This window comes from Eumetopias jubatus, unplaced genomic scaffold (assembly GCF_037043125.1).
Source record: "Eumetopias jubatus isolate StellerSeaLion01/CBP00866 unplaced genomic scaffold, mEumJub1_p1.0 scaffold_4, whole genome shotgun sequence".
Taxonomy (NCBI): domain Eukaryota; kingdom Metazoa; phylum Chordata; class Mammalia; order Carnivora; family Otariidae; genus Eumetopias; species Eumetopias jubatus.
In genome coordinates this window covers 103,726,042-103,870,220 of record NW_028274810.1, presented here as the reverse complement: position 1 = coordinate 103,870,220, position 144,179 = coordinate 103,726,042, and positions in this window count along the sequence as shown.

The following is a 144,179-nucleotide window of genomic DNA, read 5'->3' as shown; positions in this document are numbered from 1 at the left end:
ATGATGCCTACCTCCTCCTTCTTTGTCTGAATTTTGTCAATAGAGGGCCGTATTAATCATGTTTTTACTTTCTGTATCTTATGATGCTTTGACATCTTAAAAATCTTGCTGGCTGGGGAGCAACTTCCCCTTTCACAGCCAGCCAGTTCAGAGAGCTAGTGAGCACTTTGAAGGGGGCATGCTTTTCATATCCAAACCAACCCAGGGCTGGTTGGGTCTATACCCCCAGCCACCCCCTTCACCTGCCTTTCATGCAACAAACCAATACTTCCCCCACCCTAAATCATCCCAGGTTCAGGCACCAGGCAACTAGCAACGCATCTCCCCTTAGGAAATGTAAGCAGTAAATCCTTCAAGGGCACTAGCCTTTCCATGGGGTCACTAGGTCACCTTCATGAATTAAAATCCTGAAGGTACGAACTGAACAAGGGTCAGTTAATGCTTTCTGCAGTTCTGGTTCCATGTGATGCTGTGAACACTAACTCTGCCCACCTTCCAGAGCTTAACTCAGTGCCACGTCACACCTGGGAGGCCATCACACACATTCTGCTTACTGTCACCCGAAGTCCAGTTGTACGGTGCTGTCTGCTACCAACCCATGCTGATGCACGGTGCTGGGGCTGTGGACACAGCCATCTTCTGTGGGTTTAGCATCCATGAGCCATGAACAAGAGCAGTGTTTTTATTATTAATGAATATGCTGATTCCACCTCACATCTGCGGAGCTCTGGGTACTTTTCAGAGCAATTTCGCAGCCTCTCATGTGGTCCTAAGAACCCCTGTGGGTAGGCAGAACAGCCACTGCTATTTCCATCTGACTTACGAGGAAATAGGGACCAGAGGGTGAGCTGGCTTGCCCAAGAACACACAGCTGGTCACCAATCATGCCAGGAGCCGTATCTGCATCTCCCTCTGCGGCAAGATGCCACTTCCCTTTATCCTGAACTTCCTGTTTGTTTTATCCATATTTAAATACACACATCCATGAAGGAAGGGTGATAAGGGACAGTTGAAAACCACACGCAGTCACCGTGTGTCTTGCTGGGAGAAGCCACAGCTTTGTCTCCACCGGGGTTCTAACATAGGAAATGTCCCCACTTGCCCAGAGCCAGGCAGGGAATGGCATCAGGGTTGGAAATGCACAGAGAAGAGACAGTGACCAGGACTCACAGACCTCATGGTTTCATGGGGAAGATGAGCCACAAGCACAGAGTGACCAACATACACACTCAGAACCGGGACGGGCGCATGGACAGAGGCCAGAGGATGGGGAGTGAGTAGCTGGAAGGATGGCGAGAAAGAAGGGAGCAGTGGAGGAGCATGGGGCTAGGGGGGCAGGCACGACCATCAAGCCAGGCTTCGGAGGCCATGTCCAGGAATTTGATCTTTGTTCTAAGCGTCCTGAACTGTCTGGGAAGATGTCAAGCAAATGGGATGATCTGATCACACGCTTTGTGCGCTCTGGGGATGGGTGAAGAAGGTGAGCATGAAAACAGATGCTAGAGAGAAGGCTGAGGCTAGCGTCCAAGACAGAGATGATTCTAGACAATCCAGAAACCTTGAGAAGACTGCCTGGGGCCCTGACGTTGAGGTCATGTCTTCCAGGAGCCCCAGGAGCCCCCTTCAATCACACAGCACCCACACAATTTACATTCAGCGGCTCCATCTCTCCAGCTGCTCTGGCACATCTTGCGGGGACCTCCAACGGCTCAGCCACTCGGCGGGTGACAGATAGCTCTGGAAGGAAACCGATGTTCCAGATGGGGATGGCCAGTTTAATTTGCAGCTTCTAAATCTGTACAGATACAGTGTTCTGTCGTTAAAAATTCATTTAGAATTATCTTAATAGGAAACAATATAACTCAACCAGACCCATAAATGACAAATTGCCCTCCCTCAAGAGAAATCTTAAGGCAAAAGATGTGACTTTCCATCATTTGATCCGGTAGTTAATTTCCACGTAGCCGACAGCCCTTCGCTGTGTTCAGAATGATGACTGTTCTCGTGCTGTCCTGTCCAATACACTACAACCAACAGTGTGGAGTTTCAGCTTCTCAAAGAGGTGGACTGTTGGCACCAACTGCAAAGAACTGGTCATAGTTGATGAGGGAGCAGAAGGCAAGCTGAGGGCAAAGCATTAGCTGACACCCCGCCACTCACCCTCATCCCCATTCCCAGGTGGGAAAAGTGTGACATTCCTCAGGCACTCCTGGCTGCCCTAAAGCTAAGGGAAGGAAAAACATGATTTACTTAGAGAGATTACCGTCTTGCAGGACAGGAGCTTCCCTCAGTTTACAGTGATTTACAAGAAAAAAGCATTATTATCAATAACCTAACTTCCAGAAGGAAACTCCCAACTGCATTAATGTTAATGCCTTGCTAGAGGGAAAAACAACCTTAACCTGACAATGGCAAAGCCTCCAGTATCCTGTGAGTCTTCTTTAACATATGCTAGGCTGAGAACATCTCCAACAAGCACATCAAAGAACAATACATACAGCATGATTCTAGTTAGTAAAAAAAAACAAAAACAAAAACAAAAAAACACAAATCTGGGAAGAATAAAACAAGATGAAATCAGAGAGGGAGACAAACCATAAGAGACTCTTAAGCCTAGGAAAGAAACTGAGGTTTGCTGGAGGGGAGGTGGGTGGAGGGAATGGGGTAACTGGGAGATGGCCATGAAGGAGGGCACGTGATGGAATGAGCACTGGGTGTTCCATGCAACTGATGAATCACTGAACTCTACCTCTGAAGCTAATGATACATTATATGTTAATTAATTGAATTTAAATTAAAAAAGGAACCCCCCCAAAATATGAAAATACTTGTGAAACCTCCCTTTTCCTTACCTCCCCCAATTCCCAAGTGTATCATCAGCCACCCCTCACAACCCTGGTGCAGCAGCTTTCTGCCCACAGGTCCTGTCCCCATGCTTAATAAAATCACCTTTTTGCACCAAAGATATCTCAAGAGATCTTTCTTGGTGGTCAGCTCCGGACCTCACCTACATTCAAAAACTACATCAATTGAACCAGGGGAGTGGATGGCTTACATATTAGTGATTCTATGCCACCCCTTGGTTTTAGGAATAGAGAAAACAAAAAAGTGGGGGAGAAAATGAGCTCCCTAAATTGCATAGCTACAAATATGGCCAAGAGGGAGTTCTGGCTGGCTGTAGGGGAGTAACGGCTTCAAGATCCTTGGGCAACAGGGTCACTGCTTTCTTTGTAGCTCTTGCGAGGGAGGGCAGCATGATGTCGGGCAACACGAATGGAATGAGGAGTCTCAGACCTTCCCAGAGAGTTAATACAAGGAGATGGTCAAGGAATGCCTCCCTGGAGGCCAGCCTGTGTTTGAGTGCCAACTCCAATGCCCTCAGGCAAAGAGCTGAACTTTGAAGCCCATTTCAATGTCTATCAAAAAGGAAAGGGAGGAAGTCATTGATCCCATTTCAAATGCTTCTTGTTAATGTTTAAATGAAATAATGCAAGTAAAACATCCCTTACAGTGACCAGAATCTAAAACTAATAGCAGCACCTATGAGCACTTACTGTTCCTAGCTGTGTGAAGGCATATAAATGCCCACAGAATGTTCCTTAGTCTATCTCAGGTTAAATTAAATGAAAATGTGCACAAAACACCTAGTTCAGCACCTGGCACGCTGTAGTTCTGCAACATTTCATTCCTCACTCTGTATTTCAAAACTGCATATCTGCCTAGTCCTATGATCACATAACCCTTGAGTGAGACAGTTTTTCAACTATGTATCAAAAGAATATGCTTCATGCATCAGCTAAATATGTTCCAAGATTCTGGCACTCAAATTCTGGAGTATCATGAATGCTTCACCTGTGATGACAGCATGGGGTTCAGGATTTGTCAGCTAGAGCCCCCCAGCAGGTAAAAGGAAGTTAGGTGCCATGTTTTTAGACTTCTCTGGTTGCCAAACAAGAGCCCCCCCCCCCCCACCGCCCCGGTCAGCATCGGAAATCTGTCACATCCACCTGAACAGAGAACTTAACCGAAAAACCCACCTTGAGCTCAAACTGTCTCAGGCCCCAAGCGTGTGTGTGGAAGGTGGTGGAGGCATCCCCTCGAACCATTCTGGAATGCCAGGGTCAAAGAACTATGAGGTCAATGGGCATAGAAGTGGCTGGCAAGTGTCAACGGAAGCATGTAAGTGAAAGCACTTGGCAGCGGAGACATGTGGCGGGGGCAGGGGGGAGACTGATCCATTATCTATTTCTGCATGACAATATTGCCGCAAACTCAGTACTCAGACAACACACATTTGTCATCTTGCAGTTTTTGTGGGTCAGGGATCCCAGCACAGCATAGCCAGTTTCCATGTGAGGCTGCAATCAAGCTGTCTGTGGGGCCTGAGTTCTCATCAGCAGCCCAACTGGGGAAGGAAGGGTCTGCCTCCAACGACTTGTGGTTGTTGGCAGAATTCTGTTCATGGCAGGCTGCCTGGCTGAGGACCTTGGTTTCTTGCTGATTGGAGGCTGGGGGCTGGTGCAAGTCACCTGGCAAGACAGACCTTACAATTGTGCAAGTCATTTTGTACATCCTGCTGCAATTGCTGCATCCTACTGCTTAGGAGCACGTCTCAGATTCCACTCACACTCAGAAGAGAGTGAAAGGGTGTGAACCATGTGGGGAGGTGGGGCTGTGGGGGCCACATTCAATCCTGTCCAACACAGTTGGTATTGCTTGAATGAAATATCGTTTTACCTGCAAGCAATTATCTTGCCTGGGCTGGGAGCATATGGGAGGATCCTGAATGTCTCCATTCCATCTGGGAGGAGAGACTGAGGATTAAAATGAGGGTACAGGTGAAGGATAAACCAGGGTTTCTGAAAAAAGAGATAACATTTTGTGTTTTAAAGAGGTGTATATCTCTTCTGAAAATAGATTGTCCAACCCCCTGCCATGAAAAATGCTTCTGAGGCTTATCTTATGGGGAGGGCCAGCGGGGTCTATCTCTACCCCATTAGGATGCCTTGGTCTCAATCCTAACCATTAATTGCAGGACCCTCAGCTAATCTGTTTTTCTCAGAGTTGACCCTTTCTGGAATGCTGTGACCCTCTGGCACAGAGAGAGGGACTCCTGTACATCTGCCTTCCACCTAGGTCATGGTGACCTCATGCAGAAAGGACCAGAAGCCTGGGGGGAATTACCAGGGAGCATCTCACACAAAACTCAGATAAAGGTAAGATAGCAATTACCAAACTCTAGGCATTGAAAATCTTTTTTAAAGGAGAGATTGGCACAGATCTCAGCAGGAGGTCCAGGGTCTGCCCGTAAAGAGGAGATCTGGAGAAGCTACACCTGGTTTGACCTTCACCTGTCTTGACCTTCACCTTGCATGAACATGTGAGGCCTCACCGAGCATCATCAGCCTTTTCCCCTGGAGTTCCAGTACCGCTGTAGGTTTCGAGATCTCCACTGGAGTCTGATGTGCATCCCCGTAAAGAACACATCCTCCATCAGGCCAAGTCCAAGAACACTTAGGAAGATGCCCCTGGGGCTCTAAGATGTGGCTGGAACAGCAGCCCCAATCTCCACAGAGGTATTTATCCTTCTCCATAGGGAGAGATTGCCAGGAAAGACTCCAGAGTCAACTCAAGTGCCCCAAAGTGTGTGCCTTAGAGCATTAGTCCCACAAGAGGCTTGTATGCTGGTGCATTTGGGAGCACTGTATGCAGAGACTTCTGGATGGCACCCAGAGAAGGCTCAGAGGAATCCTGAGAGGACAGAATGTTGCTCCACTCAGAATTTCTCCAACATACTTGTACCTGGGGCTTTCGTTGCTGATTAGTGACAACCTTTAATATTTCACAGAGTTGGTGTGATACAGAACACGTGGGAAACGTGGATGCACCCACAGACCCAATTTGTTCATAGATATTTACTGTGTCTCAGCTCTGTGCCAGGCACAGGTGTGAGGGTATGGTCATAAAAAGAACAGGCGACCATCCCTGCCCTCCTGACCTTCTATTCTAGACCAAGGAACAATGACAAGACAATCAGCAGCCCGACTGGGGAAGGAAGGGTGCCAGAGGTAAGTCCTAAGGAAGACAAATAAAGCAAAGGAGAAGACAGGCGGACGGGAACTGTTTAATGAAGTAACTGGGAGAATCTCACAAATAAGGATATATCCGTCAATACTTGAAGGAAGTGAGCAGATGGACATCTTAAGAAAAAGCATTATAGGCAGAAAGAACACGAGTGCAAAGATCCTGAAGTGCAAGCAGGCTGAGGCCAGTATAGTTGAGCAGAGGACATGAGATGTGAAGAGGAATAGATGAAGTCAGAGAGGTGATGGGAACAAAATCCTATGGGGTCTGATAGGTAATGGAGTTTTGTAGGTATGAGAGATCGAGTCTAGAAGGATTTGATAATTAAGGGGTTACAATCCTCTACGATCTGAAAGATAGAGAGGACCAGATCTTTTAGGACCTGAGAACTAAGAAAGGAGGCAATCCTATAGTGCCTGAAAGTTGGTGGAGTGGACCAAATCCTCTAGGGCTGGGTAGGTAAAGGGGGTATATTGTGAGGGGTCTAATGGCTGATGTTAAGGCCTTTGGCTCTGACTCGAATATAGAGCCCTACTGGTGGATTCTGAGCAGAGAAGCCATCTGGCCATGATGGCACGGAGGGTCCCTCTGGATACAGGACTGAGAGCCGGACTGGGGGAGTGGTCAGGGTGGAAGCCAGCAAACCAGTTTCACAGGCCACTGCTATAATCCGGGAGAGCAGATGGGGACTAGGCTGGGAGATAAGAATGCCATCCCTGCTGCTCTTTACCAGAAAGAATCATTCCCTATTTCTCCTTCAAGCTCTCTCCCAGCCTTCTCCTCTCCATAAACCACAGTCTTTAAATGTAATGCTCTGCAAGAATCCTGGGCAATCCACTATTAGACATTGTTATGTTTTTTTCCACCTAATTGAGTGAGTGGTTAAGAATTTAAGACATTTTACAGCACTTATTAATCTATTGTCAGTGTTTAATTTTATAGACAGGAACCAGTTAAAAGCCAAGCTGTAAAATTTCACTATGGCTCCCTGGCCCTTCACATAGATCACAAGATTCACAGTGGGGGAGGAGGTGGGGGTAAGGAAGGTAAATTCGGCTCCCAGATGGTGGGAGCTGGGAGGCTGTACAAGGGCTTGGACACTCCTACCAAGAGCTCCTTGCACAACTGAACCCATTGTGTTGCTTGCAGATGCATTTGCAAAACTTTTATGATGGTGTCAGACCTAACATGCCATGAATATTGCATAATGCCCTAGAGTCCTATAGAAAATCTTTCACGATGGAGGCAGATTCCAAGATGTCTCATCCAATTGATCCAAAGTTGCCCCTTGGGGAAGGTCTTGAACATCCCACACTCATGCCAGAGGTGAGCTAGCCATTTATCACAAAAAATACCAGGTTAGGCTCTAATCCCAAATACAAACTCTGTTTCCTTCATGTCCCCTAACATGGTAAGCAGGCTCTTCTATCCCACAGATGCTTACTCATTATTTAACTGGTATCGGGAGTTCAGAGATGAGCTCTCAACTCTCAAGGAGACAATGGATTCGTGAAAAACTTAAGCCCATGATAAGGGTGGTACTAGTAAGTTCCGGGAACATGTGACATGGGACACAGGCACACAATGGGTTCTACTTGGCAAGGGTAGAGCAGACCTGGGACCAGGTAAGATTCCCCTAAAGGAAGGGACCTTGTGGGTAGATTTGTAAGATGGAACAACAGGCCCAGGGCAAGACAAGTAACCACACGTCACTTCGGGGACTCAGTAGAGGCTTCATTCTGAAGATGCATCCTGCCCACTCTGATCCAAGCCCCCAGCAGGCATAATTGAGAACCAATGGGTCATTCGGGCTGCTAATTTAGAGCTTCCCTTCCCTATGATCACAGCCTCATGGGAAGCTACTTACTTCTGCCTTAGCCCCTGATTATCTGAAATAAATGACAAGTTATAGTTTCCCCATGACACGACTTCAGGTTGGTATAAGAAACAATCATACTTGGGGCTCCTGGGTGGCTCAGTCATTAAGCATCTGCCTTTGGCTCAGGTCATGGTCCCAGGGTCCTGGGATCGAGCCCTGAGTTGGACTCCCTGCTCAGTGGGAAACCTGCTTCTCCCTCTCCCACTCCCCCTGCTTGTGTTCCCTCTCTGGCTGTGTCTCTCTCTGTCAAATAAATAAATAAAATCTTTTTAAAAAATTAAAAAAAGAAAAGAAATAATCATATGTAGGGAATGGGAGATGTGGGTCACTGTGGTGTCATCTATGATGACCCACATGACAAATCCCTCTTAGGAGCTGCGCTGAGTTTTGCCTGAACTGCTAAAGCTGCCTGCCTCTTGGTGCACCTGTTTTTCTTGTCTGCCAGGAAATTCGGAGCAAAGCTTAATGGTCCCCTGTCAAAGCTCATTCTCTTTTAAGAACTTTTTCAGATACAATTAACTTTCTTCCTTCTTTTCCCCTTCCCCCAATCATTCACAAAGATTTCATCACTTAGCTACTGTCCTTTTGGTCTTAATTCACCTCTAATCTTTGCTAGAAGCAAGTGGGGATTTAGGGAATTAATTCAACTGTTCCTTATCTATGAACTCATGGTGACCACTGCCCCATGGTGGAAAATCACTCTCAGTGCAGACACAGTTCAATTGAGACATGAAGACTTGTGAGAGAGGAGTCTATCAAGCAGCCCTGCGAAAGCTGGCCTTTGCAGAATATTAACAGTGTGGGGAAAAGCATGTGACATGAATTCACTTCTGAAGAAAAGATGTAAATCTACATACAATGCAATGAGAACCTCATTTTGTAGGAATAAACATGAAGCATGGTTATACATACAAACACATGAAGACCGTGCACTCCCAGGTTAATGCAATTATGTCTGGGGTATGGGATCAGGAGTGATTTCAATTCTCCTTTTACACCTTTCAGTTTGCTCCTTATTTTTCTTCCCCATGAGCATAGTCTCTTGCTCCTTCACTGAATGTTGCTTCCAGGTTTACCCATATCTTGACCATTCCTATAAACCACTGTGTAGCATTTCTCTATGTGAGCACATCATGATTATTTATCCATTTCCATAGTGGTGGACATTTATATAGTTTGCTATCACCTAGTTACAACAATTCTGTCATAACTTTGCAGCCAACAGGTCTAAGTGTTTCCTTAGAGTAGATCCTGAGAAGTGGGATCACCGTGCCTCATGGGATCCACATCTTACAGAGTGATTAGCAATCACATCTCCAAAATGTATGATTCCTTATCAGCACTTGGTATAACAAAATTGCTTTTTGTTTTGTTTTGTTTTGTTTTGTTTGGGGCTGATATGATCAGTGTAGAATGGTATCTCAGTACTGCTTGAATACATAGTTCCCAGATTACAACTCAGGTTAAGTGTCTTTTCACGTGTTTTGGCTGTGGAGGTTTGCTCTGATGAATTATCTGCTACTTTCTTTGCCTATTTATCTGTTGGTTGATTTGCATTGTTCATACTGATTTCTAGGAATTGTTTGTTAAAAATGATTCATTTACAGGATATTAATCCAGCCTCTCTAATCACATTTTGATTTGTTATAGTTTCCTGACACTAAGTTGTACCATGAGGCCTTAAGCATGCCACATGAGGTCACAACCAGACCCTGTCCATACCAACCTGAATTGGGCTAATGTGAAGTTGAGCTGGATTCTGACCCCAGCACCTAACAGAGAGACAGACAAACAGACACACACACACACACACGCACACATGCACACACGCACACGGGGCATCAGGGAAAAAGGAGTTTTGGAGCCTCCCATTTGGTACCCAAGTCACAAAGATGTAAATTCCATGGAGGAAGAAAGGACCAAGAACTTGAGTGTGGCCCGGGCATCAGACAGATGTTCATCACAAGGCATTGCATTTCCTGTCTCTCTTAGGAAACTCTGATTTGAATCAAATGACTGCAACCCTTTATATTGTTCCAATGGAGGAAAACATATTCCTTGCATAAAGAGCTTTGTCTCTTGACTGTTTCAAGACAACAACTGCCAAGCTCCTCCTTCACTGAGGTCTTTGGGCAGCGCATTCATGGAAGGCCAGACCCACTTATGAATATTTCATCATCTAGCTTATCATCTAGCCAGTGAAAGGGCTGGCCTCTGGGACAACTCTAAAAGACCAGTGTCTCAACACAACTCACAAGTCTGTAATATCTTCTACCGGAAGCAGTTTTGCCATATCTGGAGACAGGATCCCAGTCGGAACTTGGGCTTTATTTACTCTCCTCCTCACTCTTACCACCTGGTAAGCTATGAATGACAGGGGGTGGTGGAGCTGAAATGGCCCATCTTGGGGTGTGTTGGTGAATCTGTAGCATGCCTCCACCCTGGGGAACTTCATGCACCAACAGGCTTTCAGTATTGTGCACCTGTCTAATTTAGTCAACATTATTAACTGAGGGCATTTTCTGTACAGGACACCATGTGAGGCATTGGGAACTGAGCTATCTTTGTGAAGACAGGCAGTACTGGACATATCTGAATCTTGAGATAGGACAGCAAGGATGCAAAGGGCGTCCTGAATGCCCACAAGGATCCAGTCATGAAAGGACCAGGAGGCAGGGCTTGCCAGGGAAAGGACATGGAGTGCCTGCTGAGCTTTAGGATAAGCAAGAAGGCTAGTGTCATGGAGACCAGGAAGGATGGGGAAGACAGTGGTTGAAGACCCACAGGGAAGAGCCCTTGGCCATGGAAAGGCATTTGGGTTTAATTCAAAGTGCAGTGAGAACAGCACAAAATAGTAATGCCACCACACATCTGTGTGAAGAATGTATGGGTGGGATGGGGTGGGCAAAGAGCCAGGAGGCTGACACACTCGTGCATAGTGGAGATGCAGGTGGGTATGGGCCACATCTTGAACCCAAGAGGGTGTCTCTGACCAGCAGGTATAACTGGGGGTGGGGAGCCCCATGAGGGGAGCAGGAGAGATCCAGACACTGCACCAGCTGCAGGCGCTCCTCTCATTTGGAAGATAAGTAAGAAATTATAAAGACCATTTTCCCAAAGAATCAGTAGCTTCCGTTTTAATGAAGGCTGAAGTCTGAATGATGTTATTCTAGCTGGGGACTTTGTTTCTGTCGGTGGTTTTTAACTAATTACCATAAGTACTGTCCATTTAGAATTTCACGGTAATTCCAATGCCTATTAGTGTGTAAGCAATGCCTTATCTTTGCCGCAAGCTACTGTTTATTCATAGAATGAAACAGTACATCACAGACATTGTCATATCAAATAGATGTTTTTTGTATTACATTGTGTGCAGTATGAATGAGCCAGAAGTGATTTGCTAAATAGGAAGTGCCTTTAGAAAGAATTTTGAATTTTAAAAGAAATCCACTTGCTGTTTGCTTGGGTGGGGAGTGCCTTGCTTTCCAACTTCCCTTTTATCTTTGGGTTTTTGCCTTGAGGAAGGATGAGCTGGCTGGTGGGCGGAACCTTTGCAGAGGGGAATATTTACAGTGTCCCCAGGCCACCAGAGGGTGATGCTGTCCACTGTCTTTATGCTGGAGGGTGGGTGTCTTGCCATCTGCAAGAACTACACTACCTCCATTTCTCCACTGTTCATCAACAAAGATATCTGGCATGTCAATTTGGAGCCATAAGGAAATCAAGCTGGCACATTTTGCAAAGCTTAAATGCTTGTTGGCCATTAGGATTCGGAACAGTACTTTCAGGAGCCACCAAATGGAACTGCACATCTGCAGGGACCCAGGGAAAGATCACCTCTCTCCATCTATGAGAGACACATATGGAAGCAGACAGATGTTTCTGATGGAGATGGCCAGCCTAATTTGCAGTTTCTAAATCTGCAGAGACACCATGTTCCATCATTAAACATTCATTTAGGACCATTTTAATCGGAGACAATATAACAGAGCAATGTACCTGGGTGACAAATGGTGCTTTCTGTCCATGAAATACTAAAGTGATGACCACTAACTTCTCTCCATCTGACCCTTCTAGTAAGCACTTGTTTGAGTAAAAATAAAGTTCTGTTTCCTCAAAGCTCACTGAGGCACACGTTTTCCAGGTGCTCACTGGAGTTGAACACGGTGCTAGAGGCAAAAGGGAACAGACAATGGGAGATGCAGTGTGACCACTCATGAAGCTCCCTGGAAGATATTTTGGGCATTTAAGAATAAATGGAATAAAGTCAGGGTAAGTCTCAGTAAATTACCACGCTTCTGCATTGGATTCACTTTAAAATGAGTTACATTTTTAAACTTCTCAAGTATATTTGACATTTCTCTGGATGTTATCAGTGCCATTTTGAAAGCTTTCTATGTGCACTACACTTCATAAAGCTTCTTTCTTATTCAAAGACATATTTAATTAAAACCCAGTTTTATGGTGCATGCACTAATTATTACTCTTGGCTTGAAGGCTTCAACTGAACCTACTTTTAATTCTGAAACTCAAATCCTTTGCAATTATTTTGGAAGCCTGGATATTTTCACACTAATTCGATAGTTTGTATATAAGTGGCTCGATTTTTTTTAGGTAAAAATAAAAATAAATAGAATATCCAGGAACTGGTTATAATACAGCCACACCAAGAGACTCAGCTTGCTTAAAATGCCATATACTATGAGAGGGCATGGAATTTCAACAACAGGAACTTCATTTCTTATCTGGCCAAATCTTATCCCTTTCATCATCTGGAATGCCCGTTTCCCCATCTGCCTTGGGGTGTGCACAAGTCTTCATGCACTTGAATGAGGTTGATTTTTTGACAAAGAACTTATTTGGCTCATTGTTGTATAAAAAGATGTCGATATAATATAGATGTAGCCACAGAAAGAGAAGCAGAAACTCCCGGGAAGTTGATAAAGTCTTGACGTTGGGGTCAAAGCAAGAATCAACAAGCTCAAACACCCCACTGGTCTCACTGCCCAGCTCAGTCTGCAGCCGGAGGGGAGATGGCCTGGCCTAATGTTGTGTGTCACGGTTCTGGCTTCATGAGAATCTCCTGGGGAGACTTATAAAAACACTCCTACCATGAATCCCCTGAAGGGTCTGCTCCAGCTGCTGGCCCAGAATACCACCCAGCGGGGGGCTCAAACAACAGAAATCTATTCTCGCACAGTTCCAGAGGCTGGGAGTCAAAGATCAGCAGGGTTGGATTCTGCTGAGACCTCTCTCCTCGGCTACAGATGGCCGCCTCCCCGCTGTGTCCTCCCGCCGCCTTTTCTGTGCGCGCCAGTCTCTGTTGCCCCTTCCTCCTCTTGGAAAGGCACCAATCAGATTGAATCAGGAACCCACCCTAATGGCTTCATTTAACCTAATTACCTCATTAGAGGTCCCATCTCCAGATACAATCACCCTGGGGGTTAAAGCTTCAACATACAAATTTGGGAGGAGCACAAGTCAGTCCATAACACCCCTCACCCCCGCCTTGGACAAATTAAATCAGAGGTCTGCACAAGTGGGGAATCATTAATGGTTTAATGACTTTCATTTTTTAATTAAGGTACAGTTGACATACAATAAACTTCACATATTTAAAGCATAAAATCTGATATGCTTTGACATACATACTTGCCCGTGAAACTATTATCCCCATCAAGAGAGTGAGCACATCCATCACCTCCGAAAGTTTCATCATGCCCCCCAATCCCTCCCTCCTGCATGCCCCACCCCCAGGCAACCATAGATCTGTGGTCTGTTTCTCTGTTGTGTTTTATAGAGTTTTATATAATTGGCATGTTACAGCATGCATTTTTCTGGTCTGGCTTCTCTCACTCAGCATTACTATTTTGAGCTCTGCCCATGGATTATGTATCCTCAATTCATTCTTCTTTACCTCTGAGCAGAACTGCATTGCGGAGAAGCTACTCCAGTTTCTTTTGGGTAGTGTTAGTATGGTGTATCTATTTCTTTCCTTCCACTTCTAACCTCTGTATCTTTCCTCTTTATCTCGTTATCGCTGGTTTTGAACAATGTGTTTGTGATAAGCCTCAATTTAATTTCTTTAGTTAACATGTTTCTTGTATTTCACAGTTTCTTTGAATTTTGGGGCTTTTGGATTCATGGGCTTAGAATTTTCATCAAATTTGGACAATTGTGGCCATTGTTTTCCTCAAAAAAAATTTTTTTTTTCTGGCTTTCCCTCTCTCTCCTCTTCCTCGGGGACCTTAGATACACATATATCTGGGCCAGTTAAAGTTGCCTGACAACTCCCTGATGCTCTTTCCTTAATTATTTTTTCTCTGCGTGTGTTTCATTTTAGATAGTTTCTATTACTGTCTTCACATTCACTAATTTTTTTCTTTTGCAATATCTAGTTGGCGATTTATCCCATCCAACGAATTTTTCATCTCAGACATTGTCCTTTTATTCTCTAGAAATTTGATTTGAGTCCTTTTTTATATGCTCTACATCTTTACTTAGCTTTGGGGGCAATGAATGGAGTTCTAATCATTGTTTTAATTTTCTTGTCTGCTAAGTCCGTAATCTGTATCAGTTCTGGGCCAATTTCAATTGTTGTGGTTTTTTTTTTTCTTACTCATGTGTCATATTTTTCTGCTTTTTTTCCTGGTTGGTAATTTATCATTGGATTTTAGGCATTGTAAATTTTACCCTTTTGGGTGATGGATATTTACAGAGAAACAGTTCAATCCGTTATAGTTTTGCTTGTAAGATTTGTTACATTAAATCAGAACAGCATTTAGTCTAGGGCTAATTATCTACCACGACTGCAGAAAGGCTCTTCGGAGTGGTTTACCCATTGCCTTTTGAATAATGAGGTTTTCCAGTCTTGCTGGTGGCAGGAGGCACTATTCCTGGCCCAGTGTGAGTGCTGGGTACTCTTTCTTTCTTTAAAACTTCCCAAAGTGTTTCTCAAGGACAGCCAGAGTGGACTGATAGTAAATGAAATTTTCAATCGGGTGTTCACTTCTAATGTGCAGGGAGGTTGCCTTTCCTGAGGGTTCTCAGCCTCTACACCATGAGCTACAACCTCTTATACCTTGACTGGACTCTGTTAGGTCTTGTTTTAATTGGAGCAACCATTTGAGTCAAATGAAAGCAAAGAGGTAGACCGTCTATTGTGTGAAATGAGTGTTTTTCCACTTGTCCCAATTACATGATACAGAAAACAAGCTATCTGAATAAAATGGGCATTCTTAGGGAACGGAATGCTTATGTTATCCACCCTGGAGAAAACCAGGACTTCTCTGTGTCCCTATAGGGCAGCAGCTTGAGAGTTCCATAGACAAATCAGTCCCCAGTATGCAAAACAGAGTTGATACCTGACTTAAAGGGGCATGAAACATAATAGCGAATTACATGGCATCTGAGCAATGCCTCAGGACACCTGATACATCCCCCTGCCCCAGACCCTTTATGGAGTCAGAAGCACCTTTATATTAGAATAACCTTTAACTACATACTGTCCTGTTCTCTCAAGATTCTTGAGATAATTTCATTTGGTTAATGGAAATATAGAGGACCTTGTCACTTTAGTGACAGAACATTTACTTCTTGGAGTCTTATTGGAGGGAGTTTGCTGGTCACCTTCCTAGAGGATATATTCATTGCTTTCCTTATTCAACAAAAATTTATCAAGAACCCTTAGTGTTGTAGATAATTTTCTGCCAGGGTTAAAATAAAAATATAGTATCTGCTTTCCAAATAATCCCTTCTTTCTTCAAGGGACATCCTTATATTAGGAAGGACTTAAGGAAAACCTTGAATGCAGGCTGAAGGGATATGTAGTGTCATTTACTAATTCCACAAATACCTACTGAACATGTGTTTCATGGCAAGTGCTGGTATCTATCCATGTAGATGGCTTCCAGTCATCCCTCGACCTTCATTCTCATGATTCTGGTGAATTCTGTTCCTCTCAAAAGTAGGAGATCCCTTTTAGTTCTTGGGTTTGCGATCCTCACAATGAGCCTGAAGGAGCTAATATGACAAGGATGTCTTACTGAGATGGGTGCACAGTCACAACACTGACAGCTAGCACCAAATGAAGATAGTGGCCACAAAACGAAAATGGCAGAACTGAGTCCTATTCAGTTTTGTGTGAAACATTCCCCCACTTACAGTCTCTCACAAAAGAGGCTGGACCAGAATATTAAATGCCTATCGACATTGGAATGGTTGCTCCTAATCAAGTAAGGTAATGAATGAAGAGAATTGAAAATATTAGAATAGTTGGCTGTTTGTCACAAACAGTGAATTACCAAGCAAGAATGGCTTGGTAACCATTGCACTAACCACTGATTGTGAATGTGGCCTGATTTTTCTTACTTTAGGACATGGTGATGGCTAATTCGACAGATGGATTTTTACTGACTTGATGGACCTCAGGGTTCTCTCTGCCTAATTTTTAACAATGAATCAATTGCTTACTACATTCACAGGGAAGTAGGAGTAATAACATGCATTTAGCCTATAAGCTTACAACCAAGTGAGAAGAGTTAACAAACTAAAACCACACTACACAATTATTCATTCACTCATAAAATATTTGTTAAATATTTTAAGCATTCTTCAAAGTGCTATGGGAATTCTGAAGAGTCTGTCCAAGCAAAGTGCCTGCCATGTGAAAGGTGCACAATAAATATTTGCTATATGAATGAATGGGTGAAAACATCTGGGATCAGAAGAGACTGTCATTTAGAGAAGGCATTTGCTATGAGAGGAGGTGTTTTTGAGAGGAAAAGCATGGAGTTGGAATAGCAAAGCCTGGATTTGAGGAAAAGGAAGATGTGCAGTTTACTTGGAGCCTGGGTATGTGTAGGAAGAGGTGGAAAGAAGTCCAAATTAAAAGGCAGGGACATCTCACAGTAGTCCATGGTCTCCTTAAGCAAAGAAAAATCATCCCAACTTGATGAATGTGACCCAGCCAAGGTGACTCACCCATGAGTGTTTGCTCTTCCTGAACATGATTGTTGAGACCAGAGCAATTAGTCCGTGTATTATTCAGGGTTCCCCAGAGAAACAGAGCCAATAGGATATATCTCTAGGAGGAGATTTATTATAAGGAATTGGCTCATGCAATTGTGCAGGCTGTGAAGTCCCAGGATCTGCCATCTGCAAGTTGGAGACTCAGGAATGCTTGGTGGTGTGTTTCCAGCCCAAATCAAAAGGGTTGAGAACCACAAGTATCAAGGGCAGGAGAAGATTGATGTCCCAGCTCAAGCAATCAGGCAGGAAAAGACAAATTCTTTTTTCCTCTGCCTTTTTGTTCTATTCCTGCCCTCAACAGGTTTGATAACAGCCACCTGCACCGGGGAGGGCAAACTGCTCTACTGAGTCCATTGATTCAAATGCTAATTTTGTCTGGAAACAGCCTCACAGACACAACCAGAAATAATGTTTAGCCACATATCTAGACACCCTGTGATCCAGTCAAGTTGGCACATAAAATTATCCATCACAGTCCACTTAGAGAAATCAACTAATTTTACAAAGCAGATTTTCTCTCTGGAATTAAAGGTTAAGAACAGAATTTGATGTTCCAACAAATGGAGCCAACACAACACAACCATGATCTCACCTAATGCTTGCTAGGTGGAAACCACTATTTATTATATCTGACTTTATGGGAATTTGGCTTAAATAGCTATGAAATCCTATAGTAGAAGACCTGTCCCTAACAAATCTACTTTCTCTTTAATTCAGAAAGAAACTGTTGGCACTTATTCAGCCAAAATCCAATTTTGTAAATAGTACATTACTCTCTGACTACACAGTGTGGCCACAGTGCCAACTGCCCACCACTGACAAGGAAAAACACTTCAACCAAAATAACCTGGTCTAGACCATTCTGATATGGGATGAAGATAAACAGCCAACACATTAACTTGGCAAAGAAATGGCCAGCAACACATGCAGGATTCTAGATAGTTATGAGAGCATTTATGGTACCTCCTGTTCCCATGGTGATGTCAATTTTATCTTTCTCCAGCGACTTTTACCATTCTCTCTCCTGTTGCCTATTGCCTCCATAGATCATGTTTTTACTATTATAGATTGATCTTTACAAGGCTACTCCAGTGTGACTAAGGATACCATATTTTCTGGAATTTTCTGCTCTCTAAGGCATCAATACCCTCCAGAGAAAATGTTGGAAGAGGAGAGAACCATTCGCCATTTACTAATCATGTGGAGGTAAGATCATACTCAGGCAGCTGGTACAACCTGCAATAGCAGTCAAGACAATTTGAGATTTTAACTCCTGTGCTGGTTAAATAACACTGGACGGAGACCACAGGAGTTGGCCAAGAGAGAGAAAGCATCTCAGGTGCTGTTGATTACCCAGGTATTGGGAGGAACTGTATAATATTGGAGCCTGTAGAGTCGTCCAACTGGAAAACTGTGACAGTTGTGATGAAGGTCAACAATAGAAGTGTCTATGTCTCTGAGGTCCCCAGTCAATGGAAATGCAGAGGAGGGGCTTAGAAGCAGCTATTTCCTTAGAGGTATGATGAGATTGAAGACTTATCCTGAAGCTGCATTTGCATGGCAAACACACTCTTTTTACTGAGCGTATGTTTATTTGGGGTGTCCTTGAGGTGCTGATGAAGATTGCAGAGAGGCTGCCCAAACTCTCATGCCATCAAGGTCATTCTCCAACCTAGATCTCTGACCCTTGTTCAAGGCTTTCCACTAAAATAGTCCTTTAGTCCTGAGAGGTCACCACGGAATTAGTTCCCTCTCTCTCAGTCTATTCCAGCTAGGATTCCATGGTCCATCATTATAAGCACTCCCTGGCAAATAACTTCAACTTCTTTTGACTTCCTTCCTTGATACTCAAAACAAAATCCTACTCTGCATGATTAATTCAACCATCAATCTTCTTATTGACTGTGTCCAAGAGGCAGAAATTTGCTTGGGGGTAAAAAGTAAATAAAAGACTGGCTGACTGGCTCACTTTAAACTCATGTTAGGAAACCTCAGCTGGCGTCTTGTGTTGGTTCTCGGATGAGTTCCCTTGCTCTCCTAGCCTCTGACACAACCATTTCTTCTCCTCACTTCTGTTTTTCAACTAGACTTTTGCTGCTCTGATGTCCCAGTCTCCCAGAAGACTCCAGACAGGCACTCTTGCATCTGTCTAGGAAGAATTTAGATTCCCCAAGTCCCCGTCCCTCTTCTTACAAAGTGAAACGTGTTCCTCCACCTTTTAAGGAGTTTACTGTCTTGGCATGTCACACTCAAGGTTGAGATCCTGAACCCCGGTAATCCTTTCACCTGTTCCACGCACACCCCATCTTCCCCATTTAGTAAGTAATATAATTATATGCCAAATTCTGGGGCTAGAAACCCAGAGTCATCCTCGTCCTTCTGGTGCACCCCCAACTCAACCCTCCAGCAAGCCTCAGTTTTACCTCCCCAGGATATTCTTCCCTATGACCATCACCTTAGTCCAAACCACCTCTATGACTCACCAGACTCCTGCAAAAGCTTTTCAAGGTCCTCTGCCTCCAAATTTGCCATCCCAACTTATGTTTTGACTAAAATCCCAAGTGAACATTTTAACACAAAAAATAATCTTTATTCCTCTGCTTAAATACTGTAGCAACACTCATTACATTTCAAACAAAATCCAAACTTCTCCCCATGACCTACAAGGTCATCGTTGGCTTATGTCCCCTGTCCAGCTCCACCTTGGGCCACAGTTCCTCATGCTCACTATGATTCTATGCCACCAGACTCATGAACTTCATAAATGTCACCTCACTCTCACCTCCTGGGAACCCCTCTGCCTGGGGTCCTCTCTCCTACACTCAGCAGATGGCTGGCTTCTTGCACTGCTTCTCTGCTTAGCCCTTCTCAGTAACCTTCTCAGGGCTCCTGACTAAGGGTTCCCTCTTCTGGTATGTTTTGAATCACTTCACCTTGTTTTCATATTCCTTCAGAGTCATACACAAAACGTTGTTGTACTTCAATTATGTGCTATTGTTTATTTTCTGACTCTCCAACTCAACAGTAAGCATCATAAGAGAAGAGACCAGGTTTGCTTATTGGCCTTTGCTTCTGCAGCCCTCAGCTCAGGGCCAGCACCAAGGGGGTGGTCCAAGAATGTTGGGTGAATGAGTCAACTTCCTCTTTCTTTCACCCAACCAGGCTATGCTCTCATCTAACTGTCTCTATGCTTCATTTGGTGATTACCTGACTCCATGGCTTGGATCCCACCACCCCCTCCAACTGGAATGTCCTTCCTGAACTCCCCCAGATGTCCAAAGGACACCTATTTAAAACTCAGTCAAAAGGCCATCTCCTCCAAGAGGTGTTCTTAGATTCCCAGAGCCACATTGCCCAGCTCCTCTGTGCTCTCCTAACTAAACTCTCTAATTGGACTTCCCTTGTGCTGGGTCACCTACAGCTCATTGTGAGCCAAGACAAGTGGGCGGCCACCTCCTCTGAGGGATGAAGGCTCCTGCAGGCAGGGACCAGGTCATGTATTCTTCTGCACTCCAGAGTTCCTTGGCTCTATTAATTACTCAAAGGTCTGTTGAGAGAAATTCCTATTCCTGTCTCTCTTTCTTTTCAGTAGAACATGACAGAACAGAAAATATTTCAAATAAGATAACCTCTATGGTCTCCCAGATAAATAGTCCCTCTTATCTACTTCAACTTAAATTAATATTGGGTTTTGGTGGGTCAGAAACCTGGTCTGTATTTTATCTTGCATTGCTCATGTTTTTCAACATTTACAAAGGTCCCAACGGCAAACAAAATGGGCATGAGAGTTGCAACCTCAGAAGTCACTTATTGAGTGTTACACTAGATAGACCCTTCCCTTGGTTTGTTTATCCTGTCAATAAGCCAGGCACTGAGCTAGACAAAGATGTGCATGATACAACCCCTAACCCTGAAGGACTTAATCTGGCAAAGCAGTAAAGTAAGAATCCAGAGCTTACAGGCAGGTACTCTCCCATTTGGCGAAGACCCATCTATGCTCAGGTGCATCAGTGCCTGTACCCCCAGAGATGCTGTGGGCAGATGGAGTAACAGCAGTACCAGCGATATTTCACTTTCTGTTCTCTAATAGCTGTGTTAGATTAAATGGTAGGAATGTGTATTTTTTTAACCAACTAATTAAGCAATTCCTGTTCAAAGGGCAACCTCTAGAGAATGGTGTGGCCATGGCGACTGAATTAAAAACTAGCCACTCAGGTACGCTGGGTCTTAATCTCATCACAGTGTAGTCTTGTGGGAATCATTTTCTCCCTATGGTGACCGAGTTTTGACACTCCCAGAGTAAAATAAGGACACAGTGTCTTATCAGGACAGGTCAAGGTGAGAGGAGTTCAGCCTTCAAATCACCAGAATGATTAGAAATTTCCACTTGGATTTATTCAAATAGTGGTGTTGGCCCATTTCCTGTTCTTTCAGCGCTCTGCAAAGCCATAGTCCTGCTTAGAAAAAAAAAAGTAAGATTAAATCTACTCTGTAAAATAATATGTATGGATGTATGGATGTATATATATAAGTATCTATGTCCTTTATCTTGGAATATATCCCCAGACACTTACAAATACTTATTTTCAACATAAGTGAAATCCAAAACTGCAGAAACCCATTAATCCCTTTTTATTGTTCATAGGATCCACGTCTGTGACTGCCCTGCCAGTCCACAGCTCGCTGTCACTCAGTGTCAATACACACGATGGACGATGTTGTGCATTGTTAACTTGACCTTGAATGCAAGCCTGCCAGGGACAGAGAACTGGCTTCGGTCATTTGTGGCTGGTGCATTCACGTTGCCATAGTGTCAGTGAGCACATCTGTTTCCAGCTGAGCTGCTTTTGTTTAAGCTTCAAGCCCTTCCTTTCTCCTGTTTGAAAACAGTTACCAGGAGGCAAAATGATTCAAAGTGACATCTGGGTCCCTCTCGCCATGTGCATGGTAATTCCCTTCTTTCTATCCTGTAATTAAGTCAATTAGATCCCTAAGTCTTCTATGAGGGGGTTTCCAGGAATACTTCCTCAGTGACACACACACCATCACCAACTATCTTCAGTCCCCTTAGAGCACCACCTCCTACATGACTGCCTTTCCTCTACTTTTGTCAGTGGAGCAAGACATAAAACCAAACAACAGGAGTTGAAATTCTTTCCAAGTATTGACTAGTTGGGTAAAGCAGAGAGACACAGTGCATGCTCTCAGGTCCCAGCTCTGAGTAGAGGGGGCCCCTGGACAGTCTACCACTGATGCTTCCTCAGGTGTGGTCAATCTAGGAGAGCCACTTCCTAGATGCTATTTATTAGCTGAAATATTGACATATTGAGCATAATACTTCAGATATGAAGCTGAGTTTGGGGCTCTGTATCCCCAAATATCAGGAAATTAGAGGGTTTACTTGATGTACTTTCTTGGTACCTATACACAACTGTGTTAGTCAGTTTGGGCTGCTATAACAAAAATGCCATAAACTAGGTGCTTTAAACAACAAACACTTATCTCTCACAGTCTGGAGGCTGGAAGTCCAAGTCAAGGTACTGACAGATTCCAGGCCCACGTTCTGTTTCACAGACCGTGTCTTCTCACTGTGTCCTCATGTGGAGGAAGGGGTGAGGGAGGTCCAGGGGTCTCTTTGATAAGAGCACTAACTTCATTCATGAGGTCTCCATCTTCACAACCTAATCTCCCTCAAAGTCTCCAAATTGTAAAACTATCACATTGGGGGTTAGAATCTCAACATATTTTGGGGATTTGGAGGGGAAGGGCATAAGCATTCAGCCCCTAACAAACTCTGAAAAGCAAACAGACCAGTAAATAATTTTTTGTTTACATTTTCTTGATGAAAATGGAAATTGCACCTATGTTTCATTTAGAAGGCACAGGCATGTTAGAAAAGCCTCATACCTAGTTTGGGAAGTCTCCAATTACACAGAAAACCTGCTTTAACATCTTAAATTTCATTTCCCCAAACACTCATTTCCTGAAATTCTAAAGAGAGTTCTTCAAGGAAATGATCCATAATTTCTTATTAGTGCACATCTAATTTCCTATTAGTGCACATTCCAATAAAAGAGCCTGTCCTTGCAAATAGCACTACCAAGACCCATCCATCAATTAAGAAATGTACTTATTGAGACAGGGGTCATGTAGAAGGAGTCATCCTCAATGGTATCCTGCCATGGGCTCATTCAGAAATCCAAACCTCTAAATCAAGAGAACTTTGGACACACACAGACACTGTGCATACACGCTTGTTGCTGTTTAAATAATCGAATTCAGATTGATTTATCTACCAACATAATCGATTCCAAATCCCTGTTGTTCTTGGGTCATCAAGACAATTAAAATCAAGCATGGTGATACCATTCAAAATCAGCATACTAAAAATCTTTATTTTTAAGAGTCAAACTTCGTGTTTCTGGCAGTGTCAAACCCAGATGGGGGACAAAAAGTAGAAGTACAAGGAAAAACCTTGTACTTTTTGTACAATGAAAAGGATTCATTTCCTTCTCCTCTCATCAGGTAACGTCAGCTGAAGGTTCTGATTAGTGCGAGTCCTGAGCAGATTTAGGAATCCCATTGGCTTGTTGGCTTGTAGGATTGAAAATCCAGTTGGTAATGACATTTGCTGAAGTCACAAACACGAGTAATTCCAAACCTAATTAAGTCCCTTCAGACCAGGTTTCTCCCAAGGTCTGTGTTAGCTACACGGGCTAAACAACCCAGACCAGAAAAATGCTGCATGCTTAGTAGGGATTCCATAGATGTCTAGTTAACTGAATGAACTATTTCAACAGATATTTAGGAGGCCTGCTTTTTACAAATTATTATAACAGGCATCAAATTCATTCATCTATGCATCATTTAAAAACAAAAAATAAGTAGAGTACCTACTATGTCCCAGGTACTTTCTCAGACCTTGGGATGAATCTGTCTATAGGGCTGTGTGTAAGGGAATAAAGGGGCCCAACAAATGAACCCTTTGTCCTCTAACCAAGTTTGGAGCTACAAAGATATAGAAACAGGATTAGGCAGATGAAGATCAAAATGTCAGCATCGTGGCTGATTGAGGCTGGTTTAGAGGAGTGCTTCTATAATGAACTTTACAATACTGAATCCAGAATGGGGCAGAATCAAGCATCCAATTTCAGGTATGGATGAAATGCAAGACCCCGGCCCCCTGCAGGGCAGAGACCTTGCAGTTGAGCTTATACAGGCAGGCAGACCCCAAAGGAGGAGATGTGCAAGACCAGTTCCTGCCCTAAACTCACTAACTAGAGAAGTCACCCACCAAGTAAGTGAGGGGAAGATGCCAGGATGCCATCCTATTGCATTTCCCTTCACATTGAAATATAAAGATAGAGAAAGGAGATTTCCTCACCCTCTGTCTATATACAGTGAACAAAACAACCCAAGGGGCATTGATAGTGTGCAGGGAATTCTAATGGCCAACGGGTGCAATCAACAAGCAAACAAATAAATGAACTTGGATATTTCAAAAAGGATGATTCCAATAAGAAGATTGAACAGGGCAATGTGATATACTGCAGGAGAAGGGTGGGCATGGGGAAAGAGTATTAGTGTGGACAAAGTAGCTATGGGCCTGCCCACTGAGCCTCCATTCCAATAGGGCAGACAGACACTAGGTAAATGATTATACAGCTCATTGTCTCATTATAACTAAGATAAGTGGTATAATGTAAAAATGCATGGTGCTAACCAAGACTCTAATAGGATGAGGGATAGCAGAGTGAAGTCAGAGGCAGTGCCCAGGACTGGGGAGCTCCCCAGGACCCCTCTCTTCTAGACCTAGGACTTGATCATTTTCTTCAAATACACAGTTCAACAAAAATGGAACCACCATTTTAAAAGATGCTTTTTGAAGAGGTAATTCTATAAGCAACAGGAGAAAGACGTTAACACCTTTTTGATTTTCAAAATCAATCCACATGAAGCTGAACACAGAGCTTTTTCTGCTGCCCCCATGTGGCCCCCACCCCATCCACACACCCTACAATTTTTATTTTATTTTATTTTATTTTATTTTATTTTATTTTATTTTATTTTATTTTATTATGTTATATTAATCACCATACATCACATCACTAGTTTTTGATGTAGTGTTCCATGATTTATTGTGTATAACACCCAGTGCTCCATTCAATACGTGCCCTCTTTAATACCCATCACCAGGCTAACCCATCCCCTACCCCTTTCCCCTCTAGAACCCTCAGTTTGTTTCTCAGAGTCCATAGTCTCTCATGGTTCATCTCCCCCTCTGATCCCCCTGCTTCATTTTTCCCTTCCTATTATATTCTTTTTTTTTTAACATATAATGTATTATTTGTTTCAGAGGTACAGGTTTGTGATTCATCAGTCTTACACAATTCACTACAATTTACAGCAAACCATTAATCCCACTCTTCTTCCCACAGCGCCTGGAAAATGGGATGGGAAGGAGAGCGAAGCTGAGCATAACTGTGGCTCAGGGAACTTGCACACCACAGAGCTCCCAATGAGACACCTCCTCCAACTGCAGGGGACTTTCCTCCCCAAAAGAGGTTCATAGAGAGGCACAAATCACTGCCAATGGAACAGGAACAGTGTGTGATGAATTTTCCAGCTGATATAAGAGCTATTTCCTCAACAATTCCTCTCTAAACATGGTTGTTTTCTCCAGATACCTTAAGCCCCTAAGCATGAGTTGTTTTTCAATCATGGGCCTGCAAGTGGCTTCTTGCCTCCAAACACTTCTGTTTTCGGCTGCTGTTAGGGCGGTTTGGAAAGATCTTTCTCTTTTACTGTTTAAACTCCAAGGCCACGTAGGCCAAAAGAAGGGTACTTTTCAGATTATTTTCTCACACCAGCAGAAGCAGCTGGAAGCCGCTCGCTGGCTATACAGAAGGGTCACCTCTTCGTTCTCCCTAGACCGTGCTGTTCTCAGCCACGGCGTGCTTGCAAATGTGTGGAAAACACTCTCTTCCTTTTTGTTCAACCCACAAATATTTGCTGGGTATATTGGTTTCCAGTGGTTGCTGTAACAAATTACCACAGACTTGGTGGCCTAAAACAACACACATTTATTCTCTCACAGTCTTGGAGGCCAGGAGTCCACAATAAGACTTATGGGGCTACAATCAGAGTCTTTCTGGAGGCTCTAGGGGAGAACCCTTTTCCTGGCTGTTTCTCACTTCTGGAGGTCACCTGCATTCCTTGGCTCATGGCCCCATCCTCCTAACTTTCCCACCTCTTTGTTTTTCACATCTCCCTCTGCCCCCTTCTTAGAAGGGTCCTTGAGATTACATGAGGACCCACCCACCTAAGCCAGGGTAATCTTCCCATCTCAATTTTTTTTATTGAAGTATAATTAATATACAGTGTTATATTAGTTTCAGGAGTACAAGTCTACACATGACTTTGTCCTTATCACAGTAAGTCCCCATCTCAATTTAATACCATCTGCAAAGTTTCTTTGCCATGTCTGATAACATATTCACAGGCTCCAGGGATTAGGACCTAATAGCTTTGGGGGCCATTTCTTAGCCAATCACCCTAAGCAGGTAGACATTGCGTAATTTTCAATCACATAGCATCTGAACCTTCTCACTAGGCTTGTGGAAACACTTACCTGGAGACACAGAGCTAGGCTTCCACCCTAGAGAAAAAATTAGGAGGGCACAATCCTTGCTTCCCTGTCCTCTGGTTCTAGGACTTTAGCACAGGACTCAGGCTTCAGCAGCCAGATGCACGCTCAGGTTTTGGTTTGACAGCTGATAATACAAAGAAGCAGAGGTGTGGGGGAATTGATTCTAGCACAAGGGGGTTGGGCAGCAGCTACATTGCATTTTAAGTGACCTTGGTGGCAGGGGTTCTAACAGCACAGCCATGGAGCAGGACTGATGTGTCAGTGGCATAGGACCAGTTATGGGGTGTGATTTCACTGTGTAGCTAACAAACTGGTTCTCTGGCTGTTCCAGAGGCCTTTGGGGTAGACAATGTCTTTGGATAAACTCATTTTCTACTAAATTGGCCAAAGGCTTTTTTCTGTTGCTTACGATTGAGAAACATGGCTGGTACATGCCAACTGGGACGGCTCCTGTTTTCCCAGAATTGCTGCTAAGCCCTCAAAGCTAAATAAAGGACACTGTAACACACCTGAAAAGAGCCAGGAGGCCATAAAGAAGCGTCACCTGAGCTTACTCAGGCATAAGCAGCAGAGCTTCTGGGATCAGCTGCTACACCAACCCCTCCTCCTGAGCCTATATAGAAACTAGGGGGAAAAAAAACAAAAACAAGGAAAGAAAGAGAGAGAACATTACCAAGATTATCAGGTAGGGGTCATGGAGTGGGAATGTGGGGCTAAGATTAGAGGTCATTTCCTCCCCTTCCAATGGGGGATGGGAGCTTTACACTTCTTTCCCTAAAACCACATGGGTGGGGGAGCTTTAGAAAAATCACTTACAGACAATAGAAAGGCAATGTGCCTTGGTTTGCTTGGGGCAGATCTACTTGCTGCCCCAAGGTCACCGCTAGCAGCATACCTCTGAATCTCATAAGTGTGCATGTTTGCACAATTGATTATTATGGTCACTTATTTACCAAACACTTGCTTATTCCCTGGTTGGGTCTTGTTGAACTGCAAGACCTGCAGTATCACTATGGTACTAGAGGACATCATCATAAGAGGGTCCTTGTGGGAACATAGCAGAAATCCCTTGAGTTTTGAAGGGGAAGAATGTGTGGACATAGATCCATGCCTATATTTTACTTGAAGGTGGAAAGCTTGGTTAAAAAAAAAAAAAAAACAACCCAGCTCCAGCCAGACAAGATGGAAGTAGTGTGCAATTGGTCTGTGAAGGTAGCAGGAGCAACTCCCACCTTATCCTGATCTCCCACAGCCCTCAGAATGCACAGAAAAAAACTTCTGGGCTTCTTGTGCTTTTATGTGAAGGATTATGGAGGTTCAAGGAGGATGCAGGAGTTGTGGAGATGCTGCAGGTGCATAAGGGAGGGAGGGGCATAGAAACTGGACCCCCTCTTTTGGGTCATCTTCAGTAATGGACGTTTTTGCAGTAAGAGTGAACACTACACTCCTGGAAAACCATAATCAGCCTCTACACAGAGACCATCTGTGGTCTCTGTGTACCTCCCACTGGCAAACACCAACAGAAGCATTTCAGGACAAGGGACAGCTCACCCCCCCCCCCCCCCCCCCGCACCAGTGGCTCTTTTCATTAGGTGGTCACTGTTTTCCTGTCCGTTTTCCTTTAGATCCCTGACTCCAGATGTGTCAGAGCCTAGAAAAGTGCAAGAGCTAAGAGCCACCTCCGTACCACCCCCACCTTCACATGCATAGCCATCCTCCAAGTTCCTCAGGTGAGGGTCTGGCCCGCGTGGGGTCAGGGAGAGTTTTGAAACATTTACACAAAAAGAATTTCAAACAGGACTGGATTGATTTTAATAACTGACAGTAACTAGAAAGCAATTAAATCTGCCAAGACATCATTAAGTAACAGGAAAGGAGGGTTCAATATAGCATGGTTAATGAAGGAGATCAGGGGGAAAAAATTTCTTGTGAAGTTGACATAGCTCAATAAACCAAGTTCAGGTTCATGGCAAGTGTCTTTTGTTCTTGCCTGCCTAGCATTCTCTTCCCCCTGGTTTTCCACTGGAGAAATATGCTTCCCCCATCCTTAGTCCATGCGGTGGAGTAGGGGGTGTCCATGGTGCTCCTCCCTCCCACTTCCACATCTCCTAACCTCATTCCAGGAGTAGACATATGACCTAGGCCTCTCAGTTAGAGGGGATATCAAAACTTCTGCTGGAACTGCACTGGAAAAAAAAAACACAACAGTCATCTTTTCATTATGGTGGCTCAGCTGGTAGAACTGTCAGGCTGAAACTGTTGTTCCCCATCTTTCTACCTCAAGTGAAGAGCTTGGATAAGAAAGATGCCAGCATGTGAAAAGAAGAGCCAAGAGATGCAGAGCACCTGGATCCATCTGTGCCTGAATCTAGATACCCTGACTTTTCAGCTTTGTGTGCCAATAAATTCACTCCAATTAAGACATTTCAAAATGGGTATCTGTCACTCTCATGGAAAAATCTTGCCTGATAAGGTGTTCAAGAAGGTGGGAAAGGAGGGTTTATCAGTCAGGTTCTAGCAGGAAATAAAAGGGGACAGATTAAGGTAAAGGAACCAATGAGATCCTGCAAGCTGCTTAAGGACTAGCAAGAGTGTAAGGCTTTACCAACCACAGGCTTGTGTTTACCGGAACCCCATGAAGGGAAAGGGGTCACCTGGTGGAAGTCCCAGCCATTTCCAGAATTACAGTGGTGGTGAAGCAGGAGCTAGAGGTGGAAAATATACCTGATCTCTCACCTTTGTCCTCCTGCAAGTACCTCCCACTGGCCAAACCCAGAGGGAGGGAAACTGGGTCAGTGCACCCTTGTTCGGAAAAATAGCAGGTTTGGGAGTCCTCACTGCATCCCGGGATTTTGAGCCTGGAGTACATACCTCACAAGAATGAAATGGCACTCCCACATCACAGAAGGTAGATCTTGGATCACTTTCCACTGAGTTCAAGGCTGGTTTACTTTATGCCTTTGCACATATTGTCCTTCTCCCACTGAATTCCATCCTTTGTTCAAGATGTGAAGCCCCACCTTGTCCATAAACCTGGTCCAGAACTCCTCAACCTGCAGCACCCACCTTGCCGCAGCTTCACTGCCTCTAACTCAATGCACTTGTCTGAACGATGTGTTTGGAAATCAATCACAGCATCAGTAGCTCATGTCTCAGATTCATTCACTTGACTACTTGTTTCCTGTTTCCTTAGTGAGAGTTTGCCCCATCACCACTGCCCAGAAAGGCTGGGTATCACCTCCTCCTACCTCCAGCACATACACTTGCTGCCTGCTCCCTCATCCCTGTTCATGGGCCATACACTGGAGTGCAAACCCTAGACACCTGATGCATATTTATGGGCTGAAGTGGTTTTTCCACAGGGGGCAAGGGAGAGGGCTGCTAAATAAGTCCAGAGTGCTAGAACCACAATGTCTGTAAGATACCTTTTTGAAGAGTAGCTTTAAACGAGAAAAATGGGTGAACCCACACAAGAAGAACTATTCCAAGTTACACACATGCTCCAAGCCAGTCTAAGGTGTTGAGTTTACGGGGGCACCAGGAGATCTCAGAGCTTCTTAAAACTCACCCACCCAACATCTCATGTCCCTTTAAAATCTTACTGAAGGGTGCTTGGGTGGTTCAGGTGGTTAAGTGACTGCCTTCTGCTCAGGTCATGATCCCGGAGTCCCAGGATCGAGTCCTGCATCGGGCTCCCTGCTCAGCAAGGAGTCTGCTTCTCCCTCTAACCTTACCCCCTTTTGTGCTCTCTCTCTCTCTTTCTAAGTAAAAATTAAAAAAAAATTTTAAATAAAAAAAATCTTACTGAAGTATTTTATCTGCGCTTCTGCCTACACTAACTGTTCAAAGAGCTAGTCAACCTTGCAGCCTTTGGATTGAAAAGTTTCATGGCGTTTCTCACCTGCTGTGAGAAGCTCTGCTTTTTGTGTTACTTGATCTTGGTTCCTATCATCATCTCCAACCCACAGCCCATGGCAGAGCAAAGGAGCCCCTGATGGGCCAGCTGCTGCCTTCTTGATGGGGACAGATTCCACTGTGACCCAACCAGAGCGCACACTCCACCATACAATCCACACTTGAAGTTCAGGGGCCTGGACTTGAGAGAGCAAGGAAGAGCCACATGCTGATGCTGCACCACCTTCATCCACAGAAAGGCACTGACCCCCTTGAGCCCAGGCAGCAGATGTCCTTCATGATCACTCACTCACAGGCTCTGTTCAATTCTCAAAAGAGCTCTCATTTTCTATCCACTGCTTTCAGCATTATTTTCCCCCAGCATTGCAAGTCATGGCTCTCGGAGGCCACTGGCATGTTAATAGGCTGGTTATATGGAAATTGGGTAATACTGCTGTGTTCCTGGCTGCTATGGGCCAGTGCCCATGGGGAACCTTTGGTTGGGAATCAAGCACATCACCTTCAAATGTCATTTACTTACTTAACTCACAACCCAATCTAACACCATTCTCTTGTTTCCAGACATGCCATAAATAACAATTTGATTCTCAAGAAAGAATGCTCTTACCAAGTTCATATTAAATATTTTTAAAATGTAAAGAAAATCAAAGAATTAAGAAAAAATATGCTCACCATTCACATCGATGTGGATGGAACTGGAGGGTATTATGCTGAGTGAAATAAGTCAATCAAAGAAAGACAATTATCATATGGTTTCACTCATATGTGGAATATAAGAATCCGCACAGAGGACCATAGGGGAAGGGAGGGAAAACTGAATGGGAAGTAATCAGAGAGGGAGACAAACCATGAGAGACTCTTAACTATAGGAAAAAAACAGGGTTGCTGGAGGGGAGGTGGGGGGAGGGATAGGGTAATTAGGTGATGGGCATTAAAGAGGACATGGGATGTGATGAGCACTGGGTGTTATAGGCAACACATGAATTATTGAACTCTACATCTGAAACTAATGGTATACTATAGGTTGGCTAATTGAATTTAACTTAAAAAAAGAAAATTAGATAACCTGGAAGAAATGGGTGCATTCTTAGAGATGTATCAACTACCAAAATTGAACTAGGAAGAAATAGAAAACCTGAACAGACCTATAACCACTAAGGAAATTGAAGCAGTCATCAAAAATCTCCCAACAAACCAAAGCCCAGGGCCAGATGGCTTCCCAGGGGAATTCTATCAGACATTTAAAGAACAATTAATACCTATTCTCCTGAAACTGTTCCAAAAAATAGAAATGGAAGGAAAACTTCCAAATTCATTTTATGAGGCCACCATTACCTTGATCCCAAAACCAGACAAAGACCCCATCAAAAAGGAGAACTACAGACCAATATCCTTGATGAACATGGATGCAAAAATTCTCACCAAAATACTAGCCAATAGGATCCAACAGTACATTAAAAGGATTATTCACCACGACCAAGTGGGATTTATCCCTGGGCTGCAAGGCTGGTTCAACATTCACAAATCAATCAAGGTTATACAATACATTAAGAAAAGAAAGAACAAGAATCATATGATCCTCTCAATAGATGCAGAAAAAGCATTTGACAAAGGACAGCATCCTTTCTTGATCAAAACTCTTCCGAGTATAGGGATAGAGGGTACATACCTCAATATCATAAAAGCCATCTACGAAAAACCTACAGTGAATATCATTCTCAATGGGGAAAAGCTGAGAGCTTTTCCCCTAAGGTCAGGAACGCGGCAGGGATGTCCACTCTCACCACTGCTATTCAACATAGTACTAGAAGTCCTAGCCACAGCAATCAGACAACAAAAAGAAATCAAAGGCATCCAAGTCGGCAAAGAGGAAGTCAAACTCTCACTCTTTGCAGATGATATGATACTGTATGTGGAAAACCCAAAAGACTCCACCCCAAAACTGCTAGAACTCATACAGGAATTCAGTCAAGTAGCAGGCTATAAAATCAATGCACAGAAATCAGTGGCATTCCTATACACCAACAACAAGACAGAAGAGAGACAAATCAAGGAATCGATCCCATTTACAATTGCACCCAAAACCATAAGATACCTAGGAATAAATTCAACCAAAGAGGCAAAGGATCTGTACTCAGAAAACTATAAAATACTCAGGAAAGAAATTGAGGAAGACACAAAGAAATGGAAAAACGTTCCATGCTCATGGATTGGAAGAACCAACATTGTGAAGATGTCAATGCTACCTAGAGCAATCTACACATTCAATGTAATCCCCATCAAAATACCATCCACTTTTTTCAAAGAAATGGAACAAATAATCCTAAAATTTGTATGGAACCAGAAGAGACCCCGAATAGCCAGAGGAATATTGAAAAAGAAAAGCAAAGCTGGCGGCATCACAATTCCGGACTTCCAGCTCTATTACAAAGCTGTCATCATCAAGACAGTATGATACTGGCACAAAAACAGACACATAGATCAGTGGAACAGAATCGAGAGCCCAGAAATGGGCCCTCAACTCTATGGTCAACTCATCTTTGACAAAGCAGGAAAGAATGTCCAATGGAAAAAAGACAGTCTCTTCAACAAACGGTGTTGGGAAAATTGGACAGCCACATGCACAAGAATGAAACTGGACCATTTCCTTACACCACACACAAAAATAGACTCCAAATGGTTGAAAGACCTAAACGTGAGACAGGAGTCCATCAAAATCCTAAAGGAGAAGACAGGCAGCAACCTCTTCGACCTCAGCCACAGCAACTTCTTCCTAGAAACATCGCCAAAGGCAAGGGAAGCAAGGGCAAAAGTGAACTATTGGGATTTCATCAAGATAAAAAGCTTTTCCTCAGCAAAAGAAACAGTCCACAAAACCAAAAGACAACCGACAGAATGGGAGAAAATATTTGCAAATGACATATCAGATAAAGGGCTAGTATCCAAAATCTATAAAGAACTTATCAAACTCAACACCCAAAGAACAAATAATCCAATCAAGAAATGGGCAGAAGACATGAGCAGACATTTTTCCAAAGAAGACATCCAAATGGCCAACAGGCACATGAAAAAGTGCTCAACATTGCTTGGCATCAGGGAAATCCAAATCAAAACCTCAATGGGATACCACCTCACACCAGTCAGAATGGCTAAAATTAACAAGTCAGGAAACGACAGATGTTGGCGGGGATGCGGAGAAAGGGCAACCCTCCTACACTGTTGGTGGGAATGCAAGCTGGTGCAGCCACTCTGGAAAACAGTATGGAGGTTCCTCAAACAGTTGAAATTAGAGCTACCATATGATCCAACAATTGCACTACTGGGTATTTACCCCAAAGATACAAATGTAGGGATCCGAAGGGGTATGTGCACCCCAATGTTTATAGCAGCAATGTCCACAATAGCCAAACTGTGGAAAGAGCCAAGATGTCCATCGACAGATGAATGGATAAAGAAGAGGTGGTCTATATACACAATGGAATATTATGCAGCCATCAAAAGGAATGAGATCTTGCCATTTGCAATGACGTGGATGGAACTGGAGGGTGTTATGCTGAGTGAAATAAGTCAATCAGAGAAAGACATGTATCATATGACCTCACTGATATGAGGAATTCTTAATCTCAGGAAACAGAGTGTTGCTGGAGTGGTGGGGTGGGAGGGATGGGGTGGCTGGGTGATAGGCATTGGTGAGGGTATGTGCTACGGTGAGTGCTGTAAATTGTGCAAGACTGTTGAATCACAGATCTGTACCTCTGAAACAAGTAATACATTACATGTTAAAAAAGAAGAAGAAGAAGAATATAGCAGGAGAGGAAGAATGAAGGGGAGTAAATCGGAGGGGGAGACGAACCATGAGAGACGATGGACTCTGAAAAACAAACAGCGTTCTGGAGGGGAAGGGAGTGGGGGGATGGGTTAGCCTGGTGATGGGTATTAAAGAGGGCACATTCTGTGTGGAGCACTGGGTGTTATGCACAAACAATGAATCATGGAACACTACATCAAAAACTAATGATGTAATGTATGGTGATTAACATAACAATAAATATATATATATGAATTTAATTTAAAAAAAGAAAAATGGGTCTAAATAAAAAATAATAAGTGGGGGGAAATTTCTGCATAAAACTGAACACCTTACCTGGGGGAGAAAGTATGCTGATGAGTGGAAGGTGGTCTTCATTAACAAGGATAATGCCAATGCCAGCATGTCACACCAGAAAGGATTTCAACGAGGGAAATTAAATCTGTATATCAAAGGAGATCCAGAGCTCCCCTAGGTACTTACTGACAGAATAGACAGAACCACAGATCACATCCCTGCAAAAACACTGGCCCCACCTATTTAGCTGAGACCAGTTAACCAGACTCATGGAGCTGAAAAACAGAGGAACTGCTACGACAATGAAATGAGTTGATCTGATGAATACCCTTTAAATCTGCTAGTTTGGATCACAGAGAAGAGGTCATGGTTTACAGTGCAAGCAAATATCCACAGAAGGGTGAATTCTCTCTATTTCAAAGTCAGCAAGAGACAGACTTCCCCCGGGTCACATGGCTGTAAGCTCTGCACACACCACTTGGGAAGATGTCACCTCCATGCTGAGTTAATTTCCTGAGCTCCATGGGCACAATTTATCTGGATCCAGCCTCCCTGGCTTGTCTTAATTTTGTTTGTTTCTCCCTCAAAAGAACTTTGCTATTTACTCACTTCCAAATCAGATACTCTCAGTCTTTCAATGGTAAGGTCATTGGGCAACACGTTCTTCCATTACAAGATGTCAAAGCCAAACACATGTGCCCCTGAGTCCACTTCAGATTCCCCCAACTGTGAATGTACAAAACAAGGAGAAAGCATCCAGTATTCCAGAACTTGCCAACTACAAGCATCTCCTTGTTTATGTGCTAATAATCCCGGTAACCCTGAACTACAGTGGCATGAGATGAGATTCCACAATGCTTAGGTCGATGAGAAGCTCACTGCACATGAAAATTCTGTCCTTGCATCCCAGACAGGGAACCACAAATCTAAACACTCATGCTGAGGAGGGCACATCAAAACCCAATTACACGCTGCACTTGAAACTCAGCATAACATGAGCAAAGGGAAAACTTCAAACAATTTAAAAGTTTTATTTAAACCAGCTTTTGCAGTCCACTTCCGTTAATGCAATTCAATCCATGAAGACTGAACACCTACTGTGTGCCAGGATGAATTTGCAGGTTGTCTTTTTTTTTTAATTTTTTATTGTTATGTTAATCACCATATATTATATCATTTGTTTTTGATGTAGTGTTCCATGATTCATTGTTTGTTCATAACACCCAGTGCTCCACGCAGAACGTGCCCTCTTTAATACCCGTCACCAGGCTAACCCATCCCCCCACCCTCCTCCCCTCCAGAACCGTCAGTTTGTTTTTCAGAGTCCATCATCTCTCATGGTTCTTCTCCCCCTCTGACTTATTCCCCTTCATTCTTCCTCTCCTGCTATCTTCTTCTTTTTCTTTTTTCTTAACATATGTTGCGTTACTTGTTTCAGAAGTACAGATCTGTGATTCAACAGTCTTGCACAATTCACAGCCCCCACCGTAGCACATACCCTCCCCAATGCCTATCACCCAGCCACCCCATCCCTCCCACCCCCAACCACTCCAGTAACACTCAGTTTGTTCCTGAGATTAAGAATTCCTCATATCAGTGAGGTCATATGATACATGTCTTTCTCTGATTAACTTATTTCACTAAGCATAACACCCTCCAGTTCCATCCACGTCGTTGCAAATGGCAAGATCTCATTCCTTTGGATGGCTGCATAATATTCCATTGTGTATATATACCACAACTTCTTTAGCCATTCATCTGTCGATGGACATCTTGGCTCTTTCCATAGTTTGGCTATTGTGGACATTGCTGCTATAAACATTGGGGTGCACGTACCCCTTCGGGTCCCTACATTTGTATCTTTGGGGTAAATACCCAGTAGTGCAATTGCTGGATCGAATGGTAGCTCTAATTTCAACTGTTTGAGGAACCTCCATACTGTTTTCCAGAGGGGTTGCACCAGCTTGCATTCCCACCAACAGTGTAGGAGGGTTCCCCTTTCTCCACATCCCCGCCAACATCTGTCCTTCCCTGACTTGTTAATTTTAGCCATTCTGACTGGTGTGAGGTCATATCCCATTGAGGTTTTGATTTGGATTTCCCTGATGCCAAGCGATGTTGAGCACTTTTTCATGTGCCTGTTGGCCATTTGGATGTCTTCTTTGGAAAAATGTCTGTTCATGTCTTCTGCCCATTTCTTGATTGGATTATTTGTTCTTTGGGTGTTGAGTTGGATAAGTTCTTTATAGATTTTGGATACTAGCCCTTTATCTGATATGTCATTTGCAAATATTTTCTCCCATTCTGTCGGTTGTCTTTTGGTTTTGTGGACTGTTTCTTTTGCTGTGCAAAAGCTTTTTATCTTGATGAAATCCCAATAGTTCATTTTTGCCCTGGCTTCCCTTGCCTTTGGCGATGTTTCTAGGAAGAAGTTGCTGTGGCTGAGGTCGAAGAGGTTGCTACCTGTGTTCTCCTTTAGGATTTTGATGGACTCCTTTCTCACGTTTAGGTCTTTCAACCATTTGGAGTCTATTTTTGTGTGTGGTGTAAGGAAATGGTCCAGTTTCATTCTTGTGCATGTGGCTGTCCAATTTTCCCAACACCGTTTGTTGAAGAGACTGTCTTTTTTCCATTGGACATTCTTTCCTGCTTTGTCAAAGATGAGTTGACCATAGAGTTGAGGGTCCATTTCTGGGCTCTCGATTCTGTTCCATTGATCTATGTGTCTGTTTTTGTGCCAGTACCATACTGTCTTGATGATGATAGCTTTGTAATGGAGCTGGAAGTCCGGAATTGTGATGCCACCAGCTTTGCTTTTCTTTTTCAATATTCCTCTGGCTATTCGGGGTCTCTTCTGGTTCCATACAAATTTTAGGATTATTTGTTCCATTTCTTTGAAAAAAGTGGATGGTATTTTGATGGGGATTGCATTGAATGTGTAGATTGCTCTAGGTAGCATTGACATCTTCACAATGTTGGTTCTCCCAATCCATGAGCATGGAACGTTTTTCCATTTCTTTGTGTCTTCCTCAATTTCTTTCCTGAGTATTTTATAGTTTTCTGAGTACAGATCCTTTGCCTCTTTGGTTGAATTTATTCCTAGGTATCTTATGGTTTTGGGTGCACTTGTGAATGGGATCGACTCCTTGATTTGTCTCTCTTCTGTCTTGTTGTTGGTGTATAGGAATGCCACTGATTTCTGTGCATTGATTTTATAGCCTGCTACTTGACTGAATTCCTGTATGAGTTCTAGCAGTTTTGGGGTGGAGTCTTTTGGGTTTTCCACATACAGTATCATATCATCTGCAAAGAGTGAGAGTTTGACTTCCTCTTTGCCGACTTGGATGCCTTTGATTTCTTTTTGTTGTCTGATTGCTGTGGCTAGGACTTCTAATACTATGTTGAATAGCAGTGGTGAGAGTGGACATCCCTGCCGCGTTCCTGACCTTAGGGGAAAAGCTCTCAGCTTTTCCCCATTGAGAATGATATTCACTGTAGGTTTTTCATAGATGGCTTTTATGATATTGAGGTATGTACCCTCTATCCCTATACTCGGAAGAGTTTTGATCAAGAAAGGATGCTGTCCTTTGTCAAATGCTTTTTCTGCATCTATTGAGAGGATCATATGATTCTTGTTCTTTCTTTTCTTAATATATTGTATCACGTTGATTGATTTGCAGATGTTGAACCAGCCTTGCAGCCCAGTGATAAATCCCACTTGGTCGTGGTGAATAATCCTTTTAATGTACTGTAGGATGCTATTGGCTGGTATTTTGGTGAGTATTTTTGCATCCATGTTCATCAAGGATATTGGTCTGTAATTCTCCTTTTAATGGGGTCTTTGTCTGGTTTTGGGATCAAGGTAATGGTGGCCTCATAAAATGAGTTTGGAAGTTTTCCTTCCATTTCTATATTTTGGAACAGTTTCAGGAGAATAGGTATTAATTCTCCTTTAATTGTTTGATAGAATTCCCCTGGGAAGCCATCTGGCCCTGGGCTTTTGTTTCTTGGGAGATTTTTGATGACTGCTTCAATTTCCTTAGTGGGTATAGGTCTGTTCAGGTTTTCTATTTCTTCCTGGTTCAATTTTGGTAGTTGATACATCTCTAGGAATGCACCCATTTCTTCCAGGTTATCTAATTTGCTGGCATAGAGTTGCTCATAATATGTTCTTATAATTGTTTGTATTTCTTTGGTGTTGGTTGTGATCTCTCCTCTTTCATTCATGATTTTGTTGATTTGGGTCATTTCTTTTCTTCTTGATCAGTCTGGCCAGGGGTTTATCAATCTTGTTAATTCTTTCAGGGAACCAGCTCCTAGTTTCATTGATCTTTTCTACTGTTCTTTTGGTTTCTAGTTCATTGATTTCTGCTCTGATCTTTATTATTTCTCTTCTCCTGCTGGGTTTAGGCTTTATTTGCTCTTCTTTCTCCAGCTCCTTTAGGTGTAGGGTTAGGTTGTGTATTTGAGACCTTTCTTGTTTCTTGAGAAAGGCTTGTATTCCTATATACTTTCCTCTCAGGACTGCCTTTGGTGTATCCCAAAGATTTTGGACAGTTGTGTTTTCATTTTCATTGGTTTCCATGAATTTTTTTAATTCTTCTTTAATTTCCTGGTTGACCCATTCATTCTTTAGTAGGATGCTCTTTAGCCTCCATGTATTTGAATTCTTTCCGATTTTCCTCTTGTGATTGAGTTCTAGTTTGAAAGCATTGTGGTCTGAAAATATGCAGGGAATGATCCCAATCTTTTGGTACCAGTTGAGACCTGATTTGTGACCTAGGATGTGATCAATTCTGGAGAATGTTCCATGGGCACTAGAGAAGAATGTGTATTCCGTTGCTTTGGGATGGAATGTTCTGAATATGTCTGTGAAGTCCATTTGGTCCAGTGTGTCATTTAAAGCCTTTATTTCCTTGTTGATCTTTTGCTTAGACGATCTGTCCATTTCAGTCAGGGGGGTGTTAAAGTCCCCCACTATTATTGTATTGTTGTGGATGTGTTTCTTTGCTTTTGTTATTAACTGCCTTATATAATTGACTGCTCCCATGTTAGGGGCATAGATATTTACAATTGTTAGATCTTCTTGTTGGATAGACCCTTTAAGTAGGATATAGTGTCCTTCCTCATCTCTTATTACAGTCTTTGTTTTAAAATCTAGTTTGTCTGATATAAAGATTGCCACCCCAGCTTTCTTTTGGTGTCCATTAGCATGGTAAATGGTTTTCCACCCCCTCGCTTTCAATCTGGGGGTGTCTTTGGGTCTAAAATGAGTCTCTTCCAGACAGCATATTGATGAGTCTTGTTTTTTAATCCAATCTGATAGCCTGTGTCTTTTGATTGGGGCATTTAGCCCATTTACATTCAGGGTAACTATTGAAAGGTATGAATTTAGTGCCATTGTATTGCCTGTAAGGTGACTGTTACTGTATATTGTCTATGTTCCTTTCTGATCTATGCTGCTTTTAGGCCCTCTCTTTGCTTAGAGGACCCCTTTCAATATTTCCTGAAAGGCTGGTTTCGTGTTTGCAAATTCCTTTAGTTTTTGTTTGTTCTGGAAGCTTTTTATCTCTCCTTCTATTTTCAATGACAGCCTAGCTGGATATAGTATTCTTGGCTGCATATTTTTCTCATTTAGTGCTCTGAAGATATCTTGCCAGTCCTTTCTGGCCTGCCAGGTCTCTGTGGGTAGATCTGTTGCCAATCTAATATTTTTACCATTGTAGGTTACATATCTCTTCTCCCGAGCTGCTTTCAGGATTTTCTCTTTGTCTCTGAGACTCGTAAGTTTTACTATTAGATGTCGGGGTGTTGACCTATTTTTATTGATTTTGAGAGGGGTTCTCTGTGCCTCCTGGATTTTGATGCCTGTTTCCTTCCTCACATTAGGGAAGTTCTCTGCTATTATTTTCTCCAGTATACCTTCTGCCCCTCTCTCTCTTTCTTCTTCTTCTGGGATCCCAATTATTCTAATGTTGTTTCATCTTATCGTATCGCTTATCTCTCGAATTCTGCCCTCGTGATCCTGTAGTTGTTTTTCTCTCTTTTTCTCAGCCTCTTTATTTTCCATCATTTGGTATTCTATATCGCTGATTCTCTCTTCTGCCTCATTTATCCTAGCAGTTAGTGCCCCCATTTTTGATTGCACCTCATTAATAGCCTTTTTGATTTTGACTTGGTTAGATTTTAGTTCTTTTATTTCTTCAGAAAGGGTTTCTCTAATAACTTCCACGCTTTTTTCAAGCCCAGCTAGTATCTTTAAAGTCATGATTCTGAACCTCTAGGTCTGACATCGTACTAATGTCCGTATTGAGTAGGTCCCTGGCTGACAGTACTACCTCTTGTTCTTTTTGCTGAGTTGATTTTTTTCGTCTTGTCATTTTGTCCAGAGGAGAATAGATGAATGAGAGAACAAAATGCTAACAGGTTTACAACGTCCCCAGCAAATATACTGTATACAAATCAGAAAAGACCTGAAACCAGGGGAAAAGAAAGGGAAAAAAGAAAAAAGAAAGAGAAAAAAAAAAGAAAAAAAGATAAAAACAAAAACAGAACAATACAAAAAAAGCAGAATATGATCAAATATGATCAGGCTAGTGCATAGATCAGTGCCACACACTAGATTTTGGGCGTATTTTGGTCTGTTAGATAAAAGTGCCTCCTAAAATTTTAAAGGAAGAAAGACATATATGTACAAAAGAAGGGTTGATACAATGAAGGGATAGAAGATGACTGTAAAGATGAAAATTATAAAAGATTTTATAAAAGGACTTGATAAGATAAGAAATTGTTAGAAAAAAGAAAGAAGATTTAAGAGAAAAAAAAGAAAAAAGGGAGAGAATGTGATCAGGCAGGAGACTAGAACAGAGCCATACACTAGTGATTTAGGGTATATTTTTATCTGTTAGAAGAAACTGTATCTCAAAATTTTAAAGAGAGAACAACTTATATATATATGCCAAAAATAAGGGTAACTACTATGAAGGGATAAAATATGACTCTAAAATGAAAAATAAAAAATGGTTTTTTTTTTAAAAGAAGAGATTGATAGGATGTTGGTTGAAAAAGGGAAAAAGAAAAAGAAAAAAAAACAGTTAACAAAAATTAACTTTGATGAACTAATGAATCATGGTAAAAAAAAGCCATGAATTCTATGTGCAGTATTCCCCTAGCGCTGGAGTTCTCCCGTTCTCCTTGATCGATCAACTTGGTCTTGGCTTGCTGGCTATTCCTGCTGATCTTCTGGGGGAGGGGCCTGTTGCTGTGGCTTCCAAATGTCTTTGCTGGAGGCTGAATTGCCCCACCCTTGTCGGTCCGGGCTAAGCAAGCTGCTCGGGTTTGATCTCAGGAGCTTTTGTTCTCTGCAAGCTCTCGGTACAGCCTTGGAGGACAAGGGCAAAAATGGTGGCCTCCCAATCTGCACCCGGAGGAGCTGAGAACTCGGGGCCCCACTCCCCAGTGCGCCCAGAGAAAAGCAGTCAATCACTCCCGTCTCCCCGGTCTCCAGCCGCACTCCGTGCTCACCCGGCCTGTGACAGAGACTTTCTATCTCTGGCACCTGACCCCATGTGGAGTCTCCAAACCCAGCAGATCCCTGCGGTGCACTCCTGTGCCGCTCCTCCCCAGGGAGGAAGGAGAGTCTCCCCGGCTCTGCCGCTTGTTGGGTCCCTGCTGGAGGAGCAGTGGCCCGACTGGGCCGCGGATCACAGTCTATGGCAACCCCGGGCTGAGAACTCGCGCCTCGGCTCCGTCTCTGCAGCCGTCTTCCCCGCTCTGATACCTGGGAGCTCTGCCGCACTCAGGCACCCCCGGTCTTTCTGTGACCCCAAGGGTCCTGAGACCACACTGTCCCGGGAGGATTCCACCCCCTACTTAGCCACTGCAGCGACGTCCCTCAGCAGAGCCGACTTCTAACAGTTCTGATTTTGTGCTCCGCGGCTCTAGCACTTGGCAGAAGCGGCCGGCGGAGGCCCCTCCCCCGCCGTCTATCCTCCCTAATATCGCCTCGGATTCACTTCTCCGCACGTCCTACCTTCCAATAAGTGGTCGCTTCTCTGTTCAGAGAGTTGTTGCTACTCTCCTCTTCGAACTCCTGTTGAGTTCGTAGGTGTTCAGAATGGTTTGATCCCTATTCAGCTGAATTCCTGAGACCAGACGAAATCCAGGTCTCCTACTCCTCTGCCATCTAGCCCCCTCTCTCTGCAGGTTCAGTCTTGAAGGAGCCTGCAACATAAAGGGACAGACCAGTGTATTTGTAACCTGCCATTCTGTTTGCCAATGCAGTCACCAAGATATGCAATGAGTTTGGGGTTTCACTTACTTCCCTCCAACTGCCTTCTCTAAGTTAAGGGAGCTCGGAGACAGAGACATACCTGAAGGTAGGTAACAAGAGGAAAAGAGAGCATATGCGCCTGGATAATCCACACATTACACAACTGACATCACACTCCTTGTAATTTGTCCCTCAACAGAGATTCAAGAGATGATAACCTCAACCCTATTGAGATATGGTAAGTATTCACCTGATAAGGTTTATAAAAGGTCTAGCACACCACCTGTGTTAAGTTTCTACTGCTGTATAACAAGTTACCACCAACATAGGGGCTTAAAACCATGCTCATTTTATTACGTTATGGTTTCTGTAAGCAGCAATTTGACATGGTGTGGCTGGGTTCTCTTCTCAGAGTTTTTTACCAGGCTGAAATCAAGGTGTTGGCAGACTGTGTTCTCATCTGGAGGCTTGACTGAGGAAGGGCCCACTTTCAAGCTCTCTTGGCTGGTTGACAGAATGCATTTCCTGGAGGTTGCAGAACTCATGGTAGCTTGCTTCTTCAAAGCCAACAAGAGAAAGAAAGAGTCTTTGTTTTTTGGAACTTCTGACTTCAAGGAATGCCTAAGCTATATTTTAAAAGGCTCACCCAATGGATCAGGTCCACCCAGAATAATATCCCTTTTATTTAATTCAGAATCAACTGATTAGGACCTTAATTAAATCCTTTCTCCTCTGCCATATAACAACACTTAGAAATGACATCCATCATATTCACAGGTCCAACCCACAGTCCTGGGTAGGGACCATACATGGTGTCATTCCCACAGAGGGCATCTTAAAACAGTGCCTGGCACACACAGAAGCCCTCACACAATGGTCACTATGCTTGTCCACATCTTCCTCAACCCCATTAACTCTGCTATGTATATATTAAGGAACTGAGGCTGGGTGTGTTAAGTAACCTGCTCAAATCTTAACAGCTAACGGGTCGCAAAGCCAGGATTTGAACTTAACCCTTCTCATTCCAAACTGCATGTTTTCTCCCATGCAACAACCCGTTGAAGGGGTCCACTAAAAACCAGGCAGGGTTATTGTCTGTGTGTTAGCCTCATTTTCTGCCCTCCTCAGGGGAAGAGGGAGAGACATAGAGCATTAAACTCTTTCCCCACAGCTATTTTTCACCTAATTTTGCTGAGGTAACTCCAAATTTGTTCAGCTTAGGGCACAGATATTTATGTACTTATGAAAGGTAAGTCCTCTTCCCAGGCCTGAAGATACATTATGCTTGCTCTAAGCCAACCATGGGACTCCAGCTTCTCTTTGCCCACTGGGTCCAGTGACTTAAGGGAAGGTCTATTTGGGGCTATTTGGAAAGGTATCCTTCCTGATAAAGGAGAGTGGAGTAAGAGGGGGAAATTTCCCTTGTTCTTTTTCTCCCTACTCCTTCTCCTTGATGAACATAATTGCATGAGGTTTAATTCTTGTAACTGGGCTGCCATTTTGAAATTATAAGGCAAAGTTCAAAAGTTAACAGAAACCATCAGCCCAGAGCCCTGACCTTGCCAAGCACTGACCTAATCCCGGAATTGACTTCTGCCAGACTTCTTATTAGCTGGGACCAGTGTGCACATGGCCTAAGCCTCTCTCAGTTGACTTGCAGCTGCAGGAATTTTCAAGTGATAGAATATGAGAAGGAAGGGAAGACAGAAAAGAGAGAAAGAGAGAGAGAAAGAGATTGGTGGGGGGAGAGAGAAAGGGAGAGAGAGATAAATAAGAATTCATTGTAAAAATGCTGTAAGAAACCCAAATACTTGCTAGGATATGAGGAAACACATTTTTCCTTCCACCACAAGGACCAATATGTCCACAGCTCAACAGGTGTGGGTTTTGGAGCTGGAGGCAATACGACAGGGCCACCTTAGGTTAGTTCTTGTATTCTGGCAACCTCTCCTACATTTTCACAATGTCTTTAAGGTTTCAAAGAAAGTATTTCTTAATCAGCTGAGCAAAGCCTTCAGGAATCTGGAGAACACTTTTGGGACCTACATGCACTTGCCACTAACTGCCCTGAAATGATCATATTAGAATCAATGGCAAAAAAAACAAAAGAATATGATTTTAGTCAAAGAATTTTCCTATTGTCTGCTGAAACTTTCAGCTAACCAGCTATACCCCAGGAAAACAGTCTCCCTCCTCCCCACTTGCCCCTCCCTGCATTGCCTTTTGCCCTGGTGCCATCAGCTGGGGCCTCCATTATGAGGCATCTGAAAGGCTGATAGACAAGGAAGAGGCAGAGAATCAGCTCTTTACTGCTTGTTGTGCCCTGTGTACGAGTCAAACCCAAACATCTAATGAGAAAAGTACAGAAGGAAACCAGGACCAGCTCAGCTGGTTGGTGGTACCTCCACTGGGGATAGAGTCCAGAATTCGTAAGAGTTCCTCTGTCTCTAACATAAGTCTCAGGAGTAGGGGCAATAAACAAGCCTCCTTTCTTCATCTAAAAGGACAAGTAATTTGGGACTAAACATGAACTAAGCTTAATGAAATTAATGCATTAGCATCCAATTTGACTATTCTGCAAGTATAATCGCCTGTGTCCCAGGCTGAGACAACATTCTCATTAACAAGCATGTGACCATGATCAAATATATATGCAAAATGCTATGCTAGATGAGGTATAAACAATAGGTCATGGGCCCTGCCATCAAGAAGCTTACGTTGTAGTGGGGAGGCAAGATATTTTTGCAAAGAATTATATAATAAGAGAATCAACTGTCAGTTCTAGACAATGAGAGAAGAGATAACCTAAGACAAGACATGATTAATTGCTAAGTGAATTGTTCAGACAGTAAAAACAAAAGGACAGAGTGGAGAATGATTGCTTCAGTCTAGGGTAATCAAGGGAGGTTGTAACATCCTACAGTTAGAAACGTGGGGAAAAAACAGGGATAGCGAGTAGGTAAGTTTAGTATCTGTTCCTTAAGAGGAGATATTGAAAATACGACCGGAAAAGAAAATGGGACCCAAGGTATGATGGACTTCTCAGTCAAAAGGACATTTTGTTCTAAGAAATCCCCCCTCTAAATGGTAGATAATGTTGTGGGGAAAATGGAGAAGGGAAAGTCAGGGAATGGCAGTGATTTCTGGGGCTACAACCCAGGATCCTACACAATGAGTCAACTACATGACAAGTACCTAGTTGGACCAGTCTCAATAGTGGGCCATGAAAAGGAAAAGAGTATGGCCATGCTTGCTTTAAGGATACTCTTCATGAGATAAAGTAGGTCTAAAATTTCTACTTCTGGGACAAAGAAGTAGTCCTAAACTTTCCCTTCTTTAAACATTGATAAACCTTGATAAAATATATAAGGCAAATGTTTCCAGGACTGGAAAATAGTGAAGGAATGAAATCTCTGTGATAGAGAGAGAGAGAAAGAGATTGGTGGGGGGAGAGAGAGATAAATAAGAATTCATTGTAAAAATGCTGTAGGAAATGTGAACCTGACATTCATCCCAGCTCTCTTCCTGGGGACAAGGCAGAGCACAGTGGCCCCACTGAGATGAAGAGGTAGAGTTTAGAGTTTGGTGCCACTGAAGCAGCAGGAATTTGTGAAGGAGAATACAGGAGAAGAAGGAGCTGTAACAGAGGTACAGAAGGGGTTCCCTGTGAGTGGTTGGCCAATGGCTGAGTGTATCCACAAAGGGTGAAACTCCTCAAATCCTACCCTAGAATGGCTTCTACGAGGTTGAGAGAAGAATAGCAATACTAGAAATTTCACATTACATGGAAAAGTCCTCATTAATCACTGTAGTTTCAGTTAAGACACGTGAAAAGGTATACATTAAGAGTCAGAACCATGATCCAGAGTAAGAGCTACCCTCGATATCTTTTCTTCCTCCCGAAAAAACCCTACAACCAAACAGATAGGATTAAGGAGAACAGCCTATAAATCAACCATCAGACTAAACAAGGCTCAGCACTCTTTAAAGGATGACAATGGAATACAGACTCCTTATAATGTATCACACACAGTGTCCAGCATTAAAAACATTACTAGCTATGTGTAAAACCAGGAAAATTTTTTCATGATCCAAAAGAAAATATTCCATAGAAACATCTCCTTGATGACAAGAATGTTGGACTCAGCAGCTAAAGATTGAAAGCAGCTATGATAAATATCAGAGAAAATGTAATAATTAAAAAGAACCAAATGGAAATTCTGGAATTAGAAACTATAGTACCTAGGGGCGCCTGGGTGGCTCAGTCTTTAAGCATCTGCCTTCAGCTCGGGTTGTGATCCCAGGGTCCTGGGATCGAGCCCCAAGTTGGAATCCCTGCTCGGCAGGAAGCCTGCTTCTCCCTCTCCCACTCGTCCTGCTTGTGTTCCCTCTCTTGCTGTGTCTCTCTCTGTCAAATAAATAAATAAAATCTTTTTAAAAAGAAAGAAAGAAACTATAGTACCTAAAATTTTTTTTAAAATACTGAATGAGCTCAACAGAGATTGAAGACAGAAAAGGAAGGGGTCACAGAATTTTAAAAGAAATGGAATTTATCCAAGCTGAGGGCAAGAAGATAAAAATGAGTTTAGAACATTTGAAGTAAGACTCACTGACCTGTGAGATAATTTCAAGTGATCTCACATAGATCCTAAAATTAAAGAAGAAACAGAAAATGGGACAGAAAAAAATATTTTAAAACATAATGATCAGAATGTTTACATATTTGGTAGGGAAAAAAATTAACTAACAAATCCGAGAAGCGCAGCAAACCCTAAGTAGGATAAATACAAAGAAAATCTTGTCTAGATACATCATGATCAAAACGCTGAAAACCAAAGTTAAAGGAAAAAAAATTTAAAAGCAGCATATTACACACAGCATATTAAACAATATGAATGATGGCTTCTTCTCATCAGAAAGAACGGGGACCAGAAAACAATGGCATTGCAATTTCGAAGCTCTAAAGGAAAACAACTGTCAACACAGCATTCTATGTCTAGTGAAAGTATCTTTCAAAAATGAGGGTGAAATTAATCACCATCTGAATTGCACTATAAGAAATAGTAAATATAGTATTTTAAGCTCAAGGAAAATGGTGCCAGATGGAAACACAGAAGATGGTAAATATGTGACCACATAATTAAAACATAGAGCTTCTTTATTCTATTAATTTCCTTAAAAGACAATTTATTGTTTAAAGGGAAAATAGTATTATTATGACAGAGAAGTAAGATTTATTATAACAACAGCACAAAGGGTAAGGTGGGAAAATATATTTTTGTAACGTTCTTATATTTTTGAAGAGTGAAATGATACAGTATCTAAGTAGAAAGTACAGGCACATCTCAGAGATGCTCTGGGTTTGTGTCCAGACCATCACAATAAAGCAAATATCACAATAAAGCACATCAAATGAATCTTTTGTTTCCCAGTGCACATAAAAGTTGTGTGTACATGGTATTGTTATCTACTAATTGTACAATAGCATTATGTCTAAAACAACAATTTACATACCTTAATTTAAAATATTTTATTGCTAAAAATGCTAAGCCTCACCTGAAATTTCACTGATTCATAATAACTGATCACAGATCACCATAATATGAAATAATAATAATGGAAAAGTTTGAAACACTGTGATAATTACCAAAATGTGTCACAGAGACATGAAGTAAGCAAACGCTCACTTTCCAAATGTTGGAAACTGGTGCCAATAGACTTGCTCGAAGCAAGCTTGCCACAACCTTCAATTTGTAAGAAATCAATACAGGCAAAGTGCAATAAAGTAAAGAGAAATAAAAATGAAGTATGTCTATAGCAAGCTAAGGATGCACATTGCAATCCTAGAACAACTTCTACAAATAGTAAAGATGAAACTCCAAAAACGACATGAAATTGAATATAAAAGCCCTAGTACATTGTTATCCTCATATTTTGCTGTTGAGACTGAACTTGTCCCTCAATATCTATTCTCCACCATAATAGATTTTCTACTGGTTAAGTAGCTGCCCAGAGGAAAGACTACTCTTCTCAACCTCCTTTGCAGTTTGATATGACTATCTGACTAAACTGTGGTCAATAGAATATGAACAGAAGTGACAAGTGGGCAACATCTGTGCTTTTTCCTTAAAATATAGGACTACACTGAAGGCAGGGAAGAGTATCAAGATAGAAAAAGCCTGAGCTCCTGGATGGCTTTGCAGAAGACAAGGATCATATCAGCTTGGAAATCTACATGAGAGCAAAATAAACTTTTACTTTTATTTTGTTGAAGTTGTTACTTTGTATCCCTGTTACATGTAGCCCATCTTAAATTCTAATTATGGCAGTTCTTATACATAAACTATAGAATTTGGTTATAAAAGAGGCATAGAGCATTCAAAGCTATACAACAACAACAAACAAACAAACAAACAAAAAGTTATACAACAAACATTAATCACCGAGCATGGGCTAGATATGGTGGTAGGCATGGGTTGTACTGGGGTACACTGGTGAACAAGATAAGAATTCTCCTCACCTACATAGGATACACAGTCTCAAAGTATCACCTGTCTTGTTTAAAACACTCTTACACTTGCACCCTCCACTTCTTCACCGAGCATTTACTCTCTGACTTCCAATAATCAGACTCCCCTCTGTTTTCCCAAACTTGCTATTTTCAAAGTCACTAAAAATAAATCCAGCCATATTCTTCTTCCAGTAATGACAGAACAGCTTCTATCAGAGAGACCCTACCACCAATAACAACCATAGATTTTGGAAGACACGGGAGAGTGGCCACAAACACGCAGAGACTGGAGGCGAGTCAGTACTGGAAAGAAGGGAGTGGTACTGGATAATTTTCCTTTTTCCTGATGTCAGGACCTCATCAGAGATAGCAGGTGGGTAAAACCCAGAAAGGAACCAACACCCAACAGCCTTGAAAAGCCAGAGGAAGAGTTCAAACAATATCATCAATTAGAAAAATGGAGGAGGAGACATCCTAGAATGAAGAAAGCTACAAAAAGAAGCAAAATATTTGGCATATAAATGCTGCCAAAATCTCTGGATGACCCCTGAGCTGTGCGTGTGTGTGAGGCTCCAAGCAACCAGCTAAGTCCAAGGGGAATGAGGAGAGATTTGACCTATGGTCCACCACAAAGAAAGAAATTGAGTGATAATGAAAATATAATGTGACAAAATTTGTGGGATGCTGCTAAAGTAGAAACACAAGGAAATGCGAGCTTTAAATATTTATGCTAGAAAGGAAAAAGTCCAGAATCAATAGTCTAAAATTCAACCTAGGGCGCCTGGGTGGCTCAGTTGGTTAAGCGACTGCCTTCGGCTCAGGTCATGGTCCTGGAGTCCCGGGATCGAGTCCCGCATCAGGCTCCCTGCTCAGCGGGGAGTCTGCTTCTCCCTCTGACCCTCTTCCCTTTCATGCTCTCTGTCTCTCATTCTCTCTCTCTCAAATAAATAAATAAAATCTTGAAAAGAAAAAAGAAAAAAGAAATAAATAAAATTCAACCTAAAAATGCCAGTGAAAGAAGAGGAAAGTATATAAAAAGAAAGAAGATCAGAAATCATTAAAATAGAAGACAATAAAACAGAAAAAATAATGAAGGTTTTGAAAAATCAAGAAAATCTGAAGCTAGCAAATCAAGAAAAAACTGATACAACACAAATTAATATTAGGATCATAAGAGGTAGATTATTACAAACCCTACAGACATTAGAGAAATGGCAAGAGAATACTAAGAACACTTTGGCTGATAAATTTAACAACTAAGGTTAAATGGACACATTTCTTGAAACATACAACTTACCAAAACTAATATAAAATGAAATAGAAAGCCCAATTAGCCCAGTTATCTATTAAATAAGTGGATTTCATTTTCAATAGTCTTCTAACAGGTAGAGCTTCAGACCCAGATGGTGATGTTGGTGAATTGCATCAAGCATTCAAAGTAAAAATCATACCAATCCTCCATAAATCCTTCAAGAACATACAGAAGTAAGGAATTTGTTTTATGAGGACATCATAACTAAGATACTAAGACATGAAAAAACCATTAAAAAAATAAAGAAAAAAAAACTTTTTTAGTAAATGAAAGTCAGCAACATATATAAAAATACATTAGGTTAGAATAAGAATTCAAGGTTGATTTAATTTATGAAAATCAATCAACAGTATTCCATATTAATACAATTAAATCAAATGTCCATTTAAGTAAATTCACAAAAACACATGACAAAATTTAACACCAATTAATGTTAAAACTCACTAAATTAGAATTTGAAAATTTCTCAATCTGAAAAGGTCATATACAAACAAAACAAAATGAAAAAACCTAAAGCCAACTCCATACTCAATGCTTTATTATTCACTGCTTCCCTCCCAAGATGAGAACAGGACAAGTTGTTCACTTTTGTCTTCTCTATTTCATATTAGTAGGATCCAAGACATTGCAATGAGTCAAGAAAAACAAAGGCACAAAAGTTAGGAAGGAAGGAGAACAGCTATCTCTGCTCACGGTTGGCATGACTTTTTAAATAGGAGATACTAAGAAGTCTACAAGCAACTTCCATAATCAGTAAGTAAATATATCAATGTCACTGGAGGAATGCTCCACACACACAAATCAGTTATAGTTTTATAAACTAGAAATGAACAATTGAAAACTTAATTTAAAAATCAATTCAATTTATAATGGCTTCAGAAATTATAAGATAGTTCAGCATAAATTTAATAAAAGATGTGCAGAAGCTCCACACTGAAAACTACAAAACATTACTAAAAGTAATGAAAGAAGATCTAAGTAAATAGAGACGTCCACCAACTGGATGACCTAATATAGTTAAGATATTAATTCTCTCAAAATCGATCTGTAAGATTCAATTTAATCACAATCTAAATCCCAGAGGGCATTTATGTAAGATTTCTTGAACTGAATCTGAAATTTACATGAAAATGCAAAAGACCTAGAATGTTGACAACAACAACAACAAAGTTAGAGGAGTTAGAATACCTGATTCCAAGGTCATGTGATATTGGCATAAGAATAGACATTAGATCAATGAAGCAGGATATAAAGTCTAGACTACACTCATACATGTTTGGTCATGAATCACGAAATTTCATCTACTGATATCCATCCAAGGTGTCAAGGTAATTCAGTGGAGAAACAATACCCTTTTTGACCAATGGCTCTGAAACAACTAGATAGCCACTCTGCAAAATATGAATCTTGATCTCAACCTCATGCCCTACACAAAATTTCATCTGAGTTTCATAACAGACCAAAACATAAAGCTTAAAACTACAAAGTTGCTGGAAAAAAAAGTAATAGGAGATTATTCTGACATTATGAATAAATGATCAAAAACTGGAAATAGCCCCTAGGGTCCATTACCAGGAAAACAGCTAACCAGACTTTCCTATATCCATACAATGGATTACTACTCAAAAGTACAACAGGAGTGGAGTACTGGTACACACTGCAACATGGGTGAATCTCAACAAAAAGTAAGCTAAATAAAAGAAGCCTTACACAAAACAGCAAATACTTTATCATTTCATTCTTTTGTTCTAGGCCAGTCAAAACATAGGAAGTTAAAATCAGCACAATTTTTGAAGAAGAACAAAGTTGAAGGACCGACATGATCCAAAGTCAAGACTTACTGTGAAGCTACAGTGATCAAGACAGTGTGGAATTGGCAAAAGAATAGACAAATAGATCAATGGAACAGAAGAGAGAGCCCAGAAATAGACCCACATAAGTAGTCAACTCATCTTTGACAAACTCATCTGTGACATCTTTGAGCAAGGGCAGCACAATGAAGCAAAGTCTTTAAAACCAATAGTGCTGGAGCAACTGGACATCCTCATACAAAAAAAACAAACCAAACCACCACCAATGACAAAAAACCCTGAATCTAGACACAGGCTATACACCCTTCACAAAAAATTAACTCAAAATGGATCACAGGCCTAAAAATGAAACACAAAATGATAGAACTGGAAGATCACACAGGAGGAAACCAGGATGATCTTGGGTGTGGTGGCACCTTTAAGCTACACACCAAAGTCAGGATCCATGAAAGAAAGAATTGATGAAGTAAATGTCATTAAAGTTAAAAATGTCTGCAAAAGGAAGTCAAGAGAATGAGAAGACAAACCACAGACTGGAAGAAAATACTTGAAAGGACATCTGATAAAAGACTGTTACCCGGATTCGCAAAGAACCCTTAACACTCAACAATAAGAAAACAAACAACTCACTTAAAATGGGCCAAAGACCCACTGACATCTCCCCAAAGAAGATATATATAATGGCAAGTCAGCATGTAAGAGGATACTGCACATCATCTCTCATCGGGGGACTGAAAGTTAAAACAACAGTGAGACCCACTACTCACCTATTAGAACAGCCAAATCCAGAACACCAGCAACCAGCAACACCAAATGCTGGGAGACTGTGGAGCCATTGGGATGCTCACTCATTGCTGGTGGGGATGCAACATGGCGCAGCCATTTGGGAAGACATGTTGATGGTTTCTTACACTGCTAACCATGTACTTACCATATGATCCAGCAATCACATCCCTTGGTATTTACACAGAGGAGTTGAAAACTTGTGTCCACACAAAAACTCACACTTGGATGTTGAAGCAGCTTTATTCATAGTTGCCCAAACTTGGAAGCAACCGAGATGTGCTTCAGTAGGCGAAATGGATAAATAAACTGTAGTCCATCCAGACAATGAAATATGATTCAGTAGTAAAAAGAAATGAGCTCCAAGCCATGAAAAGATATGGAGGGACATTAAATACATATCACTAAGAGAAAGAAGCCAATCTGAAGGTTACCAGCTGCATGATTCTAACTATGTGACATTCTGGAAAAGGCAAAACTATAGAGACAGTAAAAAGATCCGAGGTTGCTGGGGTTTGGGGGGAGGAGGGATGAATAGGAGGGGAGGACAGCGGACTTTGAGGGCAGTGAAACTCTTATGTGTGATTCTACGCTGATAGGTTTGTGTCATTACATGTGTGTCTCGGTCCCTTCCCTGACCCTCATCCCTCACTTACTGCTCCGGGCACACCGGGCTCCTCCCTGTGCCACAAGCACCCCCACTCAGATCCTCTCAGGAGCACCAGCCTTGAAGCTTTCTCTTCTGAGAGCACTCCTGTGGCTCAAATGGCTTACTCCCTACACCCCACCCCTCTCTTTACCTTTTCCCTGCTTTATTCTGCAAAACAACTCATTGATCTGGGTTCTCCCTGAAGCAGACACCAGGAGGGGATTGAGCAAGCAGGGTTTTATTAGGAGAAATGTCTGTGGAAGGAAATGGGGGCAGCCCGAAAAGGCTGGAAGAGAGTGGCAGACCCACATGCAGGTGTGACCAAGTGGAGGGGAGCAGGGCGGAGGTGGGCAAAGTCCTAGCCAGCCTGGAGTTTTCCGGTAGTTTCAGCAGAAATGCTGAAGAGTCTGTGAGCCAAAATGGGCCAAAGAAGGAGTTCCTTTTCTCCCTGCAACAGATAGGGTCTGTGTTAGCACCCCAACACACTCGGTCCTTGGTAGGGAACAGTCCACAGGCAATGTGGCCTGGGAGCAGATGCAGTGATGGATTTCAGGGCGCAGCCGGTGGGCCCTGCTCAGTCATGCTTCCTGTAGCGTAAGGAGCCTGGGGAAGGAGCATTCCAAGCAGCCACTGCACCTGACATTTCAAATCTATTCATACTGTAGTTGCTGGAAGGAAGTCCACACAAGGGAGGTGTCCTGTTTACTCTCTAATCCCAGTACCTAGAATAATGCCAGACATATAGTAGATGCTCAGTTATATTTCTCGAATGAATAAATGAATGAATGAAGGAACACAGGAAGGTTTCCTTTCTCCCTTCTTCTGGGTCCATAGAACTCTTTGTACCCCTTCCCTTATCATACAGAGTGTTTTACCAGGTGTTTCTTCTATTGCCAACTTGCGTGTGGACACGAAGGGCTGCGCCCCAGACTCGTGGACTCAGCTTCATCACGGCACCAGATATCTCTCAGAGTGAGTAAAGTTCGGTTGATAAAGCTGATGGTCCTCGTTTGGTCCTCAGGATACCTATGTGAGCAGGAACAAGACCGGGTCACCCATTTTGCAAGTAAGAAGTGGAGATTGAAGTCATTGATCACTTTCTACATGCTGTAACTTACACAACTTATCCAACATAACCTGTACAGTCTCAAGGTATTAATCTCCCTCTATCCCTTACCCCATTCGACAGATGGATGAGTCAACTGACACTTAGAAAGTGACAGAGCCAGACCCATGAGCCTTTCCAGCCAGGCACAGACCCCCACTGCCCCTTTTTCTGGGGCTCCACCGGGAGGCATCTCCACAGAGCTGAGACTGCAGATCTCACCCCAGTTATAACATTCACCCATGAGCCATCATCCTCCCTTGGCTACTCACGTGCCTTGAACTGCAGAACTGCAAAGCTGTGCAAGTGAACAGGTTAGTATTAAGATGGTCCCTTGGAACTCCACAATGAGAGCCACCCAGAAAGCCAGGCTATGATTGTTCATTAGTATTAATAATAAAGTCAAAAGAAGTGGAGTAGGGACGCCCAGCGCCTTGCAGATTGATGAATCACCGTTTCCCTGTGCTATTTGCTAAGGCCATTACATTTACAGCTTAATTTTCCCATAACCATTTTTCAATAATCAGGGAAGCTAAATTAAGAGAAATGCAGCTCCTCGCTATTAAGCACAGCATCCTGCTAACCCTGGTTTTACCAAAGGGTGTCGACTAAGGGAAGCAGGTTCTTAGATGCCTCTTTGTTGCTTAGGCTGAAGTTCTTTACGGTGCCAGGACATCTGTGTTTCTCTGCCCAGTACACAAATTCTGACCACACTGGAGAAAGCTCATGGATTCTGAAATTGACCCACGGTTGGTCCCCTAAGTACCATGTCTCTTGTTGGCGGGGAGTCCTCACCTTAAGTTCATGCTGACAAAGTCTGAAATAACAAAAACCTCATGAGTGACAACCAACGTTGTATCAAAAATTCAGAATAACAACAAGTTTTTCCAGATGTGAACCCATGCATGCTCCTTTCAAGCGCTCTGTGGTGTAATGTTAAGTTTGTCACAACAAAGTACTGATGCAGCCCCTTGAGCTTTTGTGGAAATGGCCTTACAGGAATAGAAAATTTTAACTAAAGGATAACGCACTTGGGATTTGTTTGGGATTAGCTTACTTCCGTACAATCTTTAGTAGGGAGTAGGAAAGATGGGAAATACCTCACACACATCTGTGGTTGCCATCAGAGATGTTTTAAAGATAGTGCCATGCCATACAAAGAAAGCAGAAATAAATTAAGGAGGCTTATAAGCTATGCATCAGAGACCGTAGCACCATCTGCTTTAAGTAACATTTATTTTCCTGAAAAAAAAAATACATTCTAAAACTGAATAATGTCCATGTAGTCTAAATATTTGCTCTCCACGAGCATCCTGGGAATGATATGCAAAAGTCCTGAGAACTAAAAGACATTACAAAATATCGAAATGGAAAGGAACAAAGTTATTTTACTATGCAGTGTGTTCAATTGCTATGTAAATGTGGGAGCATTATTATTTATTGCTTTTTCAGCTCTGACAGTTGGAAACATTGCAGAATCAAAAGACATCTGTTGAGTGTATAGCATGAGTATCTGCAAAACAGCGATCAGGGATGAATGGTGTTATTTCTGGACTCCTGGGTGCAGGTGTGATGTCCCAGCAAGAAACAAATTGCACTGAGCTCTTTGCAGCCACTTACTTGGTACAAGTTAAACACTCCAAGAAGCTGTTCTGGGATGGGATGCACTACCCTAACTAACGGTGGGGCTCCATTTTCCCTGATCTGATTCGGAAGGTCAGACTCAGCCCATCGACTGAGCCATCCTGTGGACGCCGTCCAGGGTGGTGGTAAACAACCTAGGCTTCGGAGCTGACAGGACTGGGCACAGACCCCAGCTCCGTGACTCTGGTGTGGGACTTTGGAGAAGTTGTATGACCTCACCAGGTCCCAGTTGTCATCTGTATAATGGGAAGAATGACATTCCCCTTGCCTAGTGCTGTTACGAGGGTGGACTTATTTCATATGCACCAAATGCTTCATGTGCTGGTTACCAGGACCCCTCCGACCTCACTCTGCTTCCGAGGCTGAAGTCATATTTCTAATGGGATCCCAGAGGGCTTAAAAAAAATACATCTGAGAATCTTTGCTAGCACACTTCTAAATGTTATTGACACATGGTGCAGGGCATGCAGTGGAGAGATAGGATTCATTAACTTGTGGCTGGGCCTTTTGAATTTTATCCTGCAGTATCTCTGGTCCTATAATCCAATGGCCTTGTTTCATCCTTTGATATTTCAAATCTGCCAGGAGCACTGGCAAAAAGCCCCAAACACCAGATCTTAAATATTCCAAAAAAATGCCTTCCCACCTTTTCAAGCTCACTCAGAACACCTGACAGTGAGCAGACTTTAAAGAGCATCAAAAGAATATCCATACGTACTGCTTGACCACTCAAAACCATTCTTACCATCCCTTTTCCAAGACTGCAAGCAAGCTTTCTGCTTGCCAAGAATTCACTGCAAGATTCTTTTTTAATAAATCACAGATTTTCTCCAACAAATACCTACCATACCTCAACACTTAGAAAATATTTATTTTGGAAATGCTTATTTTAAGAAATGCTTACTGTGTACCCAGCATGGTGTTATTAGTATTTTGATGACTGTTATCATTGTTACAGACTCTTTATTAATGATCCCTAGAAGTAGACCAGGTAGCACACCGGTCACTTAACCCACCAGTGAAGTGCGTGGTGGTTCTTGGGCCCTGGTCTCTAGGGATAGCGTATTTATTCCCATAGTTTCTTGATTGAAAATGAGAAAAGAATCACCTAAGTATGAGATGCTTAATACTATGTTCAAGTTCTTGAGGAAACAGCCGCACACATTAAAAAGCACAATCCTGCCTAAATATGTCTTTTTTTTCCTCTGGATTAAATGGTGCCTGTCAGTTTAAGGGTTCTCAAGGGGGGCATTGGAGCCCAGCACGGACAGGCAACATCCCAGGGTGTCTTGGGAATGCACGTGCGACACTGGCCAGAAAGCAGGACAGGGTATGATATGAACCACATGGAGATGTGTCCCCTCCCTTCACCACCTGGAGGCAGCCACACAGAACCAAAGGCGAGGTCTGCTCCCCGCAGCACAGTTCCCACCCGAGGGGTACAGCAGTGCACAGGGCAGGGGGGTTTCTCTGCAGTAGGGAGGCCAGGGGCAGTGTTCCAAGTGTTTCTGGAGCTCTACAGAAACAACAAGTCTGACAATAGCATCAGGAATATGGAGAAAGGTTTGCTGTGGCAGAAAGACCAGGAGCCAAAGAGAGCCCGAAGGGACATGGGCTCGTGGAGGATGGGGAGGTGGGACAGGCCCGTGACTGCGGCAGGGAAGGTTCCAAGGCACTGTAGCCTGTTTACACAGAGGGAGTGAGCCTCTGTTCCTCCCCACAGGAAGAAAAAGATCCTGTTGGGGGAACATGCAATGTCTCAAGGTGGAAACACGAAGAGGGATAGGCTGGAAACAGACAAAACTAGCAGAGAAGAAGATGTTGGGAGCACACAGGATGCACGGCTCTGGGGGATTCGGATGAGAAAGGAGGACAGGCAGGCTTGTGCAGGGCCAGAGGAGGGGGAGAGACAGGCAAGGTTGTCCGACTGCAAGGGATGGGCAGGAGGGGACAGCACAAAGCCCTGACAAGCCGAGGAGGGGTCCGACAGGGCTCACCCCCAAAAGCAGCCCTCCCCGCCCACAAGAGGCTGGATGAGAAGGAAAGACAAGCAGGGGGGGTGCAAGAAGCAGATGGATGGCAGTGCTCTGAGCGTCCACGCAGCTCATCCGGCGAGGCATGCAGCGCTCCCGTTCTGACGCTTGCAGCCACTCTTTGCGGAGAACTCCATGCGGGAAGACATCCGGCGTGGGCTGGGCCACGCGGTCGCTGGCTCAGGTCACGGTGAACGCCGCCCGTTTCCACAGTGCTGAAGGAGCCTCCTTCCGAGGCTGGAACTGCGGGTGGGGCAGGCTTTGAACACTGCCTTCAGGGCAGTCCCCCCCTCGCCTGTCGAGACAAACAGGCAAACTCTGTTTCCATGCAAGCGGCTGTTAACAGTTCTCACCCTGGCTCCCGATGGTGGGACACCCAGACACATGTGAGCTTGCCTTTCCAAGAAGCTGTTACCACGCTACCTCCACCAATCCCGGGCTTCTCGGAGAAACTGCTGACGGCGCTCGCCGTTCAAGGAAGACACCTCCCCCAAAACAAGAGTCACTGTAAAGACGGAGCATGAACTTCACACTCAAGCCAAAACCTCGACAGCTGCCAAGAGGGAGGTTGATAAGCTCTGTGCTGCAGTGAATGACCGCAAGGCAAAACCTGATGCAGAGGCAGGAGGGAGGCGAGCTGTCGTGGACGCTGCAGGGGTGGGAGGTTGGGGGGCCTGACAAAGCAAAAGACTGGATCCAGGTGTGTCCGCTGCAAAGACTCTCTCACGCAACACCTGGCTAAGGGTCTCTCCAGTTTCCCGCTGAGACATGTGGGACGTCAATGCCAGAGCCCTCCCGTGGACCAGCCTTTGTGTGTGCCTGTCACAGAGCCTCCCATCTGGGCAGCATTTGGTAAACATCAGTGCACGAATTCTACAACAAGATCCTGTCCCAGCTCAGTGACTTAACTTGTCTCTTCCTACAGAGAACTGTCGTGCAGGTTGCTTGAGGATTAAGTGAGATTGAGTTCGTGTCCCACACCAGGTACTATGCCAGTTCATCAACCAATGGTGGATATTTTCTTCTCCGTTCCCCTTCTCGTATTGTTCCATCCAGGGCACTGTTAGTCAGGCTTGTGGAGCCGTCAAACCCTCCTCCTAATTTTAGCAAGGTCCGCTTGGCCAGGATGGAGAGGGCCAGCCAGCAGCCCCTGGGTTCTGTGATGAGGTTCATTCCTGTTTCCAGTTCCGAGTGTAACATCTGTACACTGTTATCATGTATGGACGTCAGGATGGCCCTGTGAATAGGGCCGGCTTCGTGGGCCCTCATGCAGCTGCCCAGGGCCCCATGCTCAAAAGGCCCCAGCACTTGGCCTAATGCTGTGTGTCATTGTCTTGAAATTCCTAGTAAATTTTTAACAAGCATCCCATTTTGCACGGGGCCCCACAAGTTACATGATACCTGTGAGGTATTTTACTTTCCCATTTCCACAGCTGGGGAAAGCAAAGCCAAGTCAGGTAAGGTAGCCCCAGAGCCCAGTGATTAAACCGCATGCCTTGGACTCAGACATGTACAAGTTCCGTGAACTTCTTTTAAATTGTGGTAAAATACACATAACATAAAATTGACCATTTTAACTATCTTGAAGTGAGAAATTCAGTGGTATTTACTAAATCCATTGTATTGTGCGACCATTACCATCTGGTTCCCAAATATTTTCACCACCCCAAAAGGAAATTCTGTGCCGGTTAACTATCACCGCCCCCACCCCGACCTCCCCAGCTGTTAAGTAACCACTAATCTACCTTCTGTCTCTATGGATTTACCAATTTGGGACATTTCCATTAACTAGAATCATACAATATGGGGCCTTCTTTGAACTCTCAGTCCCATATTTAACTCATTTTCTGAAATAGAGATAATAGCATCTAACTCTAACTGTTGATGTGAAGCCGCTTCTTTATTATCTGTTGTTGCTATCACGGCTGTCATGGCGAGGGCGACAATGTCGTGCATGACTGTGCCATGAGCTGTCGGTGATCACACAGCTAGTGAATGCCAGCACTGAGCTCTGGACTCTGATTTACATTCCAGACCGTATGCTCTCCACAATCTCCCTGTCACCTGGGTAGGATTTCCAAAGCAGCAAGGATGGGGAGCAGGTTAAGGCAATGCAGCCAGAGAAAAATGACGAGAAAAGTCTGGAGCAAGAAAGGATGGGGCAGGTAGGGGAGGTAGATGAGCCGGGCTGGTCGGTTGGGGCCACATCCTAGGACGGTCAGTACCTGTCCTTGGGGTCTAGACCACACTGCAATGGCCCCACAGCACCCTGGAGGCCTTGTTCACAGGATCCAGACTCTGGTCTGCAGAAATTTCAGCTGGAAAGAAGGATCGTGCAGGATGAGAGAACGCAAGCTGAGCCGGTACGGAGTCCTGGGGAAGCGCTGGGCCCTGGGCGCATTTTCTTCTCTTAGCACAGACTTATGTGTCTTAAAATAACCACAATGCTGTGCAGGAAACTCACTGTGGAAACCTTCCTACATTTGCAAACAATAGCTCATTATGCTTCACCCTTTGTCTACCTGTCTGTGGGTTAAATGAAACAGGCATGTTTTGATACCTGCAACCCGCCCCCTGGATTTCTTTCTTTCCTCGCGCCCTGTGGCAGGACACAGAGCGTGGCATTGTCTGCGCCCCACAGTGGGCCTGGATCAGCAACCAGCCTCTGAATACATGGGAAAGAGGCCCGGACAATGGGCCTCACCCTGGCTGCACAGCCCCTGTCAAGCAGATGGGTATTTATCACACTTTTTGAGATGACTCTGGGCAGGAGATGCAGACGTCTTTGGAAACAAAGATTCCGCTTTTATGCAACCGCAGTTTCCCATAGGAAAGTCCATTCTGACCAAGTTGGAGCTCTCACTAGTCCGTGAGCTTGAGAACTAGACTTTTCTCTCCAGAATAGCCACATGGCCCTGGTGCAATCTCTAGGACGACCAAGGAGAGGCTCCAATTTCAGAGCAGAGCTGTACAAGGAGGGAGATGCGGACAGAGAGAACATGGAACCGCATCTCTCCCTGGAGCAGGAGTCTGCAGGGCAGAGGATACTTTCGCTCTCTTAGGAACAGGATGACCAGATAGGGAGGAAACACCGCTCTGATGGCATGATTTTATTGCTGGTACTCTGTTTACGGGAGGCTGTCTCTTTGAACCCCAGCCCTTCCGTTCCAGGTCTGCCACATCCTGGCTTCACGATCCTTGGCAAACTGTTTACCTTCTCCGAACCCCCATATTTTCACCTGTGAAATAGCTATGAAGTCATTGAGCCCACGGATTTCTTGTGAATACTTACTGACGATATTGGTGCAAGGCACTCACCAGATGCCAGTGTGCAGTGAGCAGTAGGTGGCTGGCCTCGTCAAGACAAGCGGACAGTCCATGCCTTTCACCTTACTTTTCCGTTCTTGAATCTCTGATAATCGTGTACAACACGGTACTTTATTTTCTGAAATGGCTGTCCATTTGCTCATTTTCCTTTTCTGTAGTTTTAGGTATGTTTCCAGAAATCAACTTTTAAATCAAGCAGATTTCTTGCTTTTGCTCTAAGCCAAACTTTAACTCCTTCACAGTTACTGAAATGACATTTTCCCCCATTTCTAGCTCCCTCTTGGAATCTGCTGTCTCTGGTTCATTTCTTGTATTTCACGTTTTTATTTGAGAGGTTTAGAATAGCTACACTCTATTTCTGGTAAAAGAGTAATTGCTTTTAAACTTTTTGCCAAACATAATTATATATGCTTTTCTTTTTCCTGTAAATTTCCAAAATTAATTCTATAACCTCTTTACCATAAAGACAAGACTTTTAGCACAATTCTTTCTACATGCCCTCTCCTGGTAAATAATTTAAGCTCTGCCAGGTTTTAGCTCCAGATTGTGTCAATGTTTTCCCTATTATGACTCTTTTTAATCCTGTGTTTTACTCAAAATAAAGACAGCAAGCTTTCTGTCTTTGTCACCTTCCACTTTTTCTTATGTTCTGTGCCTCCCTTGTCCTGGGGTCCAACTTTTTCTCTGCTGGTGTGTGTACTAGAGGACCTTCTTTCAGGAACAATTTGCAAGTAATATAATTTTTTAAAAATCTGCATGTTTGCGGGAATTGTTTTGTTCACTTTCTTAACTATTTGGGGCTTAAAACATACTTTAACTTGAAATTCTTTTCCCTTAGAACTTTGGAGATATTGTCCCCATAGTCTTTGCTTTGTTATTATTCCAGTATAGTTAACATACAGTGTTATATTAGTTTCAGGTGTACAATATAGTGATTCGACAATTCTATACATTTCTCACTGCTCATCACGACAAGTGGACTCTTTAATCCCCAACACCTATATCGCCCATCCCCCCAACCACCTCCCTTCTGGTAACCATCAGTTTGTTCTTGTATTTAAGAGTCTGGTTTAAAAAAAGAAAAAAAAGAGTCTGTTTTTTTGTTTGTTCTTCTAAATGACATATCTGATTACGGGGTTAATAACCAAACTAATAAAGAACTTTTACAACTCAACACCAGAAAAAAAAATAAACCCCATTGTCTTTAAGAATTTTACTTTAAAGGGATGCCTGAGTGGCTCCGTTGGTTGCATGTCTGCCTTCGGCTCAGGTCATGATCCCATCGAGTCACCCATGGGGTTACCTGCTCAGCGGGGAGTCTGCTTCTCCCTCTCCCTTGGCCTGCCACTCCCCCATCTTGTGCGCACTCTCTCTCTGACAAATAAATAATAATAATAATAAAAGAATTTTACTCAAAAATGATAAATCGGATGCCAGTCTAATCCTTGCTGTTTTGAAAACAGCCCACCTTTCTTCCATACATTTTTAGGATTGGCTCAGTTTTAACTTTGACTTCAGAGATTTTAGCTGTATTGAGGACTGTGTACATTGTCATTGCTTTTGCTTGTATTCAATTGTTTCTTTAGACTCAAATCTTTCTTAAAATTAAGCTATTTTCTTCTATTGTCTTTTTTTAAAGATTTGTTTATTTTGGAGAGAGAGCATGCAAGTGGGGGAAAGTCAGAGGAGAGAGAGAGAATCTCAAGCAGACATCCCACTGAGCACAGAGCCAGACGAAGGGCTTAATCTCATGACCTTGAGATCATGACCTGAGCTGAAATCAAGAGTCAGGCACTCAACCCACTGAGCCACCCAGGTACCCCTCTTCTATTGTCTTTTAATCATTTTTTTCCCTATTTTTTTCTCCCTCATCAATTTCTGGATTGCACATTATTAGGTAATTATTTTATTTCTTGAATCAATCATCCATGTCTCTTAATTTTTCCCTTACTATTTCTTTTTATTATTTCCTTTCTGTATGATAGCAGACTGCCTCATCCTATCTTCCAAATCAGTGACTCAGCTCTGAGCTACTTTTATTCTGCCCCTGCAGCTGTCTATAAAATATTCCTTTTATAAATCTTGTTTAAAGCTCTTTGCTATTTTCACTCTTACTTCATAATAGCTTCTTGTTTGGGGGTACAATAATATGTCCATGTTTATAGTAGGAAAACCCAATGTCAAAAAGAAATCAATTCTGCCTCAACAGATTTATAGATGCAGTGTATTTTCAATTCAAATTCTAACAGAGAGTCTACAGAACCTGACAAATGGATTCTAAAATGTTTGTGGAAGTGCAAAAGATCAAGAACACCAGCAAGAATAAGGACAAGAACAGAAGACCTACACCACCAGCTATCAGCACTTGCCATAAAGCATCTTGGAGTAAGACAATGTGACATTGCTCAGGCATTTGACAAATTGGCCAGATATAAAGCATAGCAAGCTCAAAATTAGACCCACACATAAAGAGAGAGAGAGACACACACACACAGATGACAGTGTGGAGTAATAGGTAGAAAGGAATTTTTCAATGAATAGTGCTGATGCAATTGGTTATCCATAGTTTAAAAAAGTGAACTAGGCGGTGCACCTGGGTGGCTCCATCAAGGTTAAGTGGCTGACTCTTGATTTCCTCTCAGGTCATGATCTCAGTGTCCTGAGATAGATCGATCGCCACATCTGATTCCACACTCAGTGGGGAGTCTGCTTGAGGATCTTCTCTCTCCCTTTCCCTCTGCCTCTCCCCCCACTCTCTTTCTCTCTCAAAAATAAATAAATCTTTTAAGAAATAAACAATAAATAAAAATAAAAAGTGAACTAGGGTATCCAACTCATTCTATACAAAAAATAATTTCAAATAAATTTAAAATTTAAAAAGCATATCTCCAAAATGTTTAAAAGAAAATATGGAAGAATACCTTTCTGATCTTGAAACAGAAGGATCTCTTAAACAGACTGAAAAACTAAATACTTTTAAAGGATTGATAGTTCTGGCTACATTGCAATTAAAAACATGTTTATCAAAACATACTATAAAAAAATCTAGAAACTGAGAGAAGATATGTTCAACACAGGCAACTGAAAACAGAAAGGTCTTAGTATTTAGAATTGATTAAGTAGTATTTAAATCAATAAGAAAAAAAGAAATGAACCAACAGTAAAATGTGCAATAGACACGAACTGCTGGTTCACAGAAATAGAAACACACACATCCAAAAAACAAGGGAGATAATTGGCCTCATTAGAAACCAGGCAAATGCCAACTATGATAGACCACTTGACCCCATGGGACAGGCAGCAACCAATATGCTCATGAAACAGTGGTGGTATAATTACAGCCACCTTGGAAACAACGTGGCATTACCTTGTAAAGGTAATGTGAGAACCTGGCAATATAGTCCTAAGGACCTTAAATTCTTGCACAGGCACATCAGGGATCAGCACAGTTCAGATTAGGAAAAACAAAGCAAAACTGGAAACAACCCAAAGTTTTGTCAACAGGCCAGTGGATAAAAAAAAATTATAGTATTCTTGAGGTAGAATATTATGCACCATTAAACATGAATGAACCTGAGAGTATCACATTGTGAGATGTACCATTAAGAAGGAATGAACTATGATATACACACAAATGATGAATCTTGGGAACATAATGTTGCATGAAAATACAAGTCCCAGAAGGCCACATACAACAAGTTACCATCTTTATAATAAGCGGAAACATGTAAAACTAAACAGCACGCTGGTTAGGTATGCATATATGGAATGATCTTGCTTTCCTTCCAGCCACAAAAGGAAGTCAGTGAAACCATCAAGCAAAACCTGTTACCAAATAATCTGAGTATTTTTTTGAGCATCTTTTTCCTGAGAGCCACAGTGAATGGATATTTCTATATTATTATGTTATTTGTTAATGATAAATAATTTGGAAAACACAAGAGCTAAATGGAAGAAAGTAAAATTGCCCCAGATCCTACATCTTCAAAAGAAAAAAAAATCCCTGAATAGGGACTTTCTGTTCTGAAGACTGATATCAATCCGATCCCAACAATGTCTGCCAACTATATGGGTGCAGAGATAGAGGATGGATTTCCACTCGGGAATTGCATTGCAGGATGCATTTGTCAGTTTGAGCTGCAGGGCCCCGGGCACCAGGAGCTCTCATCTATTGTGGGATGCAACTAAACTGGTCTTAGAGCCATTCGCTTGTGCCCAGGTGACAGATGCTGCCCAACTGGCATCCATACCAGAACCATCATTGTATGGTTCCATTTGTGTGGAAGTGTGACATTGTCTTAGGTGCAGTCTTCTGGAAACCAAAATTTTTGAGGACAGAATTTCCAGTTAAGATAAAATTTAACAAACTCTCTAGAGAAATTAGCCAAGGTCAGAGATCTAAACTTGCCAAATAAACAAATTGTCAGACACTAAAACGGACAAGTTTTTTCTCCCCCTCCCCATTTGTAAACATTAAGGAGCTGAATAATTCTATTTTTCCTCTAGCTTCAGATAGAGCAAGTGTTCATAAATATTCATTTTTTCCAACTGGAAGCATTAGGCCTTGTTACTTCGAGTGGAACTAACTGAAAATTAATGATGGTTTTCAGAAAAAGCAAGATTATATACACAGAAGCAATTAAACACAAACCTATTAATTATTTAACAACTTGTTAATGAGTAGAATTTCAGCGCTGGGGTTTTAGCTACTCTAGACTGCCCCTGCCAAGTCACTTACATACCATCCTTCCAAAGTTTGGGTTTGAGATGTAAAAGAATTTGGGGGGATTTTTGCACAGATTTGCACCTTGCAAAAAAGAATCTGTGATGCCAATTACAGAGACATGGCAATGAAGTGAGTTGGAAATAGAGCAAAGAAATCATCTCAAGATTTTGATCCAAACCCTGAGATGTGGTAAAGTTTAATTTCAGATTCAGAATATTTGTTGTGACAAAACAATGTCAGCACTATTTCTATTTCCTACATATGTGTACATATATCTTAAGGATTTTAACATGAGGTTGACCCATTTTAAGTGAATTGTGTGTGTGTTATTTTAAGTAAACTAAATATACAAAATCTAAAATTTACAAAATCGCTGAGGCTGAATCCTCACTTGTAGTTCAGGACCCCATGCTTTTAAGTCTAGAATACGTGCCTTTTGAGTATATTGTCTTGCCAAATTGTACCACCTACAGGTGGAGGCATGACACTGCAGCCCAGCCCTATTAGACATTACAAACATGCGCCCAAAAGGCTTAGCTTTCTAGGACATGGAAGGACATGTGTCAAGTTGCCAAAACACATTTATATTTGGCTGATGTTCTTTTCTTCTCCATCTTTTCTTTATTCTCCATATACAGCTAAGTGTTCCAGGAGCTTTCTTGAACTTCTTCTTTTCTCAAGCTACACTATTCCCCAGGCAGCCTCACCCAGTCCTGTAACTTTAATATCATGTCTACACTTTTAACTCCCAATTACAGATCATACCTGGTACGTCTATGCTGAACTCCAGATGTGTAGACCCAACTGCCCTCTCAAGACTCCACACGTATGTCTAACAGATATCCCAATTGCAAGCCCTATTCTGCTATCTTAGTAAATAGAAATGCCTTGGAGTCATCCTTGGAACCTGTCCCCTTTCCTTGCACACCCCACATCCAACCCTTAGGATGTACTGTAGGCCTTTCTCTACAACACAGGTTCCACCCACACCACTATCTTGTACCAGAATTAACATCTTTAACTGATCTGCAGGTTTCCAGTCTCCTTTCCTGCCCCCTCTCCAGACTCTTCACAAAGTAGCCTGGGTGATTGCTTTAAAATATGAGTGATATCATGGGATTGCTCTGCCCAAAGCCACACAATCCTAGCCCATTTCTCAGAGCAAAAGCCAAAGTCCTTGCGTGTCCTCAAGGGCCCACATCATCTCCCTGCACTCTTGCTCTGACCTCTTCTCTTGTTGCTTTCTCCTTCCATCCTTGTGCTTCTGCCATATGGGTCCACTGGTGTGGCCAAAATAGGCTTGAGCCCTGCACCAGGGCCTTGTGCCTGCTCTTCCCTCCACCTGGGTCTCTTTCAACTTAAGCCTGACAAAGACAGCCCTTCCTACTCTCCCCCAGCACGCCCACCTCTCCCTCCTCCTGACATATTTACTCCTCCTTTTTCATCTGCACATTTCCTATGTATTTCCTACGTATTTCACACAGGAGTTTATTCATTCCTACATCTAATCATTCATTTATTGTCTCTTCCTTCCTACAAAAATGGGGCAGGGACTGTGTCTGCTTTGTTTCCTGCTGTGTTCTCTGCATGGGAGCAATGCCTTACACAGAGGAGGCACTAAATAAAGGTTTGTCAGGTAAAAGAATGAATAAAGATTGATTGCATTAATACAATTATGAATGAATTACTAATTACTAACAAATGATTATCAATAAATGAATAGATTGGTTGCACTGTGAAGTAGATGGAAGATGGTCTCATACCACAGAGAACATTTACAGAATAAAAAAGAGGCTTTCCAAGTCACATCTAAGTGTTAAAAAGAGCAAATGACTTGATCAGAGATGAAAGTTGCTGCATGCTGGCACATCCTTCCCCACTGCCTTGGTCATCCAGTCTTCCTGCTGGACCCCACACAGGGTTCTAGAACGTTGCTACTCAAAGTGTGGTCCATAGACCCTGGCCAGCAGCATGGTCATCACATAGGAGATCGCTAGAAATGCAGAACCTCAATTCCACCCATACCTACTGAGTCTCGGTCTGCATTGTGGCCAGATCCCTTAGTCACTGGTTTGCAGGTAAAGTTTAAGAAGCACTGGTGTACAGAGTCATGCCCGTCCATCATAGCTGGCACACAAGCCCGTGCCGATTGGACATCCCTGAGCTGAGTGCTGAAACGTCTCTCCTGACCTAAATGGCATCCATCCCAATTCCTGCATCCTTCCATGTGATGGTGACGCATATCTGCCATGCCTGAAGGCTAAGGGAGCTGCCAGCCATCTCCATCCCTTTCTCCAGGGTCCCAGCCCTCAGCAGGTCTGCTGATGGCATGCAGCTCACATCCCCAGTGGAGGCCTCTGTGCTCTGCTCCCCCACCTTTGCTTACCCTGGGAAAGCTACAGGGCCCTCTCCAGCCCAGCCATCTCTGAGAGAGGCAACCTGGTGATCCTAGGGCAATGTTGGAGCCCAGCTAAGAGGGGCACCTGCAGCCCATTGGGTGGCTTCCCAGGCCTTCCTGTTTCTCCTTACCCTCTTTCTACCCTCCTAGATGGGCAACTGCAAATCCAGGGGCCACTCGCCAATAAAACAGTGTGTGGGTAGAGGGACTGAGACATTTAAAGACAAGCCATGTGGAGCAGGGCAGGAGAGAGGAGGTGGGTGAGCCCAGAGTGCAACCTGAGAGGGTCTCTCCTCTAAATCACCTCTACCACTATTGGAAAAACACAAAGCCCTCCCCTGGAGAAGCCCGAGCTGGGGCTGACGATTGTACCCCATCTGGCAGATGCACCTATCAGCCAAAGCAGCTGAGCGTTCTAAAGGAAGGGTGGGGAGACATTTGAGATGCACACATGCTATTTTATGAAAAACAGCCTATGCCAGACAAAACAGAATTAATGAATCAGACAGAGCAAGAATATAAAATAAAAATTTAAAAAATGTTCTCAGAGTAGTAACTGAGGAAATTAAATACATGAAGAAGGCTGAAGCCTTTCTGAAAAAGAATCAGAGAAGTGAGTCTGAAATGATAATATTTTCAGGGGTGACCTCAATAGGTGGGTGGGCTGCCAGAGCACCAGGACACCAGGAGGCAGTGGGGGTCAGGTGAGCAGCTCATGAAGAAGGCACAGGGAAGGTGAGAGCACTGGGAGACAGTGGATGTGGAGGAACAAGGTCTAGACATTCACATAATAGGAGCCCTGCCAGCACAGAGAAAGGTAGAAAACTGAAAAGGATATTTTTCTGAAAAACAAGAAAAGACCAAGAATTTCATGGGCTTAGGAAAAGATGTTCTCAGCTGGAAAGGACTTACAGAGGTCCCAGTTGGATAGATTAAAAAATATAGAACAAAATAAAAAATAAACTTCACCTGGACCCATTAGAGTAAAATCTAAGATCATCAAAGAAAGAGAAGATTCTAAAACACTTTCAAAGGAATAAAGCAGATAACCTGCAAAGATAGAAGAGTAAGATTAAAAATATTGCTCAGGTGCTTCCAATCTGCTGTTGAGACACAGGGTGTCCAAACATGGAGGGAAAAAGAGTTACTATCGTAGAGTTTTGCATGCAGACAGGTTGTCACTTAAACATAGGCTGAATACAAAACTTTCAGAACTTTTGCCCCACAGAGAGCAAGTGCTGGTACTCACCAATCAAAGCCAGAGACCCTCGGACTTTAATGTAGGAATAAAACTTTTTTTTTTTTAAAGGAGAAACAAAAAGTTCTGTTTCTGGCATAGAGCAATTTGGAAATTCTTAAAAAGCTGTCTCACTAAAAAATCACCCGGAAATGTTGGGTAAATTACAACAAACATAACTTTAAATGGAAAACTGAGCTCACAGAATAATAAAGGAAATTGTTAGGGGTCGGGGAACAAAAAGAAAAGGGGGTCAAACCAGAGCAGTACGTGGGGCTGAAGTAGGGTGATCACCAGCACCAGGAACATAGAGTTATAGGTTTTAACAAGTGCATGGGGGCACAAGGCAAGACCTCGGTCCCTTAGAGACCCTCCATAAAGCCAGGCCCTCCAAGGAGAACACAGCATAGGCTAGGGGCAAAACTCTGCCTGTTGGCAACTGAGAGTTGTTAGAGACTAATAGTTGTGTCTGCTCCCAGATTCTTACATTGAATCTTAACCCCCAATGTCATGGCAATAGGAGGTGAGCCTTTAGGAGATGATTAGGTCTTGAGGGTGGAACCCTCATGAATGGGGTTAGTGCCCTTAAAAAAGGGACTGCAAAGAGCTCTCTTGCTCCTTCTTCCACGTGAAGACACAGCCAGAAGACACCATCTCTGAACCAGGAAGATGGCCCTCCCCAGACCCTGAATCTACCAGCACCTTGACTTTGGCTTCTAGCCTCCAGACTGAGAAATCAATGTCTGCTGTCTAATACCACTCCAGAATTCTGTTCTAGCATCCCATATGGACCCAGGCAGGAAACAAGAAGGAAAACCAGCTGAGAATATGTGGCCGTAGGCCAGCTCCCATGTGGGTTTGTGGTTTGAATGTATACCTGCTGTGGTGGAAAGATATATCGCAGCAGAGTGGTTGAGAGTATAGCATCAAGGCTTCCCGGGTTCACATCCCAATTCCACCATAAATGATGTGTGTGATTTTGTTCAAATTAAGTAATCTCCTTTTATCTTGTTTTCTCATTTCTGAGAGAAGGGTATAAATAGTACAGTGCCTGCCATGTAGGAAGTACTAATACTTTTTTTATTGGGGGAATGCTGAGAAAGGTCCCAGGTTTTAGTGCCTCCAGGTGTAAGGAGGAGTAAACACAAATCCTCTCTGGATAAATACATCTCATTCCAGGCCCATAAGGGTTCCCACAGCTTAAAATCAATTAAACATGAGCTCACAATTGGAAACTACAAAACACCTAGAAGAACAAGGCACCATCCCTTAGAGTCAGAAGAAACAACCTTCAGCATAATTAGACCAACGAAGACTTCACAAATTAGAATTATGCCGTGTAGAATAGGAAGTATATGTGTTTAAAATGATGTAAAGCATTGGAAGACATGAACAAATAAATTATCAAAATGTTTGTATTTGAAAAAGAACTAAATAGATGGATATTAAGATTAAAATACCTGAAATTAAAAATACAATGTACTGATTTAAAAAAAAATTACTCATAGCTAAAGAGATTTTGTGAACTGGAAAATGGGTCTGAAGAATTATCCAGAATGTAATACAGAGAGAAACAGAAATTATGAATGAGACTCAAAGATCAAAACACAGAGGATAGAATGGAAAGGTCTAAGAAAAATTTAAGAGGAGTTCCAGAGGAGTGAAAAGAATTTTTTAATAAGTAAAGGAAAAGATATTCAAAGTGAGGATATGGCTAAACATTGTACAGAGTATATTTAAAAAATTAATTCTCGGACTCAGAAATCACAATGAGTCCCAAGCAGTATTAAGGGAAATTCTCACCTAAAGACATTGTGTTGAAACCAAAAAACATGAAAATCTTAAAATCAACCAGTGAGAAGTTTACAAAAAAAAAAGATAAATCACATCAATTGTAGGTTTTACTACAGAAAAAATAAGAAACCAGACAACAGTGGGATGATACCCTCAGATCGTGCTCATCCTGCTATTGCCATTCAAAGCTTCGGGGTGCTTACATGTGTGTGGAATAAAGACATTTCCTGACAAATGGTGGGTGATGTCATTGTGTGTTTCTACATCCACATACATGACCCAGAAGAGAGTGGAGATGTGGCAATTGTCAAGTGATGTCCTAGAGCAGTGAGAGGGGCTGGGAGCTGGTGCAAGGTGAGGGAGGTAGAGTCTCTGGGCACAGATGCAGGTAATGTGGGGGTGAGACTTGCTCCCTATGTTTCTGGCTTATCCATGAACTGGGAAAGGAGGTCATCACCAGTGAGGGGGAATTTCAGGGGAGGGCTTAGAGGTTTGAGATCAGAGGAGAAGGGGTGAGGCAGTCCTTCGGGAAGATGGGAGGTAGAAGGACCAGGGATTTATACTGCTGTGTCCTGGTCCCACTGAGGATGTTGGCTGTCTGTGTACAGCAAGACTGGGAATATTGTACCAGTACCAGTAACTGTACCAAGACCAGTAATACAGTGTTACTGTCCCTGTTTCCCAGGTGCAGATGTGGGGTAGCTGGGGTATAGGGGTTAGCCAGGTGAGGGCTCTGCAGGGTAAGTGAATGAAAGAACACTGTACGCTCCCAGATGGATGCATATCTGAGGACAGACATAAAACCCATTAGAGTCTGTGCCTACAGACGTGGATATGGGACTCAGGGTGAATGAGAAGAGGCAATACTCAAATAAAACAACATAAAGTAACCAGGAGAGGTGACTTGCAAGGGACAATAATGACAGTGCACCGTGAACTGAAGCATATAATTGCCCAACTGTGTCCACCTGAGGTCCACAGTCAGGAAAAAGGAAAAAAGAGTGCCTATTCGTTTGTCTTTTGAATAAATTGGAAAAGATGAAGCCTTGACCATTTTTATTCACCAGTGCCTCTTTGTTCATAGAAACATCAGCACGAAAAGCCCGGTCATCAACATGGGTGAGTGAGGAGATGGGTCCAGACCTGAGCATCCTTGCTGGGTGTCGGCAGTCATGTGGGGTCCACTTTGGGTTCAGCCTGGCTGCATCTATTTGCAGCTACTGATGTGCTGCACAGCCTTGATTGTATTTTATTTTTTCCTTGCCTGTTAGCAGCTGATTGAGGAATAATCAGCTGGGTTGACTGCAGAGCTATGCAAACTAGCTGTTAAAATGCCATAAATAACCCAATTGGCCACTTCGCATGAGGGTTATTTCTGTTCTATACAAAAGGGCTTATGTAACTCCCATGCAACTCACTGTTGGAGTTGTTAGCAGTTGAGAAAGGAAGGGGACTCAATACTTCTCTGGGAGGAATCCTTGTATGCAGTTGTCTCCCTGTGGTCTGGATGCAGCTCAGAGGGGCTTCAACCCCAGATCACACCCCATCCCCACCGTCAACGTCTTCCCTCCTTTCTTCTGGCATTGTCACCGAGTACTGCATAACAAACTGGCCAAAAACGGAGAGACTCAAGACAATAACCCCTGATCGTTTCTTGTGGTGCTGTTGCTTGTTTAGGCACAGCCCGATGTCCCTCTGCCCCCATGGCGCCAGCCAGGGATGTTCACGTGTCAGACTTCAGGGGGAGCTTGGGCAGGCCTGAGGCGTCCAGCACAGCAGCCTCACACCCCCATCTCCATGCTGTGTGCACCTAAGAAGTAGCGTCTCGGAGTACAGAGAGCAGGTATGAAGGTAAGCCCTCAGGAAAGACCAGAGAATCTGCAGCAGAGCCGGTCAGCCATGGATGCCCCCCACCCCGCCCCCTTTGCTCTGCTAGGGGCTCCCACTTTCCGCTGTTCCCGGCCCTGGAAGGTTGTATCCTTATGGTCACTGCCGGGTCCCCACCTCAAGGGCCAGTGGCATCCTTACCTGTCCTGCTTCTCGAGGTTCCTTAGACAGGGAGTCCCTCCCACCTCTGCTCCTGGACTTACCACCATCTGGCCTGGTGCTGGGCTTTGCTGATCTTCCTAAAAGCAGTAATTGGGGATTACCCCTATAATGTTCTGCCAGGAGCTTTGGGCATCCAGGGCTCAGCAGTTGACATTTAGGCGAGCTGGCTGACTTACCGGAGTGGCCACATTCCAAAGGTGACACCCCATTTTCGTGGAGCACAGAGGCCAAGAGACCAATGCATGCAAAAGCCGGAACATGGTCAGGAGACAGAGCTGGATACCCAGAGTGAGGGCTGGGGAGCGAATCCGACCTGCCATCCAGCAAGGAGACCCTCGCTTCCGGCACTGTAAAAACAGGGACGACAACTGGTCACCCTCAGCTCATTGCTCTTGTGTTAGTCGGGACCACCCAGCCCAGAGTAAATGCTAGCGGAGGATGAGCTGCCTCTCGTCCATCACCCAGGGTCTCATGGGGTTGGTGGGCACTGAGGAATGGGCTTCTCGAAGGAGGGGAACACAGGGACCCATCAGGCCATGGTGCTCTGTCCGGCGCAGGCTCAGGCCTCTACAACCACCTGCTGGCCTCTATGCTTGGCGCTGCCCACGCATCAGGCTTTCACTCCTTCCCCAGATACCCAGAGCCTGTGCGGGGCAGCTCTGCTCCCAGCTCCCATCATGTGTTGAAAGGCTGACTTTGCTTCTCCCCTGCCCCAGCCACTTCTCTCTCTCAGCCCCACCCAAGCCCAGCTGCTCCGGCTCCCTGCGCTCGGGGCAGGGTCCCCTGTCTGCCCTCCCTGGATGCTTCTATCCCCCCACCCGGCAGCTTCTGGCCCCTCCCTGTCTGCCTGGACGCCTATATTCACATCCTTCCCCGGGATGTCATTTTCTGGATTGTGCTTGTATATGCCAATTCATCATCCCAGTTCTAAGTATTATTTATTTAAAGATTGCCTTTGTCACTCATCCTGCCTTACTTGACTTTCGACCTAAAGTTATCACCCAGGTATCAAAGGGTGCCACCTGCCTTCCTTTCCAAGACCAGCTCCTTGGGTCTGCACTGCCGTTTTTCATTAGTTTTATAAGCCTCTTGAGATGTCTGGATTCAGAGGAGCTCGGAGCTGCCTGTAACCTCATGCTGGCCTCCCAAACGCTTGCAAACCCCAGGACCCCTCCTTCTTCCTGTCACCTTCCCAGATCCCAGGAGACGAGGCTGAGGGGCAGCCCACTGCAAGGCTGGTGTTGAGGGAAGAGGCACCTTCCCGGGCCCTCTGAGCAAACGCTTCCCGTGTTGGACCCCCAACTCCCTGGAGCTCTGCCCCAGGTGAGGGAGGCCCAGCCTCCTGCATGCCCGAGCTGGGAACTGGGAGTGCTCAGGGTTCACGGGAATGAGAGCCAGGCTCAGACACTGGAGGCTTTTCAGAGCTGGATGTGGATGCACGTATTAAAGAGTCCCACCCACAAAACCACCCGGCTGCTGACGGCACATCTCACTTCTCCATCTATAAATAACTCCCATGCCATTCTTTCTACGCGCTCTGAAAAACCCCGCTCCTTCATGGACACATTCCCGCACACAGTGAGGTCCAGTGAGGGAGGGCAAAAGACTGTCATTTTTCTTTTCCAAGGACTTGGTTTCTCCTGACCACAGATACTTACTGAGCACCCACTGTGTGGGGGGCTCTGTGGCGAAGCCCACTCCGGGAGCCTCTAGGTGAGAGTCAACTTGTCCACCCAATGCAGTGGAGCTTCCATCTGGGAGCTGCCGATCTGGGATTCTCGGGAGACATACTTTGAGCACAAAATGCAGATTCTGTTCACGGGCAACGGGGGGCCAGAGGCTCTGTGTTGCTACTGAGCTCACAGGGGATGGGCCCCTCCTGTCTGAACTGTGGTCTGGAAGACTGTCCCCTCCACAGTCGTCATCCTTCCGATGCTTCTGGGCTCATGCCCCTGGCCTGGTCACAGTGCCTGAACGCCCCCTGTTCTATCAACCCCGCTTCCATATCTGGCCGTGACAAGTTGTTCCAGATGCCTGACCCTGAGACCTGGAGTCCTTCCCTTCCACCACCCCACGAGCTGTACTTTCTACTCAGCCTCCAAATCCCCCTCAAAGGGCCCCACCTCCAGGAAGACCTCAGTGATTACCCCTCTCCTTTGCAAATCTCTATGCTGCAGGAGGACATGCAGAGTAAATGATAGGAAAGTCATTGTGTTGCAAGATTACCTGTGACCATCACCTGTGAACATATCATGAAAGGGAGCTGTTTCCTTTCCAGAAGACAGTGGGCCTCGGGGTGATAGCCCAGGAACTTCCCCAAAGAGAGTTTACATGTCCTTGTTCCGGGAAGTGTTGAAGGTCGAGAGCTGAGTCGTTTGGGAGGGCAAAAAGCTGTGTGTAGTGGGGTGGGGCTGCCCTCCCAGAGGCTGAGCAGGTGTGGGTGGTGGCCTGCACGGGTCACCCTAAGCCAGGGGCTCTCCAGTGGGGGCAGTGGCCTGGCGGCCTTGGGCACCACAGCTTGGACAGGATGTGGGGGACCGGGCAGCTGGGCGCCCTTGTGGAGTCTGCTCTTGAACGGGGCCTAAAGAGTGACAGGGATTCCATTCCCTCCTGGGTCTCAGGGGAGGGGCTAAATCACATTTTTTGTGGTGTAGACTAAACTGTGGCATTGCTTACTCCCTGAGTGCCCTGGAGTGCACTCTTGCCTGTAACTCGCTCCACAGACGCAGACCTGTTCGCCGAGTCCTCACAGGTTCCTCAGGGCACGAGCTGGAGACAGCCTCTGGGGAACCGTGGGCTTTGTACGGGATCATTCAGGGTGACAGACCTCTCTCCCACCTGGGTCCCCGTCCTCCGACGCTCCCCATCATTCAGACTCCTCCTCAGACACCTTTGGCACAAACCAGGGCCCCCCACCCCCAAACATTTCTATCAACCACGCTGCTCTCCAATTGTTGCTCAGTACCCCTCCGAGCTCCCGACAACCCACCATCTGCTTCTGTTCCCATACACGTGCCTCCCCTGGACATTGCATAGATGTGGCATGTCTGGCTTCTTTCACCAATTGTGACGTTTCTGGTCTGCATGTTGTAACATCCACGCTGTAACACGCTATAACATGGATCAGCACGGGCTTGTATCAATCAGGGCTTCATCAACAAACAGAAGTCATGTGGGGACCGAAACTGGAAAGATTTAACATAGGGAACCGATTATCCAGGCGAAGGAAAAGCCCAGAAGCCCCTCTTGTGCAGGAGGCTCACTGGGAAAAGGCCATGTCCCGGAGCTCAGGGGTCACCTGATGGAAGCTGGAAACACGGGGGCCCATCCTGAGGGCACTGGGCAGGGAGGTGGCTCGGCGGCTGTCCGAGACAGAGAGACAGAGATTGGGGAGAAATATCCGGCTTCTCCCCTCACCCCTGCAGCCCAGTGTCCTCAAGCAGCTTGATCGATCACACCCTGCTAGAAGCCAGAGACTGGGAGCCTCACAAACATGGCCTGCAGAGGCCGCGTCCATGGGCAGGTAGGCCCCCGCTCATCACATAGGTCCAAGTAAAATATCACCACAGTGACTCAGTTCTGTCATTTGGGAAAGTGAGACTATCCCCGCAGACCCAGCCCTCAGTCATGACGGGAAAGTGGTCAGCAGAAGGCAGCCACCCGCCAGCTGCTAGCTGAGAAGGGGCAGAGCCTGGGGGCTGACCGAGGTCTTCTCCCGCAAGAAGGCACATTCCCAGCCTGCACCGCATCCCTTCCTGCAGCCCCAACAGTCCCTGACCACCAGACTTATGTAATATGCAAGTGGGTTGGGGAGGAATATCATCCAGGGGCGTGAGGCGTGGGCTCCAACCTGTCCGAGAGCCAACAGCCAGACGCTGGGTGCAACTCCTCCCAACATCTCCACGTGCTCTTTATTATCTTGTTAAAGATAAATACGGTTTATGCAAAACCTCCAAGGATGCTTCTGGCTTGTCCTTCCTGAACCCATTCCCCCTGGCATGTACGTCTGGCCATTACCATTTTGCACACAATAGCAAAAAACACAAGCCCTCTTGAATTTATAGACGGCTGCAATTTTAATCATCTTTTATAGTCTGCCTTAATTGTATATCATTTTTAATGACAGTTTGAAAAATAAGTTATTCTTGCTGACATTTTTATGACCTATTTAATATCACAGATCAGGAGTTTTATTGTACTGCATTCTGGGTCTTACACACAAACTGGGAAACCAGAGGGAGAAATATGCCCTGGTTGAAGTCATGGATTGCAGGAAAGGAAAAAGTGCTGATAACGGTCTTATAGTAGACTTGTTCCAGATTACATGGGTTACCCTGGGCTTTTATTTCTGTGTCTGTATAATAATTGTAATTTTACTGCAAAAACTGAGTGTTGGATAAAGACTTCCCTTAAGGGGTAATTTAATTTAATAAAAAAGCTCTGCCCAGGGTCTGTATTGCAGAAAAGCAGAAGATGTTTCAAGAGCCCACCTCGCGTCTCTGACAATAGCTACCTTCCCGGAGGGCTGTTTTGCTGGCTTCAGCTCGGTTAGAGAATTTGATTTCTTAATACAGTTCTGTAATGCAAAGGAGGAAAAAAAATGAAGACTCACTAATTATTAAACCAACAATGTCCTGACCTCTTTTCAAAGTTTCCAGGGGGGAGAACAATCCTAAACAAACAAACAAACAAAAGGCACTGTTTTGGGTCCCCACCCAAAGCCTGCTCAGAATCCTGGGCTTTAGGACTTGGCAGCCCCTTATCATGCACCATCGTTGGGAATCTCTCTCTCTTGCCCACCAGAATCTCAACTGGAGTCCCACCCCTGCTCAGGCCAGACATTTTTGCTGTAGAATGGCCGCTCAGACCTCTCGCACATGCTCTTGTGAGTAAGTAGTTAATGTGGCCGAGGTTCTCCGTGCCACTAAGGGCCGACGGCAGGTTTCTGGTGCTCCAGGTGGCTCCCATCAAGGCCAGATGCAGGCTGGCCACACCCACCCCTGCGGCCGATTCAGTGCAAATGGCCAACATTAGTGTAACAACTCCTTGACGCCAAGACTCCAAATGCACTGCACCGAGCCAAGAAGATCACCCAAATCATCACCCAAGACCCTCTGTCACTGCTCTTCACACACCATATAGGAATACCCTGATGGATGGGATGCTGGTACCCTTTATAGGGCCGTGATTGCCCACCAAGGCCAAGTTCTAATTGGACCTTTGATTGCACACGAGATCCTGGACAGGTAGAAGGTCCTGCCCTGTGAGAAAATGGACAGAGAATGAGGCTGAGCCAGGAGCCAGGTCTATTCCTGGGTGGGAATAGATGGGAGCCGACGCTCAATGAGACCCGTTGCAGCTGATGGAGGTAGATCACTCTCACAGCTATTCATGATGTGTCTGGTGGTGTGCACACCCCCACCTAACTGGGAGATGGCCCGTGTGGCTTGTTGCTTCTCACTGGGAGTTTGAGAAGAATTTAGTGCTTCCATGAAATCTTTTTCTCCAGGAAAAAAAAAAAATGCAATCCTGCAAGAGAGCTCTGCCTGTCAGATCTGACCACATTCACACAAACCCCAGTGAACCGCATCCCATTAGACACCCACGTGCCACAGATGTGGGGCAGTTCCCACTAACATCCCCCACCAAAAGTCTGGTCAGCATGGTTCTGTCTCCAGTTCCGACAGCAGCAGCCTGCACACCCGGGAAAACGCCACAGACGGCTCACCAATATGTTTGTGTTTGTGTTTTCCTCTCTGGGATCTGGCTAGAACATCCTGCTCCATCCTACGCACTGAGGGCAGGAGGGCTGCCCGGGTCTGCAGAACCCAGCTTGTCCAGAGGGGCAGATGGCCTTCCTCAGTCGGACCCCCTGCTTCCAGCCTGGTGCCCCCTCCAATGCCCCAGAAGCCGTCCATAATTCAGGGTCTTGCCCTTTGCTCATTCACTCACACTTATTGCTCCCCTGTCTGCTTCCCTGGGGGCTGGGATGCCCATATTGCTGGCCGGTCCACAGGCTCATCAATCTGGGAGTCACTGACTGCAGCCACTTCTGCGCACCTAACATACTTGCCTTCATTCCTTTAGACATTCTGTGATCGCATCTCCAGGGTGCTGGATCTCTTCCGGGCCCCAGGTACGTGGGTGAAGGAAATAGACAGCTTCCCGTCCTCTTGTGGTTGATGTCTTGGAGGGGGAGGGCGATGAAAGAGCAGGTAAGGAAGCTGTGTCAGGGAGGGAGCTGTGACACGGAGGAAGGAGGGAGACCAGGGGTGGCCAAGGCAGGAGCAGAGGTGTGGCTTCAGATACTGAGATGAGAGGTGACTGAAGGACAGCCACGGTGACCCTGAGACTCTCCAGAAGAAGGATGTTCCAGCACAGGGAACAGGATGGGGAGAGACCCCAGGAAGCAGCCCACGGGCTTGAGGAGGCACAAGGCAGGAAGGCCGAGGGGTCGTGGTGCTGATGTGGCCTGAGGGTGGGAAGCAGAGCGTGGAGGGCCCACTATGGCGAGGACAGGGCCCTGACGCAGGCGGGGCCGTGGGGCTTTGGGAGGGGCACGGGGGATCTAACTGGTGACCGAGTAGGACCTCGTGCTGTGCCGAGATGAGATGGTAGGCTCACTGAGAACAGGTGCAGGAGGAGCCCTCCGAAGGCTGTCACGGCAAGCAAGACGGTGGCAGGCCCACGGGGGTGGCAGGAGGGGATACTGGGACAGCAGAGCTGATGGGATTTGGTGGCGGCTTGGGTGAGGAACAAAGTCAGGCAGCACTCCACGGGGAAATGGAGGTGGCTGGGGAAGGAGCCATCTGGGCTTTCAAGCTTGAGATGTTCACTGACTTGCAAGCAGACAAGACAGGGGCGCTCAGGCGTCTGGAGTTCCAAGATGAACAGCTCGCGCTACTGAGATGAATGTTGGGGTCATCAGCTCATCAACTGGAACTAAAACCACAGGCCTGGAGTGTGGGGTAGAGAAATTCAGGAAGAGGCCCGTCTGCTAAGCCCAGGGCTCTCCTGCAGGATGAGGGCAGTGGGAAACCAGGAACAAGATCCGTCGGGTCCTCTGGCCAGGAGGGTGCTAAGAATTAAACCACTGGGTCAACCAACCTCCAGATTAAGTCACTGGTAAGCTTAACCAGAGTCGTGACAAGACGATCCTGGACAACCCCGAACGGAGAGCCTTTTGTCTTTTTAGAATACTCTTGTTTAAAGCTTTATCGAAGGGGTGCCTGGGCGGCTCAGTCGTTGAGCGTCTGCCTTCGGCTCAGGTCATGATCCCAGGGTCCTGGGATCGAGCCCCGCATCGGGCTCTCTTCTCCGCAGGGAGTTTGCTTCTCCCTCTCCCACTCCCCCTGCTTGTGTTCCCTCTCTCGCTATGTGTCTCTCTCTGTCAAATAAATAAGTGAATTCTTTAAAAAAATAAATAAAGCTTTATTGAAGTATAATTGGTGTAAAGTGAACTGCACATAACTAATGTGCACACCTTGATGTTTTGCCATATAGAGGTGTGTGTATCTATGTATATAGATGTACCTAGACACACAAACACGTGTCTGTGAAGCCAGTGAAGGTGATGAACACATCTGTGACCTCCAGAAGTTTCCTCATTCCCTGGTGACCCCTTCTCTTTGCCCCCCCCAGCCACACCCCATTCCCCAGGCCAACCACTGACAGGCTTGCTGATGTCGATCAACTTTCATCTTCTAGAATCTTAGAAACTCATGGCATTGTGCAGTATGGACTGCTTTTCTGTCTGGCTTTTTGTCTTTTTCACTCAGCGTAGTTATTTTGGGATTGTTCCAAGTTGTGTGCACTCATGTTTCTTGCTGAGTCTCAGTCCATTGTGTGGATTAAGCAGTTCATTTACGCATTTGCCTACTGATGAGCATTTGGGCCACTTCTAGTTTTTAGTGGTTGCAAATAAAGCTGTTATGAACATTTGCGAACAAGCTTTTTACTTCTCTTGGGTAAATACCTAGGAGTGTGATGGCTGGATCATATGACAGGTACATGCTTAACGATTTAGGAACTAGTTTTCCAAAGTGGTTGTGCCACGAATCTTTCCCTTGAGCACCCTGTGGAGGGAAAGAAAGAGCTTTCCTTGTGTCTGCAGCTCCCAGGGTTCAATACTGTGAAGCTGGCCCACCTGGCCTTCAGCGGCTCATTCAAATTCCAGCTGACCTCTTACTAACTTCTTTCTCCCACCCTCCACCATGGCTAAGGCAGTCCCTACGTCCTAAACCTCCTCAGGGGCCTGCTTGTCCTGGGATTTCGCGCTAGTTGGTAGCCCGTCAAGTTCCATTATTAACCCATTTCACAGATGAAGATACTGAGGCTGAGTAAGAGTATGTATGTCACCCAGGGTCAAAGAGCTGTGAAACCAACTGTTTAGACACTACGGAACACAGTATGGAGGAACCTCGATTTTTGGTCATAGGATCCAGCAGTCCCACGTCTGGGTCTATATGTGAAGGAAATCAAATCACCATCTGAAAGGGATCTCTGCACGCCCATGTTCATGGCAGCATTGTATGCACCATAGCCAGGACCTGGGAGCAACGTCCGTGTCCACTGGCAGATAGATGGATGAAGAAAATGTGGTATGTATATGATGCAGTATTATTCTGCCATAATAAAGAGGAAATCCTGCTGTTGACAACAACATGGATGAACCTTGAGGCATTAGGCTGAGATGAATCAGCGAAGAAAGACAAAGACTGCATGGTCTCACTTAGGTGTGGAATCTTAAAAAGCTGAACTCAGAAACAGTACAGTGGCGGTCAGCAGGGGCTGGGGGTGGGGAAATAGGGAGATATTTGTCAAAAGCTACAAACTTCCAGGCTTGAGGTGGACATGTTCTGGGGATCTACTCTACAGCATGCTGACCATAGTTAACAATACCGTGTTACATACTCGAGAGGTGTTAAGACGGTAGATCTTAAATGTTATCACCATGTGTGATCACAAAAGTGATAAGTAAATGGAATGATGGATATATCAACTAACTTTAATGTGGTCATCATTTCATAAGATACAGTGTGTGCATCATCACACTGCACACCTTAAACTTAACACTATGTTGTATGTCAATTTTGGCTCTCTGGACCACTAAATTTTGCCACCGCCCAAGCACACGGTAGGTCCTTCATGAGTGTCTGTTGAATCGGATGCAAGAAGGGGACAGGATGAGCCCGCTCTGATTACCCATAGTCTGCGGTGCACCGCTGCGGACAAGCCTGAGCCCTCCTCCATCGGGGCTGCCCCATGTGGCCTGCGCTGGGACTGCAGAGGACTTCCTTGATCAGGATCCCCAGGCAATGCGCTTTGTTGCAGGGTTGTAATTGATTTCTTCATAGTGAGCATTCATATCCATGAACGACAATTATATTGTCAGAAATTCCCAGCCATTTAGATGTGTTAAAAGTTGTATTTTCAGAGACTCTTACGGCTTTTAAATCATTATCTGTCATCCATTGGAAGGGTTTAATTGACTTCTTGCAAGTGCCTTCATAAAGTATCCACTAAATAGATCTGAACTAGTGAAGTCTTCCCTTCTTGCTGACAAAGTAATTTTGTGTCATTAGTTTCAGTGGTTAAAATACAAATCAGAAGGTGAAATGCACACACACACTGTTATGAAGTGTAATACAGCTTTTTAGATGTATTGAAGTCACTCAGGGAAATTGGAAAAGTCTTGCCATTTTTAATATGCCAGGGTCTGCCTGAGGCCTCCCTCTTGATACTCCTTAATTCAAAATGAAATGGTATTTATCTAGAATTTGCCCTTTTTTAGACTGCAAATCTAAGAACGTGGATTAAAAATAATAAAATCTTGCTTCCAGAGAACTTTGCCCTCTCTACCATTCCCTCTCAGAATTAGATGCTCCTGCAAAAATAACATGCTGATAAAAAGTCAGCCCACACTGTTCTCTTTTCCCCTCTTTTTAAAAAAGATTTTTTATTTGGGAGACAGAGAGAGCACATGGAGGGGAGGGGCAGAGGGAGAGGGAGAGAGAGAATCTCAAGTAGCCTCTGCGCTGAGCACAGAGCTCAATGTGGGGCTCCAACGCCAGACCCTGCGATCATGACCAAAGAGCTGAAACCAAGAGCTGGACGCTTACCTGACTGAGCCACCCAGGTGCCCTAGCCCACACTGTTCTAAAGGTTAGGAGACTCTGCACCTGACCAGCTGGTGACTGCCAGTAGCCAGTTCACCCCTCAGTGCTTAAGTTTGACCTCCACAAGCAGAGTTTCTGAGGTCCTTCTGGAGCAGAACCCAATCCTGTGTGTGCACATGTGTGCATGTGTGTGCATATGCTCATATGTATGCATGCATGTGTGTACACACGTGTGTGCATTCATGTGTGTGTATGTATGTGGACACACTTACACCGATGAAGTTGGTTAGCACCCAATTAAACCAGGATTAGCACATGCAAGATTTCTCAGCAGCAGTGTGATCTTTGGGGTCTGTTCAGACTTTTTTGCATGTCATTTAGGTAATGATTTTGGCTTTCTTAATGAATGGACAATAAAACCAAAGTAGAGGAGCAAAACAAAACGACTTGGGTGATCCGACGTTTACAACTGTCTATAAAAGACTGCCATGCCATGGATGAGAACCACTGGGGAGAGGTCCTTATTACAACTAATCTCACATCATTATTAGAGTCTGAGCACCCTGACATGTTTTCCAATTTCCCTTTAAACATTTGCTGTTACGGTTATGACTTTTGTTGTTATCACCGTTGTCATTATTTTGCCTGGAGAATCATCCCCCAAGGCAGCAGATGGTTCCTAAGAAATTGTCTTGAGATGCCTCCCTGAGAACTCAGTCCTGCGCCTTTGAGCCCAACGCTGGGGAGGTGTGGGTCTGAACTGGAAATAAAGAACAACTCTTCCACAGATCTCGTCAAGGAGCCTATCTGTACAGGCACAGAGCTTTATGAGCGTGCCAGGATCAAGTCTGACATGAAACATAGGTAGCTGGAAGATCGCAGCCAGGGGCCAGTGGTCAGAAAGCACACACCGTGGCTGTCAGTCTCAACACTGGCAGAGCCCATCGATTTGATTCGTGCATTTCTCAATTGACCAACGTAGATTTCCATCCGTCTATTGAGTCTAGCAAATCAAACTCACAGATGATAGAAAACAAAACCATCTCACTAGAAGCCTCAAGAAAGCACAGGGCAATGAAGCTGACAGAAAGTCGCTACAGTGTATTTGTAAAGCACACGCAGAGCAAGGTAAGTTGGGGCAGGGCCGTGTAGCAGGAACAGAGCCAAGTGTTCGTGTTTTGGAGCTCACCAAATTTAAACACAGGTGGATAGACACAGACTTCCGTGGTCGTTCACGTTTAGGGTGTATGACCCATGTGACGTTATCCCCATAAGCCCAGTCGGGTGGGGGCACCAAGAGCCCCAGCTCGATTCCCCTGACCCAGGCAGACTCGCTCAGATCAAAGCAACTTCAATACCTGCACCACCGTTCCAGGTGTGGTGGGTTCTGCCGTAGATAAGCCAGGGCGTTGAATGAAACTTGCTTTACCCTTCTTCTTGAGCAGAGTTGCTGCCTCTCTGCATTCAGACTTGTGGCCCGTCCCCATCAGTCACACAATTTGTCTTCTTGTTGCTGATACTGTCAAGGGAAAACACATCCCCCAAAGCCAGGCTCCGGGAGCCTTGCGGAAGAAACACTCACCCATGTAGCAACTAATGCAAGGGCAGTGAAGAATGCAGATTTCATCTAGTCCCCTGAGTGCCGTCTGGCCCATGGGAAGGTGCCCCCAGAAGCACACGGGCTAGCTCCTGTCAATGCTTGGTCCCCGTCACATCTCCAGCAGACCTGACTATGACAGCTCATTTCATGTCATGCCCACCTCCTTTGTTGGGGTTCCTTTCCTCTGAGACACTTTCTGCAATGAAGGCATTGGAGGTCAACTCCTGGTGCCAAATAGTAGGAAAGACCTCAACGCCCTACACTCTGTCATGCTCCCAATGTGTCTGTAGGGTGACTCCAACAGGAAGGGCTCACACCCCAGCCCCTTCCCAACCAGTGCTCCTCACCATGGTATCAAGGTCTCTTTGCAAAACACACAGAGCATCTGACAAATATGAAGGTTCTCAGCAAGCTTGTGTAGATACCTGGGTAGAGAGCTCCCAGGTCCCAGCCTCCTCCCTGGCATTGCAGACAGGCTGGCTCTGACCCTATGTGGACAGTGGTTCATTCAACAGGATGCAACTGAGCATGTTCTTAGTGCAAGCATCCCTCTGTGGGTCCCCTGCAGGGACAAAGGGACCTCAAGTGGCTGGAAGGAATGATGGACAAGTGAGCAGGAAACTGGAGTATGGTATGATGAATGGAAAGACGGAAGTATAGGGACTGAGCGAGGGCTATGGGGCACTGGGCAGGCACCCCAAGGTCTCCTTGAATCAGACAGTATGGGAAATGGAGGGACTGAGGTGGGGGCAAAGTTCTAGAGAAGTCCCAGCCCACCGGGGCAGAGGATGCCAGTGAGTCTGAGCAGAAGTAAGTCCAGAGGGGATCTTCTGAGAAAGATAGGGACATAACCCCATGTAACAGTTCCTTGGCTTTGTCACTCACCTTAGAAACCCTCAAATAACCTAAACAGTCTGTCTGTTTCTAGAAAGAAAGCCAAATTGCCAAGCAGAGGTTGGGAGCCCTTGGTCTTGAGTAGACAGACACGGGAATGTGGAGGCTTGGGAACAGACACGCTGTCACCTGCCTCCCTGCTCCTGGAGGCCTGTCTACAACAGCGCCAGGCACCTGATTTACAGAGCCCAGATGGGAAGCAGGATACGTCAGGAAGTGCCATCAGTGCAAAGGCCAAAGCATTGCCTTTCAAGTTAGAGTGAGCCCTTGATGTTCCTAAGGGAGAGGGAGAAAGTCATTTGCCAGGATGGGCGTGCACATGCATGGGGCACCGAGAGGGAGGGCTGCAGGGCCACGCCCTGGCACGGATCACCACTTCACGTTGGCCCCCAACACTCATTTCCGGTGCACTTTTCAAAACTTGAAATCGCCTGTGTTGTGGAACATGGGCCTGGACCCTACCCCTTCGTGGTTGTGTGACTCTGGGCAGTTGTTCAACCTCTCTGCCTCAGTTTCCCCCCTGTAAAAAGGGAGGACAACAGTGTACTCTCCACACAGCTGCTGTCGGAACTAAATGTGAGAAGGTAACAGACAGCACACAGCTCTTGGCTGCTAAGTGATGGTTGTTTTTCTTTTATTTCTTTTATTGTATTGGGATTATACATGTATTTTAATTCCAACTTAGCTCTTGAGTCTCCTTTTGGTTTTCCCCCTTTCTCTCATTTCTTATTTGCTTGTTGCATGTTTGGCTGTCCATCCTGGACCTGCCCTGGGAGTCCTCCAGTGTGGGGCTCGGGATACACACTCCCTCCCCAGCTCAGTGGAGGGAGGCCCTGTCCATCCTGTGACCCCTGGAATCAGGCAGAGCTAAGGAACATGGCCTGCACCCGACTGTGGTTCTACCCCAAACTTGGACACTCATGTGAGTGATCCGACATCCAGGGCTGGAGTCAAGGTGGGCAGCGGGCAGCTGGGGACAGTGTCCAGCGGCAGCTACATCCAGCCAGCCGCCCTTGGCTTCTGCCTGCTTGCTCATCCTATCCTGTCTGGGCTGCCTGTTGATTCTGGGAGCTATCCAGGACCATCCCAGTAAAATCCTCTCTGCTTAAGTAGCCAGAGGCAGTTTCTGTGGTGTGGTAACTAAGAACCAGGAACCTTGAATAGAGTTGGCTCACGAAGTGGTAGCTTATCCCAGTAAACCGGGATGGACAGAGACCAGAGGAGACTCTCCTTCCCTCTGCTCTTCCTCTCTCCCTCTGCCTTGTCCTGCAAAATCCCTACTCCTTTGTCCAAAGCTGCATCAGAAAACTGGGGAGGGTGAGCTCTACCCTGAGGCCAGGAGTCTGCAGAGATGGCCTTCCCTCCCGCCTGGGAGAGGCGGAGGCAGGGGCCCCCAGCTCTGCGCCAGCATCCCACCCTTAAATTCCTTCTGTTTTCCTGGTGCTTAAACCTCATCAGCCCACTTTCAAGGTCAGAGCTCCTCTGATTTCATGTGCATATTGACATTCAGTTTAGAGGGAGCGTCCTCATTATGGAAAGAAGGCTTTGCCTTGCTAACAGGATTTCCTGCCTCAGGATCCTGAACCCCATCCCAGGGCAGCCTCTGAGCAGAGGCCTGAGTCCTCCTCCTGATGCCTGGGGGCTCAGTGACCCCAACCAAGTCCTCATGCTCTCTGGGCCTTGGCTCCATCAGCAGTGAAATGGGAGCAGCACCTGCCTTCCTTCCCCCAGTAAAACGCTTGTGTAGAGCAAATAAGATCGTGTCCTGAGAGATTCAGTGAGTCCCTACCTGGAATGTGCCAGAACAGTACTTCAGGAAATGTCCCGTGTTATGTTCATCAGCGTGCGGACTTAACTGCTTTCACCCTGGGGTCCAAAACTCAGTACCGCCTGACGTGGGAAACAAAGGCAGAAGAAAAATTATAAATTTCCTTACTACCTACGGCCCATTGACAAGTCCTTGAAACAGGCACAGTGACCTTCCTCTAGGGACTCAGCTGCCTCAGTGTTAATACTTCGCTAAAGGCAAAAGGCAATCTTAGCCCGACCCCCAGGACCCTGTAAGTCTACTTTAACATAGAAAAATTCCTTTGGAAACTTCCTGTATCTCTACACCCCAAGATACATGTTGGCAATCATCCCCCAAGCATACTGAAGTGGGAGAGGGAGGTTCTTGTCTCACAGAGTCGAAGAATGAATCTTGCAGACAAAGGAGAGGGAGTAAAGCAATAGAGTTTTATTAAGTGAGGAAACAGAGAAAGCTCTCAGGAGTGAGAGGCATGCCAACAGGGTTGCCCCTGAGGGCTTTTAGGGTTGGTCTTTTATAGGAAGCTAACCAGGGAATTCAAATCCTTTTAACATCTCTATTGATATCACCATTGAGCAAGGATTAGCGATAACATCTTTAATGGCTTACTTCCTTTTTAGGGTCTGGAAATTTTGTTGGTCACAAATCGCTGTTAAAACAAGACCCCACCGGGTGCCTGGGTGGCTCAGTTGGTTAAGCCACTGCCTTCGGCTCAGGTCATGATCCTGGAGTCCCGGGATCGAGTCCCGCATCGGGCTCCCTGCTCAGCAGGGAGTCTGCTTCTCCCTCTGACCCTGTTCCCTCTCGTGCTCTCTATCTCTCATTCTCTCTCTCTCAAATAAATAAATAAAATCTTTAAAAAAAAAAAAAAAAAACAAGACCCCACCTCCGATACCTGGGACCAGAGGGTCTGATTTGTTTCCTTATCACTGGTTTCCCTACACCTCCACATTTTGGGGATTTTTGTGAGCCTGTTCAGGGAGCTCCCTATCTATCTCTCCCGACCTAGCCCCGCCTGTCCCTTACTCAATATGACCTTCTGATAAACATCTGATATACGTCTGAACTTTTTACATCTTGACTATTTACTAAACAGTAATAAATGACATTTCCTAACAAAAGCTAACCCCCTCAGGATCCTGGAAACCTTATTTCCAAAATACCTGGTAGACTTAAAGTATCCCTAATCCCCTCCCAACTTGAAAGTATATAATGGGCCCCTTCTCACGACCCCAGTGCCACTCTCTCTGCCCACGGGTCCTGTCCCCGGGCTTTAACAAAACCACCTTTTCCAACCAGAGACCTCTCAAGAATTCTTCTTCCCTAACGTGTTTCCTACATCACTAACCATTGTAACAAAAGCACCAAAGTGGGTGGGGGGCTACCGGAGGCCGCATCCTGCCTCAGCAGCACCACCTTGGTGGACTGACCATCAAAGCAGCTGTGGTCATGGCCAGGGCGGGTGGGGGAACCATGGCTGATGGAGACAAGTGACCAACCTTGGGTTGAATGTCTCCATGGAATGACTCCATGGCCCCTGCCAGTCATGATGTGGAAGGAGTGATGTGGATGCAGGAGCAGGTGGAGCCCCCAGATGGTACTGAGTGTGGTGGGCAGAAAAACAGCCCCCAAAAGGGGGCCCCCAAGGGGCCCCGGTCCTCATCCTCAGACCTGCAAACGTGCCACCTTGCATGGCAAAGAGCACTTTCCAGGCATGACGAAGTCGTGGATCTTGAGGTGGGATATCATCCTGGCTTGTCACCACGAGGGTCCTCATGAGAAGGAGGCAGGAGGACAGAGTCTGAGAGACATAGGTGTGCTCTGATGGCTTTGAGATGGAGGATGGGGCCACAAGCCAAGGGATACAGGCAGCCTCTAGAAGCCAGAAGAAGCAAGAAGCAGGTCCTCCCTCCAGAGCCTCCGGAAGGGACCAGTGTACCTACACTTGATTTTAGCCCTGGGGGACCCATTTCAGACTGCTGACCTCCAGAACTGCAAGCTAATACGTGCGGGTTGTTTTAAGCCACGAAATGTGCATTCAGTTGTTGCAGCAGCCATAAGAACTGAGTACCCCAAGCCTGAACCCCCAGAGGGAGCCTAGCAGGTGTGAGCCCAGCTTGCTCCTCACTGGCCCCATGGCCAAGTGCAGGTGGATTAAGCTTCACTGGGAAGTGGAGGTGGTGACAATTCCTCCCTCGAAGCCATGGCTATAAAGTGCTCAGAACAGGGCGGAGCAAGATGGCAGAGGAGTAGGAGACCTGGGTTTTGTCTGGTCTCAGGAATTCAGCTGAATAGGGATCAAACCATTCTCAACACCTACGAACTCAACAGGAGATCGAAGAGAAGAATAGCAACAACTCTCTGAACAGAAAAGCGACCACTTTCTGGAAGGTAGGACATGCGGAGAAGTGAATCCGAGGCGATATTCGGGAGGATAGACGGCGGGGGAGGGGGCCTCCGTCGGCCGCTTCTGGCAAGTGATAGAGCCGCAGAGCACAAAATCGGAACTTTTAGAAGTCGGCTCCGCTAAGGGACGTCGCTCCAGTGGCTAAGCGGGGGGTGGAATCCTCACAGGACAGTGTGGTCTCAGGACGCTCGGGGTCACAGAAAATAGAGGGGTGCCTGAGTGCAGCAGAGCTCCCAGGTATCGGAGCAGGGAAGCCGGCTGCAGAGATGGAGCCGAAGCACGGGGTCTCAGCTCGGGGTTGCCATAAACTGTGATCCACGGCCAAGTCGGGCCACTGCTCCTCCAGCAGGGACCCAACAAGCGGCAGAGCCGGGGAGACTCCCCTTCCTCCCCCGGGAGGAGCAACACGGGAGCGCACCGCAGGGATCTGCTGGATTTGGAGACTCCACACGGGGTCGGGAGCCAGAGAGAAACGCTCCGTCACAGGCCGTGTGAGCACGGACTGTGGCCGGAGACCAGGGAGACGGGAGTGATTGCTTTTCTCTGGGGGCGCACTGAGAAGTGGGGCCCCAAGTTCTCACCTCCTCTGGATGGAGATTGGGAGGCCACCATTTTCACCCTGGTCCTCCAAAACTGTACCGAGAGCTTGCAGGGAACAAAAGCTCCTGAGAGCAAAACGGAGCAGCTTGCTTAGCCCGGACCGACAAGTGCGGGGTAACTCTGCCTCCAGCAAAGATATTTGGGAACCGTGACAACAGGCCCCTCCCCCAGAAGATCAGCACAAACAGCCAGCAAGCCAAGACCAAGTTTACCGATCAAGGAGAACGGGAGAACTCCAGCGCTAGGGGAATACAGCACATAGAATTCACGGCTTTTTTTACCATGATTCATTAGTTTTTCAAAGTTAATTTTTTAACTGTTTTTTTTAATTTTTCTTTTTCCCTTTTTCAACCAACATCTTATTAATCCCTTTTTTAAAAAACATTTTTTATTTTTCATTTTTAGAGCCATATTTTATCCCTTCATAGAAGTTACCCTTATTTTTGGCATATATATATATAAGTTGTTCTCTCTTTAAAATTTTGAGATACAGTTTCTCCCAACAGATCAAAATATACCCTAAATCGTTAGTGTATGGCTTTGTTCTAGTCTCCTGCCTGATCACATTCTCTCCCTTTTCTTTTTTCATCTTTTTTTTTAAATCTTCTTTCGTTTTTCAAACAACTTCTTATCTTATCAATTCCTTTTATAAAATCTTTTATACTTTTCATCTTTACAATTATCTTCCATCCCTTCATTGTATCACCCTTATTTTGTACATATATAAGTCTTTCTTCCTTTAAAATTTTAGGAGGCACATTTTTCTAACAGATCAAAATACGCCCAAAATCTAGTGTGTGGCACTGATCTATGGACTAGCCTGATCATATTTGATCATATTCTGCTTTTTTATATTGTTCTGTTTTTGTTTTTATCTTTTTCTTTTTGTTTTTGTTTTTTTTTTTTGCTTTCTTTTTTCTTTCTTTCCCTTGGTTTCAGGTCTTTTCTGATTTGTATACAGTATATCTGCTGGCGACATTGTTAACCTGTTAGCATTTTGTTCTCTCATTCATCTATTCTCCTCTGGACAAAATGACAAGACGAAAAAAATCAACTCAGCAAAAAGAACAAGAGGTAGTACCGTCTGCCAGGGACCTACTCAATATGGACATTAGTACGATGTCAGACCTAGAGTTCAGAATCATGACTTTAAAGATACTAGCTGGGCTTGAAAAAAGCGTGGAAGTTATTAAAGAAACCCTTTCTGGAGAAATAAAAGAACTAAAATCTAATCAAGTCAAAATCAAAAAAGCTATTAATGAGGTGCAATAAAAATGGGGGCACTAACCGCTAGGATAAATGAGGCAGAAGAGAGAATCAGCGATATAGAAGACCAAATGATGGAAAATAAAGAGGCTGAGAAAAAGAGAGATAAACAACTACAGGATCACGAGGGCAGAATTCGAGAGAGAAGCAATACGATAAGATGAAACAATATTAGAATAACTGGGATACCAGAAGAAGAAGAGAGAGAGGGGCAGAAGGTATATTGGAGCAAATTATAGCAGAGAACTTTCCTAATGTGGGGAAGGAAACAGGCATCAAAATCCAGGAGGCACAGAGAACCCCTCTCAAAATCAATAAAAATAGGTCAACACCCCGACATCTAATAGTAAAACTTACGAGTCTCAGAGACAAAGAGAAAATCCTGAAAGCAGCTCGGGAGAAGAGATATGTAACCTACAATGGTAGAAACATTAGATTGGCAACAGACCTATCCACAGAGACCTGGCAAGCCAGAAAGGACTGGCATGAGATCTTCAGAGCACTAAACAAGAAAAATATGCAGCCAAGAATACTATATCCAGCTAGGCTCTCATTGAAAATACAAGGAGAGATAAAAAGCTTTCAGGACAAACAAAAACTAAAGGAATTTGCAAACACGAAACCAGCCCTCCAAGAAATATTGAAAGGCGTCCTCTAAGCAAAGAGAGAGCCTAAAAGCAGCATAGATCAGAAAGGAACACAGACAATATAGTGTAACAGTCACCTTACAGGCAATACAATGGCACTAAATTCATATCTTTCAATAATTACCCTGAATGTAAATGGGCTAAATGCCCCAATCAAAAGACACAGGCTATCAGATTGGATTAAAAAACAACACCCATCGATAAGCTGTCTGCAAGAGACTCATTTTAGACCCAAAGACACACCCACATTGAAAGTGACGGGGTGGAAAACCATTTACTATGCTAATGGACACCAAAAGAAAGCTGGGGTGGCAATCCTTATATCAGACAAATTAGATTTTAAAATAAAGACTGTAAGAAGAGATGAAGAAGGACACTAAATCCTACTTAAAGTGTCTATCCAACAAGAAGATCTAACAATTGTAAATATCTATGCCCCTAACATGGGAGCAGCCAATTATATAAGGCAATTAATAACAAAAGCAAAGAAACACATTGACAACAATACAATAATAGTGGGGGACTTTAACAGCCCCCTGACTGAAATGGACAGATCATCTAAGAAAAAGATCAACAAGAAAATAAAGACTTTAAATGACACACTGGACCAAATGGACTTCACAGACATATTCAGAACATTCCACCCCAAAACAACGGAATACACATTCTTCTCTAGTGCCCATGGAACATTCTCCAGAATTGGTCACATCCTAGGTCACAAATCAGGTCTCAACTGGTACCAAAAGATTGGGATTATTCCCTGTATATTTTCAGAACACAATGCTTTGAAACTAGAACTCAATCACAAGAGGAAAGTCAGAAAGAACTCAAATACATGGAGGCTAAAGAGCATCCTACTAAAGAATGAATGGGTCAACCAGGAAATTAAAGAAAAATTTAAAAAAATTCATGGAAACCAATGAAAATGAAAACACAACTGTTCAAAATCTTTGGGATACAGCAAAGGCAGTCCTGAGAGGAAAGTATATAGCAAACAAGCCTTTCTCAAGAAACAGGAAAGGTCTCAAATACACAACCTAACCCTACACCTAAAAGAGCTGGAGAAAGAACAGCAAGTAAAACCTAAACCCAGCAGGAGAAGAGAAATAATAAAGATCAGAGCAGAAATCAATGAAATAGAAACCAAAAGAACAGTAGAACAGATCAACGAAACTAGGAACTGGTTCTTTGAAAGAATTAACAAGATTGATAAACCCCTGGGCAGACTTATCAAAAAGAAAAGAGAAATGACCCAAATCAACAAAATCATGAATGAAAGAGGAGAGATCACAACCAACACCTAAGAAATACAAACAATTGTAAGAACATATTATGAGCAACTCTATGCCAGCAAATTAGATAATCTGGAAGAAATGGGTGCATTCCTAGAGATGTATCAATTACCAAAATTGAACCAGGAAGAAATAGAAAACCTGAACAGACCTATAACCACTAAGGAAATTGAAGCAGTCATCAAAAATCTCCCAACAAACAAAAGCCCAGGGCCAGATGGCTTCCCAGGGGAATTCTATCAGACATTTAAAGAACAATTAATGCCTATTCTCCTGAATCTGTTCCAAAAAATAGAAATGGATGGAAAACTTCCAAACTCATTTTATGAGGCCACCATTACCTTGATCCCAAAACCAGACAAAGACCCCATTAAAAGGAGAATTACAGACCAATATCCTTGATGAACATGGATGCAAAAATTCTCACCAAAATACTAGCCAACAGGATCCACCAGTACATTAAAAGGATTATTCACCACGACCAAGTGGGATTTATCCCTGGGCTACAAGGTTGGTTCAACATCCGCAAAGTAATCAACATGACACAATACATTAACAAAAGAAAGAACAAGAGTCATATGATCCTCTCAATAGATGCAGAAAAAGCATTTGACAAAGGACAGCGTCCTTTCTTGATCAAAACTCTTCAGAGTATAGGGATAGAGGGTACATACCTCAATATCATAAAAGCCATCTATGAAAAACCTACAGCGAATATCATTCTCAATGAGGAAAAGCTGAGAGCTTTTCCCCTAAGGTCAGGAATGTGGCAGGGATGTCCACTATCACCACTGCTATTCAACATAGTATTAGAAGTCCTACCCACAGCAATCAGACAACAAAAAGAAATCAAAGGCATCCAAATCGGCAAAGAGGAAGTCAAACTCTCATTCTTTGCAGATGATATGATACTGTATGTGGAAAACCCAAAAGACTCCACCCCAAAACTGCTAGAACTCATACAGGAATTCAGTAAAGTGGTAGGATATAAAATCAATGCACAGAAATCAGTGGCATTCCTATACACCAACAACAAGACAGAAGAGAGACAAATCAAGGAGTCAATCCCATTCACAATTGCACCCAAAACCATAAGATACCTAGGAATAAATTTAACCAAAGAGGCAAAGGATCTGTACTCAGAAAACTATAAAATACTCATGAAAGAAATTGAAGAAGACACAAAGAAATGGAAAAACGTTCCATGCTCATGGAGTGGAAGAACGAACATTGTGAAGATGTCAATGCTACCTAGAGCAATCTACACTTTCAATGCAATCCCCATCAAAATACCATCCACTTTTTTCAAAGAAATGGAACAAATAATCCTAAAATTTGTATGTAACCAGAAAAGACCCCGAAATGCCAGAGGAATGTTGAAAAAGAAAAGCAAAGTTGGCAGCATCAGAATTCCGGACTTCCAGCTCTATTACAAAGCTGTCATCATCAAGACAGTATGGTACTGGCACAAAAACAGACACATAGATCAATGGAACAGAATCGAGAGCCCAGAAATGGACCCTCAACTCTATGGTCAACTCATCTTTGACAAAGCAGGAAAGAATGTCCAATGGAAAAAAGACAGTCTCTTCAACAAACGGTGTTGGGAAAATTGGACAGCCACGTGCAGAAGAATGAAACTGGACCATTTCCTTACACCACACACAAAAAGAGACTCCAAATGGTTGAAAGACCTAAACGTGAGACAGGAGTCCATCAAAATCCTAAAGGAGAACACAGGCAGCAACCTCTTCGACCTTAGCCACAGCAATTTCTTCCTAGAAACATCACCAAAGGCAAGGGAAGCAAGGGCAAAAATGAACTATTGGGATTTCATCAAGATAAAACGCTTTTGCACAGCAAAAGAAACAGTCCACAAAACCAAAAGACAACCGACAGAATGGGAGAAAATATTTGCAAATGACATATCAGATAAAGGGCTAGTATCCAAAATCTATAAAGAACTTATCAAACTCAACACCCAAAGAACAAATAATCCAATCAAGAAATGGGCAGAAGACATGAACAGACATTTTTCCAAAGAAGACATCCAAATGGCCATCAGACACATGAAAAAGTGCTCAACATCGCTCGGCATCAGGGAAATCCAAATCAAAACCTCCATGAGATACCACCTCACACCAGTCAGAATGGCTAAAATTAATAGGTCAGGAAACGACAGATGTTGGCGGGGATGTGGAGAAAGGGGAACCCTCCTACACTGTTGGTGGGAATGCAAGCTGGTGCAGCCACTCTGGAAAACAGTATGGAGGTTCCTCAAACAGTTGAAACTAGAGCTACCATACAATCCAGCAATTGCACTACTGGGTATTTACCCCAAAGATACAAATGTAGGGATCCGAAGGGGTACGTGCACCCCAATATTTATAGCAGCAATGTCCACAATAGCCAAACTGTGGAAAGAGCCAAGATGTCCTTTGACAGATGAATGGATAAAGAAGAGGTGGTATATATACACAATGGAATATTATGCAGCCATCCAAAGGAATGAGATCTTGCCATTTGCAACGACGTGGATGGAACTGGAGGGTGTTATGCTGAGTGAAATAAGTCAGAGAAAGACATGTATCATATGACCTCATTGATATGAGGAATTCTTAATCTCAGGGTACAAACTGAGTTTTGCTGGAGTGGTGGGCGGTTGGAGGGATGGGGTGGCTGGGTGATAGGCATTGGGGTGGGTATGTGCTATGGTGAGCGCTGTGAATTGTGCAAGACTGTTGAATCACACATCTGTACCTCTGAAAAAAATAATGCAACATATGTTAAGAAAAAAGAAAAAGAAGAAGATAGCAGGAGGGGAAGAATAAAGGGGAGTAAGTCAGAGGGGGAGACGAACCATGAGAGACGATGGACTCTGAAAAACAAACGGGGTTCTAGAGGGGAGGGGGGTGGGTGGATGGGTTAGCCTGGTGATGGGTATTAAAGAGGGCACATTCTGTGTGGAGCACTGGGCGTTATGCACAAACAATGAATCATGGAACACTACATCAAAAACTAATGATGTAATGTATGGTGATTAACATAACAATAAAAATTTAAAAAATAAATAAATAAAGCACTCAGAACAGCGTCCAACTGGTAAAAAGTGTTCACCCAGCAGATGCTAGCTATCATCTCGATGCACGATGGACAAGAACCATCAATTGCCAATCTCAGCAAGATTTTCGGAATGATGCCTTTTGAGGTGAGCTCCATCTTCCAGAGCCACATATGTAGCTCCCAGGGGTCAGATGGGAGGAAGGTGTCCCCTTGCTCAGAGATTCAATCCATTGCTTCCCTGAACACTGGTACTCTGTGTCCAAGCATCTGCAGTGATGCTTTTGGTGGCTTGCTCCTGGCTCAGGGCCCACACTATCCTGCAAAGTCTGTGGGGCCAGTGTTCTGTCTGTTGTGTTCACAATTATAAACCTAATACCCAAGCCAGGGCATGGCGCATAGTAGGTGCTCAACAGATTTGTGTTGAATACATGGATGACTGAATGAATGAATGAATGAATGGCAAGCCCATAGGTTTCTTGCCTGAACTGGACTGCGGTATGGACAAGAAGCAACTATAAAGGAGATTTGAGGAGGAGGGATCCTCCTCTCAGATGGCCCTCCATGCTCTCCAGCCTGACCCAGGATGAAAAAGAGCCCCACACCCTATTGATGCAGCCCTGGTAGGAACGAGCAGAGGCAAAGGGTGTGGAGAGATAAGAGAAGCGAAAGGAACTTTTTTCTGAGATGAAGACATCTCAGACCTGAGACAGACAGGGGAGCTCTGGGAATTCCCATTAACATAGCGAGGAGCGAGCTAGGAGGAGAATAGCCCTCAGCAATCAGACCTTGGCTAGGGAGGGAGAAACCCTAGAAGAATAAAGAGGAAAATTGTCCTCCAAAGGTCAAACCGTTTCTCTCACTTTGCAAGGCCTGAGGTTTTGATTTCTCAGTGGACAGAGAACTCACTTTCAGACAGCCCCCTGCTTGTTGAATTCCCACCAAGAGACTGAACAGCAATTTTAATTTGTGTTCGGATTAATGCCCCCATTCAGGAGAGATGGCAAGTCTGAGGCAGTCCTCAATGGTGGGAACTGTTTCCTCCACCAAAGTCCTGCGGTCTCTAGAGGGGGACAGAAGCTTTTGGAATGTGCCCTCTCTGGGAAGGGCATGACACGGGCTGTGTGCTTTGGGGAAGCAAATCTCATGAGAGATGCTGTGAGTCCCGTTGCATTACTGGGGAGCCTGGTGTTGCTGTGATGTGAAAAGAGCAGTTTGGGGGACCCACCAAAATCAAACCCAAGGGGTTCTGCTTATAACACGAAATGAAGGGCAATATTGGAGGATTAGCTGGAGATAGGAACTCCAGATGGGGGTGGGAATGGTCGAGCTGCTGTGAGCCAGGAGACAGAAGAGTTTAAAACGAGGCTGTGCATTGCCTGCAGTCCCACGTGCTCACTGAAGGTACTAGCAGGTGCACCTGAGGAAGGCCGCCTCAAGAAGCCTGGAGTGGGTGGACTGTCTGGCTTCACCCCCATGCAGCTGACCCCAGTGGCCATCACGGAGGTAAAGGAGGGAGACCCCAAGGACCCAGAGCTGCACCTGCCAACTTGTGTGCCTCCATCTCTGGATTGGAGTCTAGCGGCTGATGCTCTTTAGCTGGACCACAGCTGCTTTCCTGTAGACAGATGACTGAGGCAGGCAGCAAATTTGAAGCTGCTGCCCGACCGGCTGTGCTCCCCTCTGGAAAAGCAAGGTAGACACACTCACCAGCAACAGAAGACCCAGCATCAAAAGGACCGAAAATGCAGTGAGCAGGGAGTGCCCCGTGGCAGTGCCCCGTGGGTCCTGGGGCTCCTCTTCGAGCTCCAAGACCCACCCTCACTTTTACTCTCGGGAGTTCTGCCATTTTCGATTTGAAATCTCAAGAAGTAAGTTCTGTAAATATAGAGTTTTCATGAAGGCATCAGCCTCTCCCGTAAATTTCTGGGGCCATTTCTCATACCGTAAAGGTTGTGTCATGATCACTGCCTGGCTTGATAGCCAGTTTGGAGTGTTTGCGAGGTAAGAAAGGAAGAGATAAATCATGGAAGTTGCAGCCTCATTATCATGTGACATTTAAGGGTAATTTACACCCGACATCTTACCACTTCTCACTGTGGAAATAGCGTTGTTGGTCGCCTCAGCCACAGCCACTACCACGACTGTGTCAAGAGAATGGAAACAAATTGATACGGCTGAGTTCTCTGTGCATTTTTATTGCCTATTTATCAACGTGAGTGAATAATAATACACATGGACTTACTTACAGGTCCCGGCATGGGGGTGGGGGTGGGGCTGTGGCGGGGGGTGGCGGGGGTGGGGCTGTGGCGGGGGGTGGCGGGGGTGGGGCTGTGGCGGGGGGTGGCGGGGGTGGGGCTGTGGCGGGGGGTGGCGGGGGTGGGGCTGTGGCGGGGGGTGGCGGGGGTGGGGCTGTGGCGGGGGGTGGCGGGGGTGGGGCTGTGGCGGGGGGTGGCGGGGGTGGGGCTGTGGCGGGGGGTGGCGGGGGTGGGGCTGTGGCGGGGGGTGGTGGGGAGCTCCCTAAACTTTTACCGAGAGAGCATTCTTGAAGAGAAACCGCAGTGGTCCTTGATCCTATCCGTGGGGCTGTCAGGGTTTTGAGTACATCTCATGTTTGACTTTTTAGGTGATAATTTTTAAGAACCATCAACACGAGATTTCTTCCTCCCCACGCCTGGGAAGAGACACTGTTTCCTCTCTCCCCGGTTCCATACTCCCCTTCACACCTTGCTGACCTTAAATGCACGTGGGAGGTGGCTCCCCTGACCTCTGCAGCCTGTTGGACTCCAGGGAGTCTGCTTGTCCCACACTCTGCGCGCACGTGTGCGCGTTCCCCACGACTCACACCCATGCAGTTTTATACGTGTTATTTCTTTTTCTTCCCTCAAAGCTATATGGCATGCTCCCTGAGATCAGGAACCAATTTTTAATCTGTTTTGTATCTTCAGGTTGTACTGGAGCATACGCTCTTGGGAAAGAGGTTGCATATTCCCTCACTTTGCAAAAACCTGACTCAGGGGAAACCCGTGTGCGAGTGCCCAGCCCCAGCCTGGAAGGACATAAAGGTGGGAGGGACAGCTTGGAGGAACAGGACGGGCGGGCACCTGTGTGCAGGGGAGCATCTTTTGGAATCCTAGCAGAGAAGAATACCAATTGACGAAACCAACTAGGAGAGAATGATGATTTTGTTACAGAGTCACTGATTTTCTCCATAGCAGCCTCCTCCAGCTCTTACAGACGGAACTGAGCTCCCGTTGTCCACTCAGCACACTCGGGGCTCAGCGGCCAGAGCTCCTCCGGTCCCTCGCCCGCGGGCAGTGGGCATCCGTGGGTTTGCACAGACAGAGCTGCCCCCGAGACCGAGTGCGTGAGCACCTCCCGCACCTTAACACCTGTTCTCCTCTCTTTGTCCACACACTCATTTGGGTCGGAGAGGGTCGGGGACTTGGCATTTCCAACAAGCTTGATGCCCAGGCTAGGTCGTTCCTGCTTGGGCTCAGGGTCAGCGGTGCTGGGATCAAATCTAATTTCTTTCACCCCCTGCCACAAGTTCATCAAACCCAGAGTTCTTGCTTCTGTGGAAGGGGGTGGATGCTGCTCCCTCCTGGGCTACGGGGAAGACTCCAGGAGTCAACCCTGCAGGAGACACATCAGAGCTGACCCACAAGGACCCCTGAGCACAGGGGCCATGGCCCGCTCTGCCCCTGAGACTCTGGCCATTAGCTTCCCCGGCTGCATCTCCACCTTGCCCTCCACGTGGGAGGTGGCCTGGTCCCTCACTCTCCAACTGCTCAGTTACGTTTCCATTCCCATGTTGCCAGCCCCATTCCTTCTCCCCACAGGTGAAAGCTGGGTTCAAGCATCCTTTTGTTGCAATACGGCTGAGACAGGCAGCTGTGACCGTTCTGTCACTACTGGGCTCCTGTCAGTCGGACAAGAGATCTGCCGCAGCTCCGAGCACCTCCGAGCACCACCAAGCACACAGGGATTCAAAGAGTCCCCAGGGCTCCAGAGCACGAGCTGGTGGAAGAAGAGAAGAGGGCCACGTCGTCCGTGTTCAACGGCAAAATGCTGGCAAGGGAGTCATGTCCGCATGGTCCACCGAGGCCAGGCTCAGGGATCACAGGCCAAGGCAAGGGCCAATGCCAGGGATCAAGGAACAGGCATCAGCCTATCAGCAGACACAGTGCCTCCATCCAGAGGTGACATGCAATCAGCTCAGGGAAAAATTGGTGCCCCGAGCAGGGAGCCCAGCAGATGCATTGGGCTCCATTTCAGGTTTGTATTTCTAAGGATGAAATGAGAAAGGAAACCCAGCCAAGAGAAATTAATTAAGGCAGCATACCCTTAACTATATTTTTTCCGTGCAAATGGATCCAAAGCCAGGGAGCTATGAAGTGGTAGATAATTGCATCGGAGGGATGTGGGGGACATGTAATTTAATGAAGGAATGGCCAGGTGGGAACTGGGGAGAGTACCAGAATGCAAGATGAAGGACGTCTGTGATGACAGTGAGAAGCCCATGAGGGCTTCCCAATGCCACGGGGTGCCTGGCAAGGGTGGGGGGAACTGGGCCAGCGACCCCGAGAGGGCTGGATGGTAGCAGAGAGTGTTGGTAGACACAAGGGACACAGCTCCTGGACTCATTGTTCCCCTTGTTTCCTGGCTGCCAACTACAGGGGGCTTGTTTTCCAAGCCAGTTCAGCGTCTCCTATCGGACCTGTCTGCGATCAGACTCCACATGAGCACCGTTACCTTCTCTTTTGGTTCACAGAGGGGAAAACGGCATGAGTGACAGGACCTCCAGGGCCAGGCTCTCAAGTCAGCCCATGCCTCCAGATCGCCTTCACCCAAACAAGTACTGAGCACTTGCTGTGTGTCCCTGATGCTTTTTAAGTGTCAGGGGTGGACAGCGAAGGTGCAGCTGGTACCCCAGGGGTGCGGCTCACAGATTTGAGGCATGAGGACACCCACTGCTCAACATGTGAAGTTTGTCTTAGATGCAAGACCTACTGGGAAGAAGAGTGCTTGATGGGTCTCTCGAGGAGCAGAGAGTCCCGAGGACGGGAGGGACATGGCAGCTGTCGCCCCCGAGCAGCACGACACAGAGAAAGCAGCCCCGAGAGTAAGCAATGCAGGATGCAGGTGAGGGGACCTGGGGCGTGTTAGAGGGTCCTGGTTAGAGGGTCCCAGTCACATGCACAAGCCGGAGTTGTACAAAAAGGAGCATAATAAAATATTAGATTCAAGAGAAGATTGTCCAGATCAACAGAGCCCTGTTCTTGGTAGCCTTGCCTGGGGCTCCTTTTTGGAGACCCCCTGGGGTCCACGGCCCGGCTGTGGGCCCACACTGGGGCATCCGTGGTGCCCTCTGCATCCGGCAACCCCGTGGGCTCTCCCCGGAGAATGCTGCTATGGCCCCAGGTTGTCAAGTAAGCCAGCCACAGAGCTCTCCACCTGGGCATCTGACTTCAGGTCCTCTCTGGGCAAGCCAAGACCTGCAGACAATTCTGGGAGGAGGGTGGGTGATGTGCACGGGTGGGGGTGGGGTGGTTTCCAAGGTGTGAAGTGCCCAGTTATCTCTGCTCTCACTCAGCCCCCGAGCCCCCTCTCTCTCCATAGACCTGCTTTTGCCACTAAGGACAGACAGTGCCCTGGTGACCGGGACTAGCATGGTCGTGTCAAGTGAGGTGGGGTCCCACTGCGGAGGGCTGGCCCCCGAGGCCTGGACTGCCCCCAGGCCACCAGCTCATCCTGTGTCCAAGCCTCTCCCTGCAGTCGAAACTAACAGACCTCCCTCCGGGGCCGGGGCACTGGCCAGGTCCTAGGAAACGCACGCAGGGCTCTCACCTCCTGGCCTCTGAGGGGGGATTGTCCACGGACTGTCTCTCTCTGCTCATTTCTGTGGGTGGCTGGGCTTCTAGGCCAGCACTGCCCACTGAGATGACAGTACATTTCATATGTCAACTTGTCCAGGCCACTGTACCCAGTTTGGATCAAACATCAGTCCAGATGTCACTGTGAAGATTTTTTTTTTTTTGACTCAATTAACATTTGGAATCGGTAGAGGCCAAGTGAAAGGGATCTCCCTCCATACTGTGTGTGGGCCTTCCTCAGTCTGTTTCAGGCCTTAAGAGAAAAACTGAGGTCCCCCGAGAAGACGGTGTTCTGCCTGCAGTCGGCTTTCAGATTGGAGCGGCAGCATCCGCCCTGATCTCTGCCTGGACGGCCTGCCCTGAAGATTTCAGGATTCTGGACTCGCCAATCCTGCAATCATGTGAGCCAATCCTTAAATCTCCCTCTTTCTCTCTCTTTCTCTCTCCCCCCCCCCACACACCCTACTAGCTTCAGAGAGCCCTGACTGACTCACACCCCACCTGCCTTTCCCAGGTGTGGGCACCTCTCTCGTCTTCTTGTGCACCCAGACGCCAGGAGCAATCAGACATCTGGGATTTCCTGCAGGCACGTTAGGGTTCCCTCAGCATCTGCCTCACCACGGCCTCCTGTATAAACAAGCTGTAAGCCTTTACTGAGACCCCGCCCCAGGAGGAGGTGCAGCGGGTGGTTGCCCCTAGAGCACAGCAGGAATAGGAGCCTGGTCACCCCGTGTCCACTGCATAGACAGGGCAGCAGAGACCCCATCGATGGAGCTAACTTGCCAGGTCCCTCGGCCTGGGGAGCATCTACAGTGAGCTGGGCTGTCTGTCCATCTCACACTCAAGGCCGCCCTGTACCTGCGCCTTCCCCCTGGGGAGTTTACTTGGTTTTGCAATCCCAAGGGGTCCTGAGCCCTGGCGGCTCAGCCACACAGCCCCTGTGGGATCCCCAACACGGGCTGACAGGTTTTGTCCCAATGACCTGGTGCCCCCTCCTCAGGCCTGGTGCAGAAACGCCCACCCCGGACACCCATATTGGGGGTAGACCCGTCCTCATCGCCTTGCAGACCAAAATGGGGGCATGTCTCAGGCAGCTCTTTCGTGGGTGTCATCCCGCTGCCTGCCCCCTGGCTGACACCTCTGAGGCACCGAGAACCCACCAGCCTCTGCCGCCAGCGGACACGGGACTCCGTCTCTGCCGGCGACTGCTTCTTGGCAGAGCCAGGGAGGGCCCCCTGAGGGCATTAGGCTGTCGGCAAGGTTCCGGCCAGCTCGTAGCAGGTGGTCCTGGGGGTTCAGTGCTCTCCTCTGATCTCCATGCTTCCCTAGGAAATACGTCTGTGTCCTCACCAGAGTGGGTGTCGGGGACCCCACCTTAATTGGATCTTACCATTTTTTGTTTCCCTGCTTGCCAGCAACACACGGCGTTGTTCGCATGAGCCATCCACGGGCTTCTACCAGCCAGCCTCCCATCACCCCTGCTCAGCCCAGGAAGGCACTGTGTCTGCTCACTTGACAATGATGAGCGGGGAAGGATTTGGTGCCCACGCTAGGGAAGAGTCCTGGACAAGCCGGCAGGGCGTGGGGGTCTCAGGGAGCAAAGACAGGGGAAGCGGGAGGGAGACGCACATGGAGTACTCCCTGGCTGCCTCCACACCTGCTTGAGGCAGGCCCACCCTTCCCTACGGGAACCGTGCGCCCATTTTACAGACAGGGAAACGGGGACACAGCTGAGTCACTTGTCCACGTGTCAGGACCAGGGTGGGAACACCAGGACCCTCGTCCCCGCGTCTTGGCCCAAACGACCACATTATTTAAAAACTATTCAAACAAAGCGAGAGGACAGGTAACACTGTATATGGCTCATCACCTAATGAAAAGTTGTAACCACGTCCCACACTCCATAACCACCTCTAGTACACCCCATAGTTACCGAGTCATATAATCTATACAATAATGTTATATTACATATAATGTACTTATGTGTGCATAAGTATATGCACACATAATGTTAAATTATTAATGCTGTATGTAGTTATTTATGTAATTTACAGGATACATAAGCACCCTCTGGACTCTGTTTAGTTTTTCATGTGAGGTATATCCTGCACAATTTCCCTCTACTCACCTATCTTAGTGTTCAGCTATTTAATCCCTCCATCTCTCCCCAGGAGAGAGCGTGCTGCGTGAGAGAAGTTTTGTCCGTCTCGTTCATTGCTGTGTCCTCGGTCCTAGAATAGCAGCCAGCACATAGCAGGGGCTCTAGAGAAACTTGTAGAGTGAGGGAAGGAAGCCTGTGGGAGCCATTCTAAGAGACAAACGGCAGCTAACGGGATGTGTGGAAGGGGCTTCGTCCAGGAAATTACAGCAATGCGGGGGAGGTGAGGACACCCCCCGACAAGGTGGACACAGACGGGGGGGAGAATGGGCACCAGCAATGGTGTCCCACCTTCATCCAGGGGAGGACGGAGCCTGAGGATGGACACCAGGGCTTAACAAGTGCTGGGCTCAGAGTCCCTGGGGTTCTAGGCACATCAAAGCAAGGACCCCAGGCAAGGGCAGCCACTGCAGCTTCTAAGAGCCCAGAGATCTGAGGCCGTGCCCCGGGGGTGGGCATTTGGTTTCCTTGGGAATGGTACCACCATTCCTCCAGCTGCTGACTCTAACTCAAGAGTGTTTGAAGGGTGTCTGCAGCTTTCAAGGGGTTCTCTGACTTACTCTGAACTTATTTATGATGCAAAAGGGGAAATACAAAGCAAACATTTTTGGACAGACTTCTGGTGGCAGAAAAGGAGCAAGAAGAATCGGAACGTTACATCAATACCCACGATCCCTGCTGAGTGTGTCAGTCCTGCGGATGATGGATGACCCACATAATGTCGCTTTGCACTGACAAGAACCAGGCTGAGGGTGTGTCCTTCGAACCCCAAGTGTGTGCCCTCTTCCTGCCAACACTTCTGCCCCACTGTGAAGGACCTGGCTACCCCCTCCCTGTCCCCTGACCAGGACCCGGGGTCCTCCCAGCAACTCGAAGGCCACAGGGAGCACTGCCCAGAGCACTGTTGCTTCGAGCTTCTCCCTCTCTGCCGTGCCCCTCCCGGGAACCAAGTGCCAGTGTTCCTGGGCTCCTGCTGGGCAGAACAGGAGTTCCCAGCTTCCCAAACTAAGACCCAGCCTGGTTCTATGAAAACATCCCTTTCAAGAAATCCTGGCTCCCCTTCTGACCCTGGGGAACCACTGGGTTGCACCTCATTCTTGCCAGGGTGCATGCTTGCCAGACTCCCACCTCTCCTGCAGTCCTGTAAGCTTCCCCCGTGTCCCCAGGGCCACCATCCCTGTCCTGCCTCTGTCCACAGCAGGTCTGCTGGCCTTGTCTGGCTCCTCACCCACCAAGTGTTCCAGCAGAAGAACCAGAGTATTGTCAAGCGTATACAATTAAGAGATTAATTCAAACACAAACTGAAGGGCCTAATTTTCCTCACTCGAGCACTGAGTATCCAGAAGACTCTGCAAGAAGAGACAACCAGTTTATGTTTTAACCAGCTTTAGAAGAAAGGCTCAAAGATGCACTCAGTCATGCTCAGCTTCTACCAACCTGTGAGGAAGCCTCGAGCCCCTTCACCTTTGTTCTGGAAAACCCTCAAGGAGCATTCCCTGTGGTCAGGCTTTCTGTTCTTCTCTCTCTTTTCCTTCACTAACATCATTTCTCCATGGAAGTTGTGTGCATCTGTGTGTGTGTGTGTGTGTGTGTGTGTGTGTGTGTGTGTGTGTGTGATGGTTGGATGATTTGCTCATGATCATAGACCTGAATGTTTCTTAAGAACACAGCCAGTGTTCAGTGCCTGACCGCACAACCCCGCAGCTTTGAATCCAGCCAGGTCAGAAGCCCTCCCAAACTGAACACAACCGTAAGGGACAGCGAGCAGTCTCTCACCCCAGGCTGCAGATCTCCACGAGGCAGCTGGGAACATGTTGTTCCACATTCTGTCTTGAATGGGCTGAGGGCAGGCACGTTCTCTTTCGAGAAAAAAAAAAAAAAAGCCAGCCTTCTTAGGGACCGTGGCATGATGTCATCGATGTGTTCCTTAACCTCCAGTCCTCCAAAATCACAGAAAGACTCATCCTCTGGCCGCTCCAGAATGCAATCAGACAGAACAACTGGAGGACAAAAGGGGCTCCGGAAGGTTCCACCTCGATGCTGTCATAACTCCACATTCCTCAGCCGTGCTTGAGCCGCTGCCATATCACAATACACCCCTGGGCATGGTTGGTACACAAAATGAATTAGACATAAATCTCTCCTCCTGGAGCCTGGATACTCTAAGGGGAGCTATTAGACAAGCATAAATAATTCACAGGTGGTAAGTGGTAAGTGCTGGAAGAGAGACCCAGGCACAGTCCTCAGCAGGTCAGAGGCGGGCGAACGTGAGGACGGGCATGCTGCCTCTCTGCCCAAAGCTATCCAGAAGCTTCTCATCTCTCTCAGCCAAAGCCGAAGTCCTAAATGATCAGCTTGTCCTGCCCCCGTTCCTCCACCTTCTCCTACTACAAAATCGGGGGCACATTCCCAGTGCAGGACCTCTGCACTGATGTTCCCTCTGCGAGAACCCTAGTCCACCCATAACCACATACTCGCCTTCACCTCCTGCCGGTCTGCTCAGTGAGACCTTCCCCCATCACCCTGCCTAAAATTGACCCCATTTCCCCCAAACCTCTTCCAATCCCCACCCAGTTTCACTTTCTCCCATGGCACACATCACCAGCTAAAGCCCTGTATGATACGACTTTGTTGTTGTTATTGAACATTTGCCCAAATTCTGCTGTAAAGTCACACCTTGAAAATGGGGATGTGGATTTGCTAATGGTTGTTTTCCAGCCCCCAAAATGGTGCTTAGTGATAGCAGGAGCTATCACGGTTCTGTGGGTTGTTGAGCTTACCGTGCGTCAGAAATGATGCTGGGTGGCTCACTGAGCAAGCCGGACTGAATCTCAGAGACAAACTCGATGGTGAGAGAGGCCACATCCTAGACTAGAGCACAATCTACTGAGAATACGACCCAGGTTCAAGTTCCTGCTCCACCATGGGCTCAGCTTAACCGTGCCTCAGTTCCTCATCTTTGGAAGTGTGACATTCATATACCTGCATCCTAGGGGTGTTATTAGGAACAGAGACACAGCATACAATGGAAGCACTCAACAACTCAACCCACCTTGCTACTAACTTTCTCACTAGAGTTTTTTGTTTGCTTCCTTCGTGATGGATGGGAGTGGCCAGGTGGGTGGCCACAGATCCACATCTGAGGGTTGGCCACCAGCTGTGCACGGGTCTCGCCCGCCGTGCAGGTGGCCATTCCTAAAGGAACCAGCCTTGGGGGGAAGGGGAGTCTCCCTGTGAGGGAGAAGCACACACCTGCTGCTCATGCCCCTTTGATTTCTACAAATTCCACGCAGCTCAGGGGGACCCATTAGGAGGTTTGAGAAGGAGAAGAGCTTCTTGATCTTGTGTTTTCTGCAGGAGTTGTTGTTTTTGTTATATTATTAGTTGCTGGTCTTGGGTTGGAGCCCTGTCCTGCTCTAAAACTATTTAGGAAAAGCACAGCATTCTTCTATCCCAAATCCAAACCACTGACACGTGGCTCACTACCCAGGGATGCATACACTTCAAGGGATGAGTGTAGAGGGTATTGAATTCTGGCTGCAGATGACTATTTTATTTAAAAAAAAAAAAGAAACTTCAGTGAGCTATTATGATGTGACAGGGATATAATAGCCAGCAAAAATAGACGCAGCTCTGGTTGGAAAGGAGACAAAATGGAGAGAAAGATGAAACAACGAACCACACAAACCAACGTGTGTCATGACAACAACGTGAAGCTGCATGCCCTCAGGCTGGGAAACAGTGCAGGCAGCGCCGCCCACGGGGGCATCAGCCCCAGCAGAGAGGTTAGGGGTCAGCTCCCGGCATGGGGTGAACTGTGTCCTCCTGCCTCTCCAGCCCCATGTGTTGGAGTCCTGACCCCCGGGATCTCTGAACGTAACCTTATTTGGAAATAGGGTTGTTGCAGATTTGGTTAGGAAAGGAAGAAGTGGTCATACTGGAGCAGGCTGGGCCTCATCCACTATTACTGGAGTCCTCATAAAAGGGGGACATTTGCACACAGACACACCCAGAGCACCTTGAGAACATGAAGGCAGAGATCTGGCGGTGCCCCTTTAAAGCCACGGGACGCCACACTGTGAACCACCGGAGCTGGCGCAGGCCTGGAGCAGGCTCTTCACAGGCCCCAGGAGGAACCTGCCTACAACACCTGATCTCAGACTTGCAGCCTCCAGGGCTGGGAGACCGTAGACCTCTGTTGTTTAAGAGCCCAGATGTGGAGCTTTTCTACAGCAGCCTCAGAGACGAATACAGCTCCTAGGGGAAGGGGCGCGGGAAGCATGACTTAGGTGGAGGAGGGAAGCAACAGACACAGCCTGAAGAATAGCACGCAGGACGGTCCAAGGAGGTGAGAGCGTGGGCACAGGGCCTCTGTGTGTGTGTGTGTCTGTGTGTGTGTGTGTGTGTGTCTGTGCATGTCTCTGTGTGTGCGTGTCTGTGTGTGTGTGCATCTGTGTGTGCATCTGTATGTGTGTGCCTGTGTGTCTGTGTCTGTGTGTGTGCATCTGTATGTGTGTGCGTGTGTGTGCATCCGTGTGTGTCTGTATGTGTGTGTGTCTGTGTGTGTCTATGTGTGTGTCTGTGTATGTGTGTGTGCGTGTGTGTCTGTGTGTGTGCATCTGTGTGTGTGTGTGTGCATCTGTGTGTGTGCATCTGTATGTGTGTGCCTGTGTGTGTGCATCTGTGTGTGTGTGCGTGTGTGTGCATCCGTGTGTGTGTCTGTGTGTGTGTCTGTGTGTGTGTCTATGTGTGTGTCTGTGTATGTGTGTGTGCGTGTGTGTCTGTGTGTGTGTGTCTATGTGTGTGTCTGTGTCTGTGTGGTGTGTGTGTGCGTCTGTGTGTGTGTGCATCTGTGTGTGTGTGCGTGCGTGTGTGTGTCCGGCATGGGGGATGGGGTGGGAGGAGCTGGGGTTGCCGAGGCACTGGGGTTGGGCACAGTACAGGACTCCGCCTTCACCATAACATGTCATTGAAGAGATGTAGGCTGGGGCTCATGAGATCAGAGCTGGATTTTGAAGAGATGCTGCTGGTTTCAGCTGGACAGAAACATGGATGGGAGGGTGTGAGGGCAAGGCCCCCAGGTAGGTGTCCATGCAGGGGCCAGTATGAGGTAATGCGGGCACTGGTGGAGGCATAGAGGAAGGAGAGATTCTGGAGGTATTTAGAAGGTAGAGCCAATAGGGCTTGAGCATTGGTCCAAGAGTTGAACTGGGGTGGAAGTTCTCAAGAATGTCCCCCAAGAGTCCTTGTGGTGCCATTTCCAAGGGAAGGAAACCTGCAAGAGGTGAGGGCTGGAGGGAACCAAGTTAGGTGGGACATCTTGAGGTAACTTGCAAATACCCAAGGAGGTGATTCAAGGAAGCAGTCGCTTAGACAAGTCTGAGGTCCAGAGAAGGCTTGGGATGTTATATGGGCTGAGTGTAGGAGTATGGTGAGATTGTCAAGGGGGAAAGTATAGGGTGAAGAAAGAGCAAACAAACCCTGAGGGACGCCCATATTAATTCTTGGAAGGGAGGAATGAGCCTTCAGAGAAGACAGGGAAGGGGAGCACAGAGTCATAAAAGACACAGCCAGACCTCTTTCATAAGGAAGGCATGTCCAACAGGGTGCTGTGCCTGGGGAAGGCCCATTGGCCTGAGAGCGTGGGAGGGCAGAGGTGAGTGGTAGTGCAAAGGGAAAGGGCCCATAGAGACAGAGGTGGGGATCAGGGGCTCATCTCAAGATGTGTCAGGTTTGAGATGGACATCCAAGTGGACTTGATGAGTCAGGAGTTAGACAGATGGCTCTGAGAAGTCCAGCTGGAGACATGGCTTTGGAAGTCATCAGCATGTAGATGCTATTTCAAGCCAACAAAACCATTACAAGAGTGTGTACACACAGACAGGAGGAGAGCGCCCATGTCTGAGTGTTGGAGTACCCCAGTAGTAAGAGGTCATGTCGATCAAGAGGGGCCCAGCAAAGGAGGTCATAGAGGCAAGGCCAGAAAAGGTGGGCGATAGTCAGGAGGGGGTCCATCCTAAAAGGGAAGAGGGGGAGAACCATAGAAAGGACAACACCCAGGAGAAGTTTTGTTCTGAAAACCAAATGAAGAACATGCTCTCTAGAAGAGAATGGTTACTGTCAAACTTTGCTTGATGATAAATTGGGAAAGATAGAGACTGAAAACTAAGCATTGGGTTTAGTACCATGTAGGTGATTATTGACCAGAAACAGAATCAGTAGGAGATAGCTACATAGATGGATACATACATACATAAAGAGAAAAAGAAAGAGATGGTAGACGACAGACCGACAGGCAGACAGACAAAGAGATGATAGATGGGTAGGTGGATATGTAGATAGATAAATGATGATAGATAGATAGATAGATAGATAGATAGATAGATAGATAGATAGATGATAGATAGATAGATAGACAGATAGATTCATTATGAGGACTGGCTCAGGTGCTTGTGGAGGCTGACGAGTCCCACAGTCTGCCATATGCTGGCTGGAGACCCCAGAGAGCCAGCGACGGAGTGCATTCCAAGGCTGAGAGCCTGAGAACTAGGGGACTGATGATGTAAGTCTTAGCCCAAGAGCAGGAGACCAATGTCTCAGCTCAAGCAATCAGGCAGGAGGAGTAAATTCCTTCTTCCTCTACCTCTTGTTCCACTCGGGCCCTCAACAGATTGCCCTCCTGCAATGAGGAGGGTCACATTCTTTACTGAGTCCACTGATTCAGATGCTAGCTAATCTCATCCGGAAATACCCTCTACTTTTTTCTACTTTTTTGGGTGCATCAAGACTACCTGGGGCCAGCAGGGTCTCACTTTAAGTGTCCTGGCACCCCCCCGATGTATCAGTCATCTGTGCTGTGTCACATATTGCCCCAACTCAGCTGCTTAAAACAACATCCATTTATCAGCTCGCAGTTGTGTAGGTCAGAAGTCCAGGCACCAAGGGCATGGCTGGGTTTTCTGCTCAGTCTCACATTCACGGTGTTGTTCAGTTGTGCTTCCAGATGAGGCTCTGGGGAAGAATCCACTTCCAGACTCATTCAAGTTGTTGGCAGGATCAACTCCTCATGGATGGAAGACTGGGGACCTGTCTCCTTGCTGACTATCAGCCACTTCCTGGAGCCCACCCACAGTCCCACAGTCCCCTGCCATGCGGCCCCTCTATCATACCAGACAGCAATGGAGACTCTTTCATCGTCTCCCTCTCATGCCTAGAATAGCCTCATCCCCTTTAAGGGCTCACCTGATTATGTCAGGCCCACCTGAGTAATGTCCCTTTAAAGCCAACTGTGCATATAATATACCCATCATATTCACAGTCCTGGGGATAATATGCACACCAGGGATGGGAGTCTTGGAGCCCATCTTAGAGTTCTGCCCACCACACTTGGTCTCTACTGATGGACACCTGCTCCAGCCTGATGATCTCAATTGTTTTTTTGTTTTGTTTTGTTTTTGTTTTTGTTTTCTGTAAATGAAGGTAAAGTCAACTTCTTTGGGATAAGAGTGGGTGGGGCCGGCAGGTTGGAGTCCAATGCATGCAGAGCAGGTTGAATGGTCGACAAGAGCATGGGAGGGTAGTTGACCAGGGGCATTAAAGGACTGTAGGACAGAGAAAGAGTGGCCAGAGCTTGTTGACAACTCAACACACTGCCAATATGTGCCAGATGGACGAAGTGAAAGTTGAAGGAATTTGCTAATGGGGAACTAGGAGGGAGTTCCATTGCCACAATGACTATCATTAGCTCTGGGGCTGGGAAATGTCAAGGACACATATCATATACCACTCATTTCCTTTCTTCAGTCATCCTGGAAACATCTAGGAAACTCTTCCCACCACACCCTTGACATCAGTGGCATTTAGGAAGGGGACCCACTTACTGGGAGCCGTCCATCTCCTCCCATGACAATTCCTGGGCCCCTCACATGGACCTCAGCCTCTGAGGCCAGTCTCCACGTAAGCATAACTCAGCCTCAGCCGGGGGCATCCAGGGACTATGAGCTTCTTTAGCAGTGACACCTGGTCAGGGAGGAGAGAACCACAAGGAGAAATTCAGCCTGCAGCCTTCCCAGACCAAGAATGTCTTTGTGTAGGTTCCAAATTGAATAAACACACAGCGTGCACCTCGCCAAATGCCAGCACCTTCATTTTCCCATAACAAATGGCCGATTAGAATCAATAACAAGTCCCTGTCACTGCGTGAGCCCACAGCGTGAGGAAGGTGGAGGCACCTGGGCTCCAGCAGAAGGCTGCTATGCCCAAGTCCAAAGCCCCACCATTTTGCCACGCTGGGCTGGCCACTAGCATTCACTCTCAGTTTCTCCTTCTGTTACTCGGCTGCTCTGATAAGCCAGAAAATCTGCTTTAGAGCCTGGGATCCACGTAAATTGTGTTTTCAGCTTAGAGGGGGCGTGTGTGTGTGTCTAAGAGGTAGAGATGAAGGAAGAAGCAAGACCACGTTTGTCAAGGGCACATGGGTTGTTCATGCTGGAGACCTCAGCAAAGGTGCAAGTCTGGAGCTGAGGGTGATGTGTGTTATTTAGAGGGGATTGAATAACATAGTGAGTAGATGCAGTTTCTGGATCTGGCCCCCTAGGTTCCCATTGTGTCCCTTGCCAGCTGTGTGACCTTGGGAAGTTTACTTAACCACTCTGTGTTTCATGTTCTCATCTGTAAAGTGGGGGTGAGAATAGTGACTGCTTTGTGGACATCTCCCACACAACTATGTGAAGCGCTAAGATACCTCAGTAAACATTAGCTGTCATTACCGCTCTGCTGGCTCTCCCTAAAGGTGCCTGTTGGATCTGACCCATGAGACATAAGCACCTTTAAGGCCTTGGTGGGCAACATTCAGGCCTTTCCTACAGTCTTCAACAGAAGGGGCTGCTTCCTGAGTCAGTGTGGTTTGGACTGCTGAAACAGCACAATCAGCCTCATGTGAGATGCTGGGGCCTGCTACCAACCCCAGCATGACCAAAGCAGTCTCTCAGGGCATGGATCCTTCATGAACAAGGTCTGAGGCCTGTGGGTACCAAGTCAAATGTGTGGATTCATTCATGTGTACCTGTTTTCTCATAGTCTACCTCGTGGAGCACCAACCTCAAGGTGCCATCAAGGTCATCCTGACATCTGCCTCTACCTCTCATCCACCATGTAGAGACGATGGAGGGATGGTCATGGGACGGTTGGATACTGACAGGATGTTCAGAAAAGCTGTAGCATGGATAAATACAATAGGAAGGATAGGAAAAACAGATAGTCGTAGAATAGTCACAGGTGGATGGATAGACATGTGATGGATGGATATTGATTAAATGGATAGGCAGCCAAAAGGAATGTGGATTTCCAAAGAATAGCTGGAGAGGACTCACTGCCTGGCAATCGGGATGGACCTTGTTGCTTCCCTTGCTCAGAAGCTTCAGTGGTCCATAGCTGTCCCCGCTCCACACCCTTCCTCATCTGGGCCTATCCTCCTGACTCATGCAGGGCTCCTCCCTATAAACTCCAGCTGTGCTGTCCACTGCCCGGCATCAGGCTACTTGCTTTTCTCTGTCCACATTTCTCACCCTCATTCCTCTTCTGGATAAGCCCTGTGCAGGTCCTCCAAGGCTCAGCACAGGAGGTTGCCCACAGTTCCTCCAGGAGGAGTAAATTATTCCCTCCTTTGTGAGCTCATAGCACTTACCACTGTTGGTTGTTGGATTTTGTACTTCCTTCTGGATGATGAGGAATGGAGTATGCTGTTTTCACCTCTGCATCCCCACAATGCTTAGTGCTTGGCACAGAGTGGGGCTACAAAAAAGGATGGATGGATGGATGGATGGATGGATGGATGGATGGTTGGATGGATGGATGGATGGATGGATGGATGGATGGATGGATGGATGGTTGGATGGATGGATGGATGGATGGATGGATGGATGGATGATTGGATGGATGGATGGATGGATGGATGGATGGATGGATGGTTGGATGGATGGTTGGATGGATGGTTGGATGGTTGGATGGATGGTTGGATGGATGGAGGCTGAGAGAGTAGATGGAAGGAAGGACTAATTCTAGCATCATTAGCTCTTCTGGAAGGCAGTAGGGAACAGAGGAGAGACAGAATGAGTGGTTTCACTATGGAATCAGAGGGCCTCTGTAATTGATGCTTAGAGTTCATAGGCCTGTCAGGTCCCCAGATTAGCCTGTCTTCCCCTACCCCAGTACTTCAGCCGCATCCCTGAACTCTTACCCTTGCTTCTCTACTATTGAACAAGAGCATCTCTCTGGCTCTCCTGCTCAGTTGAACACTTGACATTGGCCCCTATGGGTAGCCAGCCCTGTCCAGTGACCCCATAGTTATGGCAGGCAGAGTCTTAGATTTCAGAACCCCAGAATTACATCCCTGTGTGCCTGGAACTTAGGCACATTTTTCTAAGGACGAAGAAGTGCTGGACAGGCACCTTAGTGATGAGGACAAGGAAGAAGAAAGGAGTGAACAAGAGGCCACCATTCACTCTGGTGAGCTCACGGTCAGGGAGACAAGCTACACAACCGAGTGGGGGCAGGGGAGGAGGCAACACGTCTCCCTGAGATGTTCGGGAATGATGGAGGGGAGAATGCCTGGGGCAAGACCTATTTATGAAGCGCCTGCAATGTGTCCCACAAGTATCCTGCAACAACTCTGAAAAAGAGGGGATATTAACCCATTTCCCAATGGGAAACTGAGGCAGTGGTACCATGTGGAAGACCCCAGTGCTAACAAGGGTGTCTGGCCAGAACTCAGTCTCTCTGACCCTAAACCCTTCACAGAACCCTCACTGTGGCGCCAGAATGATTCGGAGGAAAATAAACAGGAAAATGCTGAAAAGAGAGAGGGAGTTGCAAAAGGCAGAGCAAACCCAGGGACCTCATGCCTCCAGAGACTGCAGAGGATGCAGCCCATTTCCAGCCTTTCCCCAGGAACATTCCAGAGCACGCCAAAGAGCAGATGCAGGCTTCCCTGCCGCACTGAGATGAACTGAGCTCAGTATGTGACAGCGATTAATAGCTTATTTCTCAGATCAGCCTATTAGAAATAATCATGCGGGCAACCGCAAGCCATTAATCTGCGTCGGAGCCCACCCCACACAGGCTGCCAGTGGACGCGCTCCTTAGAGATGCCCGAGGCGGGAACTCTTGTGCACAGAGAACATTGCTGGAAATGCTGAGAGCCCGAGACGGGGCCCATGCGGTGTCCGGGCGGGATCACAGGGGGCCCAGGATCTTGGTGGCCCCCAGGGGGACTGGCTTTATTGCCAAGGGCAGGAATGGCTCCCTGTGAAAGCAGGTCCTTGGCATGCTTAGTGGTGAGGCCATGTTCAGCTGCACCTCCTGTCATGGGTGATGGCGGGCAAGTGGAGGGCACATGTGCCCTGAATGCGATCTCCCTGCACTCAGGTGACAATGCCAGGGACAGAAGGAGGCCCCCACCCCCAGCACGGCAGCATATCTTATTACTGACGTTGGACAGCATTGTCTACACATGATAATAAGGAAAAGGATGGACTTTTCAGTTGGTTTCTTTATTGCTCTTCAATTCTCTATAGGCAACGCCCAGTCTTATTGCCTGCTCCAGGTCAGACCTCTCCCCCTGCCCCTCCCACTTGGCACCATGCTCCTGCAGACAGGAGTGCACCCCTTAGCTGGTCTCCCTAACAGCCCTCTGAGTCTCTGCCTCCATGAGGGTGCTGGCCCCTTCCGTCCCCACCCCCACCCCGACCCTGAGAGCTCCAGACACTTCGGGAGTAAAAGGGGAGGCAGTAGGGCAAGGCCTCGGGTGGAGACCTGGCCCCAGATGCCAATATAGGTGAGCCAGCCCCAGACCCCCAAATTCCAGTGCACTTGCTGGGGTCATTCCATGGCAAGCCCTCCCTCCAGTGCATGGCTGCAGTGGACAAATGAGACAGGTCTTTCTGGTGGCTTTCCTGGGAGACCTTAGCATCATGATGTAGTGATGATGAGCAGCACTCCTCAGCCTCATTTCTCTGGTGGCTGGTGGCAGTGGAAGGCCTGTAGCACCAGTCCTTGGGGCTTCTCTTCTGCTGGGGGACCCCAGTCCCTCTGTCAACCAGCATTGTCCTTAGCTGCACATCAGTGTTGCAGGGGTGCCCTTAGGTCCCATTCTCTTGGCTTCTGAATCCATTCATCTGCACCCTCTGTCAGATGGAGGGAGCTGAGCCTTCCTTGGGCCCTGGCTAGAGTCTCTGTGACTTTGCCTCCAGCTCTTCTTAGGAGAACCTGCTTAGCTTGCTGCCTCTACTGGACCCCGAGATCTCCGACCTGACCAGCCCAGTCTTTTCTGAGCCTCTCACCTGGCTTTGTCAGCAGACACCACCCCACCTGGGCTGAACGTCCACGTTCAGACACTGCCTCTATAGGTTTGGCTGGGGTGCATTGACTTGCTTCTTCTCCCTCCCTTCTAAGGTACAGTGGCTGACCCTTTGGATGCCAACTGAGGACACCTTTATGCCCTTCTCCTGGTTCTTCTATATAAACCCGAGGTGCCAGGTGTGTGGAAGGTACAAGGCCTTGCTAATGTGGGAAAGTCTGAACTTACCAGGAGGATTAATAAAGGGGCAATTCATCCTGGGACAAAAGGGCCATTTCAAAGAGCACACGTCCCTCAGGCAACCTGGTTTACATAGAACTTTTCAGAAAAGTAGCCGTGTAAGGAGAACATGTAGGTGAGGCAGTACCACTGAGTCAGGTGCGATTGGCTGATTCTCGATGTGGCTGAACCTTATCCAAGAACAGCCTCTAGACACAAATGCCCCTGGGAACCTCTTGGCATAGACCACCATTTACATAAGTGGTGACTCTCCCCACCCCAATGTCCTAATGAGAGGCTTGTAGTGCATTCCAAAACTTCCTGCGGCTGATTTTTTAAAAATGCCCAAGTGTGTGATTTATAGTAGTTGCTGGTTTGGGCTGCTCAGACATTGTCACCTATACGGGAATATATGGAAGGGAGAAGAGCATCCAACCTTACCATATGCTTCAGCTGTACGATGCTCACACTACACAACAAAACAGCCAAGCTTCTTCCTTCTCCACCAAGCGGGATTTCTCCTGTCGATGAGCGTGTTAATGACCATTAATGACTGATAAGTGTTTCACAAAACAGCAACATGACTACCTGCTATGGAATGCACAGCAGATCGTAGGCTGTGGTTCATCTATATGCTTCTCCCATCTCTCATCCCAGATGTGATGTGGTCGGGGTCCCAGATTTTGACTTATCCTCTCCATTTCCTGCCATCAGGGGTGGTGCCAGTTTCCCAACCACTTATTTACTCACCAATCTCCATGGGAACCCACTTCCTGGAGATGGGATACAATCTAGTGCAGTAAGGGTTTGGGCAAATCAGAGAAGATATTCCAGGGAAGATCTTAGTTGTGTATTTTGATTTCCCAGACAAAAGAACTCAAGGGAAATGTTCTTAATCATCCTCTTTGTCTCAAACATATTGTCAAAGTACCCATTCTTCAAAGTACTGTTCTCCCAGCCCCACTTGGCCCATGAGAGATGGAAGGAAATTGGGATGAAAGCGACCATAGATTTCACAAGGAAGGCAACTCCATTAGGTGAGAAGTCTGAAAGAAGCTGGTGAGAACACTATGTTTCCTTTACCAGAAGATGGGAGGGGGAGGAAACGGCGGGACAGCTCAGAAGGGGCTTCTTGTTTTCTTTCTTAGGTTGCTTTATATCCCTTCTCATTAGAAAGAGTAATGTCTTGCCCTTTTTGCATAAAGTCAGGGACAAACATAGAGTTCTTCAATGATTTTGAAAGCTGGAAAATAATCCACCAGGGGGGGGAAATACAGCCCCAAATGGAGTCCTCTGTTAGTAATAAATCTGCTGCCTGTTGTTGTCGTCTGTTTTCCTAAAACAAAAGTGACTGTAGCAAGCGATTTTTATGCTTGCTCATATATTGCTTAAATATTTCAGCTGGGAATGCTGTGTGAAGAGAGACAATAGCCAGTCTGACATAAGATTTATTAGAGAAAGTTGGCACAAACATATTTGTAGGGAACAAAATATGTTTGTAGAGATTATTCCAGATTTACAGTGATTAATAATGGATCGGATGTTGCGTTTGTCACAGAGCTGCCTCCCCAGCAGTCCCTGCACTAAGGTTGAGTCAGAATAGAACATGAACTTCACGGCGTCAGGAAGCCTTTGCCAGAAGAATGAAGTTTTCTGAATAGAATGAAGTGAATACCACAAACAGTGTTTCCACTAAAAAAGAGCCAGAGGACTTAAACACTGACTCGCTAATGGGGTTTCGAGCCAGGAGGCATTCACGGGGCTTCGCACAGGCAGGGGCTCCCTGAGACCCGCAGAGGAGATGCCAGACACCAGAGATTTATCTTCCTCCGGGGCTGGGCGGAGCTGCAGAGCGACGGGGAAGGCGTGAGGCTCTGCCCCTACACACATCGCATCTTGCATCAGCTGAGTCCATGGTGCCTCTTTTCCCGGTGTATACTTGAGACCCTAACCAACACCATGTTGTCTTGATTTGAAGGCGAGTTCTGACGGTAACCAATAAGAAAGTACTGGTGGTTCACATGCATCTGGGCAAAGAATCTGTTTATCCACAGAGCTACAAGGTGCTCCCTTGAGATGGCAGAGCCTATGAATGAAAGCTCCCTGCACGCCTCCCTGCAGATTTGCAGCAGCATCAGCCAATGGGCAGCATCAGCGTTTAGAGACCCCTCCCACCCGTGAGCAGGGTCCCCTCCCAGCAAGTGCACTGCAGTTCTCTGAGGAGGAGGGTGGAGGGGCGCGAGCTTCCTCCTGGGCAGCTGGCCTCCCTGACATTATCCATCTTCCCCTGTGAGCTGGAATTGGCTGGGAACAACAGCCTGATTAATAAAACTCGCGAGTAGACCCCGCGGTCAACGCTAACAGGCTCCCAATAAACAGCCCATAGATTGAATCTCATCACCCCAAAAGGGTGAGCTTTGGCTGCAAGGCAGGAAGGCACTAATGAAGACTCCCCGTGCCTGGCGCTCCTGCGCGGTGGGTGGCTCGGGTGGGGGTTTACATCCAGCTCAAGAGCGGAGGCTGGTGGGATTTCCAGCCTCCCCAGTTTGTTGCCATGGAGAAGGAGTTGGATGGCTTTAATACAGCTGTGCGGATGTCTCCCCCGAGCCGCGCCATGACAAGTTGGACTGGAAGTAGCAAATGAGCATCTATAATCTTCAAACTGTATGAATAAGTGATTGATTGGGCATGGGGCCGTAAACAGCACTCTGTTCTGGCAGCGTGGGGCCCAGCAAAATGAGATAATCAGTCTGGGAGAGACACACACGATGCAGCCACTGGCACCCTGTAACCTTCTGTGGTGTAGCATCATAGGCCTGGGGAGTCTGCCCAGAGCTAATGACCACCTCCTGCAGGCCCGGAGGACACCAGGCCGCTCCCGGTCCCTGCTGGCTCTGAGCCCATGTCTGGTGAATCCTGCCACGTGTGGCTACTGGTGCTTTTTTAAAGAAAGCAATCCATCCTCTGCTCCCCACCAGCTTGGCTTCCCTGGAGAATGGCTGGGCATTGGGGGGATGTGGGATCCATTCAAACATGAGTCCCTGGGACCTGCTGCCAGAGCTTTTCCTGAGGGGACTGGTCTCTGTCTCTGCCACCCCGGGGACCCTTCATCCCCCAGCCAGACCCAAATGGATCAGGACATTCCATACACAGGTCAGAGTGACCAACGACCTGGGGGTTGGGGGTGAGCTGGGCCAGCCAGCATCCTCTCCTGAGACTTTGGAACTGGGGCACTGTAAGTCTGGCCAGTTAGAAGTGGACAGTGGAGGTGGACCATCAGGCAGATGCCTGGGACTGGGCCAGCAGGGAGCTGAGGACCACAGAGAATAGAGAATAAACGGAGTCAGAGACCAGGAGTCTGTAGTTTCTGTGGCTCCTGGGGGCTTTCCTCTTCCATTCCCAGGCATGGCTCTATTAACTACTCCTTTCATTTTCCATATTCTGGTGCTCTGACATCTTGGAGCCCTGCTGACCCTGGAGGGCCTGCCCCTCTCAGGTCTGGCCAATTCCCAAAGACGCTGAACAGCTCACCTGTGAGGACGTGCTTTCCAAATGCCAACCAGCCAGTCCAGAGCCCACACCCAGTGGCTTCCTCTAGCTGTCAACTCCAGGTTACTACCCACCTGCTCTAATCATCTCAGGGCAGGTACCAGACAACTAGGGATGCCCTGGAGCCCACTGAAATTATTCAGACGAGCCAACCCTAAACCTGCTTACTCCCATCTGTTCCTTCCCATGGAAAACACCTTTTCCTTCTCCTTTCTGCTTCCTGATCGACCCTGGTGCTTCCCTGTGTGGCCCTGCATGCAGGTGGGATTCCTCCTTGCCATACCTAAATAATAATAAAACCTATATTTTAAAACAGTGGTATAGAGAGACTCTATCCTCACACACTTTCAGCCTGATCTCCTACTTAGGTTACATGTTGGGATTACACCCCCCCCCCCGCCCCCGCAGTTAGGTGGGGACATGTTACTAGTCTGGCCAATGGGTAATGGGCATCCATGTCACTGCTGGGCAGAGCACTTAACTGCTGGGAGGAAACCCTCTGGATGTGTTCATTCCCTCTGCCACTATAGTGAAGCTTCCATCAGACCGTGTCCTGACGCAAGCCACAGACGATGGATTTGAACAGTCATTTGGACTCCCAGCAGATTGTGTGTGAGTCTACACAGACTTTTGTTGTGTCAGGTCCCTAGTTTGGAGCTGTTTGTTACTGCACCATAATGCACACGAACACTGGAGACTGATCACTTAAATTCCCTGTAACTGGAGCTGGTTCGAGTGGATCAAAACATCCCTGATCAGAAAACCACACTCAGCAGGCAGCAGGTCATGCTGCTTGGGAGGTAAGCCACTGCTACTTTGGAGCTGAAGGCACTTAGCCAGGTAGCTGGGTTCTCTTGCACTCCAACTGTTCGCCCGTAATATGGAATACTGCCTCCAATGCTCTGTGTGTGTTGTGATGGTTCTAAGTGCCCAACAGGTACTAATTCACACTGCTACAATTGTGATCCCCATCAATGTTAGCATAGCCAGCATCAGCCATATCACCCATAATACAGGTGAGAGAGCATGATGCCTGGAGCCAGGGAGAAAGCTATGTGGCTGGACAAAGCAGTAACATTCTGGATATATTTGGAAGATGGTGGGTGGCAGATTGTATTTTCCAAAGTCAGCCACCCACACCAATATATGCCTCCCACTGTTCCACAACATGCTTTTGCCACCCACCCTCCATCAAGAGCCAGAGGCTAATTCCCCTTGAATGTGGGTGGGTTCTTGACTGCTCTGTCTACTAGAGTAGAGCAAAAGTGATGGTGTACATCACTTGGCTGGGTCCTAAAAATCGATGTATCTACTCCCTTGTTCACTGCAGCACTGCACTTGGAGCTTCATGTGGCCGTGTAAGAAGTCTGACTGCTCCAAGGCCACTGGGCTATAAGGAAGCTGAGCCACATGGAGAGGCCACACGTGGGCTCTGGTCAGCGGTCTAACCTTTGTGTCATCCTAACCAGACACCAGACATGTGAGTGAAGACATCTTTAGATGACTCCATCCTCCAGCCTGAAAGCCACCCAGCTGAGGTCCCAGACAGCACAGAGCAGACATAAGCTGTCCCCACTGTGCTCTGTCCTGACTCCTGACCCACAGAATCTGTGAGTGTATCAGAATGCTTCTCCTTTTAAAGTAATACATGGCTGGGGGGTAGCTGTTAAGTAGCCATAAGAACAGGAACAAAGATAAAGCCAACAGGATGTGCTGGAGGACTGGACAGGGGAGATAGGATACAGAAGGTGGTGATTCAAGGCTTGACTGCATCTTCAGTTGAGATGACCTCAGGTAGAAGATCCAGTGGGGCAGTTGCGTATAGCAGTTTGCAGTTCAGAACTAGAGTTTTATAACATTGCAGGTCATCATCAGAAAATGAGTGTGCAAAGCCATGAGATGAGAGGTTGCCTAGAAATTAGGTGTGGCTAGAGAAGAGGTCAAACACCTGGTTCTGGGTATATATCCAACAGAAATGTGTATATACGTTCATCAAAAAAAAAAAAAAAAAAACCCACAAGAATGTTATAGCAGCACTATTTGTCCTGGCCAAAAAATGGAAGCTATCCAATAGGCCATCAACAATAGGATGAATAAATACATTGTAGCACGTTTTTGCAATGGTGAAAAGAAAGCCTATTGCTACATAGAGCAACATGGATTAATCTCGCAGATGGGAATTTAAGTTAAAAAAAAGCCAGAAAGAAAAGTGTGGTAGATACTTTATAGTTATCTTTATATAAAGTGTTAAAAAAATTAGGCAAAGCAAACTGATGATTATGGAAATCGGTGGTGGTAGGAAGGGGGGTGGTAATGGCTGGGAGGGGTTGCCAAGCAGCTTCTGGGGTGCTGAAAGTGCCCTGTTGTTGGTCCTTGTGGTGCTTACACAGGTGTGTTCACTTCATAAAAATTCATCAAGCTGTACGCTTGGTGCACTTACTGCGTATGTTATATTTCCTTTTAAAAATCTTACAAAAACACGCCCATGATCTCTATGCAGGTGGCCCCATGCATCCCATCAGGATTTTCAGTAACAAAGCTCAGCGAAAGGCAGCTCTATTCCTTTCAGTCTTCCAGCATTTATTTAACCGGAATCTCCCTGTTTCAGGACTCAGCTTTCTGCTGAAGAGAGGTTTCTCTTTCCTTGTCTGAACTTGGCGGTAACGAGGTCCCAAACCCTATAAATAAAGTGCTTCTCCCTTTTACCAAGATCAGTAGTCCCTGCTCTGTGGTCCTATAACACCACTGCTGATTAAAATTCATTCAGCTGAGAATGAAGTACAATTGCTCACGCATCACTGCATTTCCTTGAGACTTTTTCATTTGTATGAATGCCTTAAGATTGATCAAAATGAGATATTCATTAAAGAATTCATAATTAAAGTTTCAAGAAATGTATAATCGACTCATTTTAATTATGACATAACTTTACCCCATCATTTTTATCACAGACCTCATTGTGGTGTGTGGATGGTTTCCCATCAGGAAATCCAGGAGGAAGGGGCCCAGCCAGGGTCACACCTGAAGAGTGAACTGGCTTAAAAGGAGAAGACATGATGGTTTTGCGTCTGGTGATTTACACACACTTGAAAATTCAGAGGATAAAATATGACCCTCCAACAGATTTGGTGAGGAAATTACCAGGCATGTGGCCAAGAGCCCTGGGTCCAGCCCTGAAAAGAGCAAATGTTACCCTCCAGTAGAAGGCTGCCCCTGACCATCCTATCTATTTTCTCACTAACATCTGTGGTATTAGTATGAGCTAAGGGTAATAGAGGATTAATGTTAATGGGAGCAAGCTCTGCAGGCAAGCAGGAACCAGCCAGAAGTCTCCCTCATCCTCATGCCCAGGCACTTGCACACAGGTATTTCCCCTGCTCCCCCCGCTGGTCCAGTAATGGGACTGGACACTCCCACCAGTACCCCACCTCACCCCCAATCAGCTCATGTAACATCCTGGGTCCGCATTCCTTTCCAACTTAAAAAGCTGGAGGAATGGGGATCTTCAAGAACCAAATGTTCCTCTTGGCTCAGGGAAGCTCAGATGGTAAAAGAAACAAATGTGTTTTCCCATAAATGTCATGATGAGCTTATGACTCTGGAGAAATGGATTTCAAAAAAAGCCTGTCCTTCTTCTGTACCATTACAGAGACCAGCCTCTTTGATCTATCAGACCCGGATCCGAAGGGACTCCTTTGATAAGCTTAATTTTCCATTCTGTCCCTGGAGTCTTTAGGCTGCAAGTGGTGACAAGTTTTCTCAAATCACATTTAAGCAACATTGTGGTTGCTTCGTTTGCTTGTTTGTTTCCACTGTTGTGGTTGTTACTCAAGTATCTTCAAGAAGCCATGATGATTGGAGGAGGGGTCCTGGCCCATAACATTCTAGAAAAATAGATGGATGAAAAATCAGTGAAAAAGAAAGGAAGAAGAGCTGGGGCACCTGGGTGGCTCAGTCGTTGAGCGTCTGCCTTCAGCTCAGGTCATGATCCCAGGGTCCTGGGATCGAGCCCTGCATCAGGCTCCCTGCTCAGCGGGAAGCCTGCTTCTCCCTCTCCCACTCCCCCTGCTGTGTTCCCTCTCTTGCTGTGTCTCTCTTTGTCAAGTAAATAAAATCTTAAAAAAAAAAAAAAGAAAAGAAAGGAGGGAGGGAGGGAAGAAGAAGGGAGTGGGTATTCCTAAGGATGGCAGCATGGCATGGGACTAAGCCCTTTTTATTTTAATAGGTGGGCATTTCTTTCACAGTATATTAGAAAAATAACATGTAATTAGAACTCTAAACCAGTGATGTGGTAATATCATTGCTTAATGTAAAAGATGGATTGATTTAACAGTCATTTAAAGAAAGACTTTTTTAAAAGATTTTATTTATTTGGCACCCTGAGGAAGGGACCTCAGATGGGTTGCAAGGAAGTCACAGGAACTACTCCTGGAGACTTTAGGATGTGCTTTTTCCTGGATAACTCAGGAGGGGGGACAACACTCTTCATGGGACATTTGTGAGCAGGCTTCTGGGAAAGCAGAAGAATGTTCACATGGTGGCCAGGAATCCTTCTGGAATAATGAGTTTATTTCATGATCCTTGGCTTTCCTCTTAAAAAGAAAAAAAAAGCACACAGATAAGATTTATTCAAACTGATAGTGCATTTTCTTCTGAACATTCAGCAGTCCGTGCACTTCCATTCTCCTTAGCACAAAAGATTCCTTTCTCTGTTTCAAAGTCACCTGTGCGTAGGCAGTTCAGAGCTGTATCTGGCAAACATTGATAACATGCAGCGTGCAGGGCCACCCTGCGTGGAGCATGCTCTGGTCAAATATGTTAGAAGAGATTATGATAGTTTCGACAATACTTCCAAGAGGCTTATGTCTCTGTTTTACCTCTCTCCAGACATCTGTTACAAGGATTTAGATAAGACGTCTCCAGAATGATGTCATAACCTGCACACCCACCACCTCCCCTTCCTGGTCCCCCCTGGGAGGAGAGGAACAACTTCAGTGCAGGAGATTCAAATGTGGTTTGAGTGTGAAGATCTCAACTCCATATAAAAGAGTTTGGCCCCATGACAAGAGCTACCATAGAGTGATGCCTGGAGCTGTCAGTCAGTGCTCAGATAAGCCCCTCCTAGGCCACAGCACACCTAGACACAATGGCAGTGCCCTCTCATTGTAGGCAGTCACCCCTATCTGCCTTGGGCTTGGCCACATAACATGCTTCGGCCGATGATGTTAGCAGATGGCCCACAAACCAAGTCTTGAAAGCATTTTCGCCATTGGACTGGTTGACTCTAGCACCCTGTGCTCCCCATGGTATCCTGTTGCCCCCAGCATGAGGATGGGAACATTTGGGCCTGCCAGCCAAGTCTAGCATTGAGCAGAGCCCCCAGCTAGAACAGGTGAGCCAGTGCAACCCAGACCTGCTGTATCAGGCAGGGTTCTGCAGAGAAACAGAACCAGGAGGATGGATAGAGGTAGAGGTAGATAGAAATATTCCTACCTATACTTTGTATATATAATTTATAATTATATATGTTTACAATATAATATAATATACAGAAATACATTTCTACATAAATGCAAGAAGACATTCATTATAAGGAATTGGTTCGGGGCGCCTGGGTGGCTCAGTCGTTAAGCATCTGCCTTCGGCTCAGGTCATGATCCCAGGGTCCTGGGATCGAGCCCCGCATCGGGCTCCCTGCTCAGAGGGAGGTCTGCTTCTCCCTCTCCCACTCCCCCCCGCTTGTGTTCCCTCTCTTGCTGTGTCTCTCTCTGTCAAATAAATAAATAAAATCTTTTAAAAAAATAAGGAATTGGTTCATACCATTATGGAGGCTGAGGAGTCCCATGAAAAGGTACAGAAAAGTCAGGTGAAAAGGTGGTGAAAGTCATTTACAGTGTGAATGCCTGAAACCAGGAGCATGGGGGGCAGGAGAAAACCAACGTGTCAGTGTAGTGGTAAGGCAGAGAGAAAATACAACCTCCCTCTGCCTTTCTATTCTCTTCAGGCCCTCGGAGAATTGGATGATGCTTCCCTGCCTCTGGGGAGGGCATTCTGCTTCACTCAGTCTATGAGTCCAAAGTTAATCTCATCCGAAAACACCCCCACAGACGCACCCAGAATAACGTTTGACCCGCTATCTGGGCCCCCCATGGCCTGGTCAAGTTGAGACATAAATTAACCTTCACACCACCAATCCCCACAGCAGCAGGAACATTGTGCAGGGGTCTGGGAACTGCCCCTCGGCTGAGCAGAGCCATGATTGTTGGAAGTCATGTGAGACCATATAGGATGGGCTCTGTCCTCAGTGCTGTAAATGCCCTAACTGAATGTTCACACCAGCTTTGTCAGACGAATGTGGTTTTTAATGCTGTTGCAGAGGAGGAAATTGAGGCACAGAGAAGTTAAATCACCTTTCCAACACCACATAGCCAGGACGTGGTAAAGCAAGAGTTTAGACCAAGGAAGTGCACTGTGAGATTTGCTGGCTACTCTGTATCATATAGCTGGCTACTCTGTATCATATAGCTGGCTACTCTGTATCATATAGCTGGCTACTATGTATCATATAGCTGGCTACTATGTATCATATAGTTGGCTACTCTGTATCATATAGCTGGCTACTCTGTATCATATAGCTGGCTACTCTGTATCATATAGTTGGCTACTCTGTATCATATAGCTGACTACTCTGTATCATATAGCTGGCTACTCTGTATCATATAGCTGGCTACTCTGTATCATATAGCTGGCTACTCTGTATCATATAGCTGGCTACTCTGTATCATATAGCACTGAACCACTGTTAACTATTACTTCTAGTAGCAATAGTAACATTACTGTTAGCACTAATGCTAATGCTATTAGTATAATGTTACTAACACTATTACTACATTATTAGCAATATTATTAATGCTACTATTACTGTTAAGGTATTTATATACTATCATCCGTTCTAAGCAGAGGAATTACTCTCTTGCGGCTTACGTAGCACAGACTGTTGTACATGGACAAGTTAAGGCTTACTTTTCCTCTAAGTCAGTATGTTCATTCTTCTGCTAGTCTGTCAACCTCTAAATGACCCCCCAGGATCTTACACCAGGGCTGGCACACAGCAGACATTCAGTAAATGATTGTAGCATGGTTGGACACCTGTACCCAGAGGGTGAAATTAAGGCAAGCCCTGTGACGGTTTACAAAATAAAATCGAGGCTTTACATCAGGGGTAGGACTGAGGATGAGGCCAAGGAGATACCTGGGGTGCTCACTCTCAGGATCGAGCTGACACCTGCTACACCCCAAGACTGAGCAGCCCCATTCTCTAAAGAGATGCCCAGGAAGCCCCAGCCCTGCTGTCCAGAGTCCACACTCACTCGCCCATGTGAATGGACAGCCCACTGACACACAGTGATCTGAATGACCTTTCTTTCTTTCTTGAGAATGCCTCCATGACTTGTCTGCTATAAGGAGTTTCCATTCCCTGAATATCTCATGACAAATGGATTAGGAGGTGGTCTACATGCTGGCTGAAAATAAGAAGTGAGTCTATGTTTCATGGTTGCTGCTGACCTACAGGTGGATAATCCAACACAGATAACTGAGAGAGGTTGCTCCAGAGTAAGGCTTTCCATAGTAAACTCAACTTCCCCTTACTGTAATATTCTTGTTTACCATTCTACAAAGGACACACACCCAGCTGATGAGAGATGGACCTTATATAATCTTTAAACACATCCTCAGGGAACCTAGTTGAGTTTATAAGGTGATTTAGTAAGTAAAAATTATACTTGCTCTCAAGAGGAAAAAAAAATTGTTTGCTTTCCGGTTCATGGTGCTGAACACCCAGAAGAATGCTGTTGTTGTTTAATGAAAAGGAAAGGAGATGCTCACACATTGTACAATAAAAACTGAGAAGTATACAAATCCTCACATTGTGGTGGCTGTCTGACTAGGTGAAGAGCAGAGAGCCACACTGTGCTGACTGGCTTGCTTCCTAATGAGCCCATCCCCCTTCTTCCTGCTCTAAACTGCCATCTGGGAGAGAAACACCCCAAAACCGTGATTTGGGAGCTGCAGAGGGACAATTCTCCAGGGAAAGAGCGAGCTTTCTGGAAGGAGAAGTCAAGGAACGCATTCTCAGCTGGGCCTTTGGCGGAAGGGAATGTGATGTCACCTGTAGAAGAGAAAACCAGGGGAAGGTGTGGTCCAGGCCGTTGATGGGGGTGGTCTGCAGAGCAGGTGATGTGTCCCCCCAACTGTCCCCCATGACCCCACAACAGGCACTGCTTCTTTCCTCCGCTTCCCATATTGGAATTCACGTGTCTCCACAGCACCTTGGCTGTGCACACCTTGGAAGTGGGAGCTGGCTTCCCAATTGGGAAGGATTCTAAATCCAACTCTGGGACCCCACACTTTTCTACCACCCACATCAGAGCAAAACCTACTGAACTGTGTGGCATAAAAAATAACTTCTATTTTTAATTTTAATGACCCAGAAGGCCTTTCTGAGATCACACCACCGAGGTTGAACATGCAATATGGCCCCCGTGGCTAGTGAGGAGAACAGAATAAAGTCAGCCAAATAGGGTCATGGATTGCTCCTGGGTAGTGAAGTAATTATGGATTTAGTTCCTTTATTACATTATTTTAAGGAACTTTAAAACTATTCCCCCACCACCACTCTTAGCTTATAAAAACTTTATAATCCAGAAAAGTTATACCACACTCCAAATGGTATTTAAAGAAAGAGAAAGTGCTAGGTGGCATTCTGGCCTTTGACAGAGGGGCGAGCACCAGGGGTGGGGTGGACGAGGTGATGGGGACAGAAGCTCTTGATGACCCTCTCTCCAGGATGCCTGCACCTGAACCGTGGAGGGGTTGAAGAGACCAGTTTACAGACAGGTCAAGGCCCTACCAAGTTGACTTCCAGGAGGTGTTTTTAAAGACTTCTATAACTTCAGGTCTTCTCTGTGAACTGAGTTTGGGCACGAAATGGTTTATAAGAGGAGCTGTTAGACGGTCACTTTGGGGAGAATGATTTAAAAACTAGGGGTCAATGCAGCTTGTACTTGGAAGGACATGAGTGCAGAGTCCATACCCCCTGCCATGAGTGCAGAGTCCATATCCCCTGCCATGACTGCAGAGTCCATACCCCCTGCCATGAGTGCAGAGACACAAAACACTTCTCTCTGCTCTGGCCCTCCCAGCCTCCTGCAGCCACGTAGGAGGGCTTCTACTGGGACTCCTCCTATTACAGAAAACATGACATTCAGCAAACTAAAGAACACTGACTATGAGTAAGCGGGATGGCTGGAGAGATGAGCTTGAAACGGAGGCATTCCCACATCGCGTGAATCGCTCAAGGCTTACCCAAGCTGATGTAATGAGAGCATTTAGGGAAGCACACAACTCTGCAGAAATGTAAGATCACCAAGAGGAAGAAGAGAACAGAGGGAGTGTTCACTTGGCACGTGGGAATCCCTAGAGAGCTCCAGAGAAGACCTGACCTGACGGATAGGAAGCGTAGGTTCTTGTCCTTGCTTAAATACAGGACAATGGGTTAACAAGTCTTCACAGGTTAGACTCAACTCCAAGAAACTCCTGCCTTGGCCCCACATCAGATCTTCAGGTTGGAGCTGGAGACACTTATTTCTACCCTATTCATATTCTTTGGTAGAAGTCATCTCACCCAGAGCACTGGAGATGGGGACCCAGAGGGACCGAGGTGGTCATCAGTCGAGATAGGTGTTCTGATGATGCTTCAAGAGGCTTCAGAAGCAGGAGCTGTGACCAGCAGACCACAGCAAGCCCAAGATCTGCACAGCGCAGAGATGAGGAAGCAGAACTGTGGGTGCTGACGGGCAGAAGGGACCAGGCGGAGACCAGCAGAGAGCCAGTGAGAGATGTGGGCCAGACTACCCTGCGCCCAGGTCCTAGAACATGAGCCCAGCCAGGGTGTGCACCTGTTCACTAAAAATAAGCAAGAAGTAAAATCCCTGAAAATTGGAAATTAGAAGAGTAGCCACTTGGGGACTTTTTTATTTTATTTTATTTTATTATGTTATGTTAGTCACCATACGATACATCATTAGTTTTTTTTTTTAATATTTTTTTAAGTTTAGATTGTCTTTTTTTTTTAAAGATTTTGTATTTATTTATTTGAGAGATAGAATGTGCTAGAGAGAGCACGAGAGGGGAGAGGGTCCGAGGGAGAAGCAGACTCACTGCTGAGCAGGGAGCCCGATGCAGGACTCGATCCCGGGACTCCAGGATCATAACCTGAGCTGAAGGCAGTCGCTTAACCAACTGAGCCACCCAGGCACCCCTCATCATTAGTTTTTGATGTGGTGATCCACATTGTTTTTGTATAACACCCAGTGTTCCATGCAGTATGTGCCCTCCTTAATACCCATCACCAGGCTAACCCATTCCCCACCCCCCTCCCCTCTAAAACCCTCAGTTTGTTTCTCAGAGTCCATAGTCTCTCATGGTTTGTCTCTCCCTCTGCTTTTCCCCCCTTCATTTTTCCCTTCCTTCTCCTAATGTCCTCCCTGCTATTCCTGATGTTCCACAAATAAGTGAAACCATATGATAATTGACTTTCTCTGCTTGACTTATTTCACTTAGCATCATCTCCTCCAGTCCCGTCCATGTTGATGTAAAAGTTGGGTATTCATCCTTTCTGATGGCTGAGTAATATTCCATTGTATATATGGACCACATCTTCTTGATCCATTCATCTGCTGAAGGGCATCTCGGCTCTTTCCACAGTTTGGCTATTGTGGACATTGCTGCTATGAACATTGGGGTGCATATGGCCCTTCTTTTCACTACATCTGTGTCTTTGGGGTAAATACCCAGGAATGCAATTGCTGGGTCATAGGGTAGCTCTATATTTAATTTTTTGAGGCACCTCCACATTGTTTTTCCAAAGTGGCTGTACCAAATTGCATTCCCACGAACAGTGTAAGAGGGTTCCCCTTTCTCCACAACCTCTCCAACATATGTTGTTTCTTGCCCTGTCAATTTTGGTGGTACCTCAATGTGGTTTTGATTTGAATTTCCCTGATGGCTAATGATGATGTGTCTGTTTTTTTCATGTGTCTATTAGCCATTTGTACATCATCTTCAGAGAAGCATCTGTTCATGTCTTCTGCCCATTTTTTGACTTGAGTATTTGTTTTTTGGGTGTTGAGTTTGAGAAGTTCTTTATAGACCTTGGATACCAGCCCTTTATCTGTAGTGTCATTTGCAAATGTCTTCTTCCCATTCTGTGGGTTGCCTCTTTGTTTTGTTGACTGTTTCCTTTGCTGTGCAGAAGCCTTTTATCTTGAAGTCCCAAAAGTTCATTTTTGCTTTTGTTTCACTAGCTTTTGGAGATGTATCTTGAAAGAAGTTGCTGTGGCCAATGTCAAAGAGGTTATTGCCTACGTTCTCCTCTAGGATTTCGATGGATTCCTGTCTCACATTGAGGTCTTTCATCCATTTTGAGTTTATCTTTGTGTATGGTGTTTGAGAATGGTTGAGTTTCATTCTTCTGCATGTGGCTGTCCAATTTTCCCAGCACCATTTATTGAAGAGACTGTCTTTTTTCCATTGCATATTTTTTCCTGCTTTGTTGAAGATTATTTGACCATAGAGTTGAGGGTCCATATCTAGGCTCTCTATTCTGTTCCATTGGTCTACATGTCTGTTTTTGTGCCAGTACCATGCTGTCTTGGTGATCACTGCTTTGCAATATTGCTTGAAATCAATCAGGCAATGTGATGACCCCAGCTTTGTTTTTCTTTTTCAACATTTCCTTAGTAATTTGGGTTCTTTTCTGATTCCATACAAATTTTAGGATTATTTGTTCCAGCACTTTGAAAAATGTCATTGGAATTTTTATCAGGATGGCATTAAAGGTATAGATTGCTCTAGGTAACATAGACATTTTAACAATATTTATTCTTCCGAGCCATGAGCATGGAATGTTTTTCCATCTTTTTGTATCTTCTTCAATTTCTTTCATGAGTATTCTATAGTTCCTAGAGTATAGATCCTTCACCTCTTTGGTTAGGTTTATTCCAAGGAATCTTATGGGTTTTGGTGCTATTGTAAATGGAATCATTTCTCTAATTTCTCTTTCTACAGTTGCATTGTTAGTGTATAAGAAAGCAACTGATTTCTGTGCATTGATTTTGTATCCTCCCACATTACTGAATTGCTGTATGAGTTCTAGTAATTTGGGGGTGGAGTCTTTTGGATTTTCCACATAAAAGTATCATGTCATCTGTGAAGAGAGAGAGTTTGACTTCTTCTTTGCCAATTTGAATGTCTTTTATTTCTTTTTGTTGTCTGATTGCTATTGCTAGGACTTCCAGACTTTTAAAAATGCTTCTCTATGAAGCACCAACAATCATCTCAATATATATGGCCATTTGTAGAAATTACAGGGCTATTTGAAAGCAACATTTCTAATGCCTGAATAACAAAGAAGTAATGGTGGTAGTAATACCACCAACTATGAAGTCTATGCACCACAGTTTAGAAGTGTAAAATATAAAAACCAAATCACCCCATACCTCTATTGGGAATAGACTTACCACTTTCCTTCCTTCCCAAAACCTGGCATAGGGAAAGTTTCTTATGTGGGACCCTGTCTGGAAAGCAAGTTTCATTCCATTTCTTTACATCCAGACACAAGATAGTGTAAGCAAAGACATCAAATACACATGGAGGAAATTTTGAGTGTAAAGCTAATTACTCATAACTTGTACTTAAGATGCAAAAAAATGCCTATCTTCCAGCTCAATGACCCATTTTATGTGCTGCTGTGGGCAGTGGCTGCCCTCACATCAGTCCCTGCAAATGTGCAGATGTACCAAGAGGGTTGGTCTAGTTCATTTTCTCACGTCCCTGCAATACTTTAAAAGCCCATAAAAGTCATGCCAAAATGGTCTGAAAGAAAAATCTCTGATTCTCATCCTGATGAGGACATAAATCCAATGCCCGCTTCAGTGGGTGCTGCCATTTGTCCTCATTTCAAACACATCTGCAGATCTGGGAAGCCAACATGTCTGTGGTCCATTTATTTACCACATTCAAATTAATTTGGGTGATGTTAGCTCTTCTCCTAATGATGCTGTGGCACATTTGAAGATAGGGCTTTGGATTCAAACCTTAACAAAGAGAACACATACTATGACCAAGGGATCAACTGTGTATTACTATGAAAATCAATTATTAAATAAAAAACCTATTATGTAGAGACTTGTGCTTGAGGACCAAGGATTGTACACCTAAGACACACCAAAAAGAAGATTCTTTGCACATATTTCTTCTGGTACAGTGTCAAAATGTACCAGCTAAGAAAATAAACTAATTAAGATTCTGTACTAGCAGAAAGAACTTTAGATCATGTGTTAAAATCTTTAATGCTCAGTGACATGTTTTCAAAACCAACCTGGTAAAGTGAATCTCCCCCTGAGCGCATATTTTGCCCTGAATTCCACACCTCCCTCAATCTCCTAATAGTTGAAATTTCCCAGCTGCAATCACTCTGGAATGAGCATGAAATGATCATGCCAGATTCAGGAGTCTGAGGCCAATTCTAAGGCATCGGCCTAATCAGGAAAGTGCTGATATAGCTGTCCTCCCATTACATTATCTGCCTACAGCTCCCTTCAAGGCATTACTGGATTTCTATAAAACATTGTGTTCTACATCGCCCATAGACAGCTTTCTGCCATTTGAATCAAGCAAGAGTTGCATTTCAGCAACCCAAGCATAGTCTCTGACGCAAAGTCCACATATCTCTAGCTCAACACTGAGAATCCAGTGAGGGTTAAAATTCATTCATTCATCCAAATAATACCAAGTGCCAATCTATGTTGCTCACTACATATAAGAAGCAGAATATGAAATTAGGTTGGCAATAAGAATTATCATTAGATTAATAGTAGCATTTATTGAGAGTTGTGTGCCGACTGCTCTACTAAGAACTTCGCATGCATTACCGCAGCCTCAAAATAACTCCAAATAGTTGCACTGTAACTCTATCTACTTAGTGATGAGGAAACAGAGGCACAGGGAAATTAAGTAATTTGCCCAAGGTCTTAAACAAAGAATGGTAACATCAAAACAAGGACCCAGGCAGCCTGATTGCCAAAGCCACGTTCAGGGCAGACCACACCCTGATGAGTAAGGCAAGGACCCTGTCTTCAAGCCACTCACATCCTAAACTGAGAGACAGATACAACGATATTGGTAAAAGCCATTATAACGAGATCCTCATTTATGGTGACAAAATAAGGGACAAGACTTCGCTATCTGCAGAAACAACCACAAATTGGACAAAATATATAGAACACTGGTTTTTAAGACATTGTACACCAGACAATGAAGGACACTAATCCCAAAGAGATGAGGAATAAACAAGGCAAGCTCTGTGATCATCCCAGTTCTCTGTGTAATGTGGAGCCTAGCAGACTCCCTGATAAAGAGACAGAGCTAAGAGTCTAGGGAGACAAATATGGCCAGTGTTTGTAAGACAGAGTTCCAGAGAGGAGGGAGAGACACAGGGAGAACCCCAGAGACCTGAAAAGGTCCTTGGAGTATTCAGCCAAAAACTAATGAGCATGCAGGCATGAGGAAACCACCCAAGGCCAGGGATTTTTAAAACCCCAAAGGATTAGAGCAAACTGCTTGCAATTTCACACAGGGCCAGGAATGGTGTCTGTTCCCAAGGAAACTTCAAAATTCATGGAGCATTGGGTAGACTACTCAGGAAGGTTTTGCTGTTATAGTGGGGGTAATTAGCCCTTGTCTGAGGACTGCTCAGATCCCAACAAACCGATCTTAACAGCAAGATCCTAAACAATCAAACTTTTGCCAAAGAACTTAACTACATCCCACAACAAAGCTCAGTAGTGTTTGTAGGAAAATAGAAATATCAAACAACCAACAAGATCAAAGCCACAAAGTCCAGCATCCAATTAAAGCAAACTGAAAAGAAAATAAACCATTAAGGGAAAAAATTTGATCAATCAGAATCACACCAGAACTGACACAGATGTTCTAATTGGCAGATGTGGACATTTAAAAAGCTACTTTAACTATATGGAGGGGGGACATAAAAATTACTTGAAGAAATGATGGCTGAAAACTTTCCAAACTTATATAAAGGTATAGACTCACAGATAGAAGCTCAACAAACCCAAGCACATGCAACAGAAACTAGGCCAAAGCACATCAACAAATTGCTCAAAACCAGTGATAAAGGAAAAATCTTAAAAGCTCCCAGAGAAAAAGCATACTGTATGTGCAGAGAAATAAAGATATGGATGACTGCAGATTTCTCATCAGAAACTATGCAAGTGAAAAGACAGTAGCACAACATCTTTAAAGTAAGGAAACAGACTGTCAACCTAGAATTCTATACCTGGCAAAAAGGTCTCTCAAAAAATGGAAGCAAAAAGATCTATCATCAGCAAATCTACACTACAGGAAATGTTTAAGTATATCCTGCAGGAAGAAACAAAATTATCCCACATGGAAATCTAGGTCCTCATAAAGGAATTAATAGTCCTGGAAATGAGAACTACATGGATAAATATGTAAGATTTTTTTAATTTAAATCTGTTTACATTATAACAGACTGTTTAAACAAAATGATAATAATAGTGTTTTGTGGAGTTTATAACACATAAAAGTAAAATGCATGACAATTGTAGCATAAAAGGCAGGAGTAGAGAAATGGAAATATAGTATTATAAGGCCTTTATACCATATAGGGAGTACTGTGTTAGTACTTGAAGGCTAATTGTAATAAGTTAAAGGTGTATACCGTAAAGCTCAATGTAACCACTGAAATAACAAAACAAAAAGTTGAAGCTAATAATCCAACAAAGTAGATTAAAATAAATCATGACAAATATCTGATTAATCCATAGAAAGACAGTTAAGGTAAAAAAAAAAAAAAGGAGATAATAAAGGAGAAAAATAAAACAAGTAGCAAAATGGTACCTTGAAACCTAATCATATAAACAATCACATAAAATGTAAATGGTCTAAATATACCCCATTAAAAGTCAGGGATTGTTAAATTGTATAAAAAAACAAGATCCAACTTGATGCTTCCTGCAAGAAATACAATTGAATATAAAGACACAAATAGGTAAGGGATGGGAAAAATATATACCATGCTAGCACTAATGAAAATATGGTGGGAATGGTTATATTAATATCAAAGTCAATTTCAGAGTAAAGAATATTATCAGGGATAAAGAAGGTCATTTCGTCAAGAGGACAAAACAATTCTAAATGTTTATGCACCTAATAACTAGGCTTCAAAATCCATGAAGCAAAAACTGATAGATCCACAAGAAAACATGCACAAATCCAGTGGTTGCAGAATGGTTGCATCCACATTCCAAATGGTTGCAGATTTTAGTACTTCTATCTTGATAATATATGTAAATAATAGAAAAACAGTAAAAGTGTAGAAGATTTGATTACTACTGTCACCCAACTTGATCTAAATGACATTTCTAAAATACGCCACCAGAGACAGCAACAACTCATTCTTTTCAAGTATACAAGGAACAAGTGTCACCAGACAAATAATGCTATGGGTCATAAAACAAGTTTAAATTCAAAACGTTTCAAGTCATACAGTGTAAGCTCTCTGAACAAAATAGAATTAAATTATAAGCAAATAACAGATATATCACAAGAAAATCCCCAAGTATTTTCACACTAAATAACACGCTTCTAAATAACTCATTGGTCAAGAAAGAAATAAAAAAGGAGGAATTAGAAAGTCTTTTTAATAGAAGGAATATGTAAACATCACATGTCAATTTTGTAAGATTCTGCTAAATAGTACTTAAGGGAAAATTTATAGCACTGGATACCTATATTAGAAAAAATAAAAATCTCAAATTAATGACCTGAGCTTCCACCAGTTTAAGAAATGAATGGCTGGTGGTGTTTGCAACTGAAATCAAGAAATAGGAAGAGGAGTGGTTTATGAATGAGACCCACTAAGTTACCCGTAGGACATCAAGTTGTTATAGGAATTTAATGGTATATGATTTTCAAACTAGGGGACTACTGCAGGCCTGATATATAGATTTTGGAGTCATCAGGATATAGGGGGCAGTTGAATGAGATCACCTAGGGACAATATATATAGTATGAGAAGAGGAAATAGCCAAAGACTGAGCCCCAGAGGATACCAATATTTGGAGGGTGGAATGAAAACCAGGAGATAATGAACAGAACAAAGATGGAAGGATCAGAGACCCAAGTGAACAGAAAGAGGGAACAGTGACAGCAGAGAGTTTTTCAGCAACGAGAGGCTGTTGGTGTCAAATGCAGCAGGAAGATCCGTGGGAAAGAGATCACAAGATCCACTTCATTTGACTTTAGGAAGCTCTTTGCAACCTTATCAAGGGGGCTTCAGTTGAGTACTAAGAAGTGGAAGCCAGCTCAAGATGTTAATTGGGAGCCATGAAGTTGAAATAGTGAATGTAGCACTCTTTTGAGAAGTTTAGAAAAAAGGGGGGGGAGAAAAGTAACTAGCCCAAGCAGAAAATGTGAGCAAGGGAAGGTTTCTAAAATAGGTAACACTTCAGCACGTTTCTAGGAAAAGTGGTAGGTGACACTAAAGAAGCAGAGGCTGAGGATAGAAGAGGTTGGGTAAGTGGTGAGTAAAAATATTGTACAAGCTATCAAGTAAAGAGCGTAGGTGGACTGGAGGGTTGTGACCAGTAAGAGCCATACATTGTCCTTTGAGAAGGAAGGATACAGATGATGCAGGGATTTCAAACTTGGGGAAATTCTCGACTCTTAAGCCCAAACTCAGTTTTGTAAGTAATCTGCGGTTGGGGAAACTACAAAACTAAACTTTAAGATATGCACTCTCAAAGAAAATTGACTACACAGAGAAAAGTTTCTGGCTGTGACCTTGGATGTTTTTACATTTATAAAATGTCTCTTCTGAATATCGTCATATTTGGATTTAAGTGTCTGACACATTGTAAACTCCACACCATTATTCAGTTCAATATAAAAATTAAAGAGTGCACTTGTCATGATGAGCACTGGGTGATGTATGGAATTTCTGAATCACTATTTTGTACACCTGAAACTAACACTGGAGGTTAACTATGAAAACAAACAAACAAAATTAACATTTGGTTCCAAAGTGGGCACCATCTGGAAAGGTGCGGAGGGTACCAAGGAATTGTGTCACTTGGTGGAGGTAAATCAAGTTGGCCTTAACTGCTCACTTTGAAGACTACAGAGAACTGAAAAACTTAGAATCAGTTCTTCCACTAGTAACCAAATGAATAGACATAAAACCCACAGTAAGACACTCTTCTCTTTCCTAACTGGCCAAAATTTAACAAAGATAATTTACAGTACACCTATTAGGATCTGGCCATGGTGTCAGCCTGCTTAGATCTGAATTTTGTCTCCACCTCTTATAAATGTATAACTTCAGGCCTCTGAGTCTCAGTTTCTTTATCTATAAAATGAGGATATTAACAGTATTTACCTCATCCAAGATTAAGAGAGCACTTCTGTGGCTCTTAGTACATGGTAAGCCTGCAACAAAAGCTAGCTGTGGTGATTTTGGGCAGTGTAGGATTGTAAATTGGCACAACCCATGGAATGAAGCTATTTGGCAATATGTCTGAAGAAGTTTTAAAAAGTAATGCCCCATATAGGTATCTATCCCAAGGAAGTAGGAAATGCCTGAACAAAGAAATCATGTCTTCCACCTTATCTGCCATTTCTCTAGTGATTATCATAGAATCAAGCTCAGAACAAATGTATGGTTGAATGAGTAAACACAGATCTATGTAGGAAGCTGATTATGGTAGTATTATTGATGAGGGAAACCTGGCGAATGGCTTGAATTATGACAATCCATACAATGGAATATTATACAACTTCTAAAATGACACTTTGAAAAATATTTAGTAAAAGAGTGAATTATTCACAATATAATGTTAAGGGAGAAAAAGCACTAACCAGGATGCAGAATTACACATTACATGTGGTGTCATCCAAATTTTTTAAGACACATATATATCCATACAGAGCAGAAGGAAAGAAATTCAGAAATCAGCTAGATTTAACTCTGGGTTGTCAACTACAGGTAATTCCTTTTTGTTCTGTATGTGTCTATGTTTCTAGATTTTCTACAAAGAGGATCCATTATTTTTGCATTCAGAGAAAGAATTTTTTTCACATATATTGGGAATAACGCATTATGAATCGTTGGAAAGAAACAGTAATCTAGAGTCAATAAAGAGACATTTTGGAACTGGGCAGCAAAAACCCAAGCGTGAGAATGTTTAATTCCTTAGGGTTTAGCCAACGATGTCCAAGTATGTGCATGGAATACGGTGTGGGAACATCGAGACCAGAGCACATTGTGAAGTAGCCTCTCAAAGTGTGACGCCCATCGGGTACTGTAAAAATATGTGAGATTTTATTCCTAAGAATTGTTCCCGTGAATCATTTATTGTACACTGACCGTCTTGCATGAATCGGGGAGCTTTGCAACCTAATTTAAATTTTTCATGTTCCTGGTGCTTCTCCTCAGTTATTCCCTCTGTTTAAAATCCATTAGTATAGATGAAGGAATCAGCTTATACTTTATGTACCTAGTTCTATATTATTTTTGTGCATTTATAACTGGCCTCTGGAGTTTAGTCTCCCCCTTAATGATTTAGCTGTGCAAGATGTTACACCAATTTATTAGGAGCAAGATGGGAACAGACTATGCATATTAAGTGTGAAGATTTTTCTGCAGTCTGCTCAACAATCAAGAAGAAGGGCTTCTTTTACCTTGTACCAGATGCTGCTCTTGGAAAGGATTTCCACTAGTTAGCATGCTGGTTCATTAATTCCCATACCAGTCTGAGTCCTGTAAGATCCTGGGACAGCTTGCCTCTGACAATGATTTTCACATTTATCTTTTGAACAATGTGATTGAATTGGGGCTGCCACAGAAGGCTCTGTGGGATATATGAGCATACTCAAGTCTCTCCGGTTTCAAGGGCATCTTTCTTTAGTCAACAAGCCCCTAGAATGTCAGGAGCCTACAGGGTGAGTCTTTTTCAGAAACTAGGGAAAGGATGCCAAAATGGAGACTAGTATCCCCTGGGCTCACCTCCCCACAAACAGTGGCTCCACTCCTACACACCCTCCTCCCCTTCCCTCATACCGCAACACATGCTCTGGTGCTCATTGTGGAGAGTGCTGGAAGGGGACCATGGATGGTGTGGTTAATTGCCCATTCACTGGTTTCGGTGCCTTTGGGAGACTTGTCAATCACAGTGTCCCAACACCTCCCTCTTCACCACAGAAGTGAGCTCATAAGCCAAGCTGGCCAAAAAAAACATTGCACCCTCTTGACCACAATGACTGGGTCAAGGATGGCCACGTGATATCAGCAGGTCCAAACGCAGACTTCTGTGTCATTGAAACTTTGGGAAGTCTTCCTCCATCAGCTTGGGAGCTAGAGAAATACAAGTCCTGGAATGCCAGAGGTTGAGAGCGTGGGCACCAAGGGCAGGCCCCCTGGATTCCAACAGCACTTCTACCATTTCCCATGGTGTGGTCTGAGAAAGCTGCTCCTCGGTTTCCTCACCTGTAAAATGGAGCTAATAGTGCATCATCTCTCACAGGAGCAGCCTTAAGATAGACCAAGTGACATGGTCTCTAATTCTTAAGGAGTACCAACTATAGGGCAGGCTCTCCCCAAGACTTAGCCTGCAACACTGTCTTCATTATGTTGCCTGACACCTGCAGAGAGCTGCTAGGGAATCCTATCCAGCAGAGATAAGCAGAGCTGAGCGATAAAAGGGATGTAAGTCATGCACATGATTGGATCTTCTGGATCCCGCATGCCTTGAGGTCTGTCCACCCTTGCATCTCCCAAGAACGAGTCAAACTTTCTCCTTTACTAAAGCCAGTTTGAGTAGAGTGTTTACTACTTGCAGTGAGCTCTGATCACTATAGAACAATACATAACCCAATCTTTGAAAAGCAAAAATGTCTCTGTTCCAAGTTATAAACTGCTTTTACCTCCTTGAAAGAGGATCCCTTTTTTGAAAAATTTCTGGGTGGAAAACATTAGAGCCGAATTTTCTCTCTGACTCAAGTCCCAAAACTCACCAGACTGAGAGTCAAGGAAAATTATGGGGCTGGTCATCTGGGGATTTTTCTCTTTTTCTGGAATATATTGTCCTTTTAACAGCAAGTTCTATTTGTATTTGCTGCAAGTAGAATTTTCGATTACTCTTCTGACATCCAGATCAGTCATTGCTTTTTATTAAGCTCTGGATTTAGGAAGAAATATGCTCCTGACAGCAACTTTATTTGAATTCTTCTGCTTAGGTTAATAGCAAATAAAGGCCAAGATCCCCATTAGGTCCAAGCCTACAGAGCTGAGTTTGTTTGAAGGGAGGCTGCTGTGTAAGATGTTTTTCCTTCACTCATGCTGTGCCTATGGTCTTTATGGTTGGATATTATTGTCCTTTCAGAAGCTGTTTGACTTAGTCTTTAGTCTTAACCTAAAGTGGTGCTTGGCTCATAAAGGTATTCTCTCTTTATCCAGTGTTAAACTAGAAACTGTTCCTTGAGCCAGGCAGTGGGTTAAGTCCTTCACCTGCATTGTTTTACTTGATGCTTATTACAACTCTGAGATGCAGGCAATGCATCCCTATTTTACAGATAAGCAGACAAACACACCCAGAAAATTTAAGTAGCATGCCCAAGGTGGAGAGTAAAGTGAGTGACAGACACAGGATTCAGAGCCAGGTCCATGTGAGCTAGAAAGTGCTCTGAGCCTCCACCACTACGTAATCTGTCATGGGCACGGGAGTCTGTGGACTGCATTCCCCATGAAACCTGGGAACTCACACACCTATTATCACGCATCTGTGCACAGCCCTACTCTTGAGTTTTGACTGAACTCCAAGCATGTGGTAGTGTGGACAGAGAAAGTGTGTTTGGGAGA